The sequence below is a fragment of the Cornus florida genome, unplaced genomic scaffold (assembly GCF_030987335.1).
Source record: "Cornus florida cultivar Cherokee Brave unplaced genomic scaffold, ASM3098733v1 CherokeeBrave_3.0.0_Hap2_Chr03, whole genome shotgun sequence".
Taxonomy (NCBI): domain Eukaryota; kingdom Viridiplantae; phylum Streptophyta; class Magnoliopsida; order Cornales; family Cornaceae; genus Cornus; species Cornus florida.
Window position 1 is genome coordinate 23,970,191 of NW_026775573.1, and position 144,179 is coordinate 24,114,369.

Below are 144,179 nucleotides of genomic sequence, written 5' to 3' on the forward strand. Positions count from 1 at the left end.
TGTATTAAGCACAGAAAGTTCCATGTTCTTGTGATATGTTTTCGAACTAGATATTATTAAAAATACGTGTAGAAGCACACATTGAAAAAAGAAAAAGAAAAAGTAAAAAAGAACTGATGCATGCACTCCCCAAGAATACTCTTAAACGTAATATTTTTAATAATATAAATGACACAATTGCATCTAACAAGTGGAGTGTAAGAGTACTTCTAAGGAGGGTTAAAAAAACAAGAGAGTACTTCTAAGGAGAACTATGTAGCATGGGAATGCTTTTGAAGGAAAATTTTGTCATTTCCTTTTTAAAAGTAAGTGGATTGCAACTATTTTTATGAAGTGCAAATATTGTTCCCATAAATAAAAGAACACCTTTTTTATGAGCTTGCTAACTGTGGCCAAATAATGAAACAAATATATAATGATGTCAGCTTCACAATTGAGGTGACCAAATGGCAAAAGGCATCTTTGAATATGCCTTGGATGGCGGGACACTAGTCAACGCAACCACCACTTGATTTTTTTAAAGCCTTTAATATTGTATTGATGCTAGTTTCTTTGCAAGGCTTCCCTCTCAAAATCTTGATTTCTCCCCTGCGTAATTCTGTCTGTTTTATGCATTACCTTGTAGTAGTATGTTGACGTCATTGAAATTTTCAGCACGTTTTCAATATTTGTTCAGAATCTTCAGATTGTGTCCAGTTCCCAACCTAACCTATGCTGTTTAATTGTAGGTTTTTGCTAAAATCAAAGTCCTTGCACTAAAGCCTGAAACCCTTCGAACTGGGATCAGTGCCAGTGATGCTGCAATGACGCTAGGGATTGCTCCAACTATGGCAAAGGAGCATCTTCTTACCGCTGAGAGCAAAGGTAAGCACTTGCAGAATGTTTCTCTAGGTATTGCTGTCACAGTCAAGATAATGTTTACTATTATGTACTATTGGCAGGTTTACTGTGCAGAGATGTGAGCCCTGATGGATTTCGTTTTTACATCAATCTGTTTCAAGAAATTGATTCAGCAAGCATATACCTGTAAGTATATATCTATATATATAAAGGATTTCTAATTGATTGTGATGACTTGATCCTCAGAAATGATGTAATTTTATTCTTATGTGAAACGTTTGCCTGTCTAGATATTATTTCCTAACTTTCTGGTGCTGTATTTGAAATGAAAAGTTTTACATTTTGTGGCACTTGCTCAAATTATTAGAAGAAACAGAGTTCACTGCACAATAGTCACACCTCTGTGGCTCTTGTATGGCTGTAGAGGACCTTTGATATCTGCACTAGTTTGACGACGGAGTATTATGGAACCCAGTAACATTTTGAAATTGTGGAGGAAGAATAATATGTCCCTTCCATGCAGACCTTAAAGGAGTATTGCTCTTCATGTATGATACATATACATATATATATATATATATATCAATATATAGGGTTAAGTGTGGAAAACACCCCTCTACTAAGCATACAGTGCTTATCACACTAATATATATATCATCCTCATGATCCGTGCACTATTCTTACCATTTTAGTCCCCTATTTCTATGTTATGTCTTGATTAAGTAGTAGAAATAAAAGCATACTCTTCCCAAGTTAAAATAATATTATCAAATATTATTTCTGAACATTTTGCATTTGTACAGAGTGAAAGATCATGGGATCTATGCAGCATGGATCAGTTCTTCATCTGTTTCTAGGTTAGCTGCTCTTATCATTCCATCTCTTAATTTTTATGCATCAGATCTAAAACCCATTTTTTGTAATTCCGATAAATTGAAGTGAATGCTGACAGTTTCTGTTATTTTATCGTCAATTTCTCTTGAACTTTTATCCCAAAATTTCTAGGTAAATTGGAGAAAGCAATGTAAGACATTGTCCCGAACGATAAACTGGACGAGAAGGAATTATGCACAGGTATATGCTGCATCAGAAATCACTCGCAATTACCGGAATATGTGGCAGGGATAGCAGAGGGACCTTTCTCATGTGTTTGTTCATTGTAACATAGAAATGAGTTGAGATCATTTATAGAATTGATAAATGGGAACCCCAAGTCTCCATTACTAAAGTTGATTTGGGGAAAAAGAAATCAGTTTTTCTTTTTCCCTTCCATTTTTGTGTAATTTATCAAATGAAGGAACAACGCAGGCCCTTCTTAATGATGGTTCATTTTTTTCTCATTGTATACGAGGTTGTAAAAAAACAGTGAATTGTTCAAGTTCTGGTAATAAAATTAAGGGTAAATTACACAAACACCCTTTGAGGTTAAGTCATATTTTAGCTAGATGAAGATTTTGGTTTTAACTTTCACTTACATTCCAGTTTACTTTTTGGCCTCTAAGAGCATCTCCAATGGTAAAATGCTAAATTCGGATGCGAAATCTATATTTTGATAGTGTTACAGTGTCAAAATGCTACATTTTAACAATTCTGCTCAAATGATGCATTTTATGCAAAATATTATTTTTTGACACAACCTTATTCTTTTTCAACTATCATATTTGCATCAGTAATGTTAATATTAAAAGTTGTAGACATTAAAAGGAAATTAAAATTAAACTGAATTAAAAAGAATAAAATATCTAAAATATCTTGTCAAAAAAAGACCCAAAAATATATATATGTATAAATTTATATATTTGATTATATTATTATATAAATTTTTTTTTCTTTTTCGGAAATTTATATATATATATACACGTATATTATATATATATATATATATATTTAGGGCAAATCATTTCAACCTCCCAAATTGCCATATATAGTTTTAGGGCAAATCATTTCAACCTCCCAAATTGCCATATATAGTTTTAGGGCAAATCATTTCAGCCTCCCCAATCGTCTCCATCTCTATTCTTGTTCTCAACTCTGAAATTCCCCCCCCCCCCCCCCCCCCTCCCCCCGCGGAACTGCAAACTACAAAATCAACAAGAATCAGAAGTTCAAAACTCATATCGATTGATCAAAACCAAACACTAGATCAAAACCAGGCATTATTCTCGGGAAACTCAATGTTCATTTGATTCCTCACACGCACGTCGATGTTGGATGGTTGAAGACTGTTGATCAGTACTATGTTGGTTCCAACAACACCATCCAGGTCCTCTATCTCTTTATATGCATGTGTCTATGTGTATATAATATATATTACATCAGTATCTCAAATTTTTTCTTTCCTTTATTATTTGATTTTTGAACTCCATGGCACCATATCCCCTCACGTATGTATGGGTTTTGTTTTAATTTTTTTATCTCTAATTCAATTTTATGATAAAGGTCTGTAATTTTATTTTTTTTTCCTGTAATCAAGGTCTGTAATTCTTGTTTTTTAAACTAAATCCTATTTGGTGTAATTCTTTTTTTTTTTTAATATAAATATATATATATATATATATATATATATAGATCCTTCTTTCTCTCTGGAATAGCTTTTTTTTCTCTCTCTCCCTATGAAATAGCAGTAGCTATTTCTTGTGCTACAGTTGGCATAAGAAATAGCAAAGCATTACCTACAGAAAATCAAATGAAAATGTTCTTTGTTTCACCAATTCACACATTGAGCCGAAACTTGTTATGCCAATTGATTGCTGATACAGACACAGTGGTGGGGCCCACACCCTTATTCAAGTGGATTTGGATCCTCTAACTTAAATCTTTTCTAAGTTATCTTAAGTTAAATTCTATGCAGATTGACACGTGACATTTAAAATCTTTCTACGACTCGTGTTAAACCACGTCAACTAATTTAATTTTTTTTTGAAAACTGTACTGTTTTAAGATAAGAAAAATTTACCAAAATTTGAAAATTGCACTGTTTTGAAATAAGAAAAATTTTATATACTTTAACGATGTTAACTTGGTTTTCTCTCTCTCTCATCTTTTCCGAAAAAGACCACTCCCTCTCTCTCCTCTTGGAAATTTAGATTGCAAAATCGCTGTGGTTCACTCTCTTTTTCTGAAATCTAAATTGCAAAATTGCTCTTTTTTTTCACTCTTTTTTCTGAAATCTAAATTGCAAAATTCATCTATTTTTTTTATAAAAAATTTAAACTACAAAATCCATTACAAAGGCTTTTAATTTGCACATTCATTTTTTGTGCAAATATTCCCCCAACTGTGGAAATAAGCAATAGGAGAGAAAGGGAGCGATCTTTTTTAGAAAAGATGAGGTAGAGAGAATGACTTTAACGTCGTTAAAGTATGGTGAATTTTCCTTATTTTAAAACGGTACAATTTTCAAATTTTGGTAAAATTTTCTTATCTCAAAATGGTGCAATTTTCAAACTTCATTTAAATTAGTTGACGTGTGGTTTAACACAAGCCGCAGATAGATTTTAAATATCACATGTCAATCTGTAGAGAATTCAACTCAGGATAACTTAAAAAATATTTAACTTAGAGGATTCAATTCCTATTCAAGTAACCTTTTCGAATCTGTCCAACTATTGGATTCCAAATTATTATTTTAAAACGGTACAATTTTCAAATTTTGGTAAAATTTTCTTATCTCAAAATGGTGCAATTTTCAAACTTCATTTAAATTAGTTGACGTGTGGTTTAACACAAGCCGCAGATAGATTTTAAATATCACATGTCAATCTGTAGAGAATTCAACTCAGGATAACTTAAAAAATATTTAACTTAGAGGATTCAATTCCTATTCAAGTAACCTTTTCGAATCTGTCCAACTATTGGATTCCAAATTATTTTTCATATGAACTTATGTAGAATATGGGATGGATACAATTAACTAAGAAATAGATCACATGACCCTTTAAATTATCATCTTGAAAACAATCCATCAAATAGTATATACATCTAGTTAACCAATTCTTCCTTTTTTGGCTCAGTTTTTTGAAAATAATTTTTTTGTTTTGGAGAACTAAAATTCCAAAAACAATATAGAATATACCAAATTTTGTTTGACCAGCAATTCTTGAACAATTTTATTGAAAAAATGTTTGTGGTTAAAAATCATTTAGCATGATTCTAGAATTCATCGATCAAGACCCAAATTAATTTAGAGGTTTTTGGTATTCTTTTTCTCCCGAAGACTTCTTTGACCCTGTGATATCACGTTATCAATGTTATTAACTAATTAATAGTTATTATTATTAGTGTGAGCAAGGGCGGATCCAACATTTCTGAATGGGGTGGGCTAATTTTGGACTGGCTAACTTTGGACTGGGTTATCATTACTATTTTTTTTAATTTTTTTTTTGGGCTGGGCTTAAAGTAGTATGGTAAAAAAAAAAAAAAAAAGTTTGTTTTTTAGGGTGGGCTAAAGCCCAGCTTCGCCCACCCTTGGATCTGCCCTTGAGTGTGAGTATTTAATCACTACCATGTCATTAATATGTGAACTTCTCCTCCCCACCAATAGAGGTTGACCACACACAACTCAAAAATTTGAACAATATAAGTGCAATGATACGATATCACTTAATAAAATACTACACTTTTAGTAATAGAACTCACAAAGAAGCTGATATAGAAAGAGAAAAAGAAAAATTTGCAATGGAAATAGGTTAAATCATGAATGATATAGAAATTTTACATTTATTACTTAAAAAAGTGTGTAGCTAGCAGGAAGTCGACTAGAAAGTATGTTTTATTAGCTTTGGTCAATCGGACTTCTAAATCATTGAGACTTTTTAAAAGTTCATTTTTCGAAATTTTACCAAACGCTCTTTATTATTGGTAAAGGACTTTCTAGGCTTAGAAACCCATTTTGAGGCTATAGAAAGCCCAGCCAAACAAGCCATAAATATGTTTTTATTTATGTATTAGGGCCCGTTTGGCATGCGTTTTGCTTTAGGTGTTTTGTTTTTGGCTAAAACAGAAACAGTGTTTTTGCTGTAAGAGTGTTTTGGCAAAAATAGGTAGCACGTTTGGAAACGATATTTTGCTGTGGAAATATCGAAAACAGAAACATGCAAAACATGTTTGGTAGACCATGCGTTTCAAAAATTTTAAAAACAAAACATATTTGGTCACTCCAACTGTTGTCAAAAAAAAATAAAACAGAAACAAAAAACATATTTGGTTATCATTGTTTTTAATTTATTTTTATAAATTTTAAATATATTTATAAATTTATTTCCATATAAATAGTATTAATATTTTTAATAGATATATTGAAATTTGAACACAAAGAATTTTCTCTCTCTACTTTGACAAAGTTTCATTACATTTTTCATAAAAAATAAATCTCCCCCCCCCCCCCCCCCCTTACTCTCTTCACTGCCCTTTTATAGGCAATTACAAATGCTGCTGGACTATCAGTTTTGGTCCTTCTTTCCAATGGGCTTGGTCTTTTTTGGTGGACCCTCCGAACTCGGCTCATTCTGTGGTGCTCTTGTATGGGCTGTATTTCAATTGTTTGCCCCTATGCCACGTCCGCGGACTATAACCGGCCCATCTCACTTATTGTATCCTTAACTGCCCCCATAATTACTCCCTATTAATTAGGGGGTAATTATTAGAGGCTGTTAATCATGACTTGACGGCTTGAGAAGATAGCATGGAAGAATGGACGGTTAGATTTGGGGGCCGGTGCTTCGAGATTCAAAAATCTCCTCGCTTTCCTGACTCCTTGGCCTTCGGGCCCACCTTATCTTTATAAGCTTCATAGATGCTCCATCGATTCTCTTTACCGTCTCCATCTTACTTTACTGTTGTTCAAATCTTCTCCGGCGATTTCTTGCAAAAGCTCCTTTTTCCTACGACCTTGCAGTACTCTTTGACGTTTTCTCCCTCTGAGGTTAGTTTTGTTTGCCTTTTTCTTTCAGAAGACCTCTTTTTCTCCCTTAAAATCCTCATTCATTCTCACCATGACTATAGATCTAGATGTTCTTCACATGAGACTTCATCTTGCTGACGATATAGAAATTAGAAATTGCCCTAAAGAAGTGAATATTAGAACTGGTGCTGGCCTTCTTTCCGGCGAAGTTCTATTTTCCCACCTTCATCTTAACGTCCTTAGGTTCCCTTTGCATCCCTTCTTTAACTATGTTTTTAATAGACTGAAACTTTCCCCTTTGCAAGTGAACCCAAATTTTCTTAGGGTTTTATCTGTTATACTGCTTCTGAACCGTGACAGAGGTCTAGATCTGGACCTCATAGATCTTCTCCTTTTTTTTACAAGGTTAGCAAAATCAGAACTGATGAACCGTTTTACCACTTCTACCCAATTGAGAAGAGGTCCATCTGCAAAGATAAAATCAAGTCTGAGAAGGGTTGGAGGAAAAATATAATTAGGATTAGGGGAGCTTAGTTTTCTCCAGCCGCAGAGGATTTCCCTATCCCGAGCGCTTTTGGAGAGTGCTCTGTCTCTTCATATAAAAAATACAAAACCCATAAGAGTGACTGTCCTTACGAGATTTGCGTTCCTCACTTTTGTACTTTCTTATGCCATTCCTTAGGCATTCCTTGTGATGATTTGAGCTACGGTGTTTACAGGGATAGGGATAACTACTTGAAGCAGTACATTCTGACCAACATTCCCTCTTGCTCTGATCTCCTTACCTTAGACAACCTTCTTGCTCTCTCAGCCCTTGGCAAGACAATGAGCTAGCCCAGATCCCTTCCTTCGGCAGGAGGAAAGCTGCCCCCAGGATCATTGTTGCCCCTGCAGCAACTTCTTCCCCAGTTTCGGTATCTTCCTTTGCCACTATTTCTGATACCACTCCTTCCGCCGACCCGAACGTGGCGGCTGCCGACCCGATTTCCAGCACTACGACTGTCAATCCGAACACGATGCCTTCTGTCAACAACCTTCCCAGCACTGCTACTGCTACCGCACGGGAAAAGACGAGAGGAAAAAAGCATCAGCCTGAGAGTGCTCTTAGCCCTGATGAAGTTCTTCTGTCATAGAGGGTTAGGCCTTCTGGGCCGAGTGTGTCCGTGCAACCTCTAACCAGGCCTCATATAACTAGGCCTCCTACCCCTTCTGGGCATGCCTCTGCTTCTGGAATGGCACCATGGAACCCTCGCTTCATTCGAACAGACGGATCGTCTGTAAAGCCGAACGAGACCATGTTCAAGGATGGTCAGACCGCTATGGCATACTACAGGAGCATGTGGACTCCTAAGGTTATTGAAGTGGCCAAGGGTCTGTCCCAAAAGGAAGTGTTCAGCTAGTTCCCCTTATCTGCCATGGAAGTGACTTCTATTCCTCAGTCAATGAATTTTTACACAGTCTTTACATTTGATTTCCTCTAACCATCTGCTCGGTTTAATCAGTTGTCATGTATATCTCTACAGACCCTGTACAGGATGATGGCTATGCAGAAGCAGGTTGAGCTGGTGAATGCCAAGGTTCGCATGCTCTCTGACAACCTTGGTGCAGCTAACAAGGAAAACGATGCTTTAGGTACTCAGAATACCGGGCTGATGGTTCAGCTCAACAAAGTTGAAAAGGAAAGGGACTCTCTGAAGAAGGAGACAGACTCTCTTCAGGACGAAAGGAACGCTCTGCAGCTTGAGAAAAGTGTCTGGCACGCCGAGCGAGAATCCCTTAAGGCTGAAAAGGAAGAACTTCTACGCCTTCTGAGTGATGAGCAATCCGCTCGGATGGCCTTTGAGAAAAGGGCTCTAGACGAGCCCAATGCTTTACTCGACACCATCAGTAAGGTAAATGGTGGTATGCTAGCTCTGCACGCTCGGTTCTCCAGGGTTGGGGCCCTCAGATATGCTCAGGGGTTTCGAGAGGGTTATGCCGATCGTGTTCCAGATGAGGGTCAGACCGGTTTTACCCCAGATGAGGTTGACAAAGAGCTGGAGATTGATCCTCCGGGTGTTTATGCCGACCCAGACTCCACCCCTGCTGAGGGCATATTTGATGAATGCCAAGAGATCGCCTCTTCCAGGATCACTCCTACTCCTTCTACCGCTCTGCCTTTGGACGTTCTTCCTCTGTCCACTGTGACTCCATCTGTCACTACTGCTAAGGATGACCCTCGGCAGAATGATTCTTCCAATGCTATTGAGGATAGGACTCAGCAGAATAATTCAGTCATTCAGCTCGATTCTCCTCCTCGTGAGGATGGTAACGCCAACAATGATGAGGAAGCCGTTCAACACCATCAAGAAGCTGACGGGGTAAATGCTTCTAGCTAGAACCTTTCTGATGTACTGACCTCATTTCTTTTGTATTTTTGCCATCTGTATACCTCATTTTTTTTTTTTTTTTGTAACTCTGATACTTCATAATTAATGAGATGGCCTACTTTTGATTGAACTCTTTCCATAAATCCCTTGACTTAATGATTGAGATGGCTGGCTTTCGGCTAATGTGCCATTTTACTATATAACAAATTTTTTGTGCAAGTTTTTAGCGTTCGGCTCATAGTGTCAGCTGCCACTTACTTTGCTGAGTGGTTGGCGCTCAGCTAGAATGACACTTGCCACTTTCACTCTCTTATTTTTGGCAAGTTTTTGGCGTTCGGCTCATAGTACCAGCTGCCACTTACTTTGCTAAGTGGTTGGCGTTCGGCTAGAATGTCACTTTCACTCTTTTATTTTTTGGCAAGTTTTTGGCGTTCGGCTCATAGTGCCAGCTGCCACTTACTTTGCTGAGTGGTTGGCGCTCAGCTAGAATGCCACTTGCCATTTTCACTCTTTTATTTTTTTTGGCAAATTTTTGGCGTTCGGCTCATAGTGCCAGCTGCCACTTACTTTGCTGAGTGGTTAGCGCTCGGCTAGAATGCCACTTGCCACTTTCACTCTTTTATTTTTTTTTGGCAAATTTTTGGCGTTCGGTTCATAGTGTCAGCTGCCACTTAATTTGCTAAGTGGTTGGCGCTAGGCTAGAATGCCACTTGCCACTTTCACTCTTTTATTTTTTGGCAAGTTTTTGGTATTCGGCTCATAGTGTCAACTGCCACTTACTTTGCTGAGTGGTTGGCGCTCGGCTAGAATGCCACTTGCCACTTTCACTCTTTTATTTTTGGCAAGTTTTTGGCGTTCGGCTCATAGTGCCAGCTGCAACTAACTTTTCAAATTTTCAAACATTCAATTTTTTCATAGGAAGATAGCTCTTTATAGATTTCAAAATTTCGTACATTCATGCGTACACAATTTGAAAATGAACAATGATAAAATTGGAACTCGATTTTCTATTGATAATACCTTTTCAGAGATATAGCATTCCATGGCTTGTTGACCAGTTTTCCGGCCATGGTTTCTAAAGTGTAAGCTCCATTTCCTAAGACTTTTGCAATTCTATATGGGCCTTCCCAAGGTGCCACCATTTTCTTAACCATTCATACCTTATTCTTCAGAACCAGATCACCTGGTGTAAAGTCTCTGTGCTTTACCTTTTTGTTATGGCTATTCATAAGTGTCTGTTGGTAGGATGCGAGCCTTACTGCCGCTGCATCTCTCTTTTCCTACAACATATCAAGATTAAACCTCAACATGCTGTCGTTATGCTCTCGGCTCCATGCCAAGCTTTGGACAGTCAGAACCAAGTGTTCGACCGATATAACTGCCTCGGTACCATACGCCATGGCGAATGGGCTTTCTCCGGTCGGTCGCCTTGGGGTCGTTCTATAAGCCCATAAGACGTTCGGCAGTTCATCTAACCATTTTCCTTTCTTATCTTTAAGCTTCTTCTTGATGCAAGCAAAAATTGTTCTATTCGTGATTTCTGCTTGTCCATTGGCCTGGGGGTGACTTACTGCTGCCAATTTTTGGTTAATTCCATATTCTTCCAGCAATTCTCTGACTTGTTTGCTGTCGAGATTAGTCTTATTATCCATAACGATTGACCTCGGGACACCAAAACGGCAAATAATATTACTCCAGATGAAGCGTCTTACATGAGTTTGCGTTACGCTCGGATATGGCTCTGCTTCTACCCATTTGGTAAAGTAATCTGTTGCCAGCAATACATACTTGTTCTGAGCTCTTGCAGTTGGTAGAGGACCAACCACATCCATCCCCCATTGTGCGAAAGGCCATGGTGTGGCCATTACGTGCAAGTCCTCAGGTGGTTGGTGGATTAGTGGTCCGAACCTTTGGCACTTATCGCACCTTCTTATGAATTCCTCCGCATCTCGTGACATGTTCGGCCAGAAATACCCTTGCGTCATTGCTTTGTGCGCTAAAGATCTTCCCCCTGAATGATTTCCACACACACCTTTATGAATAACTCGCAGTATCTGCCGAGCCTCTGTGGGGGTGACGCACTTTAAGTATGGCCCAGAAAAAGACCTCATGTATAACTGGTTATGTACCATGGCGTACTTTGCAGCATTCGATTTGATTTTCCTAGCCTAATCTCTTTGCTCAGGTAGAGTTCCATCCCGAATGTAAGTTATGATCAGATCAATCCAACTTGGCTCATATGGAATAACATTCACTTGCCAAGGATCTAGGCCCGAAGGTTCTTCAAAAATGCATGGCTGGTTCAGTATCCCTACTGGAATCACCCTTGCTAATGTTTCTCTAGAACCTGAAGTGCTACATGCTAGCCGATCGGCATCCTCGTTATGCTCTCTCGGTATTTGGATTAATTCAATTTTTTTAAAGTTTTTGGCTTCCCGCATAACAGCAAAATGATATGCTTCCATCGTTTCATCCTTGGTTTCATATTCGCCATTCACGTGCCGAACAATTAACTGCGAGTCACTAAAGACAGTCAAATTCCTGACCTTCAGCTCCTTGGCAAGCTTAAGTCCTGCTAGCAGTGCTTCATACTCCGCTTCATTGTTGGTGGCTCTGAATTTAAGTCTGAGCGCTTGACTTAAGGATGTACCTTCTGGTGTCTGCAGTTTGATCCCAATGCCTGTCCCCATCTGATTTGAGGATCCATCGACAAAGAGTTTCCACAAGCAACCACGAAGGTCTTCCTCCATGTCTTCTGAATCATATTCTAATAAAAAATCTACCACTGCTTGCCCTTTGACTGCCGTTCTGGGTTCATATGTTATGTCAAATGAGCTTAACTCTATGGCCCACTTCGTCATCCTTCCTGAGAGGTCCGGCTTGTGCAGGATTATTCTGATAGGGAAAGTGGTTAGAACGATGATAGGGAATGATTCAAAATAATGCCTGAACTTTCTTTTCGCTTGCACTAGCGAGAGTATCACTCGCTCGGCCTTTGAATAACGTCGTTTGGCCTCAGTCATCGTTTTGCTAATATAGAACACTGGATATTGCTTACCCTCTACACAACGGATCAGAACGCCATTTGTCGCGATGCTGGATACCCCGAGGTATAAAAATAACTTTTCTCCTGGTTCTAGAGCTGACAGGACCGGAAGGTTCTGCATATATTCTTTTAGACCAGTTAATGCTAGGCGCTGTTCATCCCCCCAAACTTGTCTGTCATGGCTTCGTATTGTGTCAAAAAATGGTTTGCAGCGATCTGACAATTTGGAAATGAACCGGCTCAATGCAGCGATCCGTCCCGTAAGTGTTTGCACTTCTTTGACTGTCGTCGGCTCGGCATTCTTAGTCAGAGCTTCTGCTTGGGCAGGGCTACCTTCTATGCCTCTATGATTAACCACGTGTCCCAGGAATTGACTAGAACTCACGCCGAATGAGCACTTAGTTGGATTGAGCTTCATTCCATAGTGCCTCAACACATCAAATACGTCTTATAGATGTTTCAGATGGTCACCTTTCTTTTTAATTTTTACTACCATGTCATCAATGTAAGCTTCCACGGTCTTCCCTATTTGACCCTTGAAAATTTTGATAATAAGCCTTTGGTAAGTTGCTCCGGCGTTCTTCAGTCCGAATGGCATAACTTTGTAGCAATAGGTCCCGCGCTTGGTAACGAAAGAAGTTTTCTCTTCATCAACAGAATCCATGGGGATCTGATTATAACCTGAATAAGCATTTAAAAAGGTTAGACGTTCATACCCAGTAGTAGCATCCACCATTTGATCAATTTTTGGTAGCGGAAAGCTATCATTCGGACAGGCTTTGTTCAAATTGGTGAAATCAATGCACACTTGCCATTTCCCATTCTTCTTCTACATAACAACAACATTGGACAACCAGTCAAGATAATACACTTCTCTTATAAATCCCGCATCAAACAACCTGTCAACCTCCTCGGCTATGATCCGGTTGCGCTCTGGAGCAAACCTTCGCTGCTTCTGCTTTTCAGGTCTTGCAATGGGATTAACGTTCAAGGAGTGACAGGATACGGAAGGATCGATTCCAGGCATGTTTAGGTGGCTCCAAGCAAATATATCGGCGTTCTGAGACAAGAAATCAATTAACTCCTGTTTATCTTTCACAGCAAGTCGTTCCCCCACTCTGGTTGTTCGTTCTGGTCGGAACCGATCGATCTGTACATCAATCAGGGGTTCTTCGGTCAAGTCCACTGGCTCCTCCTCCCCATTCTGCTTGGGGGGAAGTTCCTGTAATTGCTATCTCGGGCTTGCCAAATGGATGGGTGCTTTCCCTTTTCCAGTGTACTTCAGCGTTACTGAATAACATTCTTTAGCTACAACCTGGTCCCCATGAATGTCGATCACCTTGGCTCCGTCTAGCCCCAGGCATCTCATTACTTGATGCAGAGTGGAGGGAACACCTTGAACTCTGTGGATCCACCCTCTACCCATCAGAAGGTTGTAAAAGGGATGAATCTCGACAACTACAAAGGTCTCCATCAGAACCCTCTCTGTAGCATGTACTGCTACCTCCACCGTACTGATGGGCTCCACTCATTTTCCATCAAACCCTAGCAAAGGATTCCCAGTGGGTTTGAGCCGATCCGGCTTGATCTCGAGCCGATCAAATATGTCCCTCGGCATGACGTTCGCACTACTTCCAGGATCAATCAGAACTCTGCGTACCAAACATTCAGCCACTGTCAAACTGACGACCAACGGGTCCTCATGGGGGATCTGAACACGCAATAGATCTGTTCTGTCAAACTTTATCTGTGTTTATGCGCTCTGTTGGTGCAGAGTGTTTACACTGCCTCTTCATCCGTGCCTGGCGAAGGCGTGTTTGAAGTAGTTCATCTGACTCCTCAGTAAGCTCAGGCCGACCGTGGATTGCATTGATTATTCGAACTGGTTGCATATTGTGAGAGTTCGACTTCTGATTCCTCTTCACGTGCTCCATCGGTCGGTTTTGTTCCACCGTTGGGCCTTGAATATAACTTGCGAACTCCCCTCTGGCTATCAGCATCTCTATCTGTCTCTTTAAGTTCCTGCATTCATTAGTCTGATGGCCAAAGTCAGAATGAAATGCACAATGCTTAGACTGATCCCTCTGTTCGAGGGGTTGCCTGATTGGTAAAGGAGATCGGAACTTATCTTTATTTTCTTGGTACAGCCTTGCTAAGGTGACTTTTAATGGAGTAACCAGCTCTTCCTCCCTGGGCCTCTTCTCAGATTTCCACGAGGTCTAACGCTGTGGCTGAACCTGCTTTTGTCTGATCTTTGCTTTGGTTTTCTCTTCTGTTGATATGACGGATGTCTTCCGAGCGTTAGCTGCCTCTTATTCTTCCAAGCGCACAAATCCATCAGCTCTTTCATTAAGTTCATCAATAGTTTTCGGCGTATTCACTACCAAGCTTGTGTGGAATGGAGTGCCACGAGTCATAGCCAATATAAACGCTTGAACCGCCGTAGAAGGATGACATTCAATCACCATACTCTTAGTAAGGTTAAACCTGGTTAGGAAAGCTTGGAGACGCTCATCCTCATGCTGCTTCATTGTGAATAGGCTCGAAATATCCTTTGTTGGACGCTTATTTCCATAATAGTGGCTTATGAACCGATCACACAAACTTCGAAAACTATCCACTGAGCCCCTCGGCAGGTTCTTGAACCAATTGAGCGCTGGTCCAGCTAGACTTGTAGGGAAGCACTTGCACATCAAGGAATCATTCTCGGTGTTCAGAGCCATTTTCAACTGGATGTGATACACATGATCAATCGGATCGGTCGTTCCGTCGAACAGAATGAAAATAGGCATGGAAAATTTCCTCGGACTTGGAGCATTCAGAATTTCATCGGTGAACGGTGAATCAATCGTTCAAGCTGCTGAACGGAGGGCTTCATTTTCCCTCTGGAACCCCGTGGTTGCTCTCTGATCTACAGATCTCCTCTCTGAGCTGCAATAGTCGAGCATCACCATGGAAGGCCGATAAGTCGGATCGAATGATCTTTCCTCAATAAACTCTTTATGCCAAGGCGGTATAGCTTTATGGCGATCAAACTCCATTATCCTCGGTTGAGCGTTTTTTAATATGGATCAAAAGTCATGGCTTCGTTTCGCCTGATCTGTTCACACCGTTGATCCACGTGAGTTAATCCTTTACGATCATCAACACGACGAGGATTTGGCGGCAAATTGTTTAGCCGGACCTCCTCACGGTGAAGATCCGTCTGATTGTTCCCTACCTCTTCACCGTGATGTGCTTCATCGGTACGTACAACTTCTTCTCCTGCCAGGAGCGATCGCGGAATCACCGGAACTTCTTGACGCTGCATTTCAGTCCTTAGATCTGCATTCTCTCTCCGGAGAGCTTCGATCATGCTCATCAACTCATCAAGTTTCATTTGCTGGACATTCTCTACCGTATTGGAGTTCTTACCTCCAGTCATCATTCCAGAACGGAGCAAAGGCATGAATCATAAATTCTAAGTTAGATCTGAGTCTCGCTGAAGCGAATCACGTCAGATCTGGACTCAAATTTTACGAATTACGTTCTCCCTTCGATAGATCAGAGCTTTTCCGGCGTCTGAGCTTGCTGGATCGAGCCGCGATAGAGTGAATCACAGCTGCGTAAACCTAACGCCAATTTCTCAGAATCAATCAAAAATCAAGAATTTCTCAAGAGCAAACCACAATCTCTTAGATCTGGATTAAACTTCTAGAAGTCAAGCTTCGTTGTCATCAATCAGTCTGAATCAACATGACGTTGATCAAACAAGAATCAACCTCCAACGCTTCCCACAGACGGCGCCAATTGAAGATGCAAAGAATTTTCTCTCTCTACTTTGACAGAGTTTCATTACATTTTCCATAAAAAATAAATCTCCCCCCCCCCCCCCCCTCTTTTACTCTCTTCACTGCCCTTTTATAGGCAATTACAAATGCTGCTGGACTATTAGTTTTGGGCCTTCTTTCCAATGGGCTTGGTCTTCTTCGGTGGACCCTCCGAGCTCGGCCCATTCTGTGGTGCTCTTGTATGGGCTGTATTTCAAATGTTTGCCCCGATGCCACGTCCGCGGACTATAACCGGCCCATCTCACTTATTGTATCCTCAATATATATATATAACCAAAGTGTAATTACAGAAACAACTGCTTCAGTGAAAATGTAAAATGTTAGTTCTAGTAATTGAACTAATAATTTCAACCATTTTGCATATTATCTTGATCTGAAACTACACTTAAATTTATTTAAAATTTCCTGTTATAGTTTGATCCTTTGGTGATGATTGTCCATAGGTTTGTGTTTCTTTCAATTTACTCATTTTGTGCATTAGCGAAAAAAGAAAAAAAAATACTACACAGCTCTGATAAGAATTTTCGGTTCTTGTAAGTCTGCACTGGTGGGAATTCAACTCCAAAATACAGACTCTTGCCTTCTCTTCTGTAAGGAATTGTAAACCCCCACCAAATTACAAACACATCTTTTTTGCGAAAAAAAAAAAAAAAAAATTGAGAAAAAGACATAAAGGAATGAAGAAAGCCTTCATCTGTGTAAAATCTTGAATAAAAGAAGGTAACAAAAAAAGGGATCTTTTTTGCCACTAAAGAGCAGTTCCCATCAATTGGACTACAAAATTCCTATTTTTTTTTCATTCCGAGACCAATGTTTTGGCATCAACTTGAGTCTTGATGACATGTAGAGTTCTATCTTTTTACTGTGTTCTTATGATCTAGATATTAAGATCACCTTTTTTCATTTCTTATCCATCTATTTGGAGTCAAACTTCCATCTACAAACCATTCATTAAGGAGTCAAACATAAAAAAAGCATCCTGTTAGAATGGAAACTTGCAAGGAAGCTTCTCAAATCATACTCATTCTTCTGTATTAGGAAAAATGACAAAGATATTGAGAACAAATTAAACAGTAGTAGGTGACATGGGACCAAGAAAAAAGAGGTTTCCTTGTGTCTCCTTCACCTTTTAAAGCATCAAAAGGCCAAAATTTATCGCACAAGATATATAATTCAAAGTTCAAATACAATTCACTTCATTGTTTACAAATTTCAACAATAGGATTCAAACACGAAGAAAAGGATGCTTAACAAACAAAAAGATGTTTTCTTATGTTTTCCTTAACTGTTAGGATGGTATCAGAAAAAAAATCAGAAGATCTTATAAGAGACATACTTCAAATACAAATTTCACTTTCATGGAACAAGCTTAAACCTTTCAGTATACCCTAAGTTTTTCTTCATGCATAAAATCTAAATGTATCCCAGGCAGTCAAGATCTACTCTGATTTTTTTTTTTTTTTTCCTCAGAATACATATTATGAAGAAAAAATGTCAATTCATATCCATATCCATATTGTGAATAAAAAATGTCAATTCATATCCATATCCATATTGTGTATAAAAAATGTCAATTCATAGATAAGAACCCCAAAGAGTTATCTTTGTTTCATTTAATGGAAAACAGATTATCAATACTATCATAAAATGATCAAATTGACCCGCTCAAGTCAATCTAAGTCTTAGAAGTAATTTTTATTAGCAACCAAGAATATAAATAAATAAATACATAGATTTATAGTTACACATTCACATATGTCCAGTATCTCTAAGGGAATTAGAACCTTCTATAACTAGAGCTATGATTACAGAGGCTCAACTAGAAGAGTTTATGGACATGTAGACTAGACATAATAATGAAGTTAATGTATCAGAATTCCATCAAAATGCTTAATTGGAAAGCCAAAGATTTAAGCTTAAATGAAAGATTCTAAAGTGGAAGAAATAGCAAATCTGAAATAGTATTGCACAATATATGTATCAAGAATAATTGATCCTAGGAGGGCAAGACAAATCCAAAAATAATCCACAAAATTATACGTATAATCCATGTTTATACTGAATCTGATCTAATCAAATAGAAGGACAATTTGACAACGATGCCAAACAAAAAATTTCAATTTGGACTCTACTCTAATAGAACAATTGAATAATAGTAATACTACATAACAATATTCATGCAAGCACTCAAAATCAATCCCAGTATTAATTTCAATTACAGATATCAATTCTGGGTTTTAGATCAACAAAAAATTCAACCAAGAAATGAAAAAATATAATCTCGATTCAACTAAAACCCAGAAATGGAGAAATTGAAAAATAAAAATAAAAATATAAAATCAACATTGCCATGAAAGAAAGTGCAAAATAGAGAATAATTTAAGAAAGGTACCACAGGGCGGCTGCTGTTACTTCTTCCTTGAGACGCTGAATACAGAGAGAGAAATCGCCTCACACAACTGCAAGAGAGAAAACAAATCACCTCTAGAATCAAATCACACTTGTAATCACACTATTACAAGTATTTTAGGGCTTCAAAGTACTTACACTCTTCAATATCGCGAGGTTCATTTGGGTCGCTTCCCAAATCGCCAGACGTCTAGGGTTTCAGAGGAGAGAAAAAATATCGGGTCGAATGTTGTAAATGGCTTTTAAACTTGTTTCCTCCGCCACAGTGTTCAACATAACTTATTTCATCCGCTACAATGCTTCTATTGGGCTAACAGTATTGAAACAAGAAAAAACACGGTGTTTCACTTTGCCCAAATTTTGAAAATTAGTACTGTTTAAAACAAAACAGCAGTTATCAAACATGTTTTGACCCTGAAATGAGGCCTTACAACAAAAATACCTAAAACAAAACAGCCACCAAACAACCTTCAGTAATGCTTAATTAGTGCACTCTAGAGAGCATTTTAAGAATTTTTTTTTATTTTTTTGAACAAAAAAAATCTCATAAAGACGAGGTATTGAGTGTGCTCGATACCCTATGGTTCATTCAAACACGTGTACGGTTCATTGGAGCCGGTGCACGACCAGTTGGTTCTTGCTGTTTGGTTAGCTTTATTACAAAGAATACTTTTACCCGTTTTGCCAATCATTTCACTTTGAAAAAAGTGACACATATCACTCTTTTCAATCTTCCAGTTTTGTCTTTTTTGTCCCTCAAGTCTGTCCCACCAAATTACTCTCCATCCCCACTTCTTTCAACAATATCAACCACCACCAATCCAACGAACCACTATAACAAAACCCGGTACAACTCTTTAAAGCACCATTCTGATTTGCCAAAGGTCATTGTAGCCTGGCAATAGCAGACGCCTACACAGAAACTTCCCACGCCCACCAAACGCCCCCTCTCACCATCATCAGGTTTCCTTTTCCTCCGCAATCTCTCCACTCTCTCTCTCCTCCACTTTCTCTCTCCTCCCTTTCTGGGTTTTCTGCACCCCTCGAAATTCCCGCTATTCCGAATCTCCATTCGCCGAGAAAAATGGCCTCCTCGGCCTTCAAATCCACCTCCAAACGAGGAACTACGGGTTCCGATAGTTCATCCAAGAAAGAGTTGCCTCGAAAAAGATCTTCAAGCGTTAGTGCTGTGTCAAGAACCCAAGTGGAAATACCCTCTGAGTTCTTGAACAAAAGGGACAATCCTCTCTTCTGGAGCTCCGTTTCACCTCCCGACAAAGAAATCGAGCCCCAAAAATCCGTTGGAATCGGTAAATCAGCTCAAAATGCATCGAAAGTTAGTGGGTTGTCTTCCAAAGCTGCCAGTGATGTGGACAGCAAAAGGGGTCGATCGGTGACGAGGAAATCGGATGCTGTCAGTGAGAAGGTTTCGGGCGGGAAGAAGGAGATTGGTCGGAGCTTGTCCAGGGTGGGCACAGGGCGGCGCGTGCGGTCTGTGTCTATAGGCCATTACGGTGCCTCTGAGGTATGGACTTTGTGCTTTTGGAAATGAAATTTTGAAAATTTTGGCTTATTCAATGTTAATCTTATCGTCAATCTTGTTTTTTTTTTTTTTTTGAATTTTGGGTTTTTAGAGTGAAGTGGAACAAGAGTCTGTTGTATCATCCAATCATCGAAACAGAAGTAATTCGAATTCAGTCCCTAATGATGTTAAAAAAGCTCGGGAAAGAACAAAGATTCCGCGGATTCCAGTTACGGAGTCTGCTGAGAGTTTGGTACATTTTTGTTATATTTTGTGATTTGTGATTATGGAATTACTTGTAATGATTTATCTGTTTAATGATGTTGTTAATCTTTCTGAATTGTATGCCTTTCAGTCTTCGTTGCCAGTTCCGAATTGGGAAGATGGAATCTCAATTGGTTCTTTGTCAGAAGCTGAAGAAAAAACTATTAAAGCAGTTTGTGAACAGATGGAGGTGAGGTGCTTGTTTCTTAGGTCCTACATTTTGGATATAATAAGAGTACACTTATGGGTTAGTTGCTTAAATGATAGTTCGAAAAATAAATGTTAGTCTGGAAGTTGATTAGATGTGAATCTTTATTTTTTGTATATGGTAATGTTTGAGGTAACTTGTGATAAAGTTTGGTTTCTGTTCTACCTATTGCAGTCATTCGGTGGGGATGATTTGGGAGATGATACTGGTAGAAGTGGAATATATGAAACTGTGCGATCTGAAGTAAGACGGGCTATCACTGATATACAAAATGACCTTGAAATAGTGAGTTCTTCTAGTGTCCTGAGACAACTTTTGATTTCTTTCTTTTTTTTCCTCTGACCTGCATTGATAAATGCGATTGGTTGACTGGAGTTATAATATTGTAGTTGCGTGAACTCTTTTGGTAGTTTATATGACACAAAAATAACTTCGAGTAGAAATGATATCTACTTTGTTAATTGACTATATGTAACATCCTTTTGGCAAACAAGAGTTAAGAGATTATCTTTCATTTATTAAATATGTGGGGTACACTTCCATAAATTTTCGTAGAATTACTAGAGAAGATAGCATGAGATATCCAATCATTCCAATTAGTGTTAAGAGTTTATTGATAAGCCTTGACATGGGATGTATCTCATTGAGACAGATGAGAAAACATGCCCCACAGGTTCTAACTCTGCAATGAAGGTGCCGATAGTGGCATCTGAGAATCCCTAAGAAATTGACATGGGCGATGCATAGAGGCTTGCATGTGAAATATTTTTTAGATAATGGCAAAAAATATTAGTGAAAAGCCTAGCTTTAGCATTATTTGTAGCAAGTGCTCTCAGACTCGAACATACCTTCGTTCCATAATTATAGCTTTTAAAAGATACGGTTATGACATGATGCAGACAAAGGGATATAACAAATTCTTAAAAGATAGACAGTGATACAGCAAGGGGATAACTACATATATGTATATATTGTACTATGTTTATATAAGTATATATAGATGTTACTGTATTTTAATTTAAAATAATTGTTTTTTGTTCTGCTACGTGTATATATTATGATATAAAACTTCCTTATAAAAAACTATGACAAATAAGTACATTAATGAATAGATCAAACCTGCAGTAGGACATCCGTCCCCAAACCAAAGGAAGAACATGTTGTCCACTCTCGTCCAAAGATCACATTAAATGTTCAAGAGTTACATCCCGTGGATATGGATTTTCATATATCTCAATTCTTCTTCTCTAAGAAAGTCCTGGTATTTGAAATTCCTGTTATACTTGTCGTAACTAATGATATTATATTAGTAAAGACAGTTGTCTTGGAGAATTTGAGAAGTATTGGGCATCTCTTTGAAATATAAATATTCATTTTCTAATTGTAGATGCATTTAGGGAGGATCTAACATGTATGCATCAATAATCAATGAGGATCAGTGCTAGATTAGGATACGACATGTGTAGCACTCCCTTATGGAAGTATCGATGCTGTATAGATCTGAGTACACATGATCCTATGCCATCTTAATATATAATTCCCCTTTGCTCCCAATCTCATTGCCTTTTATCCTAGAATTTCGCACCTTTCTTAGCCACGATCACCATATCTGAAATATGGCAACCTCCAGAAAAGTAAGAATTAATTTGAAAACCTAACCCTCAAAACAAAGTACAAGATTTAATTTAAGGAGCCAAACTCCGCACATACAGTAACTTGCAAAGCATGTATGATCTCATACCCTGATTACATCTAAATTAATATTAACAGCTGTCATAACTGCACTTGTATTTGCAAGGAACCATACAAAATTTGAAATTAAAAAGACAAAATAATACCCAGCCTTTGAGAATTTTCATTTAAAATTTAAGAATCCAATGAACTCATCGTAAAAGGGGGAAAAAACTCCACTTTGAATCTTAAAAAACAAATGGAAAATAGAAATCTGAGAAACTGCACTGTGAAAGTTTAAAATCCTTATATGGTCATCCCTCTAGTACGGCACAAGTTGTGCAGTTCCTATACTGAATAATTTGTACCATCATCATCTAATAGATTACTATTTCTGTAAACTCGAGCATTTTTAGTTAATATAGTTTTTAAATATCATTTTTTTATTTAGTTAATATATATCTTTTAAAACTTTATCCAACTTCCTACACAAAAAATGTCTTGCATACATCTTTCTAAGTGTATTTTTAACATTATAACTGAGAAGAGCGTCTTATGTCCTTTTTAACAAAGGAGTTAGGCTATCCATGCTCAACTTTGCTAGCAGCTTTCATGTGTGACAAGGAATTCATAGTTTATGTAACATGTTCTCCATCATACAGTGTTTTTCTTATGTCACAGACCATGAATCTCTGCTCTCTCTTTCATTTGTAATTCTTCATCAGTCTCCACCGTTCAACTGTAGCTCAACTCCCGATTCTAACATGAGAATTATGTGTCCTGTTGTACATAATTTCTTCTTCGATTTAGGGAAAAAAATAATTTATTATCCGTGTGTCTGTTGTGCACGTATGTTTTATGTTTCTATTCTAATAAGCAGTATCATAAAATTTTAAGAAATGATCTGTTATAGGTATAACCGTATAAGAACTATGAATTATTCTTTGTGGAACTAATTTGATTTCTCAAAAATTGGTTTTCTGTGCTTTCTAACTTATTAATGATCAATTATTAGAGAGTTCAATTCTCAACTGTCGAATAAAATTATGAAAAAAAAACCCAGACAAACAGAAAAAGTTTGTAACCAACGTTTGACATTTTGTTGAGGAGATGTCAGTCGTCCACCGCCTATATATTCTAAATATTAATTATTAAATGGTTTATTGTACTTTTGTAGTAAATTTAAATATGATCAGTAACTGGCATGTATTGCCTCATGTAATATATATGATTGGCTTGATTCTCTAATTACATCTTGTTCAGAACTTATACTGCCATCATACACACGCGCGTCCACACTCATACAAATATATGTATCTTTAACTTATTTTTTTTGTTTTGTCTAAGTTTAGGCTATCCGGAGAAGTAATGCTACTGCTATCGCAACTACAAATGTTGCTGATCTTCCTCCTGATTTGGTTAACCCTGGAGCTGTTGAGTTGGTCTTGGACATCAGAAGGGAATATGCCACAAAGCTTGAGGAGGTAATCTATTCTTTCTGTAACCTAGTGATTCATTGTAATAGGGTTTGTATCATTATGCCAAATAGTTGGGGCGTGGTTTAGGGGAAAGATCGTTTGGATTATTACAATTCAGCAGAACATCTGATATATAATTGTCTAATTGCACAAAGATGTATGGAATTATTTATGCAATAATTTATGGCTCAATGCAATTGGGCTTTTGTTGTTATAGCTTTGTAATGTAAAAGAAAATATAGAAATGGAAATTTTGGAGGTAAATTTACTCTTTGGAGGCAATAGCCTAATAAACAAGTGCCATGTATAAGGCTGAGAATCGTCTGTGACCCTTATGAATGACATGTAGTTCTTGGCACTAAGAAGCACGGATACTGATACGGACACGGGACACAGATACAATATGACACGGATACGCCAACACGTCAAATTCTAAAAAAAGTAGGACACGGACACGGACACGGCATGGACACGACTAATATAAATATAAATTTTTATTTATATATCTATTGAATGAGACAATCGTAGAACTTTAATTAATTTATAAACTCTATACTAAAGTTACATAAGTTAAAAGATGAAGCTATTTGAATATAGAAAAGAATATGGTATCATATATAATGATATTACTATCCTATCTTATCATTATAGTTACGTTTTTGTTACTTAGAGGTTGAACACTTTGATGTATATTTGTAATGTTGTTCCCCCGCAAACACCCTCTCCCCAGCAGCCATAATGTTGTTTCCAAGACTGTCGTATGTTTGTTTTATATTAGGCTAAGAGTATCGGATGTGTTGGTCAAGTGTTTGGAATGTGTTGGTCAAGTGTCCAAGATGTGTCTACCAAGTGTCCGAAATAATAAAATTTATTTTTAAATAATGGACATGGCCATGAAGTGCCGAACACGTGTCTAGGCATGTCTATGGGATTTCGGTGGACGCGGCACCTCATAGAAGTGTCCATGCTTCTTAGTATTGGCGTCATCCATATCACTTTCATAATTAATATGTATTATCTTTCTCCATGTGCATGGCAAAGGTGAAATCTCTCTCTCTCTACATTTCCAGAGAACCAAGAATATATACTTCTGTGCTAGTTGCATTTATTGATGTCATTGTTGACTTATTACTTTTTGTGTTTCCAGGCTGCCTGGTTTCAATAAAATAAATGTCATGCTGATCCTGACTTGCAGAATGTCCGAGGACATTCTAATTAGTGCCTTTTCAATTGAAATTCAATTAATTTCACCTTGTTTCCTGTATGCAGTCCCAGGAACGGGCTAGAAAACTTCAAGCTGATCTGGCTGTTGAGGAGCATCGTGGGCTAGAGTTGAGTAGAATCCTGAAGGAAGTCCTTCCAGATCCAAAGACAACTAATGTGCAGAAATCACGTTTACGAAGAAAAGTAGGATTTTGGTTTCTAGCAAAAAAAAAAAAAAAATCATGTATCAAATTCCTAAATTAGCTATACACTTTATGTGGATTAGTTTACATCTAGAACAGTGTGCTGAATGCAACCACAATTCAGTTCCTTTTCTGGAAATAGCATTCATATAGTAGAAAAGTAGGCTGTGCCTGTCTATGTCAGTGTTTGGATAGCTAGCTTTCATTTGGTAAGGTTTAGACACACTAATCAAATAATTCTTTTGTTGTGTATAGAATCTAAAGTGAGTTTAGTTGTACTTGGGGAAAAAAAAGTGAGTTGTCAATGAGCTGTTCTAATCGTGTTTGGAGGTGTGTCAATGGCCTTGGGATAAGAGGTTGGGTTAAGGCACACAAAAGCTTTCGTGTTTGGGAAAAATGGTTATTAGGGAAAAAAGAAAAAGGGTTGGGGGTGGGGGTGTCGGGTTGGGGGAAGGAAGGGGTTATTTGTAGAATTTGGTGTGTGCAATGTTTAGGAAATGTGATTTTAGTTTTGTCTTTGTGGCTTCTGAAGTTTCTCTTTCATTGTACCTAATGCACCATTTTGAGATATTATATCATTGCCTGGCGCAGTGGTAAAACTCAGGCTCATAAGCATGAGGCTGTGGTTTTGACTCTGAGCAGTCACTTTGTGCAAAAATAATGCCAAATGTTAACTGTGTTTCTAGTCTTCTCTCGCAGCACCCCACATGGGAGACCAGCATTGAATAATACCCTTTTATCTAGACTCTTTCATTTTTCTTGTTTTTGGTAATTACTTATGTTCATATCTCGGGCTGTATTTCCTTTTTTGGGTTATGAGTTATAAATTCTGGGTAATTATTCCATTGCAAGATGTTATGCTTAGTTCAAATGCTACAGAGAATAATAGGATGGCTTCATTTTTTGTTGTAGAAACCTTTTGTAACGTATATTTAAGTCCATGCTGAGTAAACAGTTCGCATCTATGTTATGCCGAATTGGAAGGGGCATTTTGGCATCATTTGGTTGGTAAATGTTTGGAAGGTTTTTGGGTAACGGGCATAGAATGCTGGAATCCTCATTCTTTAGCTTGTATCTACATTTGCATTTTAATGCTCAGTGTTCATTGTTCATTTCTTATCAGAATGATTTTATGATTTTTTTATGACAGGCCAGCACTGAAAGAAGAAAGATTTCGAAAAATCTGACAGAAGAAGCTATGGCTTATTTTGATGAATGTGTGTCCATATCAACATTTGATAGCTCTGATTTCTCTGCAACAGAAGAACTACCTTTCAACTTAGTTGGAGCTTTTGCCCAAGCTCCTGCATCATCTTTGCGCCAAGAAAGTCCAAGCATTTCAACCTCTTATCAACCAGACAGTGGCCTCCTCCATAATCAGGTTCTTTTACTCGCTGATTGGTTTTAATGTTCATTTATTGATACATTCTAAACCTTTCAGGTTAGTCTGACCTTCCAAAGGAAATAAAAATTCGCCCTCGCTTATAAATACAGTTTCTAGCGAGTACAATATACAATTTTGCTTCCTATGGATGCATGACAAATTAGGGTAAAAATTGAAACGTTTTATGGAGATATTTTTGTTTTAAAATTTGAAGTTTGAAATTGTAGTCAAAGTTGAGGGGGATGGGTGTGTTCACTGCAATTGGGTTGGGCTTTTCAACGTCGATTCTGTGTTCAGTGACGATTGTGTGTCTAAAGAAATCTTACCATGACTTGTGCTTCTGTTTCAGAGTAGAATGTATTCTGATAATCTTCTAAAGCTGCATGTTTTGTTTTTCTTCTTTTAGCAGTGAAGTTTAGTAATCTAATTATGAGTGGACTGGAAAGAGAGTGCAGTCTTGATTCTTATTGGAAAGTAAAAGATATACATGGAAGGTTCACGACAAGAAATTATACGTATCTCTTAATAGTTTGCAGTAACAAATGAGTTCCTTATGTATCTAACATACAAGCACACAAACAGGAAACTGAAAAGATGCCGGAATTGAAATTAATTCTCTACAATAAGTTATACAATGTAGCATAAATATTATAAACATTTTCCATTAGGACTCCCTTCTCCATGAATCCATAATTTTCCCCCCTTTATTTGTCTCTGTTTTCCTTAGGTTTGACAATATGTAAAAAAGAAAATAACTATCTCTATGGAAAAAAATTGAAAAGATATTTGAATTTGTAATATTTGAGATTATTAGTAGCAAGTTGTTCTTTCATCAAAATTTGTATGTAAGAAAACATTAACTAAAACTTGGTTTCTTATATAAATTATATCCTGCTTACAGGAATCAGTCATCTGTGATCAACCTGAGCATAGTCGTGGAGATTCTGGTTTAACTGCTAACAGCAGCAGTAACGAGCCCATGATAGACCAAGCGACTTTAAGAGGTATCAATAGAGAAAAGGGTCAGAAATTTAAGTTCTCCTTTGCTCGCAAATTAACTGAAACTGTTGGCTTTGAAAATGACATAAGGGATTACATTAAAAAATTTGAGAAAGACAACAACTCAGAGATTATAAGATCAAGTTACTATGATCTAGATGAGTATAATTTACAGGACCACACCCAGAATTTGTTGTTTGACAGGGTGTTCTTCAAGAACAGAATAGAGTCTGGGAGTCTACATCTCTGTGGTGGAGCTTTTACATTTTCATTTTCACCTTTTGCTTCTGTTATCTGAACTCTTCTGATTGTGCAAATTCCCCGAGTTAAATGTGAGCTCGATTCTTTTTTTTTTTTTTTTGTGGAGAAATTGTATGCTGCTAAAATCGCTCTCATCTCCAAGCTCTATGTCACTTGAGAAAGTATGAATGTTGAAATAAAAGTGGAGATTGGATCAATAGACTAGTGATAAATAGTAAGTGCCACACGTAAGCAGCTATGTCGGTTGAATTCTTCTGGCAAAAGTCAAGACCTGCTCGTCAAGTGGTTGTATGCAAAACCCATCACTGAGAGGCACTAGGGCTGGTAATATGTGGCCTTATCTGTGAAAAACTATTGCAGCTATGATAATTTGCTCATAGGTACACAGAATTTGATTCTTACTGTTGTATACTTTTAGTACATGTATCAGTATGAAATTTATAAATTGACCATTTAAGTGTTTTTCCACACCGGTGAGCAAGAAATTTATCCACACCAACTATAGAGACCATTCCATAGGATTGCTATATTGTTTTTTTGGTAATTACCTTTAGCAATCATGCGTCGTAATAGTGTGGAAATAACACATTCAGCTATTGAAAATAATTGCAACTAGTATCCTTTGTGCAAAAAGCCTCTCTAATATAGAAGTAGTGCATATAACACTCCTGAATTCGTCAGGGTGAAGTGGGGAACAAAAATTCTCTTGTGCATATAATAGTTAGCACTATGAATATTGTGCACATAATACTTTGATATAATGAAAGGGTATAGAGATACTTCGCAGGTATGTAACCTTCTTTAAACTTGAAATAGTGGCATCATGTTACACCTTCCCTATTTGTTGAATACTTTGATTTCCATGAATTATCTGAAGCTTCATTTTGTTCAAGGATGTAGTGAGAGAATAGGAAATTAATATAAAGTAGTTTTTTCATTTTTCTTATTTGGTTGCATGGAAAACAGGGCAGAAAATATTGTGAGGAAAACTAGGGGGGAGATTTTTTTAATTTTTCTGTCATTATTTTTTTCTTTGTTTTCAATTATTTTGTAAAATATTAATTTATGTTTTAAAACAGTCGTGGAAAAGAATACAAGGACATTTTTCATTTTCTTTTTCTAGGAAAAAAACAGAAGTTTTTCGTGCTTGCAGGATATGAGTTGGAATCAGAATGAACTGTTGTTGGGGAATTAGGATATTTTCTACTTTGAGGACATTAATGTCCAATGGTTTTCTAATGTTAATGTCAGGGACTCAAGTCTCTTACCATTTCCTCACACCTATCTATTTCCAGTAATGATAAAGAGAACCCTAATAACAAAATTCCAACAAGCCAAGGGAAACTGAAAAGAAAACACAAATCACTACCTAGCTTCACTTTTTGTCCATATTTCTGTGACCGAGGTAGTAAAATAGAATAAGGATGAAACCCTAAGACATATTTTATGGTTCGTATCCGCCCACAACCAACACAAGAAACCGATCAAAGGTTGTCAAAGATGTCAGCAATGGTTGTCATTGAAGACGATGAAGAAGTTAGTGAAGCCGATGAAATGGGAGGAGAAGTTGATACTTCCTGCACTTTCTGATCTGCACCCACCAAACTATCAGCCTCAATCCCAGAACCTGGAGTGTTCAATGTGCCACTCACATTCAAGTAATTCTCAACGGAGAATTCATCAAATATGAAGTTGATGTCATCCAAGTCTGGTAATTCTTCAGCTTCTTCAAGGGGAATGTCAGGAATGGTGAACGGACTGAATGCTGTATCAGGACAGAGGCTCCAAGGGTCCTCGTGCTCGTCGGTGAGGTCCGTCATCTCCATTGCAGGTGGGGGGTCAAATGGCAGAGGAAGCTCGAAGTTGGGAAGTTGGGGTCGGACCATTTGTTCTTCATGTTGTTGTTGTGGTTGTTCTAGTTGTTGTTGTGGTGGTGGTGGTGGTGGTAGGACTATATTTTTGGACTTGCCTGCATAGCTGCTAATGTCAAAATTGGTCACTGCATTTGGTCCCCTCTGCTTTATGGCTGCCATGTCATATGCTTCTGCTGCTTCCTCTTGAGTGCCTTCAGAAGAAATAATAACAGGAATAATAAAAATAATTTAATTAATTAAAAAGAAATGTTTGTTTATGAAACATAATAAAACAAAGTGGATTAGCTCTTGATTATTGTACCAGGCAAAAAGAAAATAATAAAAAAGAATACAAATTTTATTATTTTCCTTTTAATTTGAGGAATAATAACTTGCCTGTATTTTAATGTATGACTAAGTTTAGACTTTTTTGAATATAATGATCAGACTATACTTGATATTTATTTATTTTTAAAGAATGTGGTTGTAACTGCCCAAAACATTACTTTTTTAGCAAATAAAAAAATAAAATAAAATTCGGGCACTTAAAGGTAAAAAGGATAAGAAAGTTTCCATTTCAATGAAAATACGAAAATAAAAAAATTCCGTGAAATTTCACAAACCAAAGGAAATATATTATTGGTTATTAATTTTGTAAGAGGGGGGCTACCTTTAACCATAGGAAGATAAAAAATGTTGTGGGAGCAATAGTTGGGTTTTTCTATAATTTTAATGGGGGCAATTTTAAAATTTTATAGGTATATAATACAAAAAAATAAAAAATAAAAAATAGTAGGTATATATAAATAAATAAAAATTAGTTGGGGCAAATTGAGGTTGCGGAGGCTAAATCACTCGAGGATTGCATTATGAAGAAGTGCAACTGGTCTCATTTGTGTTGTGGAAGTCTGAGTGCATTTTGAAAAAGTTGAACGGGTTGCACTTTTCAGGAACAAATGACACTTGTGATGAAGTAGAACCGATTGCCCTCTAAGTGGAACCGGTTGCACTTAGGCAAAGAAGACCACAACGGTGATTCTAAGAAGTTGAATTGGTTACACTTGAAGTTAAACTAGTTTTATGTGCGAAAATTAGTTTATTTTGGACTCTCCATAGGATTGGAACTTGTGTGGCAAGTTGTGCTACTATATATATTGGGTTTTGTACCAACCCTGGTGTGTGAGAACGAGGGGTGTGAAAGTATTGTGCCTACACATGAGAGAGGAAACTCTCCATTGTAATTTTTCATCATTTTCATAGTGAAATTGTCTAGTGCGCTCTGTTAACGTAGTCCTAACTTTGGGTGAACCATATATAGATATTGTGTTAATTGTGTGATTGTTTTCTTTATGATTGCTTTGTGTGTGAGTGATTACTCCATGGATGTTGTTATTTAGGATTTTTGCCACAACAATTGGTATCAGAACGTTGATTTTTGAGAACTTTGGGCACAACAGCGGCGTTTGACAAAATCCCGGCGAGTTTTTCGTATTCGACCTATTTGTTCAAGTGGGTGTAATGACATCAAAAGATAAGACATCCATGGTTGAGAAATTCGATGGCATAAACTTAGTTTTAAAAGATGCAAATTAAGGACCTTTTATTCCAAAAGAGTCTGCATCAACCTTTGGGATAGAAGTAAGAGGAAACAAAGAATTCAAATTGGGAACTACTGGATCAGAAGGTTCTTGGTATTACCAGAATGACGGTGTTAAAATCAGTTGCCTTCAACATCAAGAACAAGAAGACGACGAGGTTTCTCTTAGCAACCCTTTTTAGTATGTATGAACAACTATCTGTAGCCAACAAGGTACACTTGATTAAGAAGTTATTCAACTTGAAGATGGTCAAAGGTGAAAGGTTTAACAAGCATCTAAATGGGTTCAACGAGATTGTGAGCCAATTAAAGAATGTTGCTTTCAATTTCAAATATGATGTTTAACCATTGTTAATTCTAAGGCAGTTACCCGAGAGTTGGAGTGGCATAGTTACTGCGATTAGTAGCTCTACAAGGTAGTCTAAGTTGAAGTTCAACTATGTTGTTAGCATAATTCTAATGGAGGAGATCAGAAGGCAAACAACAAGTAATTCTACCAGTGGTTTGACTTTGAAAATATTGAAAGCAAAGACAAAAGTTCAAATAAGAAGAAAAACAACAGTAATAGATATGGCAAATCCAAGTCAAGGAAAAGAAGTTTGCAGTCTTAAAATTTTAGGAATTCCACAAATCTTAGTGACATTGAGTGTTGGAATTGTGGCAAGAAAGATCATTACCGAAGAGATTGCAGATTCCCAAAGAAAGAAAATGAAGGAAAAATAAGAGCAAACATGGTCTTAGAATAGTCAAATAATGCATTGATATGCTCTTTGGAGAGTAAAGCGGAGTCAAGGGTATTGGATTCCGATGCATCTTTTTATACTACCTCAAGTGGAGAGCTATTAGATAGCTACGTTTTGAGTAACCTTTGGAAGGTGTATCTTGGCGACGATCAACCCTGCAACGTTGTTGGCAAGGGTGAAATACAGGTCAAGTTGAATGGGCCTGTATGGAAATTGAAGGATGTTAGGCACATCCCTAACTTAAGGAATAATCTGATTTCGATGGGATAGTTGTTAGATTAAGGTTTTGTTACAACCTTCAATGGACACTAGTGGAAGGTTTTCGAAGATGCTATGAACATTGCACATGGTAAGAAGACTAACATTCTCAACATGACTGCCGGTGCTTGTGGGTCGATAACAATTGCTCACAACCTTTGGCACCAAAGGCTAGGTTACATGAGTGAAAGGGGGCTCAAGATTATGCACTCGAAGGGGAAACTACCAAGCCTAAAGGTTATTGATATAGACTTCTATGAGAGTTGTGTGATGGGAAAGCAGAAGAGGGTTAGTTTTAAAAAGAGTGGCAGAATTCTCAGTGAGAAAAAGCTCGAGTTAGTTCACACAGATGTTTAAGGACCAACCTTAGTCTTATCCATTGATGAAAAATCTTATATTGTGACTTTCATTAATGATCATACAATAAAAGTATGGGTTTATTTCTTGAAGTACAAATCCAAGGTATATGAGGTATTCAAGAAGTGGAAAGCCCAGAGGTGGCTGGAGCCTAAAGCGACTTAGGCAGTCGCCTAAGGCCCCAACCAATAAAAGGCCCTCAAAAAAATTTATTTCCTTATGTATTGTTACTTCTCTAAAAAAATTATTTTCTCCTCAACCAATCAGAGAGGCCCCAATTTTTTTTTTTTTACTTTCTTATATTATTACCTTTCTAAAATTTTATTTCATTAAATTATCATACCCCAACTGATGGCAAAAGGCCCCAAAAGTTTTATTTCCTTCTATAACGACCTCCATAAAAATTTTATTTCCTTATTAAACCTCAACCAATAGCACAGATTTAATAATAGGCCCAAAGAATTAACTTCTAATTTTTATCCTTATTGAATTCTCTTTTTTCCTCCTCGCCTCCCCTCATTACATATTTTTTTCTCTTTTATCTTTAGATTATTTACATCTACTCTCTTAATTATTAAGCATATATCTATTGGACGGTTATATATACAGAGTATTTTAAAAAATATATAGCAAAAATTGTATATAAAGAATTCAATTATTATTTAAGAAAAAAAAATCAATTACTAACTTTACATCTCAAAAACCAAGAAAAGTGATTATTAAACAAATATAATTAACTATTATTTAAAATTAATATATTACATATTAAAGGCCAATTTTATATCGTCTGCCTAAGGCCTCAAACTATATTGAGTCGCCATTGGGAAGGCCATGGTGGAGAATGAGATGGGTTTGCATATTAAGAGGTAAATGTTAGACAACGATGGTGAATATGAATACATCGAATTCAAGAAGTTTTGTTATGATAATGGGATCAAGTTGAAAATAAATGTGTAAGGAACCCCACAACAGAACGGCTTGACAGAACGGATGAACTGAACATTGACCTAAAGAACCAAAAACATCCACATACATTTGGGTCTACTCAAGCAATTTTGGGCAAAAACAGTTAGTACAACAACCTACTTGATTAATCGCGGACCATTAGTGCCACAAGAACATTGGATACTAAAGGAGGTATAGAGCGGTAAAAAGGTTAATTTTTCTTAGTTAAAAGTTTTTTATTGTACTGCATAGGTGCATATTAGTGACCATGCTAGGGGAAAGCTTGACCCCAAGTCACTAAAATGTATCTTCATTAGGTTGGTGGAGATGAGTTTGGTTATCGACTTTGGGATGACTAGAATAAGAAAATCATCAAAAGTAGAGTCATGGTTTTCAACGGGAAGGAGATATACAACAACAAGAATGCAATATAGTCAACTAGTCTTATATAGAATAATTTAAAATACGTTGAATTGGATATTGTTCCAGAGAGTAGTGTAGCGGAGTAAACAGTTGAGGGTTCATGGCCTGAACCCACATAAAATAGTGCACCGCAAAGTCCAACTCTTACTCCTGCACCCCGAATGTCTGTAGGTCTTTATGTACCGAATCGAAGGTATATAGATTACTTGTTGCTCACAAATTATGGTGAGCTTGAATGCTATGAGAAGGCATGCCGGGTTGAAGATGCTAGCAAGTGGGATATTACAATGAGAAATGAGAAAAAGTCATTTATCTCCAACAAGATATGAGAAGTAGCCAAGTTAGCTGTGTGGAAGAAAGCCCTTTACAACAAATGGGTGTACAGGGTTAAAAGGAACATGATTGTTCCAAGAGATACAAGGCATGGTGGGTGGTCACGAGGCTTTTAGCAAAATGAAGTGATTGAATACACATACATCTTTTCCCCAGTTATGAAACTGAGTACCATTTGTTCAATTTTTAGCATTGTTACAGCAGAAGGGTTGTACCTTAAACAATTAGATATCAAAACTGTTTTCTTCTATGGTGACCTGGAGGAAAAGATTTACATGCACTTATTTAGAGGAAATGAGAAATTAGTATGTAATTTTAAGAAAAACTTGTATGGTTTGAAGCAAATCCTAAGGCAGTGGTACAAGTTTTGACGACTTTATATAGAGATGTGGCTATTATAAGTGCAATGGTGCCCATTGTTTCTACTTTGAGAGGTTTGAGACGAGTTACATTATCTTTTTACTTTATGTTGATGACATGTTAGTGATCAGTTATGATTTTAAAGAAATCAGCAAGTTGAAGAAGCCGTTGTCAGGTGAGTTCAAGATAAAAGATCTTTGTGCAATAAAATAGATTTTTGGGATGAGGATTAGCAAAGACAAGAAGAAAGGTACGTTGTAGTTGTCCCAGACTGATACGTTGAACAGGTTCTAAAGAGGTTCAACATGGGTAATGCTAAGGCGGTATGTACACCCTTAGCTAGCCACTTTCGATTATCCAAAGATCAGTGTCCGAAGACATAGAATAAAAGAAACTTCATGGCTAGAGTTCCATATGCCTCGATCTTTGAAAGTTTGATGTATGTCATGGTGTACATGATACCAGACATTGCATATGCAGTAGGAGCAGTAAGCAGGTTCATGAAAGATCCGGACAAGTTACACTGGGAAGTGGTGATGTGGATATTGAGATATCTACAGACTACCACAGACAGACACGAATTTTTCAGAAGGGCGAGATAAGTCATATGGTTATATAGATGTAGACTTTGCTGGTGAGGTAGACAGAGAATGAGTACTACCGGATATGTTTTCACAGTGGGCACGATTGTAGTTAGTTTGGTTTCACAAATATGTACAGAAGATTTTAGCTTTATCCACTATAGAGAGGGCAACAAGGAGACGACTTAGTTACAAGGGTTTTTACAGAGTTGGGATTCAAGCAAGTGAAAAATGTTTTGCATACTCATAGTTAGATTGCAATATATATGGTGAATAATTCAACATTTCATTCAAAGACCAGGCATATGTGATTTCAATATCACTTCATCAAATCATTGTTGGAAGGTTGGGTGTTGACACTTGAGAAGATACTTGGCATTGAGAATTTGACGGACATGTTGACCAAGACAGTGACTGTGGAGAAACGGAAGTTATGTACAGCTTCAGTTGATCTTTTAGCTTGAAGAAAGAGATGAGCGCACCTGTAATGATCCTGATTTTTATCATTTTCCATTTTCTGGAATTTTTTTCTGATTTTTCGAGGACATTATCGTCTTACCTCGTTTTGCGTGCCACGCGGGTCCTGAGGGTCTTTTTAATCATTTTCTTGAGTCAAGAATTTTAGAAATGTAGTTTTAATTATTTTTAGTCATTTAGAAGTAACAGGTTGGATTTTAGAATTTTCGGAAGTCAAGACGATTTTCGAGCTCAGGAACCTCTCCCGGTTTTGCCGTTTTCGGTGAGGGTATTATGGACTTTTCACCAGCATGTATATTTATGTGTATGTATTTTGGTTGGAGATATTTTAGGGACTTTGATGACACTGCAATAGAAGGCAATGGGCAAACGAGTAACTAACCAAAAAGTATCATCCACCCAAAATGTGACAAATGGCAAGCCAATGACCACATGGTCAAATTTTGACCATATCATCACCTTTCCTCCTCCTCCATTTCAGTAGAATGCTCTCTCTCTCTCTAACCATTCTCTTTCTCTCTTTATATCTATCTATATACACTAAATGTCTTACACCCTTTAAACTTGATTTTGGAGAAGTTTGAGTGAGATTTTGATGATGGCCAAGAAGGAGAAATTAGAGAGCAAGGCAAGGACTACCATTTGACACCAATATTGCTAGGGTTTAGGAAATTCAATAATTTGGGCCTACTAAGGCCTTGTTTGGCTTACTCCATTGAGGTATGGATCTCTAAACCTCAATTCCTTTGGTTTTAGTGAAGTATATCTCTTTTAATTGCAATATGGTATGCTAAATTGTGAGGTTTCTTATGGTTATCAAGGTTCTAAATATTTAAAGCATGGTAGTGTAATTTTTGTGTGACAATGTGTTAACAAGCTTGCTAAATGAATTATTGCAAGATAAATATTTGAATTGAAGTATTACATGCTTTACACATTTATGATGCTATGGTTGTGTAATTGATGATATACATGTTCTATATGCCTTCAATGTGTTATAATGCATGCCTATGTGAGTTATTGTGGAATAGTTGGTTAAATTGACATTGCCTATGGACTATATATGTAAATTACCATGTTTGATGAATTGAAGGAATGATACTTGATGTGTTAGTTATTTTCCCCAAGCAAGAAATGTGATGGTAGTTTAAATGTATGGGATTTTATAGCATTGAAAAGCATGCAACATTTATGCATGGCATTGGGAAGGAAAAAGGGACAAAGATTTTGAAAAGAAAAAGGAAATTTGTTTTAGGGAAAATGGTTTTGAAGGGAAAAGATTTGGAAAGTTGTTTGCGAAAACCGGTCGCCTAAGAGTTGCCTAGGGTCCGTGGCGTTAATGGGACCTAGAGGAAACTAGGGAGACTGCCCTAGCGTGGTCGAGCTACCTAGGCCCTAAATGACGCCATGAAGTTGCCATGGATCAGGGATAGTTAGCCAATCCTTCTCTCGTGGCGCCATGGAGTTGCCATGGGCTGGGTTACATTAACGGTTTGGAAATAGTTGAGATTGGAAATGGTTTTGGAAAGGGGGAACGACATTTCATTTCATTGGCATTGCATTTGAGGATTTTGTTGGACTTGTTTTGATAATTTGATACTTCCCCTAATGAGCATGATTCCCCCTCTATTTCCTATGCTTTGTGTGGGTTCACGGGATCATTAAGGAATGTGCTTTAGGTACCTCCTACTGAACTTTATGCTCACCCCTTATCTTTAACATTTTTAGGACACGAAAGGGAAGTGGTAGACGACCATCCCCACAAGCTTAGACAAGATTAAAAGATCATTTTATTATCTCTTGTAATTAAAGTTCCATTTTTTTGTAAAGCTTTAATATGATATGTAAAATTTTGTAACCAGTAACCTTGTGTCCACGATTACGCTCCTTGAATATGTATAAGTGTAATTTAAGGGAAGCATGCCATGGATGGGAATTCATTTTGATTCAAAGTGGTACATGTAAGGCCTTAAGGCCATACCATGATGTATTACAGACTTATTTAACTTCAAATGATGTAATGGACTCATGTACAATTTTATTCGAATGTACTGATACCTAGTTGTGTTAATTTCATTGTCATATGTATGATTTGAGACAGGTTTAGACTTTATATAGGGTCACTAAGGGACCAAGGGTGTGCCTATGTGCACAGGTGCTTGATTTTAGGCTTTTTATAGGCATTTTCAGGGTTATGGTCATCTTGAACCAGTTTAACTTTCATGGAACCGGTTCAAGGGCTGTTTTGGTTCACGTTTAGGCATTCTGCCCATGTGGAACCGGTACAACGATTTAGGAACCGGTTCAAGACCTCCAGTGTCCATTTTTACGTTGGCAGCTTGTTAGTCTCGTGTGGTCTAACTTCTTCGTTCTAAACCCAAATAGGGTCATTCTTGAGTCCATTTTCAAGGATTTTGAGTTAGATTTCCAATGAGACTAATCTTATCTTCAAATTCCATTCATGTTGAGAGATATGGTTGTTTTAGTGGAACAGTGTCGGAATTACCCTTGAACCGCGTAAGGGCACTTTTGGGAAATCATAACCAATGACCGTAGAACCTCTTCGAATGTCATGGAATGACTAGAATGATTGTTTTAAACTTCATTTGAATGGTTTAAGGGCAGATTATCCTCTCATATTGTAAAATGACCATTTCACCCCTAGTGTGTCATTGGGTTTGGTTAAGGGCCCGGTTAGCGATTCGGACCCCCAGTTTGGGTCGTTACATCACTAATATGCATCGGTCATTCATTAAAGTTAATGAAGTAGATTTGCTCGTGTTCAAGCCTCCAAGTGGGAGATTGTTAAGGTTGTAGAGGCTAAATCACTCGAGGGTTGCATTATGGAGAAGTGCAACTGGTCGCACTTGTGTTATGGAAGTCTAAGTGCATTATAAAAAAGTTAAACCAGTTTCATTTTTCTAGAACAAGTAACACTTGTGAAGAAGTATAATTAGTTGCACTTGAGTAGAGAAGATCACAATGGTGATTCCGAGAAGTTGAACTAGTTGCACTTGAATTTGAATTGGTTGAACTTTGTTGAAATGTGCAAAAATTAGTTTCCTTATTCATTTTGGACTCTCCAAATGCTGAAACTTATTGGACAAGTTGTGTTACTACATATATTGGTTTTTGTACCAACCCTAGTGTGTGAGAACAAGAGGTGTGAGAGTATTGTGCCTACACAAGAGAGAGATTAAGTGGAAATTTTCCATTGTAATCCTTCATTTTTTTTTTAGTGAAATAAATGCGCTTTGTGAACATAGCCCTAACTTTGGGTGAACCACGTATATCTTGAGTTGATTATGTGATTGTTTTTATATGTGTGATTACTCCTCGAACATCATTATATACAGCACCAAAATACTAACTTCTAGCTAGACGTTGAGAGTGTTACGCTATGAGCTTTACACGAACTCCATCATAAGAGTGTCTCGGACACGAGCTTACACATAAATGTTTCCATGGTAGTTTTTTTTTAGGAAACAATATAATGAATTGTGTTTTTTCTAATTTGCATAACATTAGTCCACATTAAAGAACTTTTTGTTATATATAAAAAGAATTCTTGTTTTGGGGCATGTATATGAATGCGTGATATTTGCTAATTGCCTTGGTGGGACAAACGAACAATTCTGCCAAGTGAGCCACATTTTAGTATTTGGTCTTTTGATAGTGTCCAATTAGAATGCTTGTCACTATTAAGGGCCAAAATGGGTAATGAACTTTGCTATATGGTCACATGCATCATGTCACATTTCAGCATCCAAGAAATTGCTAAAAATAGACAAAAAAAAAAAAAAAAAAAAAAAAAAATTAAAGAAGTAATCACATATTGTATATGTCAATTGCAAATAAAATGAGACATTCCTCAACAGTTCGAACTTGACTCATTAAATAATCAACTTCACTTGTGTTCATTACTAAGTAAACAAGTAAAATTGGAACAAAAACTAAATAAATTGAGTCTAATTAACTTCACGTTAGCCTTTGAACATGCTCGGTAATAGAAAATTGTAAATAAACTCGTTAAGACTTGTAACCAAATTATTCAAGTCAATTTTGGCCTCAAGCTCAAGTTTAAGTTTGATACAAGCAAAACAACCCAAAGCTCGAGTTTAACTCCTACACTTATTCTTGAATAGAATCGAATTTGAGCTTAATGTAAATACACAATACTCCACTGGACTCCATTCAAATGCAAATATAATATTACTATAAATTATAGGATAAAGTGCAAAAAAAACACCTCAAACTATTGATATTTTGCAAATAACCCCCCTGAACTAAAAACTGACCATGAACTATTGATTTGTTGCAATTAAGAACAAACTCATGGCAAAAGACTATTTTATCCTTTCTCATTAAATTTTTCATTTCTTATTAAATTATTTTTATCATATTTTCTCTTATCTAAATATTAATTATACTATTTACCTTAATTTTATTATTAATATCAATTTATCATAAAAAAATAAAAAAAATTAAATAGATTTGTAACTACCATTTTCTAAAACAATTAACTTATTATTAAAAATTTATTTTTAATAATATAAATGATTATATCCAGTTTTAAAAAATTTATCATAGAAAATTACCCTATTTTTCATACAATATATTGATGAAAAATTAATAAACTATCTAAGTAAAAAAAAAAAAAAAAAAAAAGCACATTTTTTCATGTAATATATTCATACAAAATTAAGAATTTGATTAAATTGTTTTAAAATTTTCTACGTAAGATATTTATTTAAAAAATTAATTTTAAAAATTAAAGGTAAATTTATGCAAATTTAATGGAGAATATGTCATCAAATTAGTATAATTTTAGTTTCATAATTTATTTCAAATAATAAAAATAGATTAAGTTTAATTCAATAAGAAAAGACATTATGGTCATTTAATAAAATATAATTAGGCATTGGGCCATTTTGCAACAAAATGTGATAGTTCAGGGGGTATTATGCACAAAATATAGTTGAGGGGGTTGTTTGCAAATTCCAACGTAGTTCAAGGTTTTTTTTTTTTTTTTTTTTTTGCACTTTACCCTAAATTATATATATATATATATATATAGAGAGAGAGAGAGAGAGAGAGAGAGAGAGTGAAAGCTTACTGAAAGTCCCCAGGTACAAATATTTGTGTCCTGAAAAACGGGCAATTCGTGCCTCCCACCTCCCTGTGTGATTATGCCTGTCAATTGCATGGTAGGTCAAACTTTTTCATTTCAAAATAAAAAGAAAAAAAAAATTAGGGCAAATTTCACGGAACCCCCAATACTATCAGTTTTTGATTAAATATCCTCAACCTACTTTAGAAAACCCCCAACACTATGAAATTTGATCACATTGCCCCAATTTTGTGATTAAATGATAAAATTAACCTTCTGATATACTAATTTATTTAAAAAAACAAAAATTTGTATTTTGCCAATTACAGAAATAACCTTGGTAACATCTAAATAATCGAAGCACAAAAACTAAACTCGGTCGTTTTATACATATATATACATATACGTATAATATATATATACACATAAAATTTATACATATATACATATATATATATACACACACACACACAAAATTTCAGAGCTATGCACTCCACTACCGTATAATTCCAATGAAATTTCAGAACCTAAATTTTCAGACGCAAATATCTTGGCACTACGCACTCCAGGAAAAATAAAACTCTAATTGATGAAAGATCATTATTCCAATAAAAGTTTTCTCTTTCAACTTCAAACATCGTCCTAGAATTGAAAAATATAACCCCAATAAGAATACTCCAAAACCGAGAAACAATATATAATAGATATTCAAAATCATCAAACGAAACTCATATTGGATTAAAAAAAAAAAAAAAAAGAACCGAACCCAGTATAAGAAAGAACCTGCGTACAATTACCCAGAAAAGGAAGAACAAAATAAGCCCTTGAATTGATTGATTAATCCAAAAAGTAAAGCGTTTTGTGGAAGGGATTGAAGAAGAAAAAGAATTAACAGGAAGTTTAGAGAGAGAAAGAAGAGAGAGAAGGGGGAACCTAAATTTTGCAGCTTCACATATATGCATAGCTCTGAATTAACAGAAGGTGCATACCTTTAGCAATGCAGATTCAGGCAATTCCGGTAGTGCATAAAACCCATGGAATTCCACCGACTTCACTTCTTTTCCACTCTTCTTCAACCCCTTGTAGTACATTCTTTGTCAGTTCTGTAACGGATCAAAACCTCCAACGAATACCATCGTCCCCGGAAAATTCATTGCCGACAAATCAGTCAATTTTGATCCACAGCCTAACACATTTGCCGTCTCGTGGTCCCGGTCCGATACTTTCGGCAGAAATGACCTGGGTCGGGTACGATCCAGATTGCTAAAAGCGGGTCGGGCAAGAGCAACCATTCTAAACCAAGTCTTCACTAGTCAAGCCCAGGATCAGGAAATCATGTTGAAAGCCCGATTTTAGATAAAAGGAATTGAGCCCATAATCAAGAAGAGCCCAGAAGAACAACCCAGTGCAGGGAGTTAGTTAGGAAGCTTCTAGAATATCTGTAATAGTCTATAAATAGACTGAAAATAGAGGGAAAAGGGGTTGAACAATCTTTGAAGTGTAGAATTACTCTTTCTAAATTAAGAACGAGAATTTCTTGCATCTTCAATGGCGCTGTCCGTGGGAACTGATAAAGATTGATTCGCATTTGATCAAGATTGATTCGGTCAAGACTGATTCGTCAAGAAGAAACTTGATCTTTGGAAGCTGGATTCAGGTCGGCGAGGTTATGCTCTGTTTTGCAGAGACCTAGTTCTAGTCGATCTTTGGAGATTGGAATCAGATCTAAAAAATCTTGATTTGCATACCGAGATCACATTAGACGAGTTCACGGCAAGAATAGAATCAACAGATTGTAGATCGGATCCAATGGAAAGAGATTGGAATTCAGCTAGTTTGAGGACAGATCTAGTACGTTCGCATTAGTAGCGGTTAGATCCGATCAGGAATTCACGGTTGATAACTCTACTCCGATCAGGAACGATGATATGAGGCGAGAGTTCTAATTAACAGGAGAATGGCCAGCAAACGAAGCTTGATAAGTTGATAAGCATGATCGAAGCCCTGAGAAGAAAAAACGCAGAATTGCGAGCTAGAATGGAGCGTCAGGAGGTTCCGGCGATTCCACACCCAATTCCTGCAGGAGATAGAGCCTTACAACCCGATGCTGCTCACCAAGGAGAGTAGGAAAGGAACAATCACGTGGATCTTCACCGTAACGAGATCAGGCCAGGCGATTTACCGCCAAATACTCGTTGCATAGAGGATTGAGAAAGATCTATTCATTTGGATCCGCATATTAAGCGGATCAGGCGAGAGGAAGCTATGGAGTCTGATCACCATAAGGCTACATCACCGTGGCAGACAGAGCTCACGGAGGAAAGATCATTTGATCCACCCTATCGGCCTTCAATGGCTACGTACGACTACAGAGGTTCGGATGGTAGATCTACAGATCAGAGGATTCTCCCAAGGCTTCCGAGGGAAAATGAGGCCCTCCGTTCGTCAGCACGAACGGTTGATTCACCGTTTACTAACGAGATCCTGAACTCTTCAAATCCGAGGAAGTTTTTCATGCCAGTTTTCATTCTTTTTTATGGAACGACCGATCCGATTGATCATGTTTACCATATCTAATTAAAATTGACTTTGAACACGGAGAATGATCCTTTGATGTGCAAGTGCTTTCCTACAAGTCTGACCGGACCAGCACTCAATTGGTTCAAGAATTTACCAAAAGGCTCAGTCGCTAGCTTCCAGGACCTGTGTGACAAGTTCATAAGCCAGTATTATGGAAACAAGTACCCGGCTAAAGATATCTCAAGTTTGTTCACAATGAAGTAGCACGTAGAGGAGTGTCTCCAAGCTTTCCACACCAGGTTCAACCTCGTCAAGAGCATGGTAATGGAATGTCATCCATCTATGACGGTTCAAGCATTCAAGCTAACAATGAATCGAGGGACACCGTTCCACACAAGTCTGGTGGTAAATACGCCGAAGACCATGGACGAGCTGAACGAGAGAGCTGACGATTTGGTGCGTTCGGAAGAAAAGGAAGCAGCTAATGCAAGGAAGACATCAATCATCTCTACGGAAGAGAAGTCCAAAACCAAAATCTGGCAAAAGTAAGCTTCACCACAACGTCAGACCTCCTGGAAAGCAGAAAAGAGGCATAGAGAGAAAGAGTTGATTACTCCACTTAAAGTCACTCTGGCAAGGTTATATCAGAAGAACAAAGATAAGTTTCACTCTCCCCTACCAATTAGACAGCCTCTTGAACAGAGAGATCAGTCTAAATATTGTACTTTTCATAGCGATTTTGGTCATCAAACTAATGAATACAGGAACTTAAGGAGGCAAGTGGAGATACTGATACCGAAAGGAGAGTTTGCAGGGTATATTCAAGGGTCGGCAGTGGAGCAGAACCAACTGGCAGAGCAAGTAAAGAGGAATCAGAAGCCGAGCTACAATAACGCTCAGCCTGTTCGGATAATTAATACAATTCACGGCAAACCTGAGCAGATAGAGGAGTCAGAAGAACTACTTCGAACGCGCTTTCGGCAGACACAGATGAAGAGAAGGATAGGCATCGTAAACACTCTGCACCAGCAAAACGTATCAGTTTAGATAAAGTTCACTAGAACGGATTTGCTACGTGTACAAATCCCTCATGAAGATCCTTTGGTCATCAGTTTAGCAGTGGCAGGGTGCTTGGTGCAAAAGGTTCTGATTGATCCAGGGAGCAGTGCGAATGTCATGCCAAGAACAACGTTTGACCGGCTCGAGATCACACCAGACAAGCTTATACCCACCGAAAATCCACTGCTGGGGTTTGATGGGAAACGGGTAGAGCCCATTGGTATGGTAGAGCTGCTAGTACAAGTTACTGACAGAGTCCTGACAGAGAGCTTTATGGTCGTTGAGATCCACCCGTCCTACAACCTCTTAATGGACGGGGATGAATTCATAGGGTCCAGGGTGTCCCATCAACTCTGCACCAGGTGATGCAATGTTTGAGCCCAGGTGGGAGCAGGGTGATTAACATCGATGGGGATCAAGTCGCAGCCAAAGAATGCTATTCCATGACAATGAAAGCTGCTGGTAAGGGAAAAGCTTCAGCTCGTTCTGATAATCCAAGATAACAATTACAGGGACCTTCCCCAAAGGCAACTGGGGGGAAGGATGAGCCTTTGGTTCTTACCGAAGAGGCCCTCGTTGATGTACAGATAGATCTTCGTAAGCCAGACAAAACCACAAGGGTAGGGTTAGGGCTTGTAGAGAGGGAAAAATAGGAGTTAGTTGACTTCTTATCTCAAAACGCAGATGTGTTCGCTTGGAGCCATTCAGACATACCAGGGATCAGTCCATCCGTGTCTTGTCATTCCCTCAATATAGATCCGAACGCTAAGCCTGTAAGATAGAAGCAAAGGAGGTTCACCCCAAAACGCAATCAAATTATAGCTGATGAGATTGAACGATTGTTAGATACCTGATTCACCAGAGAAGTTTAGTACCCGGGTTGGCTCTCAAATATAGTAATAGTGCAGAAGAAGAATGGGAAGTGGAGAGTCTGTATTGACTTCACCAATCTGAACAAAGTATGCCCGAATGATAGTTTCTCGTTGCTAAAGATTGATCAAATGGTGGATGCCACTACTAGATATGAACGACTAACCTTCATGGATGATTACTTAGGCTACAACCAAATCCCAATGGATCCGAACGATGAAGAAAAAACTTCTTTTGTCACTGAACAGGGGATCTACTGTTACAAAGTCATGCCGTTCAGACTAAAGAATGCTGGAACTACTTATCAAAGGCTGGTCAACAAGATTTTCAAGAGTCAGATGGGGAAAACTGTAGAGGCCTATATTGACGACATGGTAGTATAGAGTAAGAAGAAAAACAATCACCTGGAACACTTGCAAGATGTATTTGGGGTGTTGAGAAGATATGGTGTGAAGCTTAATCCAACCAAGTGCTTATTTAGCGTGGGTTCAGGGCAGTTCCTGGGACATGTGGTCAATAGCAGAGGGACTGAAGTTAGCCCAGCCCAAGTAGAAGCTTTGATCAATAATGCAGAACCAAGAACGGTTAAAGAGGTGCAAGCACTCACTGGCCAGATAGCCGCACTGAGTTGGTTCATTTCTAAGCTGTCCGATCATTGTAAACCGTTTTTCGATACAATAAGGAAACATGGAACGTAGGCCTGGGGGGATGAGCAATGGCATGTATTGACCAGCTTGAAAGAATATATGCGAAACCCTCCAATCTTGTTTGCCCCCGAACCAGGTGAAAAGCTTTTCATGTTTCTTGGTGTGTCCAACATAGCAACAAGTACCGTTCTAGTGCATTGCAAAGAAGGTAAGCAGTTCTCAGTGTTCTATGTTAGCAAAACAATGGCCGAGCTGGAAAGAAAGTATTCAAAGGCCGAACGGGTGATCCTATCATTGGTAAATGCAAAAAAGAAACTCAGACATTATTTTGAATCCCATCCTATCATCGTTCTGATCATCTTTCCTATAAGGATGATCCTGCATAAGCCAGATCTGTCAAGAATAATGACAAAGTGGGCCATAGAGTTGAGCTTATTTGACATAACATACAAACCCAGAATGGCTATCAAAGGACAAGCGGTGGCTAATTTCCTACTGGAATGCGATGTAGAAGATGTGGAAGAAGATTTTGGAAGTTCTTCATGGAAACTCTTTGTTGATGGCTCTTCAAATCAAATGGAGGCAGGAATTGGGATCAAACTGCAAACGCCAGAGGGCACCACACTGAGTCAAACAGTTAGACTAAAGTTCAGCGCAACCAATAATGAGGCTGAATATGAAGCATTGCTAGCTGGACTGAAGCTGGCTAAAGAATTGAAGGTCAAAATTCTAATTGCTTTTAGCAATTCACAGCTGATCATTCGGCAGGTGACAGGGGAGTATGGAACCAAAGACGAGACAATGGAGGCATACCGCTCTGCCGTTCTGCACGAAGCAAAATATTTCGATCAGATTAAATTCATCCAATTACCGAAAGAATACAATGAGGATGCCGATCGATTGGCTTGTAGTGCATCAAGTTCTGGAGCAATATTAGCTAGGGTTATACCAGTTGATGTGTTATCTCAGCCATCCATCTTTGAGGAACCGTCCAGTTCAGACCCTCGGCAAGTTAATGTCATACCGTATGAGCCTAACTGGATTGACCCAATCATGACTTTCATACGGGATAGTGTGTTGCCTGAGTGAAAAGATGAGGTAAGGAAAATTAGGTCAAATGCTACAAAGTATGCTATTATGCACAATCAATTGTACAGACGGTCTTTCCCAGGTCCGTACTTGAAATGTGTTACCCCCACAGAAGCTAGACAGATCTTACGAACCATCCATGACGGTGTGCGTGGCAATCATTCAGGAGGAAGATCTCTACCGCATAAAGCAATGATGTAAGGATATTTCTGGCCAAATATATCGCGAGATACAAAAGAATTCTCTAAACGATGCGATAAGTACCAAAGGTTCGGACCATTGATTCACCAAGCACCTGAAAACTTGCACGTAATGGCCCAACTGTGGCCTTTCGTGCAATGGGGGATGGATGTGGTTGGCCCTCTCCCAATTGCGAGATCACAGAACAAATACGTTCTGCTTGCAACAGATTATTTCATAAAATGGGTAAAGTTAGAACCGTACCCCAGCGTGACCCTGACTCAAGTAAAGCGTTTCATTTAGAGTAATATTATTTGCCGCTTTGGCGTGCCGAGGTCGATCGTTATGATAATGAGACGAATCTTGACAGTAAGCAAGTGAGGGAATTGCTAGAAGAATATGGAATCAATCAAAAGTTAGCAGCAGTCAACCATCCGCAGGAAAACGGTCAAGCTGAGATCACGAACAAAATAATCTTTGCTTGTATTAAGAAGAAGCTTGAAGATGAAAAGGAGAAATGGTTGGATGAGCTCCCGAACGTTCTGTGGGTTTATAGAACAACCCCGAAACGACCAACCAGAGAAAACCCATTCACTATAGCGTACGGCACCGAGGCAGTAATACCAGTTGAACACTTAGTTCCAACTGTTCGAAACTTAGCGTGGAATCGAGAGCAGAACGATAGTATATTGTAATTTAATCTCGATTTACTAGAAAAGAAAAGAGATGCAGCGGCAATAAGGCTCGCATCTTATCAGCAGACACTCGTGAATAACCACAACAAAAGGGTGAAGTATAAAGATTTTGCACCAGGCGATCTGGTTCTGAAGAAGAAGGTGCGGATTATCAAAAAGATGATGTCACCATGGGAAGGCCCATACAGAGTGGCAGAAGCTATAGGAAAAGGGGCATACGTTTTAGAGACTATGGCTGAAAGGTTGGTCAGCAAACCATGGAATGCCACATCTCTGAAAATGTACTATCAGTAGAAATTTAATTATATTTTAAGCAATACTCATTTGAAGTTACATTATTGCAAATGTATAGACTTTTCAAAGATCTATAAAAAGAATTCATTTAGTTTCAAAATTTGATTGAACAAAGAAAACTTAGCCAAGTAAGTGGCAAGTGGCACTATGAGCTGAACGTTAAACACTTGTATAAAAAGTGCCAAGTGGCATTCTAGCCGAGCGCCAAGTACTTAGACAAGTAAATGGCAAGTGGCACCATGAGCCGAACGCCAAACACTTGCATAAAAAGTGCCAAGTGGCAAGTGACATTCTAGCCAATCGCCAAGCACTTAGACAAGTAAGTGGCAAGTGTCATCATGAGCCGAATGCCAAACACTTGCATAAAAAGTGTCAAGTGCCAAGTGGCATTCAAGCCGAGCACCAAGCACTTAGACAAGTAAGTGGCAAGTGGCACTATGAGCCGAATGCCAAACACTTGCAGAAAAATTGTCAAGTAGTATTCTAGCTGAGCGCCAAGCACTTAGCCAAGTAAGTGGCAAGTGGCACTATGAGCCGAACGCCAAACACTTGCGCACAAATAAAATTGGCAAGTGACATTCTAGCCGAGCGCCAAACACTTAGCTAAGTAAGTGGTAAATAGCACTACGAGCCAAATGTCAAACACTCGTGTGAAATGAAAATCAAATAGAAAAATCAAACTATCAACTCATTCAAGTACAGGTTAAAGAATAGAGGCTTAGCAAAACAGAATTGTCATTTCATTCATCACAAAGTAGTTTCTGAAGTACATGAGTTGGCATTGAAATAAAAGGGAAAATCACTACAAAAGTCAGCAGAACGCTAGTCTGCAGTACCTTCTCCTATGCCGGATCCATTACATACCCCATCATCACCAACTGGCTCACTGTTTCCCTCTCCATCATTGGCTGTTTCATCGCCTATGGAGGGAGAGTCGAGATGAATGACTTCATCAGTTGGCAGAGCTCTATCAGTGGCAGCAGCAATAGCCGGAGTAATGGTGGTGATAGGAGGAACACTCAGAGGAGCAGGACGATTAGGTGGGATCACCCCTGAAGCTGCAATTTCGTTACACTCAATAAATATGTTTTCAGCAGGAGCAGGGAGTAGATCTTGGTAGGTGTTTAGCGGGTTAATGTCCAGGGAGGCATCTCGCTCATCTGGACCTGCACAGGAGCTTGATTCGCCCTCAGGGGGAGAACGGTCAATAAAACCGTCTCTGTACCTCTCGGCATACCTAAGAACCCCTATCCTAGTGAAACGAGCATAGAGAGCTCTCATGCGACCATCAACTCTGCCTATGATGTTCAACAGAGCGGAGCATTCATTTAAGAACTTCTCCTCGGAATTGGAGTAGGTCAACCATTCAGCAATCAAAGTACACTAAAGGTCCCCCTTTTCTGCCCTCAATGCATTCCTTTCTGTCTGCACAACGTTCCTCACTGTCTTCAAAACGTCAATTTCATCTTGGAGAACGTCCCGCTCAGCCTTTAGAGCATCTCGCTTAGTCTTTAGAGCATCCCTCTCAGCCCTCAGAGCGTCCATCTCCTTCTCTGACTCATTCAACTTAACCAGTAGCTCTGTGTTTTTGGCTTCAGTTATCTTTTCTGAGTCAACTGGCCTTTGAAGGCCAACAAAGAGGGATTTGATCTTCTTATTTGCAGCTTCAATACTCTTCTGGAAGGTAAACATCCAAAATAAATTCTACACAAAGGCAAATGTGTTCTGATAAGTACAAGTGTCAAATAACCAAAATGGGAAAAACGAAAAAGTAAAAAGGAGAGAAAGAATTACTTCAACAGCAGTTGCTGGGAAGCGTTGGTACATTTCATTGAAGGTCATTTTGTTCTGAACTTTAATGTCTTTAGGGGTCCAAAAATCCTTGTAGAAGGCAAATGATGTGACTGGGTCATTGAACAAAAAGTTTATGGGGGTAATAACTGACCCATCCTCACGACAAAGCAAGGGACGTCGTGGGGTCACTGTTGGTGAAGAGCCAAAGGGTCTGGCTGATTCACCCTCTGGAATGGATAATTGAGGAAAAGGGGTAGGATTGGTGACCCGGAAAGAAGTCCGGGCCCTTCGAGCTAGAGGGATGTCACTTTGATCAGAACCACCCTTAGGCATGGATCTTTTTCCTAGGCTTTTTTCTGAAACGTCAGTTCGGGTGGAAGGAGATCCTTCAGCGCTTTGAGAAGAACCCCCAACATTCTAAGCACCATGTGGGGAAGTTTCAGTCAAAGTGTCAAAGGGTTCGTTGTTCAGCACGATAGGCTGAACTTCAGCTAAGGTTGATGTAAGAGGCCCAACGATTGGATGCTCGGTAGCTTGGGCCATAACCAGGATGGGTAAGGCGGCCGCAGTGATGGCTGGTGTAGTTGGAGGAATGGGAGCAGAACGCCTCCTCCTGCTGAAAGAAGGAATTTGGATACTCTCCATGGTAGATCCAAGGACAGATATGTCAGAGAGATTGTCAGGGTGAGCAGGTGAGTAGTTGAGGGGATGTTATTCAGAATCTCTCCTTCAGAATGTCAAGTCTGGCCCTGCAAACGCTGTAACCCAATTCGTCATGATTTATTTGAAAGCATCTACAAAGAAAAGTACAGAAACAAGGAAGACAAGATTCGCAATGGCAGTCGGTGGGATGTTTCTTAAATTTCTTATATTGAATGACAGAGCACTCTCCAAAGGAGGTTGGGATAGGGAAGGTCTGAGCGAATGGGGTTCGTCAATTTTCACTGACCCCAATTAGGTTTTTCCTCCAACCCTTTTCAAATAAGAGTTTATCCATACAAATAGATCGTTTCTCGATGGGAAAGACGTGAAAATATGTTTCCTTGGTTCTGATTTTGGTAACTCGATAGCAAAGGAGAAGGTCTATGATATCTAAGTCAAGACCCCTATCACGATTCAAAATTAAAAGGACCGATATCACCCTAAAGAAGTTAGGGTTAACCTGAAGATGGGAAAGCCCTAATTTACTGAGAACATAACAGAAGAACAGGTGAAAAGGAAATCTGATTACATTCAAATGAAGAGCCGAGAAGAGAATCTCCCCAGGAATGAAACCCTCGCCGGAGCTCTCATCCAGATCTGTGGGGTAAACCCTTAGGGAGACGTCGTTTGGGATGTTGTTCTTTGAACGAATAACATCCAAATCAAGGGGAGCCATTAAAATAAAAAAATAAAAAAAGGATGAAATTTTTAAGTGTAAAATTCCTTTCTTCTAAAGAGAGTAGCAAGAAAAAAGAACTAACCTTAGAAAAGGAGTTTGCAAAGTACCCTGTACCAAAGCGAAAGTCGAATCGCAAAAGGAAAAACTCGCCAGAGAAAACAAGGGAAGCCCGCCAGAGAATACAGGTAGGTGACAAAAATAATCGAAGAAAATGACACTTGAAGATGGAGGTGAGGAAGGTTGAAGAAACACAAGAAGTGAAAAGTTGGGGTTTTTTAAAGTGAAAATGGTTAAACATCCGATAAACTATGGTAAAGATGGTGCAGCAGATCTCGAAGCATGGGTCTCTGAACCAACCGTTCACTTCCCCACGTCACTGCTTTGAGCCGTCATATCATGATTATGTCATTTCGATAATCTCACCCTAATTAATTAGGGAGAGATTATGGGGGCAGATGAGGATACCAAGAATGACCTGGGCCGGGTACGATCCAGATTGCTAAGAGCAGGTCGGGCAAGAGCAACCGTTCTGGACCAAGTCTTCACTAGTCAAGCCCAGGATCGGGAAATCATGTTGGAAGCCCGATTTTAGATAAAAGGAATTAAGCCCATAATCAAGAAGAGCCCAGAAGAATAACCTAGTGCAGGGAGTTAGTTAGGAAGCTTCTAAAAGATCTGTAACAGTCTATAAATAGACTGAAAATAGAGGGAAAAGGGGTTGAACAATTTTTAAAGTGTAGAATTACTCTTTTTAAATTGAGAATGAGAATTTCTTGCATCTTCAACCTTCCACATCTAGTCCGTACGCTTCAGATTCACCAGCGGCACCTTTGTCAATCGGAGCTTCGATTCTGTGCGCTCTTCGCCGCCGAAAAACGGCTAAATCATTATCAATCCGACGATTTTCAATTTCTCGAAAACTTCGTCTGCTGATCTAACCAGGTGCACAATGTTTCCTCTTACTAATTTGGTTTGTTAACTGTGATTTTCTGGTTGAAAGTGTGATGGAAGATAAGGGAGGTGAATAATATATATATATATATATATATATATACATATACATATAATATATACACACAAAACGAATGCATTTTGTGCTTTGGTGACTTAAATGTCACCAAGGGTATTTTTGTAATTGACAAAAATACTTGTTTTGGCTTTTAAAATTAATTTAGTATATCAAAAGGATAGTTTCGTTCTTTTATCACAGAGTTGGCGCAATGTGATCAAATTTCATAGTGTTGGGGGTATTCTAAAGTAGGTGTATTTGATCAAAAACTTATAGTATTGGGGTTTCGTGAAATTTGTCCAAAAAATTAATAATTGTAGTCTTGTAAATTATATATATGTATATAAATATATATTTCTATAAAATAATTTGAGTTATGCCATACCTACTCCTAGTATTTGATAGTTCATGCATTTTAAACTTGAACTACACAAAATTGACCATTTTTTGCCCATCCAGCAAAGCACAAATTCTTTGTAAATGCAATGTTATAGTAAGCTAAATTCACACAAATATATATTATTTTATAATAAACTTTCTATAAAAAAAAAAAAAAAAAAAAATTGTATATACATATACCATGATACCCCACGGTAATTAGAAACTCCTCTAGAAAATCCTTTGCTCTGCCTCCTTAGTGAAGCTAAATATTCTTCCTTGGATAGCTTTTGCATTTCTTCCAGACCCTTAATATATGTATCAATCTGTATTTCACCAAATATATATAAATACATACCTTTATAATCAAAACTTTATCACCAAATATATATAAATACATACCTTTATAATCAAAACTTTATCATAAAATTCCAATATATATATATATATATATATAAAGTACAAAGTTTAGTTATGCACCGGAAAGTTTAAAATGGTGTCGGGCCCCCAATACTTAAGTGCTGCAAGATCGTGGGTACGGGCAGCTGCTTCCTCATTGTCATATGCTCCTATAATATGTGCAACACAATGCCTCATTTTAGTGTGTGGCCATACAAACCTTGAGCATTGATAAATAAAAAACCTTATGATAAATGATACGAAATATTAAACTTACGTTTACTCTTACTAGTTTACTCTTAATAAAAAGAAGGCAGATAAAAAATAAATACACAGTCTTTTCTTTATTATACAATAGTTAAATTATTAAATTGACCATCAGAATGTACCCGACTAGTACTACGTCGATGCAAGTCTCAGTCACCACTTCCCTTCTCTTGCAGGAAAGATGTTCAATTCCGGAACGTGCATAATTTTGCATGAACAATTGGTGCTGTCTGTAAAAACATGTACTAGTCCCTCAAAGATATTATGTTTCGGACTAAACTTAGGGTTTACTACACTTTTTTTTTTTCAAAGCAGGAAACACACTCCTGCACCCATTTTTGTTTCTATTGAAACCTGAACCCTTGACCTTTGGTGTTTCATACACTCTTTAGGAGTGAAGATTTGGTAGTTTATAATATGTTATAATCAACCATTAAAGATTGTTTCAAAAGAGGTTGAAGAATAAAAATTCGTAGCTAATAATATGTTATAATCAACCTCCAGGTTTTTTTGTGGTAACAATTCAAAACATGCTTCAGTATATTAAGTATATTTCATAAAATACTTGGATTTTTTAGGTGATTCAAATTAGGTTGGAAACCTAACTCAATTATCCATGTTATATTTGAAAAATAAAAATTTTTGGAGTTCCACAAGGTTCACTGTTTCTGGTGATAAGAATTCAGAAAATGCTTCAGTATTGTTAGCATATCTGATAGAATAATTGGAGTTTTGAGTTAATTCAAATTGAGTTGGAAAGATAACTCAATTATTCACACTAATTTTTAGAGTTATAATGTTTATTTACTTTCAAAGTCACGGTTTTCTAGTAATAGCAGTTCAGAATATGCTTCAGTATTTGGAGCATATCTCATAGAATACTTGTAAGTGATTCAAATTGAGTTGGAAAGCTAACTCAATTATCTACTTCATATCTAAAAATAAAAAATTTTGGATTTCAGTCTGATTTGCCTTCAAAGTCGCAGTTTTCTAATGATAGCGTAGTTCAAAACATGCTTTAGTAAATTGAGCATAATTAATAGAATAGTTAGAATTTTGAGTTGATTCAAATTAGGTTGGAAAGCTAACTCAATTATCCATGTTATATCCATAAAATAGAATTTATGGAGATCATTAAGATTGTCTTCTGAACATTTGAAGTTTCTGTTCCTATTTAGAATTTTGGTAAAAAGAGTTTAAATTTTTTAGACAAAGAATTCACGTATGTTGGCAATCTACAGGCCGCCAAAAGTCTCCCTTTCCCTTTAGATAATGTACGGGTGGGTGGTCTTCCAAGAGGTAGCGATGGTAGGGGTGCAGGGTTTCAGAAGGCTGTAATGGTGGGTGGAGGTTATTTTTGTCCTAAAATGGTATTTTGGTTTATTATTTTTAAAGTTTAAAAAAATTAAAAAAACAAAGAGGGCAATTCATAAGTCAAAGGGCAATACGGTCATTATGTTAGGTGGCAACTGATGGCTGAGGACTCTCTATTAACTTTATCAAATTTGAGGAGTGTCATTGTTCAAAAATAGGCTAACTTATATATGACTGTAATTAGGACAAATCTCAAAGGGTATGAGTGTAATTCCTCCAAAATTTTAACCTAACGAAGGACGAGAAAAAAAAAAAATGATATCAGGCATATGAATGTAATAATGGTTGTGCTTTAGTTGTATAATCGACCTAATTAGTCTCCTTGTATAAATTACTTTTATACGTAGAAAATAAAAATAAAAATATTATTTTGATGATGTTCCGAACTACTGACACATATTTATAGCCAAGCTTTTATTCTCAACCTAATTTGTCACCTTGTATATCATTTTTCTTATAAAAAGTTACTATTTTGACGTTTTTCGAACTAACTTGACACATATATAACCGTGCATGTATTATCGTGCATGTATTATCGAACTAATTAGCAGCTTTGTATATCATTTTTCTTATATAAAGTTACTATTTTGACCTTTTTTGAAACTAAGCTGACACATATATAACTGTGCATGTATTATTGACCTAATTAGTTGCTTTGTATATCATTACTCTTAGAAAAAAAAAAAATTTATTTTAACATTTTGTCAAGCTAACATGACACATATTTATAACCATGCATTTATTATGGCCTTATTATTGACCTAATTAGCAACTTCGTGTATCATTAATATTATAAGAAAACTTGTTTTTTCGAACTAACTTGACACATTTATAATCTCGAATATATTATTAACCTAATTAGTCCACTTGAATATCATTACTATTATAAAATAATAGTTATTTCATGTTATCATGTTCCGAATTCTAAGAACCGGTTCATGAGAAGAAAATGTAAACCAAACTTTAATCCAAGTCCCCAATGCCGAAGCAAAACATAAAATTTGGTCAACCAATGTGATTACTCCGAAATAAATTTATAGAGGGTAGTTATGGTATTACTCCAAAATAAAGGATGAGAGATATCCTTGTGATTTCTTTTAAAGGAAAAGAAAAAGTGGGATCCAGTTGTAGAAAAGGGGACCCCCTTCCCTAAATTTGTTGTCGAGAAAAAGAAAAGAAAAACACACACACATTACTCAAATACTCCTACTACGTATTCGAATAGAATACGGAATATGATAAACTAAGAAAGAAAATAAAAAAACAAGTTGAAAGAGAGAGGAGAAAGGCAGAGGCTTGACTTACCCAAATAAACTAAGCAGCGACAAAAGCGTATGTATCAACGTTACAGTGACAGAGATCATCACCACCATCATCGTCAAAAATATACCACAGTCAGAACACAAAACCACCAGTACCACAAAATCTAAGAAAAAAAATTTAAACTAATTACACACACACATATATATATGTATATATAATATCTATATATATATATTTGAAATAATTTTTTTTTTTAAAAAAAAGATTGCAGATCTCCTTGATTTTTCATCTAATTGTTTAATCCAAGGAAACAAATCTAACAAGTAAAAAGATATTCACTTTGTCGTCCTCTCTTGTTTTGAATGCTATTCCATGTATTCTTGTCCCATAGATGAGCTTCAAACCTCCCTGTCCATCTATGCCTGTACATGTCAAATTCATTCGATCACCAATCAAATCTCACGCATGCAAATGCAAAAATGAACAAAACCCACTTCATAAATCATGAATTAGCATCATTTATACACGTATATATAGATATATAGAGAGAGAGAGAAACCTGGTTACTCCTCTGTAAATGGAGCTTCTTCTGGCGCCAGAGTTGGGACTCTGAGCATTGACTGGGGCGTTGAGATTTCCCTTAGCTCTTGAACGCTTGTTCTTGGGATTTTCTTCTGATTGATGAATGTTATCAATGAGATGAGACTCAACAGCTGAAGATGATGAAGTAGGAGGAGGGGTCCTCTTCATGTTGGATATTTGGGGGCTACTCTCTCCTCTCTCTCTCTCTCTCTCTCCCCTCAAATTACAACGCGATGTGGAGAGAGAAAGAGAGAGGCTGCTTATGAAAGAGATTTATATCTTATGTGCTTCCTTTCCATATTAGAATAAATGTATCCTCGTAAACTTTTCAAGTTTCATGTTTTGTCCTTTCTTTTTAGTAGCGAAGTTTTGTCATCTAATTTTGAGTGGAGGGGAAAGAGAGTGTAGTTTCTTTGTTTTTACTATTTTTATTTTTAGGTTGATACTTTATTGAATTTGACAACAAAATTATGTTTGGTGTGATTTTATTTTATTTTATATAATACTAAAATATTTCCTAAAAAGTGACCAAAAAATTATTTTTTTTTATTTTGATAATTGTTCATGGCCCAAAATCATATTTTCCTTGTTTCTGTTTCCGACATTTCCACAGCAAAATATCGTTCCTAAACGTACTTTCGATTTTTTTCCAAAACACTTCTACAACAAAAACACTATTTTTATTTTAGTCAAAAACAAAATGTCTAAAATAAAGCTCATACCAAATGAGCCTGTTGACTTACAAGAGTGGGAGTGGGAGTGAGAGTGGGAGAATTCAAATAAGGATGCGTGAAAAATTTAAAATTTAAGTCACACTAAATAAGAGTACGTGTGGAATATGAGAGGGGCTGTTGAGAAGTATTATGTGATTTAAATTTTGATTCTTATTGAAAAATAAAAATAAAAATAAAAATTTGAAATTATGGTGAGAAATTATATCATTAAAAGAAGTTATAAAATGTGCTGTAAAAACGCCATCGATGGGCTTATGAACGTAGTTGGTGACTCACTAAGCTTAATTATCAAACTTCGCTTGGAATTTAATCAAGTACCTTTTATTTGAAAATACGTATTGTGATATATAATTTCAATACTGAAAAAATCCATCTATTATTCTTTAAGTTTAGAAACTTTATACAAACAAACTGCAATCTTGTTATTTTCAAGCCCTAATACGGTTCATTTCTTTTTAAAAATATAACAAAAAACTTTTTATCTCATCTTTGAGTGAAAAAAAAAAAAAAAAAAAAAACATAAAATTCCTAATTTTTAACTAATTTTAAATATTGGTGAGAGATTTATAAATGCATAACTTGTTTCATTTTATAATATTTCTCATATACTAATTTTGTTTTTATTTTTATTTTTAGGCTAATTATTTCTTATGGGTAAGAGATTTAAACTTCTAAATGTTTCTCTTTGTTGTGTTGCTCCTTTCTTGGATGAGTTGAGACAACATTAATGGGTTAGAAATTTCTTTCTTCCTCAAATAAAATTATTTCACATTATGAGTACAAACTTATCGGGTTATTTTTTTTTTTTGTGTGTGTGATTCTAATAAGTATATAAAATTCAACAAGGACATTTTGTCAATAAAAAATAAGAATAGACTCTCTCTTATTTCTTAAAGTGTTTTTATCTCCAACAATTGTCGCATTAGTCGGTACAAAAACATACAAGTCGGCATTGATGTCATTTTTATTAACTAAAAGATGAAAAGCAAAGGTTTACGAAGTAATTAATCCAGAATTGTGCAATAGTATTTTTATTATCATTTTTATTAAAAGATGAAAAGCAAAGGTTTACCAAGTAATCGGCATTGATATCATTTTTATTTCTAATATCATTTTTATTATCATTTTTAATTTTTATTATAACGGACAGACTGTATTTATCTTGGACCTGCTTTAGCTTTTGCTGTAGACAAGCTTTTGGGCATCCCTTTCATTTGGCTTATCCATTGGATTGTGCTTTTAGCTTGTTTTGTAATTACCTGTACATAAATAAACACATTATAGGGTCTGTTTAACAACAGCTGCTGCTTTGTATTTTTTATTTCTGTCAATGTCCTGTAATGAAGCAAAAGCACGAAACGTGTTCGGTAATATTTGTTGCAATTTAAATAGTATCAAAGCGCTTCTGAAAAAGAGGCCAAAACCGAAAGCAAAAAATTGATACTTCCTGTTCCTTCTGCACTATAACAAAAGCACTGTTCACCAAAAAAAATAAAAAAACTCTAAAATAACATTTTTAATTAACCATTTATTTTTTCAAACTTACAACACTTTTTTATTAAACATGTTTTCATGTTTTTGTTTCTAAAAATTCTTGCAACAAATATACGTTACCAAACAAACTTCCAAATAATATTGACCACACTTTAAAACAGAAATATTAAGGCAAGTGTGATTGCCCAATAGATACTTCTCAAGACATTGTAGTCTGATGCCTTTCAAAGAAAAAAGTTGATGGTTCAGGTCCCAAAAGGGCAAAGTGGGAACTAGCAAAAATAAAAGTAAAAATAAAAAATGAGTTGTTGCCTAGTTCCCCTTTAAGAACATTTTGAATTTCTTTCCATTGGTCTTTTTGCTTATCCTCTTATCTTGCAAAAATGGAAACTCGTATTTTGTTGGCTACTCTCTATACTCTGTTTAGTTATTGTCAATTTTATCTACAAAGAAAACAGTTTTAAAACAACCTTGTGCCTCGTGGCTGAAAATTTAATGTCCAACGGTTTTCTAATGTTTATGTCCGGGACTCAACTTCTTCTCACCTATCTATTTCCGGTAAAAACAAAGATAATAACAAAATTCCAATCAGGCCAGCTCTCAAGCGTGCCCGTGTTCGTGTCCCCCCTCCCTAGTTTGTGAAGATAAACAAAAACAAAAACAAAATTCCATATCCCACAAGCCAGTTCTTAGGAGAAAAGGAAGAAAAATATGACTCGAAAACAAAGAGAATGAAAAGAAAACACAAGTCACTACCTAGCTTCACTTTTGTCCATATTTTTTGTGACCAAGGAAGGAAAAGAGAAAAAGGAAGAAACTCCAAGACATGTTTTATGTTTCCTATCCACCCACAACAGTCCCCTACACCAAAACTAAACAAACCTAAACAAACTCCAACGATCCAAAGACCTTCTCCACACCGAACTAGTTACAAGAAACCGATCAAAGGTTGTTGTCAAAGACGTCATCAATGGTGGTTGTCGAAGAGGACGAAGAAGATGGCGTTGACGGTGAAGAAGGCAGCAATGACAGTGAAGGCGAAGAAATGGGAGAAGTTGATCCTTCCTGCACTGCACCCACCAAACTATCAGCCTCAATCCCAGAGCCTGTGGTGTTCAATGTGCCACTCAAATTCAAGTCATTCTCATCCGAGAATCCGTCAGTTTCACTCCCGGAACCTGTAGTGTTAAATGTGCCACTCACATTCAAGTAACTCTCATCCGATAATCCGTCAGCCTCAATCCCGAAACCTGTGGTGTTCAATGTGCCACTCACATTCAAGTCATTCTCATCCGAGAATCCATCAGCTTCATTCCCTGAACCTGTAGTGTTCATTGTGCCACTCACATTCAAGTAATCCTCATCCGAGAATCCATCAAATAGGGAGTCGATGTCATCCACGAAACCCCTGCTGTCAAACAAGTCCGGTAATTCTTCAGCTTGTTCAAGGGGGAAGTCAGGAATGTTGAACTGACTGTACACCGTATTGAGATAGATGCTCCAAGGGTCCTCATGCTCGTCGGTGAGGTCCATCACCGGCATTAATGCAGGTGGGGGGTCGAATGGTAGAGGGAGCTCAAAGTTGGGAAGGTGTGGACAGACCATTTGTTCTTCAAATTTTTGTTGTTGGGGTCGGACCATTTGTTCTTCATGTTGTTCAAGTTTTTGTTGTGGGGGTCGTCGGACCATTTGTTCTTCATGTTGTTGTTGTTGTGGTTGTTCTTGTTCTTGTTGTTGGTCTCCGCGATCACGAGGTTGAGTTTGATCGGTGGAGGACTTGGCATCGGGTTGTTCTGGTGGTAGGGCTATATTCTTGAACTTGCCTGCATAGCTGCTAATGTCAAAATTGGTCACTGCATTTGGTCCTCTGTGCTCTATGGCTGCCATGTCATATGCTACTGCTGCTTCCTCTTGAGTGCCTTTAGAAGATATAATAACAAGAGTAATAAAAATAAATAAATAATATAAATAAATAAATAAAGATTAAATATCTATATATCTAAGAAACATAATAAAACAAAGTAGATTAGCTTTTGATTGTTGTACCAGACAAATAGAAAAGAATACAAAAGAATATAACTTTTGTTCAAATGTCTGGGATCTCCACATGGACATCACGTGTCTTCTATTTTCTTTTTCATTTAATTAAAAGAATCCTAACTTGCATATATTATTTAATGTATGACAAAGTTTTGACTTTGTTCTGAATATAATTTATACTATACTTGAGATTCATTTATTTTTAAAGAATGTGGGTGTAACTACCCAAAACATTGCTCGTTTAGCAAATAAATAAATAAATATATATATATATATATATATATATATATATATATATATATATAATTCAGGCACTTGAAGGTTAAAAGGATAAGAAAGCTTCTATTTCAATGAAAATACGAAAATAAAAAATTTCGTGAAAATTCACAAACCAAAGGAAAGATATCATTTGTGATTTATTAAATAAAGTATTTTACAGGTAACGCTACCATGAGCGGTCCGCTATAAGCGTTTCACGGACTCCATTGAAGGGGTCCAGACATGAGCTCACATAAGAATGTTTTCGTGATAGCTTTTTTTTCTATGCTAAATATAAAATTAGTGAATTGTCTTTATTAAGTTGTATAGCATTAATCCAAATTAAAGGACTTTTGTTTTATATATAAAAAAAGGATCCTTCTTTTTGGGGCATGTGTATGATTGCATGGCACTTGCTAATTACCTTGGTGGGACACATGAACAACTCTGTTAAGTGGGCCACATTAATGTATTTGGCCTTTTGGAAAGTGTCCAATGAAGGGGCAAAATGGGTAATGAACTTTGCTACATAGTCACATGCATCATGCCACATTTCAGCATGCAAGAAATTGCTAAAAATAGAAAAATGAAGAAAATTTAAAGAAGTAACCACATATTGTGAGTTGCAAATAAAATGAGACGTTCGTAACCCGTTCGAACTTGACTCGCTAAATAATCAACTTGTGTTCATACTAAATAAACAAGTAAAATTGGAACAAGAACAAAATGAATCGAGTGTGAATAACTTCATGTTAGTTTGTGAACATGTTTGTTAATAGAGATTCGTAAATAAACTCATGAGTGATCTTGGATAGAGCTCATTAGGACTTGTAACCAAATTTTGAAAGTCAATTTTGGTCTCAAGCTCAAGTTTAAGTTTGAATCAAGCAAAACAACCCAAAGATCGAGTTTAACTCGTACACTTATTCTTAAAATCAACTTGAGTTTGAGCTTAATGTAAATACACAAAAACTCCACTAGACTCCATTCAAAAGCAACATTAGAGTTGGTAAATATAATATTACAATAAATTTTATATAAGAGAGAACTTACTGTAGGTCCCAAGGTACAGATATTTGTTTCCTAAAACACGCCCGATTCGTGCCTCCCACCTCCCATTGTGATGGTGCCTGTCAAATGCATAGTAGGCCAAACTTTTTCATTTCCGAACAAAATACACACATACATACATATATTGTTGTCTACTTGTCTGGTAAATTATACATATATGTATACACATATATATTTGTAAAATAAATTTGAGTTATGCCATACCTACTACTAGTCTACTACTACTATTTAATAATTCCCGCAACTTAAACTTGCAAGTCCAAATAATGGGACCAATTTTGGCCCATCCAGCCAACCACAAGTTCTTAGTAAATGCAATATAATAAGAGAAACTCATACACACACACACACATATATATATATTGCTATATAATTAACTTTCTACAAAACTTTTATATAATAAATACCTTGCTACCCCACGGTACTTTGAAACTCCTCTTGAAAATCCACTGCTCTGCCTCCTTAGTGAAGCTAAATATTCTTCCTTGGATAGCTTTTGCATTTCTTCCAGCTCCTTAATATATGTATCAATCTGTATTTCATCAAATATATATATAAATACATACCTTTATCATAAAATTTTAATATACAGATATCCATATATATATATATATATATATATATAAAAGTTTAGTTATGACCTGAAAGTTCAAAGCTGTATTGGGCCCCCAGTATTTAAGCGCCGCAAGATCATAGGTACGAGCAGCTGCTTCCTCATTGTCATATGCTCCTATAATATGTCCCACATAATGTCTCACGTTAGTGTCTGGTCATAAAAACCTAGAGCATTCATAAATGAAAACCTTACAATATAAAATTTGTTATTTCAACTTTTTTTAGGTGTGCAGGTATTAGTGATTTGAGATTAGTCCCATCCAAAAAATAAGGATGATAAATTTCTTATCAAAAGTTTGAAAATTGTTTTTCAGACTAACCCGACACACGTGTTTATTTATTACTAAAATTTTTCAAACTAACCTGGCACACGCGTTTATATAATGTGTGTGAACTTATAAGATCAATCAAGTGCATTCATCTAGATTAGACACATCCAAAGGACGAAGATATATAACTCTCGAGGAGATATAAAATTTCAAGTCCACAAAGGGATGAGAAAATAATATATGACATCGTGTGGACCCATGTGGATGCATTAAATGGTTGTGCTTTATTTGCATAATCTGCCTAATTAGCCGCCTTGTATATCATTACTCTTATGAAGTTATTCCAAACTGACTGACACATATTTAAAGCCATGCATGTATTATGGACCTAATTAGTCACCTTGTATGTCATTATTCTTATAAAAAGCTACTATTTTGACATTTTCCCGAACTAACCTGACACACATTTATAACCATGTATTATCGACCTAATTAGCCTCCTTGTATATCAATGATCTTATAAAAAAGTTTACCATTTTTGACATTTTCCCGAACTAACCTAACACACGTATCACCGTGTGTGTATTATTGACCTAGTTAGTCCCCTTGTATAGCAATACTCTTATAAAACAATTGTTTTTTTATCGTTTTCTTGAACTAACCTGAGACATATAACATATTTATAACCATGCTTGTATTATCGACTAATCTTACAAAAAAGTTACTATTTTGATGTTTTACCGAACTAACCTAACACATATTTATATCCGCGCATGTATTATTGACCTAATTAGTCGCAATGCTTGTATTAGAACTATTGGAACTGAACCGAATTTTAAATGATCAGCTTGATTCTATGGTTTTGGCACTTTCATATAGGTTGAAATTAATACAATGAAAAACAAGAAACTTAATATATGGAGTATATATATATATATGATTTATTCTATGTATTATGGTTTTACTAATAAAAATCAAACATTTGTATTATAATATATGTATATATACATATTAAATTATGACCAATGGTTCAATTCCACTTCAAACCAAAATCGAACCCGCATGGTTAGATAAAGGTTTTTTAATTTTGAGAACCAAAACCAAACCATTTCATCAAAAAACCGAACCAAATTGCACCGTTCGATTTGGTCCGATCTAATTTACAGTTCTAACGATTTTTTGTGCATCACTCACTTGGACTATCATGACACATTTTTAAAGCCTAGATTAGTCCAACTCCCACCGAAGGATGAAGATGAATTTATTCTTGAAAAAAAAATAAAAATAAAAAATAAAATAAAATAAACAGTAATAAAATATAATAAACTAAGAAAGGAAATAGAAAACAAATTGAAAGAGATAGGAGAGAGGCAGAGGATTAACTTACCCAAATAAACTAATTAAGCAGCGACAAAAGCGTAAATGAACGTTACAGTGACAGATATCATCACCATCACCATCATCAAAAATAAAACACACAGTCAGAACACCAAACCACCAATACCACAAAAGAAAATTAAGTAATTACACACACACAAACACACACACATATATGTATCTGTATATAATTGTAATTAAAAAAAGATCGCAGATCTCCTTGATTTGTCATCTAATTTTTTAATCCAAGGCAACAAATCTAACAAGTAAAAAGGTATTTACTTTGTCGTCCTCTCTTGTTCTGAATGCTATTCCATGTACTCTTGTCCCATAGATGAGCTTCATACCTCCCTGTCCATCTATGCCTGTACATGTCAAATTCATTCGATCACCAATCAAATCTCATGCATGCAAAACAAAACCCACCTCATAAATCATGAATTAGCATCATATATACACATATATAGACATATATAGATATATATAGAGAGAGAGAGACCTGGTGACTCCTCTGTAAATGGAGCTTCTTCTGGCACCAGAATTGGGACTCTGAGCATTGACTGGGTTGAGATTTCTCTTAGCTCTTGAACGCTTGTTCTTGGGTTCTTCTTCTGATTGATGAATATGATTAATGAGATGAGACTCAACGGATGAAGACGAAGAAGAAGGAGAATATGACCTCTTCATTTTTGGATATTTGGGGGTACTCTGTACTCTCTCTCTCTCTCTCTCTCTCTCTCTCTCTCTCCCTCCTCAAATTACAGCAGAGTGTAGAGAGAGGATGATAGAGGCTTATGAGAGAGTTTGATGGGTAAGCCTAGAATGTCCTACAATATACTATATATGGGGGGCTTGTTTTCTGGTGAGCTGAAGTGGGTTACCAAAACGAGGACAAACAGAGAGCTAGAGAGAGAGAGAGAGAGAGAGAGAGAGAGAGTAGTGATAGAGAGGAGTGAGAGAGTGAAGTTGGGGGTGGTGGTATTAAAACTCACAAGGTTTAACTTTAACCATGAGTTAGAGTTGGGGTTGGGTTAATTAAATCGTGGTTAATTGAACTGCTCAACACTTGGCTTGAGTCACAGCCATGCTACCAATCAGGTGGCTATCCTTCTGTGTCTATGGGAATCTCTCTCTAGTAGTTTCTCTCTCTAGACTTTTGGTAAACAAATATAAAATTTTACCTGCTGATGTGTCAGTTACTTTTGGAGAATGTGTGTGCCAGTACACTTGATAACATAAGGTAGGGACGCGTGTTAGGACTTGTATATGTGAAGTGGCATGATAATCCGAAAATAGGGTCCAGGTTCGGTAGGGCCAACCCGAGACCAAATCTAAAAATTTTCAAACCAAAATATTAAAAAATATAAGGTAAAGTGCAATAAACCCCCTAACTATCAGTAAAAAAACTCAAAAAAAAACACTAAACTAAGAAGTACTCCTGAACTATTTAAAAAGTGCAATTTAAAGATAAATCAAAATTAGCCGCCATTGGAAGTAATCGAAGATAATAGATTACCAAATTACCTTTTAGTAAAATGACCTTATTTGATTGCAAAAAAACTTCTGAATTCCCTCTAAACTACAAACAGCCCCCTTAAACTAATGATTTATTGTAACTAAGGATATACCCATCACAAAAAATAATTTTAACCATTTTTATTAAATTGGTCATTTCTTTTCCTTATCTAAATATTAATTATATCATTTATCTTAAACAAAAATTCGAATTTACCTTAATTTTATTATCTATATCAATTTATCATAATAATGGGAAAATTTAAAAATGCAGTGTTGTAACTTGCATCAAATTTAGCCATTTTCTAAAATGATTAACTTATTGTTAAAACTTTACTATTTAGAGTAAAATTTGATATGCTTAGTTAAAACTTCTTTGCAGGGAAAAAATAATTTTTTTCATACAATATATTAATAAAAAAATAAGAAATTAATTAAATAAAAAAAATACTTTTTTCATACAGTATATTCATGAAAAATAAAAAATTACTGAAATTTTTTTCTACTTAAGATTTTTATTTAAAAAATTAATTTCAATAATTAATGGTAAATTTATGCACATTTGATGGGAAATATGTCATTAAAATAGTATAATTTTGTTCATATTTATTTTATAAAGAAAAATATATTAAGTGTAATTCAATAAGAAAAGGCATTATGACCATTTAACAAAAATGTGATAATTCATGAGGCATGGTGTACAAAATATAGTTTATGGGAGTTATTTGTAAACTTAGACATATATAGTTCAGGGGGTTATTTGCACTTTACCCTTATATATTATAATGGTAATAAAGGTAACATTTTCTTTTTTCAAATTACAGCCTAGATTTAACTGGAAAAAAACAAACGAAATAGTGATGTCGGGTGTTTTTTTGTCAAATAATGGGATAGTTTAGGGGGTTTACTGTAAAAATATAAGTTGGGGTGATTTATTGGGTAAGAAAGTAAAGATTAGGGGAGTTTTTTGCACTTTACCCAAAAATATATTAATAATAGAAAGATACTCTATCAATTTTATTATCTCTTTGAAATTATCTCTAGTATCATTCTATTACTAAAATATTAATTCTACCATTTACTCTTATTTTATAATTGATATAAGTTCATCATAACAATTGAAAAAAATAAAAAATAATAAAAAAGATACATAAATTAAAGTACCACCAAACTTAGCAATTTTTCAAAATGATGACATATATTAAACTTCACTATTTATAATGAAACTTATTATATCATATTTTATTTTATTTTTTACTAAAACAAAAGTATTTAAAAGTTATATCTTTTTCATGCAATATATTTCATTAAAAATCAAGGAATTATTTAAGTTGTTTTGAAATTTTCAACTTAAGATTTTTTTCAAAACAATTAATTTTCAAGAATGAAAGGTAAATGTATGTAATTTTTTTTAAAAAAAAAAATGTAATATAAGAGGTTGCATAAAAATAGCTTGGATTTTAAAATATGTATTTTAATAAGAAAATAATATTAAATGTATGGGAATGACATAACTTGGAAAAAATTGTAGCTCATGGATTTACGAACTTTGTAAAAAATATTTATAACAAGTGCAATATTTTTTTCTTAATAAATTTTTTTTATAGAATTTATTGGTCTTTATAATTGAAAAGTAATTAAGACTAAATTGTAATTTTCCATTTATTTTAAAAATTTTGATTTATCGTATGCTATTCTTTATGAAAATTCATTTTTTTTCAAAAATTTTTTACAATTATATGTATATTTACAATAAGTTTAAATACTTTTGTTTGCATGAGAGTGATCATGCCCAAGATTAATCCAATTTACCAAGTCCAAAAAGTTAAACATGGTGCCACATATATTGGACCTATGGTAGAGGGGATTTGTCACACATTGGACTCATTTATAGGCCAGTACGTAATAATATCCAATAGTTTAAGTTTTTGAGTCAATAAGCAAGTGTCGATCTGTTAAAGTGGTATCTAAATTAAACTCAATCCTTAATTCAGTGCTACTCCAAGGTTCTACCTAGATGAAGTCCAGGTTTCGATTGTTACTAGGTCTTCTCATTGTTAGGGGGACATTTATGCAAAGTGGCAAATTACAACAAGAGTATTACAAGTTCGGGTAGAAAAAAAATGTTAAAGGGGTCTTGTCCTACATTGGATTCGAATGGAGAAGGACTTGCGCATATATGGACAGGTAAACTATGATACCTAACAACTTAAGTCTTTGGATTCCCTTTAAGTTAATTAAAAGACAAGTACTCGACTCATTATAAAAAAGTCAGCTCAATATTTTATATCTTAAGGTAAGTATAAGTTAGCCTTACCCGAATTGCACTCTATTAGGCTTGATTCCCTATTAGATAGGTTGTTTGTCTACACACAATATCACAAGAACTAACAAGCATGGATACAAAAAGCACGGACACAATACAATACGAATATGTCGACACCTCAATTTTTTTTAAAGTAGAACATGACGTGGATACAACTAATATAAATGTAATTTTCATTTATATATATATTGGATGAGACAAACCATAGAAACTTAATTAATTTATAAATTCTATATTAAAGTTACACGAGTTTTAACTTTAAAGATAAAGGTATTCGAATATTAAAAATATATATATATGTTATATTCTATATGATATTATTATTTTATCTTATCATTAGTTATATTTTTGTTATTTAGAGGTTAAAAATGTTTTTAAGAATGTGGTGTGCTTGTTGTGTGTGTGTGTGTGTGTGTGTGTAACAATTCACTCTACCACGTGGTATGATATTGTCTGCTTTGGATTTGAGCCCGCACGATTTTGCTATTGGGTTTTACCCCAAAAGACCTCATACCAATTAGAGATAACACCACCACATATAAGCACTTCACAATTCTCCTACCCTGGCGATGCGGGATTGTGTACTCGTAACTCGCTCAGTGTGGTAGCCCGCTAGTGCCTCGCACCCACCTACAGGATTGCCACAATCACACCCCGTTTGGGGCCAACGTTCTCGTTGGCCGCACTTCTAGCAAGATCAGTCTCTGATACCATTTTTAACGAGCCATTCTACCACATGGAATGATATTGTCCGCTTTGGGTTTGACCCCGCACGATTTTGCTATTGGGTTTTATCCCAAAAGGCCTCATACTAATTAAATATAACACCACCACATATAAGCATTTCACATTTTTTTTACCTAAGCGATGTGGGATTGTGCACCCATAACTCGCTCAGTGTGGTAGCTTGCCAGTACCTCGCACCCTCGCACAGCACACCAACCCACAAGGTTGCCACAATATATATATGAAGAAGTATGTAAAATATGTTGGTTGAATGTTTAGAATGTTTGGACAAAGTGTCCGAAATAATTTTTTTTAAAAAAAGGGTAAATTAATTTAGGTGTAAAGTGCAAAAAACCCCCTTGAAGTATTGGCCATATAGTAGAAAACCCCTTTGATCTAATAATTTGGCATACAACCCCCCTAAACTAACCAATTTGTTGCAATTAATCCTATCCAACTATAAGCCGGTTGAATTTGACCGTGAAGAAGCACGTGCGGGTCACATGACAACCCAAATTTCTTTAAGTGACCATACAACCCTTTACCTTTACACCCAAAACTACTTAAAATACCCAAACACGCCCTTATGCTAAGTACACACACTATTCATTGTCAATAAAACAGAAATATATGTGTATATATAGTTATAATCACTGTTCATCTTTTTTCATAGTGTCCATATCCATATCCATTACAATCATCATGGCCATTCACGTCACAATCGAAACCAACTCCTCCACCATCCTCGTCATCCCCACCGATAATACCATCACCACTGTCCCTACAACTACGCATTTAACATATGGAAAACCATTGTCGCCTCGGCCTGATTATTTAAGAACAGCTTGTCGGCGGAGCAAGAAATCATCGATCCAGCTCACCGGAGTAAAACTAGTAAAGAGAGCAGACCGAAGGTTGTCAGCGGCGGTAGCAAAGCACCGTGACGGTTTCCCCTTCCAGAAACTGACCCACCGCTCATTCCCAGAATCGACTCAGCACTGGTCCGCCCTGCGTTCCTTTCCTCTTCTTAACGACGGCGGCTTTGCCCAAATCAGCCTCCACTCCTTCCCGATGCTTGATAGCGGCAGGGATAGGCTCAATTGGTGTCAGCTATGATGGAGGTGGCGGCGAGCTCGAAACGGGGAGGTCAGCAGATGAGGCGAAGCTCGGCGCTGGCTTACGGTGGTGCTCAGAACACGGACGGCGGTGTGCTCGGCCCATGAAGACGGCTGGTTCAAGACGATAGCGAATCAGTGACTAAAGAAGTCGTGGTTCTGGTGATGGGCTGTTATGAAGAATCTCGGCCGTGATTGGGTTTGATGGCGGCCGGCGGGATTAAAAGGCTGCAACCTTGGCTTTGGATGATGGCCATCGGATTGGGGTTAGCTTTGACATCGGCGGAGAGCTCGATGGTCTTTGTTCAGCATAATGAATTCACAAGAAAAAGTCTACCCAATTTCCTTGTTTAAGTCATGTGGCTTGATTGGCCCTGTTTGGGCTTGGGTTGTTTTCCCCGGGTCCGGAATAGGACTCGATTTTGGGGCTAAAATTGGTGGTTGCTGAAATTTTTAGTGAAACGACGTAGTTTTATCTAAGGGGTAAAATTGTCTTTTATGATTTCCGTTATAACCAATTGGTCGGAGATGTCACATTGGGGGTTAATTGCAAAAATTCAGTAGTTCAAAGGGGCAAATTATAGTTCAGTGGGGTTAATTGCACATGGCCAATACTTTAAGGGGATTTTTTTGCACTTTACTCATTAATTTATAAATTCTATATGAAAGTTACACAAGTTTAAAGATAAAGGTATTAGAATATAAAAAAAGAATATGTTATATTATATATGATATTATTATTTTATCTTGTCATTAGTTATATTTTTTGTTATTTAGAGGTTAAAAATGTTTTTAAGAATGTGGTGTGCTTGTTTTATAAATGTGTGTGTGTGTGTGTGTAACGATCCACTTCACCACATGGTATGATGTTGTCCGTTTTGGGCTTGAGTCTGCACGATTTTGTTATTTGGTTTTACCTAAAAAGACTTCATACCAATTAGAAATAACACCACCACATATAAGCACCTCACAATTCTCCTACCCAGGCGATGTGGGATTGTGCACCCGTAACTTGCTTAGTGTAGTAGCCTGCTAGTGCTTTGCACCTACCCACAAGGTTGCCACAATCACACCCCCTTTGGGGCCCAACGTCCTTGTTGGCTATACTTCTAGCTGGATCAGGCTCTGATACCATTTTTAACGACCTACTCCACCACATGGTATGATATTGTCCGCTTTGGGTTTGAGTCGACACGATTTTGCTATTGGGTTTTATCCAAAAAGGCCTCATACCAATTAGAGATAACATCACCACATATAAGCACTTCAAATTTTCCTACCTAAGCAATATGGGATTGTGCACTCGTAACTCGCTCAGTGTGGTAACCTGCCAGTGCCTCGCACCCGCGCACGGCACACCCACCCACAAAGTTGCCACATTATATATATGAAGAAGTATGTAAAATATGTTGGTTGAATGTTCAGAATGTTTGGACCAAGTGTCCGAAATAATATTTTTTTAAAGGGTAAATTGCACTGACCCCCAATTTTCGGTTAAAAACAGCTACCTACAACTTAAGTATTTTTCGGACGATGACACCACACAGGTTTTGTAAAATGAATAAAGACACCCTAATCGTGATAAAAGTACGTATTTGCTATTTGACTTCTGAATTAACCCATGTGAATCATTAAATTACCTTTATAACCCCCCTATTAATTGACTAAAATGGCCCTCAATAATGAAAAAACAAATATGATTGTATCGTGACATGTGTTTTTTTTTTTTTTTTTTTTCTTTGTTTTTGTGGAAGAAAAATGTGACATATTGTGTAAGTAATGTTTCAGTAAATACTAAGAAGTAAAAAGATTAGCTTGTGTGTGATTACTTAAGGTAATATTTAATATATGGCTATTAAAAAAGGTCTTTTAATATTTAATATATTACTACGGAATAATAATAAAAATATATTTAAAAATCATATTTTTTACTTTTTGAGATGGAAATTCAGAATTTTGTATTAGAATTTTGTTTAAGTATTAGATAATATAACTAATCCATTTATTTTAGCGAGGGCATTAAACATGCAAAAAAAAAATTTCTTACAATGATTTTATATTATTTAAAAAATTTAATTTTACATTACTAGTTCCCTCATCATATTTCTTACTTTTTGAGATAGAAAATCAGGGTTTTGTATTAGAATTTTGTTTAAGTATTAGATAATATAATGAATCCATCTATTTCAATGAGAGTCATTAAACATGCATGAAAATTTAACAATTTAATTTTACATTACTAGTCCCCCCCTCCCAATTAAAAATTCTTGGCTCCGTTGTTTTGCGGCCACAATGGTGAAGTTTGGTTTCTTTTTTCTTAAGAGTCATTTTGGTTAAATAAAAAGTCGACTTATAAATGTTAATATTGTACTTTAATGATTTAAATGGGTCAATTTAGAAGTCCAAGGATAATTATATACTCTTATCATGATTGGGAGTGTTATTGTTCAAATTTATAAACTTGGGTTATTTATTGCAAACTTAAGAGCATCTCCAGCAGTCTGTTAAAATAATCTTTTGTGTAAAATATACACTGCCACGCATGATGTGTAATTTTTTATTTTTATTATTTTTTTTATCTCAGCAGTCTGTTAAGGTACAATGCAACGTCATCAATGTGTAAAATTGTTGTGTAATTTACACAAGCACATCAACATATTTTCTTTCTCCTCCTTTCTCGTTCATTAACAAATCAATTATATATTAAGTATGTTTGTAAAAATTATGTAGAGTTTAGACATGATACTGGTTGGTTGATTGGTATTGTGGGATATATTTTTACATAAAAGGTATAAAACGATTGTTGAAACTAAAAATAAATAATTCAAAATTTTTTTGTATAAAAATATATATATATATATACACACACAGTTAAAAATACTCTATGAAAGTGGGAGTGCAAATTACCTATTTAAAAAAAAATTGAGTACCACAAAGAAGTGTGGGACACATTTAGATTCATGAAGTGACTGGGTCGACATCTATACACGACACCTCGTAAAAAGTAAATGTTCTTTTTAAGGATTGATTTGTGGAAAAAACAACATTGTGTTTGGGTTGAGTGGGTTGAGCTATAAGTCCTAGGCCTTTAAATGAATCGCAATCTCGTTGATGGTGGGGCCAGGAAGAGGTTAAGATTTTTTTTTTTTTATTTTTTTATTTTCTTGCAAGAGGTTACAGATTAAGGAAGCAGTTTTAGGAAGATTCCACATTTCTAATACCAAAAGTCCTTAATTAGACAAACTTTTGTGGAAGAATTTCATCAGTAAGAAAGAATTTTGGTGAATGCGGTCTTTGAAGGTTATTGAGGCTAGTGTCTTATTTAATACCAGTAAGAATAATTTATTTTAAACTGAAGAAAACGAAACACAATTTTGATTTTTTTTTTTTTTTTTTTGTCAGTCCAAGCCATGGAAGGTTTGGATTGACTCGGATTGAACAAATTCATTTACGGTCTTCAAGTGTAACGGGTGAGCGCTTGTCCATTTACCTAAAAGCTCGAACTATTGGGTAGTGCTGCATACCCACCCATTTATACCCAATCACTTTCCCATCCGATTCCGATGTGGGACAAATGACCCTTGTTACATTCTCCCCCACCCAAACTCGCAACGCCCTCGTTGCGGTTAAACCCTGCCTACCCGGGTGGACTCACCCGGACGCCTGGCGTGGCACCGGATCAAGGACTGGGTTTGGCTCTGATACCAACTGTAACGGGTGAGCGCTTGCCCATTTACCCAAAAGCTCGAACTATTGGGTAGTGCTGCATACCCACCCATTTATACCCAATCACTTTCCCATCCGATTCCGATGTGGGACAAATGACCCTTATTACATCAAGCCACCAAGGCACGTGGTGTGACCTAGAGTCCAATTCAAGTAGAACAAGTGTTCTCAATATATTTATACCAAAAATGTAACACTTGTAATAATATATTACATTGTGTTTGTGTTTTTATTTTTATTTTTTTTTAACTCGGAATGTTCGGGAAGATACGAACCGTTAGGGTCCCTCAACAGCTCGATTAATTCTTGAGAACTCAGAAGGACTTTTTTTTGCCCGGACCGAATAAGTGAGATAACGGATGTCAATCACAAAGAGCATTCAGCGGACTCGACCTTATATCTTGGACTTGTTAAACTTTTAAGTGCAGCGAGTAAATTATTGAGCCATATTCGAAGTGAATATTGTATTGTAATGTTGTTATACCATTTTTGGCAAAAAAAAACATAAAACAAAATATATACATATATTTTTTATTATATCTTTGAAACAATAATATGATACCTTTATATAATTGTTATATTATCGGTTTAAAGTCCTTGCTTTTTTAATTTAAGCGAAGAAAACTACACATGACCAAAAAGTACCAAAAAGTACCATGAAAAATATCCAAATCCATCCCTTTATAAGTACAACTCAATGTAGGCCAAAAACAAGAAAAGGAAAAAAAAATTATACAGCCCAATGGGAGTAAAAATGTCAAAACAAAGACCAAAAAAAAAAAAAAAAAAGGTAAAAAGAAAAAAGTATACACAATGGGGGTAAAAATGTCAAAACTCGAAAAAAAAATACAAAAGTTCAACTCAGGAAACGAGTCGCGTCTGGGTTTGGGTTGGTACTCGGACTGAACTGGTCGAACCAAATCGGACCATCCCCAACTCAAACCCTCCCTCAGACTGATCAAGAGAGAGAAAAAAAGAGAAGAGAGAGAACAAGGGAGGGAGGAGAGAGAGGACTTCGGTTTCAATACCATCCCACAAAAAGCTCTACCTGCAAACAATGAGAGAGGTACGTTTCGCTTCTGAACTCATTCTCATTTTTCTATTTTTCAGAAAAAATAGATTGTGTTAGGGTTTACTTTGTGAGAATGAACACAGTGTTGTTCGTTTGTTGTTATTGTGTCAGTGGAATTGAGGGGCACGCATAACAGTTGAAGAGTTGGCACTGTCTGAAAATGAATCTTCAGGTTGAATTATCTCACTTGGTGTGTCTGAACATGTTTGTTTTGAAATTGTAATGTAAATAGTCTCAAGTATATATTTTCTTTTGAATGTTAAATAGTTATGTATATTAAATTAGCCAATTATGATAATTTTGGTCTTGAACATTTCGAGGATTTGATAGTTGAAGTTTGATTTTGGGAAAATTTGCATGAATGGATTCTTTATAAAGAATATAATTTTTTTGCTTGTAAACTCCTTTGTTTGAATTTCCAAACACATAGATAAGTAACCAAGAAGCTGGAAAGAAGAATATTCTACATTTATCAATTCATTGATTTGAATATTGCCATGCCCCAAACCTTTTGAATAGGGTTCCTTTTTCCTTCTTTTTTGTTTTTAATACTTTTGTGGTAAAATTTCAGAGAGAATCGAAGGATTCCTTATTTTTCTCTGCTTTCCTGACGTGGCAATTTTTGCCATTTAGTTATCTTCATTGGCATTGCTTGTATGCGATTTGTGGAAATAGTATGGATGTTTTCAAAGTCACACATTCCTTGGGTGCTTTACAAGGTTAATTTTAGTAGTTACACAGAACAAAACTTACATTTATGCTGTACATATACCCATTTTCATAGTAGGTTTACTAATGGACAAGTCGATGCTCTTGTTCTGGTGCCCATTCTTTTGCGATTGATGATAAATGCCTTCTTTATCCTCTTTATTTTATATTTTATTTTTTACAGTGTGTCTGTAATTGCATTATGCGTCTTTGTAAAACTTAAATGAGAAAAATGCTAAGTATGTGTATCTGATTATGTCTCCCTTGATATGGTCTCTTGAACTTTTTTTGCCTTTTATTTGCTTTATCAGATTGCCACTCATACAGGTTGGTACTTGGTGCAGCCTTCTTCCGCTTTTGCCTCATTAGGGATAACCATGAGGACCTGTTTATAGTTTGCCTAGAAACTACATGTGTGGATAATTACTCACTCAACAAGAATGGATGTTGGGGAAAATTGCGGAGGAGCAAATGTTGAACCTAATAGTGTTGAGAGAGTTGAGAGAGAGATACTTAGTCAGGATGACGATGGGAGTGCAAAACCACGAGTTGGTATGGAGTTTGAATCTGAAGAAGCTGCCAAGACTTTTTATGATGCATATGCCAGGCGTGTAGGTTTTAGCACCCATGTTGGTCAGTACAGCCGTACTACCCCCGATGGGCCGATTGTTAATTGGGAATTTTCATGTTCCAGAGAGGTTTTTAAGAGGAAGAATTTTGAGAGTTGCAACGCTATGCTTAGGATAGAGAGAAAAGATCCTGATAGCTGGGTTGTCACAAAATTTGCGGAGGATCATAATCACTCCACAGTCAGTCCCAGCAAGGTACATTACCTTCGACCCCGCAGGCATTTTGCTGCTTCTACAAAGAATATGCCTGAAACAAATGACGGCCTAAGTGATGTCTTTGTCTCCATGGATGGAAATCATGTATCTTATGATCCTAATCGTGGAGTTAGGAATGCTTCCCCTGTAGAAACAAATTATCCTGCGAGGAGTATTGGGCCTGTAAATTATGGACCCTTCAGTAGCTGTAGCCGAAAGAGAACCCTAGGAAGAGATGCTCAGAATCTCCTCAACTATTTCAAGAAGATGCAGGCTGAAAACCCTGGTTTCTATTATGCCATACAACTTGATGATGATAATCGCATGAGTAATGTTTTCTGGGCTGATGCAAGAGCTAGGACGGCTTATAGTCACTTTGGCGATGCAGTAATTTTTGATACAATGTACAGACCGAATCAGTTTCAGGTTCCATTTGCTCCCTTCACTGGTGTAAATCATCATGGTCAAATGGTCTTGTTCGGCTGCGCATTACTTTTAGATGAGTCCGAGTCTTCCTTTACTTGGTTATTTAATACATGGCTATCTGCAATGAATGATCATCCTCCCGTTTCTATAACCACTGACCAAGATAGGGCCATTCAGGCAGCAGTTACTCGGGTGTTTCCAGGAACTCGCCACTGCATTTGCAAGTGGCATATATTGAGAGAAGGGCAGGAAAGGTTGGCTCATATATATCTTGCTCATCCTTCCTTCTATGGAGAGTTGTATAGCTGCATCAATTTTTCTGAGACCATTGAGGATTTTGAATCATCATGGGCTTCTCTCCTTGATAGATTTGATCTCCAGAAAAATGAATGGCTTCAAGCTGTGTACAATGCACGCGAGCAATGGGCCCCGGTATATTTTCGAGATACTTTCTTTGCTGCACTTTCATCAAACCAAGGAGTTAGTTCCTTCTTTGATGGATATGTGAATCAGCAGACCACCATACCATTGTTCTTTAAGCAGTATGAAAGGGCTCTAGAAAATTCGTTGGAAAGGGAAATAGAAGCAGATTATGATACAATTTGCACCACCCCAGTACTTAAGACACCATCGCCAATGGAACAACAGGCGGCAAACCTTTACACGAAAAAAGTTTTTGCTAAGTTTCAGGAGGAATTAGTTGAAACTTTTGTATATACTGCAAATAAGATTGATGGTGACGGGGTGGTCAGCAAATTCAGGGTTGCAAAATATGAACATGATCACAAGGCATACATAGTCATATTGAATGTTTCCGAGTTCAAAGCAAATTGCAGCTGTCACATGTTTGAGTACTCGGGCATTCTCTGTAGACACATATTGACTGTCTTCACCGTAACAAATGTTCTCACCCTTCCATCCCATTACATATTGAAGAGATGGACACGGAATGCTAGAGTTGGTCTCGGATCAGATGACCAAGATGCAGATCCACAAGGCATTGAGTCTCTTACCTTACGCTTCAACAACCTATGTCGAGAAGCCATTAAATATGCTGAGGAAGGGTCAATTGCTGCAGAAACCTATAATGCAGCGATGAATGCTTTAAGAGAAGGAGCAAACAAAATTGCTGTTGTAAAGAAAAATGTAGCTAAAGTTATGCCTCCTACTTCTCAGGGTAGTGGAAACACTCAGGAAGACAGTAACAAGAAGATCCCTATTTCAAGTTCTGATATGAATACACCATTGTGGCCCTGGCATGAGGCAATGCCACATCGCTTTAATCTTAATGACATTGGAGTTCCAGTTGCTGATTTGAATCAGCCTAGCATGGCTCCTGTGTCTATTAACCGTGATGGCACCCCTACAGATGGCACGGTATGGAGCCCGAGACAAGCCATTTTGTGGTTTGTTATATCATACATTGAATCTATATAATTCTCTTTTTGCCTGAATGTACAAAGAAAATTATGAATACCGGTGATTGCTTCTTATGACTATAATTAATTTATTTAGGTGGTTCTCACTTGTTTTAAGTCCATGACTTGGGTCATAGAAAGTAAGAGTTCAACGCCAACCTGTAAAGTAGCTGTCATTAACCTGAAGGTATGCATTATTTCTGAAACTTACATTTTGTGTTTGTGATAGTTTAGATCACTTACTTGTCCTACTGCTATCATTTCTTCTGTGTAATAAGATGCAGTTCTATTTACTACTGAATGATGCTTTAATATGATACTACAATGATTAAATAATTGAAAGATGGTGAATCATCCTGTTCCGAGGTGATTCGCCTCATGATAAAAATTATTGACTATCTCATGCCATCTGTAAAAGCCTTCTGGGCAATTACTTGTTGATTATGCATGAAATGCAGTTAAGAATAGATAGGGTACCATAAGATGTTAGTGATCTTGTGGAAGTTGATTAGGATTATTCTTGTTATGCCATCTTCACTCCTCTCTTCTTTTCTTCAATGCAGTTGCAAGATTATGGCACGACTCCTTCAGGAGAAAATGAAGTGCAATTTAGAGTTACAAAGGTCACACTAGAGCCTATGTTGAAATCGATGTCTTACATCAGTCAGCAGCTCTCGTCACCGGCTAATAGGGTGGCTGTCATTAATCTGAAGGTACGTACTCTAAGTTTTGGATTTCATTTTTTCTTCACCTAAAACAAAACCCAAAAATAAAAAGAAGGGGGGGGGGGGGGGGGGGGGGTTGGGTTATGGCGGGGGTGGTCATGGTATACAATAAAATGTTTTTATTCTCTTGCAGTCTTCATTGAGTCTTGGAATAATTTGTTCAAATCTCTAAATGTTAAATAATATTGATGATTTTAGTCTGAATCATCTTTGTTTTTCATATTGTGATTTGGTTTGGAAAGAAATGTTAAGTATATAGTGGATTTGTGCAAAAGGAAATGTGCACTGTTCACAGCCACATTTCTTCACGCCTAAAATAAAAGTGTATTCATCCACATGAAATTTTTTATGTTTGTATCTGTTTTGTAACTTGCAAGGAAACCAAGCGCCATGTATTGATAAACTTGCAATTCAGTTCAAGCCTTAATTGGGTCTATTGTGTGCTATAAAAGCACATGTCTTTTGTTTGAAATTGTGCATATTTGTATCGTGAGGGTCTTTATGCTCGAAAAGTTGTCATATTAGTATAAAATTACGCAAGAGCGCATCACAACATCTACATTTTCATGAAAATATAACCAATACTCTGTAAGGTTTGCGACTGGTTTTCATCAAATTTGAGCCATTCATTCTGTTTGGGGTCATAAATTACCACCGTGCTTTGCAGCTGACATTCATAGTGCAATGTAGACACCTTGACCTAACTCCTACAGTCCATCTGGTAGGAAATTGAGTCTTTTAGTAGCAAATTCTGCGGGTACTATGTCTTTGTTGTCTTATAGAGGACATACAATTGAAGGTGGAGGTGATGAGTTAAGCATGCAAATAGAGCTATAATGGAGATTGCGTGGATGATTCATTAAATCTCAATTACATGTTAGGAAAAGTTAAGTAAAAGACCTAGCTAACGTAGAAATCTAGGTTTGTTAGTTTACCAGAGGACGTACAAATTGAAGGTGAAGGTGATGAGTTAAGCATGCAGATAGAGCTATAATGGAGATTGCGTGGATGATTCATCAAATCTCAATTACATGTTAGGAAAAGGCAAGTAAAAGACCTAGTGAACCTACAAATCTAGGGTTGTTAGTTTACTAGATAGATTGGACTACCCATGACCAAGTTACTTTGAATGTTCATCACTATCCTTGCCTTGATCCCATATGAATGGGATCGACCCCATGAATTCTTTGTCTCCAATCTTTTCTATTACATGCCATCTAACCCACTATATTTAACTTTTTAAAGTCTTTTTTAATTATCTCATCCCATATTATCTTAGGTTGTCCACTCCGTCTTTTACCTTCTATGACAATTTGCCTACCTCATCTGACTGGCACGTCTCCAGGTCTCCGGTGTATATACTTACGTGGCCAAAATACCTAAGTCTACTCTCTCTAATTTTCTCACCAATGGGTGCCACTCCTAATTTTTCTCTCACTTTCATAAGTGACCCAATCTCTTCTAGTCACTCCACTCATCCATCTTAACATTCTCATTTCTGCTACATGAAGGCATTGTTCTTGTTTCTCTTTTAGGACCCAACATTCCGCTCCATACGACATAGTTGGTCTAATAACGGTCCTATAGAATTTTCCTTTTAGCTTATGTGTTATTATTCTCTCTCATAAAATCCCACTAGCTTGTCTCCATTTGGTCCAACCTGCTCCAATTCTACTAATTATATCACCATCTATCTCTCAATCCTCTTGTATTATCGTACCTTGATGGTGAAAGTGATTGTGTTGAGTAATCTTTTGGTTTTGAAGTGTTATCATTATACTATCAATGTCTGAATCTTTATTTAATTTACAATCCAAGTACTTGGTTTTAGTTCAACTAATTATCCTTGATCCTTTTGATTCTAAATTATTTCTCTGTTGGAAAATATATGCTTCATATATCACCATTTAAGATTAACAAGCATTTTATTAGTAGGCAATATACTAAACATACCAAATTAAGTAACATTAAAACAAGTATAAAGAACCTTGTAGATCGAGGCTAGAATTTAATTCTATCTCCTCAAGACAATTTACGCCCCACCTGGTGCTCTATAGTCTTAATGGCACTTGTATCCTAGGATACAACGATCTTTCTTCAATTGGTGGCAGCACTTCGAACCAATTGAATTGACGAACCAAACACTGTGTAATACTCTCTCTGACTTGATTCGAACAAAGAAATGTAATTATATTACTAATATGATGATTTGGACTCAATCTGAACCATTAGGCTTAGACCCAACCCATGACCGTATGGCTCGAATCCACTGGACTTGGGTTCAAGTTAAATTCTGGAGGATGGATTTTGCAAATAGCATCCCATGTGTATTTATGGCACATGGCGTCTGGTCAGGTCAGCCCGAACCGACAACAGGTGCAACCTTTCATCCAAACCGGTACCAATTGCATCCTTTAAGCCCAACAGACAGTGGACACATTCGTTCGACTCAATCAGACAATGGGTGCACCTATTTGGTTCAAAACTGCTTGCACCTATTTGGATTTACATCAACCTAGACTATAGTCGAGTTGGGTTTCTGGATTCTGGAAGATTAATTGAATCTGGACTAACCCAAATCCAAATAAACTCAAACATACTTGAGCCCAATTAGCCCAGGCCCCAGGTCCAACATGATATCATTATTTTATTTTTTTAAAAGAATAATCTTTTTGACAGCCCAAGCCTGGACTGGCCGAGCTGAGCCTGGCCAGGCCAGGCGGTGCGCACATGCGGCGTGCGCGTGTGTGGTGGCGGGTTTGGACCCAAGCTTGGCTAGATCCTCCCCCTCTTAAAAACTTGGATGCCCCAAGGACTCAATCCCAAAGTTTGCTACTTAGAGTATATATACTCACAAAGTTCACCATCTTCCAATGTGGGACAATGTTTTCCCACAAACCCATTTTCACCCATTCAAATGCTTATCAAACACCTCACTTTGGATTCAATATCTCATTCACCCGGAAAACAATTTTGAAAAAGTAAATTTACTATGCTCATCTACTCTCGGAGAGGAACGCGCTTCACTTTGGACCCACTTAAAAATATAGTGGGACCCACTTAATTTTAGCCCCCAAAGTTTGCTTAAACACGCTTGAACATTCAAGTTTCAAAACTAGAAAAAGTAAATTTACTATGCTTGTCTACTCTCGGAGAGGAATGCGCTCCACTTTGGGCCCACTTAAAAATCATAATGGGACCACTTTAATTTTAGCCCAAAGTTTGCTTGGGCACACTCGAACATACAAGTTTCAAAACTAGTTTCCAACATATTCCACATTTCTAATTTTGTTGCTATATTCTTTTTAGAGGTATCTAGGAACACTATATCATCAGCAAACATTATGCGCCATGGGATCTTGTTTTAGAAGTCGTTTGTTATTTCATCTAAGATTATTGCAAATAGATATGGGCTTGTGCAATCCTACGTTTATAAAAAACTCACTAGTTTCACCACACGTGGTAGGAACTTTTGTTTTTGTGTTCATATACATATCTTGGATACTTTTTATAAAGTATCCTTGTGGTGAAACTAGTGAGTTCTCCATAAACGATGGATTGCACCATGGATCAATGTTGAAGGTGCTAATTTACACTTTTATAGAAAATATTAAAGTACTCAAAGGCAGGGAATTTTGATTGATATCCATTGATCGTTGGACATTGGACTGAATCCTTTATCATATTAAATAAATTACTTCACCCTGGGCGGATAGCGGGAATCGAACCCACGTCTTCTCCTTGGCAAATAGAAATTTACTTTGATAGAGAACCTTGTTCTGGATCAACTGACATCTAACTTGGAATTTGCAATATTTAAAAGAATACACTGGTCATTAATTTGAGTTGACATGGTGATTGATGGTCTTTGGACTAACTTGGATTGATCAAACTTGGACTTAGGATCAATTGATAGTCGACACTAATTATTTATTTTATTTTTTGTGGTTAAAGTCGGCATTAGAATTTTTTGTTGGTAAATATATATATATATATATATATATATTTATATATTTATATATATATATCATTTTTCTTTGAGGACTCTTAAAATGCCTAAAAATACATACATATGGTCGATCTAGGATAGAAGAAACAGAGAGAGTAGAATAATCATACGTGAGAATATATTGATAACCAATACAGGGTTTTAAATAAATCACCATCTCTTCATGTGTTTGAGCGAATTTAAATATTGAGTTTAATTGAAGATTCTCAACCATTGATTGTTAATCAACCGAGTATTTTAAAGAGAAGAGGAACAGATGGACAACCCAAGAAGAGTGAACTTTGTTGGAGGACGAGTTCATTGATTGTCAACAATGTTCGAGGCATAGAATTATGCACGAGTCCAATTATTCCATGGTTTCCCCCTTTTGTTGGGTTTTCTACATAAATTCCAATGTCTATTTTATTTTGATTTATTGCGTTGTGGTTTGAATTATTTGATTGATTGATGATCCCTATAGGCATGATAATTGATAATGAATTCATTGACGCGATTTAGTGTTAAAAAATTGTTTTAATCAAATTAAAATCCTAAAATCACGTTAAAAGAGTTTTAGAACTATTTACCCCCTTCATATTTGAATTTTGGACTTCGCGTACGTATTATAGCCAGGGTTACAATCCCCCCTTTCAAGTGGTACCAGGGCATATAAAATTGTAGATGTTGAAGTTCTCTTAAGCGTTCAAGTAGCCTTTTCCATTTCATGCACTCTATATTTGGTTATCCTCTCCAGAGTTAGTCCTCTCTTGAAACATGAACTCAGGATGACCTGATCAATGTACTAAATGTCAAGAGATGATAGAATGTGTAAAATCAAGGCCCTTCAAATACTTTGAGATTATAGCAGGAATATGATTTTGTGGGGTTATCTCCATGGAGTTTTTCACACCATCATTTCAATTAATTTGATGAGATATTATAGATGCACTAATATTTAGAATCCTCATGGTATGTGTTGCTTTTACAAAATTCATGATCAGGTGAGACCATTTTAGAATAATGCTGCAATATTAAGAAATTAATCATCTCCAAGTATGGGCTGGTAATCATTATGATTCGTTTTTATGCAATGGAATTTTGAGGTTACCTTGTTTTATTTCCAATGTGTGTGTGAGAAATGTAATTTGCCCACTACTAGTTGATATAATTCCAAAATGAGGAGGAATAATTATTTCTTTTCACAAAACAGAGATCTTTTCAACTAGATTTGCCATACCAGAAATCCAATATGATATGATTTTGATGAACCTTGTTAGATGGCATTATTGTTTCTAATGTTCAACTTCCAATGTGTGTGTGAGAAATGTAATTTGCCCACTACTAGTTGATATAATTCCAAAATGAGGAAGAATAATTATTTCTTTTCACAAAACAGAGACCTTTGCAACTAGATTTGCCTTACCAGAAATCCCATATGATATGATTTTGATGAACCTTGTTAGATGGCATGAGTGTTTCTAATGTTCAACTTCCAATGTTAGTTGTATATTTCTAAAAGTGAACTTTGTTTAACAGCTGCCAACTAGAATAAATGTTTTATGTGAAAGAGTCAACCTTATTGGAGCCTGGAGTTCTTTAGGTGAAATAAATATTGTTGTTAGAATGATTGTTATTATTCAAGTAACCCAACAACCCCAACCCGGCCGTCCCCACCACCACCCCCCCCCCCCCCCCCCCCCCCCCCCCCGGCGTTGTGAACTTAGATTTCCAAGAGATAATATGCTTTATACCTGCGTGAACCTCAAATGATTTAATACTCAAGTGTGTGGCTCTGGTATTCCCCTTCAGCTTTGTCAGAAACCATGCTAAAAGATAGTTCCTGACTGGATTTACTGTTGTTTTATTTTGTTCATTGTCTTGTATATAGTGTAGCAGTTTGTAGTCCTTTGCAAATTTACTGTGTTTTCCCTTGTGCTTCTCAGCTCCAAGACACTAAGACAACTACTGGAGAAACGGAGGTGAAGTTTCAAGTTTCAAGAGATACACTGGGGTCCATGTTGAGATCAATGGCCTACATTCGGGAACAACTCTGAAATTCTGTAAGCATTCACTTCATATACCATTTTGTTTTCTCTAATGCCACCATGATTCAAGGCAGTACTGAGACATTAATTCTACTCTCCCGTGTATCGGAAGTGCAGTTTTTTAGTTTACTGCAAATAACTGAACTGCAAATGATTAATGCTGTCACATTTTTTCTGGAGAAAAGGTATCAACATACCTGGTTTGGGCTAGTTGCCATTCATGGTGCCAGCATTGTTGAAATAAAAGGTGCTCTCATTGCACTAGGATCCTGTGTTGCCAGTCACGCTGAGCACCATGTAAGGTGCTTTCTGGAGTGGACCACAGTGCTAATTTAAGTAACTAATAAATGCAGAGGCACGTGAGGTTGAAATTTAGATACATTTTGAATCTCAGGGAAATAATATAAATGCTGGATTCAGACAATTCCATCATTATTTACTTTGTGCAAATTAAAAATAATAATCAAGACAATGGATCAAAATATGCTAAAATCAACGCATCTTTCTTGCCAACAAATTCAATTTAATACAATAGCTCTTATACCCTACTCCTAACACTTGAAATTGTTTTTTTTAACATCACAAACTGTATATTCCGGTAAAGTAGTAAGCCAATCCTCCTAGCATGGTTGTTAAAGGCTCAAGGCGCACTAAGGCAACAATCTCCTGGATCCTAAGAGCAAGAATGTGAGCCTGATGGAAGTAAGGCACATGTGTAATCAAAATGAATATTAAATTAAATATTAGTATAGGAAAACAAATTAAAATATGCAGTTCAAACTACTCAAAATGAAAACAAAGGAATTTTTTCAGCATATAAATTTAAAGTATTAGCTAAATGAATGTACATATTTCTTTTCAATTTGCATATGAATTCAATTAAGTGAATGTATCTAAAACAGTTGAAGGGAAAAAACACAACTAATCAAAATATTTTTTTTCTTCTTTAAATGGAATTTTTGACAACATGAACTTAATGGATCAAGTGAAATGCACATAAATTCTTTTGACATGCATATAAGTCAAAAAAAAAAAAATATCAAATATCATAAAAAATGTGCGACTGTATAAATCTTGTAGAATTTAAACATATATTATATTATCATGAAAAATCATAATCAAGTACTAGATGCAATTAATGTAAATAGTCACCATAAACTCATGTAAATCGTAAGAATAGTGTCAAAAGTGTAAGGTAAATCTTATAGATAGAGAAGAACTGTCTATATATTTCATATTGCAAAGGATGATTACAATGCAATAAGGAAGGTGGTAAGTGAGTGTAGTGCAAGGGATGTATCTACTATCTAGTTATATTGTATGTCTAGGTAAATAAATCATGTGATTATGTCCCTAATTAAGGAATAGCTAATCAAGCTCCTAATTAAGGAATAGTTGACTATGAGTTGTATTCATGACACCCCCCTTAAACTAGAGAATAGATGTCAACGACTCCCAGCTTGTTGCAGATATAATCAATGGCATACTTTTGAAGGGCCTTAGTAAAGATACGTGCTAGCTAATTAGCAGACGATACGAACAAAGTTACAATTTCTTTGGAGGTCATCTTAGAACGAATATGACAATCGACCTCAATATGGTTGGTTTGCTCATGGAAAACTGGGTTTCTAGCAATGTGAATAGCCGCCTGATTATTACAATAGAGGAGAGATGGGTCTTGAACTGAAAACCCAAATTCTTGTAACAAAGTTCTCAACCAAGTTAATTCACATGAAGTTTGAGCCATTGCACGGTACTCAACTTGAGCACTGAATCACGCCACAATCGACTACTACTTAGATATTGTCTGCTATAGACACTCTCTGTGCTCATAGTTTTCAGAACTCGTTTACACAGTTAGGAGGCATCCATACATATCAGTGCCAGTTATTTCTCCCTCTAGGCAATGTGGGATGTCACAATCACCTCCTCTTGGGACCTAACTTCTTCGCTGGTGTGACCCTCATGGGCTTGTGTACGCTCCCCCCATTTTTGGCTTGGGATTGGCTTTGATATCATTTGTGACGACCCGCCTGGCTATGTAGATATTATCCACTTTGCACTCTCCGTGCTCATGGTTTTTAAAATGCGTTTACACAGTTAGGAGATATCCACACATGTAAGTGCTAGCAACTTCTCCTTGCTGGGGTGGGTCGTGACAAAACTTTTCAAAATTAAAAAAAAAATAAAAGACGTGTTCAAGAGCATGAGCTTATACAAGTCGCTATGAGTAAGATTTCATGAACTATTGAATTGGTTTTCAAAAAGCCTATATGAGTTAGAGCCGAAAATGAGTTAAGAACTACTCATTTTGCTTAATGAACAAGCAAGAGTTGATACTTACCAAAAAAAAAAAAAATGAACAAGCAAGAGTTGAGTTTTAAATAGTCCAAACATAAGCTGACATTGCATCAACGTAGCAACAGTTTCAACAAGTGAGGTTTATAGGCTTCACTTCTATGACTTCTTTCAAATATTTATTTATTTATTCCTCAAAATTTCAATTTCCAAACCTGCCAAAACACGACATCCTACTAGATATAGTTTTCAAGAGTTATAATACAAAAGATCTAGTCTTTAGACCACGGGTTAAGAACTTGGAGCAACTGAATAATCAGAAAGTTCTAAATTTTTTTTTTTTAAGTTTTTCAATTCGTTCTGGTTAAATCTTAATTAGATTTTCTGTTTGATGCCAAATTTTTAAATATTGTGTACAGATCTTGTTCTAGCTTTTACAACCAATAGTTGGGAGAGAAAATGGAGATTGACATTTGTTGAAGGTGGTTGGAGTGGGAATCCTCTGTGCAAAACCTATGTTACATGGATTCTTTAAAAGTGGTGAAGTACGCATATGGCTTGGATATGGGTATGGGATATGTGTCCAACACGTTTGGTTGGACATGTACTTAAAAAACATATCCAATCATTAAATTATATTGTATTATTACTTTATAATGGGTTAAAAGCCTATATTGAACACTATATTAGATAAAACATTACTTTACTGTAGAAAATAAAATAAACTAATTAAATAAAATGAATATTTAGCAGTATCCGTGTGTTCTTCTGTTTAGAGATTTGATATGTTCACTGCATGGATACATACCTGTACCGGACACATGTACCCAAGTCCATGTAACGGGGTGAAACTCATTAGTGGAGGGTATTGTGAGGTTTAGTTTGTTAATTTATAGGGAGAGGAAGTTATATACAAACAAAAGATCTAGGCTTAGACCTCGGGTTAATTAAGAACTTGGAACAATTTATTCAATTGAAAGTCCTATATATATATATTTGAATTTATTCTGGTTTAATCTTACTTAAATTTTTTGTTTGATGCCAAATTTTTAAAGATTGTGTGTAGATCTTGTTTGCACTTTTACAACCAATGGTTAGGAGAGAAGATGGAGACCGACATTTGTTGGAGGTGGTTGGAGGGGCAATCCTCCATGGCAAAACTCATTAGTGCAGGGTATTGGGAGGTTTAATGTTGTGAATTGGAGAGGAAAGTATATACAAAAAAAAATGAGATGTAATCTTGTAGATGTAACTCGGTAATTTGAGAATTTCTGGTTAGGATTGCTTCCACAACCTAGTGTGTCATGTGCTTTTCACGAATCTGAATTTATTTTGGAGCATGTGTATGTAAAATTAAAAAAATTACTCATGTAAATATATTGGTGCAATGGTAAAGCTTTAGCTGATGTTTCTTGGTGTATTGATAAAAGCTTGGGTTGATCAGTGTGATGATGGGGGTTTTGAGTCTAGGTGCAATCAGTTAGTGTTTAGTCTGTCTCTAGGTCTTCTCTTCCAACAACATATGCAGGCGATCAACATGGGGTAATATTCCCTTTTTTATTGTAGCATATACTATATAATATTGGATCATTATGAGATTCTAAAATGGAACCTACTCATGTTTATTTGAATTCTTTCCATTTTTCATGGTAAAAAAACTCATAAGTTAAGTTCGAGTAGTATAACTTTTATATTTTTTTCTTTCCAAAAAACTTGAGTGTACTTTTGGTCATAGAAGTAATAAAAAGTAAAGTGAAAATTAGTTAAGCTTCTTTCATATAATGGCTTAAAATCAGTACAAATTAATCATGCAATAAATAAAATAATATCTCTAAATTCTAAATTTATAAGAATTTAGGATTTAAATGTGTTTATCACATTTTGGAGTTGTATGATGGGGAAAAAATTCACAGCTCTGGTAACCATGTGCATTATGTTACTCCTGTTGCACCACATTCTGCACCAGCTGACTGTTACCGTTACAATGGCCATTATTGTTATTTGTAATCTTGTCTATGATTTTTTTTTTTGATAAGTAATAATAACATAAAAAAGGCGTTCAAAAGGGGAACGCGTCCCTTATACAAAAATGGAACAATCTTGTCTATGTAGAAACTGATGATTTTTTTTAAAGCTCCTTTATTATTATTATTATTATATATATATATATTTCCTTTTCTCGTCTTTATTTCATCTTCTTCTGCTAATAAAGAACCAAATGGTGTGTTAGTGGGGTGTTATGTCTGGAAATTGAAAGGCATGTGTGTGTACGACCTTATGCACCTGTTGTCAGGGCAATAAAGTAATTTAGGAATACCTAATACCATCTTACCTTGGACATTTATGGTCTTTATTTTATGCGTTAAAGATGCATGAGATTTCATATAGATAGTCCACATGTGGGTGGCACTCTGCTGGGCTGACCTTATATAACATTTAGGTCTCTGAAATGATGCTTAACCCTGGAATTCAATTTTGACAGAGTTTTTCCTGGCCCTCTCAAATTTGCGCTTACTTCCAATGTCTAGATTATGCCAGCTTTCAGAGCTTAAAATTGAGCTCCTGCAAGGCACACGTTCATGTTTGTCGGAGTTATAAACTTTTTTTTTTTTTTGATAAGTATCGGAGTTATAAACTTTGATTGTGATATGTGCTAGGAATATAATTTACACTTAAATGATTCTTGAGTCCAATTGAAATTCAGGGGATCTAGAGGAAGAAAAGTGGATCTCCCCATTTTCTCTCTCATGATTAATGAGATATGAAAGTAAAAATTCTCCAAACAGTTGAGCGTAAAGGAAAAGAATAGGGACATGGCCAGCGCTTTCTTTCTGTTGACTTTTGCTGGTAACATAACAAATGAAAAATATTTCTTTATATTGCATTTTCTTTATATTTATCTAAGAAGCATAGGACACATATACGGCACAAAAAATGCGTATATGGGACACAGATAAGTCAAAATATGGTATGTTGACAAGGCAATCCTATAAAATGGACACAAACACTGGAGGGAGGAAGTGACGAACACTAAATATATATTTTTAGATATACTATAATATATTATAACATTAATCTATGAATCAAAAACCCACAAATAACATATGGCCTACCTTGGTAATTCTCTCCGTTAAGAGGGGGAAGAGAGAGAGAGAGAGGGAGTAAACCAGCTAAATTCCCTTTATAATTTGTTAACACAAAATTAAACAGAAGATTGCAGTTGTATAAAGAAAGAAAGAGGGCCCTGTCACTAGGGAGAGAATCAGTTAAAGAAAGAAAAAATAAAGAACTAGGGAGATAGTGTATTGTTGAGAAAGAAATAGGTCTTGTTGATAGTTGTTAACCACTATCTACTCTTAAAGCTTAAGGTATTAGGTGGTGCTGCCTACCCACCCTAATAAGTTACATTCTTTCTCTCTTACAAGTTAGATTGTCCGGCTCCCGTACTAGGCCAGGGCAGCTGGGCGCTTTCCATCCGACCCAAAAGCTTAAGCTTTTAGAGTAGATGGTTGTTAACAACAGTGAAAGAGAGAATCTGTAGAGAAAGAAAGGGGTTTGTGGCTGGAAAAAAAAAAAAAAGAGGGAGTAAAATTAAGATAGAGAAAGAGGATTTGTTGAAGAAGAAGGCGGCTTGGTGGCAATTAAGTTTTGATGATTCCTCGTACCAAATTCAATGGTTAATTGCAAAAGAGATTGACTCTTCTGTTTTCTCTTTTTGATCTTTTACAATTTTAAACAAGTAGCAAGCATTAAAATTTAGGTGAGTAAAATTGCTTGATAGATTCTTAAAATAAAAAATAAAAAAAAAAATCCTATTTTTTATGTTTCGACTATCACAAGCTTTTTAAAAATTTCACATAATATATGCTGTAATCTCCCCCCCCCCCTAAAAAAAACTGTCTAAAAAGTCCCTTTTAATTGGATTGTTTGCTACATGTCATTGACATTTCCTTGGCTTGTCCATTTATTTCAATAAATAAAAATATTTCAGAGGCATTTTTTGGCCTGTCTGACACGTGTTCGATATGGATACTTAAGACTTTTAGGTGTGTCCTTGCTTCTTAGATCTTTACTTAAGACTTTTAGGGTCAAATCTGGCAAGTGCGAGTTGCTGGCCGAAATAAACATGACCAATCAAATTATGCCTGAGCTTTAGAAGTATGCATTTCACAATTTTCATTATGTTGTATGTGAATACTTTTGTCTTTGAATGATTATTATGTAATTGTATTGATGTAATTTCTAATGTTTGTTTAGCACAGAATACATGTCCTGATGGAAAATTCTACGCAAAAGCTCCCACGTGGAAAATTTTAATTTGTAGCAGGGAAACACCCAAATCAGAGCTGTCTCAACTGGATGAGCTGTAGGCACAGATCACTGAAGGTGAGTGTGCATCTTAATCTGTCACTAGTGTACCATGTTGATGATCCATTGTCACAATTTGGTTTAGTTGTAGTTAGTAATTGTCATTACTGTTTCTAGTTTTGTCTCTAGATAGGTGACCTGTCCTTCCATGTAAACATGTGGTGGAAACTTGTCTGTAGTTTGTACATGTAAGTCTTAAAAACTGAGAAATTTATCCAAGGAGCATCATCAATATCTTTATTTCAGCCTAGGCAAATGGTTGGGTTTTATTTGTCCAAGGAGAGTTGCGGATATTTGTATTTGATCTTAGGGATGATGTAGATTTTCTTTAATTGATTATGATTACACAAGTTACTTGATCTCAGATACGAACCTCTTGGTTCAATTAGAAGTCGTCTTCTGGTTTTGTGGTTGCATTGTAAAAGGGAAATGAAATTGTACATATATGACTTTGCCAATTTTGGTGATTATTTTAGCAATTGGGTGAAGCTTGAATTTGAACTGGAAATTCTTGCTTTTGGTCTTCGTTTCCTTTAATTTTCACTGTTACTGATATGCTCTCCTACTGTTCCCGTATCCTGAATTAATCCAGAAGTTGTTGGTACTTGACAATTTTAATGAGCTTCAAGTTACTAATATTTAGTGTGTTTTGGCCCCCTTTAGTGAAATATATTATTTGATAAATAGATTTTAAATATACAATTTTGTTGCTTCCTACAAAAGCATCTAGAGCACAAGGGTCTAATTTGTTGCCACTTGATCTGTATTTATTATATACTTGTTCTGTTTATGTTTTGCAACACATTCCCTGTGAGAATTAAATGGCTTGAGTTGTCAAACCAATTTGATACTTGAAATCAGTTGATTTATGTCTTTTTTTGTTTTTGTTATTTTGTTATTTTGGTTTTTTATTTTTTTTGACTGAGGCTTTGGTTGGCCTTGATAGAGCAGAATAAAAAAGTACGATTCGTGGAGCCGAACCCAATTAGTTGGGAAAAGACTTTGTTGAGTTGAGTTGGTATGCTTTTCAATTGGACATTGTATTAAGGTGGTAAAGTTTCAGTCTTGGCAGCATGTTTGAAATGGTCATTAGTTTGTTTGTCTATTTATTTATTTATTCTCCTCCAATGTTTGGGTTACACAGGATGGTAAGTTAAACTTATCCAGTATCTTCCATTGGCTAGGTTAACTAATACTTTCCGGTGGTTGTCTATATCCAGGACACGAAATGAATCGGGTTTTGTTCCAAGAACCGATATCACAGTTCATGAAATTTGAATTGTAATATTAAATTCCTGCTAGAAAAAAGATATAGCTTTCTATAGAAGATCCACATCAAATTTGGGTATAAAAAATGCACAATTGGGTGTTAGTATCCATTTTACTATTAATTAAAATTTCAAAAGGCCTTTAGCGAAATATCTTTATCATTGCTAGGTTTTGAAAATACGAAGCTCAGGATAAGATCTTTTAGTAATTTGGATTTTTCTTCTAATAAATCAGTCTCTAATGGAAGTATGAAATGAGTTGAATTTCATTTTAGATTGGTCAGATCTGGATTGCTATGAGCTAGACATGGATTTTGTTTATAAAATCCGATTTGGATTGGATTTGGATTGACGTTCTAATATTCATTTAAGGATCTATATTAACATATCAACCGGGACTCAAGTTAAAATAAAGGTCTAATGTTTCTTCTTTTGGAAGTTTATCTATATCTAGTTTAGGCACCACAGAGGATATCTTTGGACCCTATTAGGGCAGAAAAAAACCTTGAACAATTCTACTTCTTTGATATTTTTGAGGAACAACTTGGTCCAAGCATGGATCTGTGAAGGGCTCAGTGGGGGCATCCGCCCCCACTGAAATTCTTTATTATTTCATTTTATTCCCCTAAATTTATACTTTTTTGCATTTATACTCATAAAATTTTGAAATTGTCCCCACTGAAATTATAAACCCCCCCCCCCCCCCCCCCCCCCCCCCCCACCCCCCCACAAATATAAATTCCTAGATCCGTCCGACTTGGTCACATTCAACATTGAGGAAAAATTTCGAGTATTACAAGACACCTGATTGGATCCTAAATATCACATTCATCAAACTTTTTATTTGCAGTGACTTCATCTTTGCAGTCATTTACCTCCTCTTTATTAAAATTTAAATTCCACAGAAATTAAGTATTTATTCTTATATTATTAGAAGTGTTCTATCTGGCCCATTAAATTTGTATTGGTTAAAACCTGAATCATCATTTATCCGAGCCATTCAATCTTATTATAGGCATTATCAGAAACAGGTGAAGCACTTAAAATCATAATAAAGATTCGGTTGGAGTTAATATTAGAAAGCGATTATATAGAAGCACTAGTAATTATGGTAGTATGGATATATATTAAAACAACAATACTGATAGAGTAAATGTCTTACAAAAACTCTAATGAAGTATTATTATTAATCTATAAAATAACTATTGTTTACCCCAATGGTATGTCCCAGATCAGGTTCTTTTTTGTTTAGTTTGCTGGAATAATTGATCTGCTTTTAGCCTCCAACATTGGAGAAAAGTTTATTCCTTCTAATCTGGTCAGAAAGATCTACATTTTGTAATGTTCAAAGGAAGTTCCAAGAAGTCAACATATGATTAGAGCTGAACTCAACAGACATTTGCGTGGACGGAATTGCAAAAGAACTAAATTGGGCGAAGAGATGAGAGGACTACATCTTTCAGAGAGCTGTCTCTCTGCATGGCAGCTTTGAACTCATCGAATGTTACTTTCCCATCACTGTTGGCATCCATTAGATCAAATATCTCATCTAATTTTCCTGGTTCTGTGATATCTACCGGAAGGCAGTCCTCGGGCAAGGCCTGCAAGTTGAAGTAATGGGTTCTGTATCAGGAAGAATTGGAAAACTTAATCAAGTGAAATGTCTTTCTTGGAGGAAAGGGTAGAGAAATTACTCTAAGCATGGATGCTACTTCTTCCTTGCTGATGCATCCTGACCTGTCTGTGTCATACATCTGATGACCAAACAAAAAAGAGTAATTAGTATTTCATGGCGCTTATTTTATTTTCAGGGTTTTATAGAGGTTTAGCTTTGATTATCGAAGGAACAGAGACCCTTCAGCAATCAAAGGAGTACATTAAGTTATTTTGTGTTAAACACTTGATCTTGCTGAACAACTTTAGGGTCCTTAGCTAACAGCTCTTGCTGAACAACTTTAGGGTCCTTAGCTCACAGCTGTTAGAATGCATCACCTCAGGTTGCATGCAGGATAGCTTATATGACTGCTAAGGCATAAGAAGTAAGAAGGTGTGTGTCTATGTGTGGTCACTGACAACAAGAGGGAGACTGCACCTGGAAGCAGAGACGGAGGGCATCATCTCCTTGCGAATTCTTGAGGGTGGAGAACCCGCAGAGTATCTCTCTCATGTCGACTGTCCCATCACGGTTGTCGTCAAACAGATCGAAGATGCGAGGTGCTAGGGGGACTAGAGATGACATGTTCATTGCTTTCAGCACCTCTTCAAATTCAGTTTGAGTGGCATTGTCGCCTTTCACACATCTGCACTTAGTCAGCAAAGCTCTCTCCATCAAAATCTTATGAACTGGTGATATGACAAAGCTGGTTAGTACATGCAAGCATGAGGGACATGTCGGGTATGGATCATTTGAACTCAAAAGTCACTCTCTCTTCTAAATTATTTCATGCAGAAAGTAATGAGTTCAAGCTCACTGGGCTTGAGCCTGTCTGACCAAAATATCTGAAGTTCAGGCAATCCCTGTAGTGTTACAATATATGAAGATGGTAGATGTATAACAGTAATTTAGTGATGATAAATGTATAACGGTAACGCTATCTTTAATGGCTATTGTGACATTTGCAGAAGTAGAGACTAGGACTGGCTATTACTTACATTTTCTTGAAATGTATGTTGAGATCCTTGAGTTCCTCTGGCTTAAGGTCGTAGGATCCTACTAAGGTTCTTAGTTTCTTTGTTCTCAAGAAAAAGGTGCTACTCACTACGCTTGCTATTGCAGCAGCACGTAGCTTACGCCGTGCATTGAAACCCTGGAGTCGTCGAACAATTTCTGGATCCATTTGTTCTTCTTTGGCTGAGTCTCCTATGACCCATGGATGATTAAGAACCTGTTTAAAGATGTGAAAAATATTAGACTCAAGGGGATTAGCAGTTTGAATCATGCTTGCACGTGGTGTAGGAAGTCCGGGATTTTGCTTTCTTATTTTGATCAGGAAATAAAAAATCTTGGATCAAGAAGTTGACAAGACAAATAGTGAAACTGTTGTCAATTTATTATAATGCATATAGAGTTCTCAAGTGAACTGAGTTGTTCATGAATATGAATAGTGAAGGATCAATCGTGTAAGAATTCGGTTCGTGTTAAATTTTATATGAACATTCTGTAAATGAGTTCCGAGCTGAAACAACCCTAGGATTAACTCGTTAAAGTGGTGAATATGCATCCTTGAACATACTAGTTGGAGCTCATGAACATGGCACTTTATTAGGGCATGTTTATTCTAAAACCATTTCCAGAGTCCACCTATAGAAGAAACAGTTTAGTCAATTACTCAATTGCCCTATCTTTAGCCTAGATGCATTATGAATTTAGTAAATTTGGTAGCAATTCTACCGTACATCTTGAGCACTAGGTCTCCTGTGAGGGTCAACTGTCAGGAGACTTGAAATCAGTTGCTTTGCTGAAGAAGAAATGTTCTTCCAAGTCTTCTCATGAAAGCTAAACTCTCCCTGCTCATAAAGCATTTACTCTAGGAATTAGACGAACAAGTTGAATCGAATACTGAGTGAAAAAACCTCTCACACACACACACACACCCACACACCCAAAACAGGATTGACATACAGCGATTATCATCTGTTGCTTCTGCCTATTTGACTGAGCAATGAAAGGTGGATACCTGAAATTTATGCAGAAAAGATATAAGAATCTCAGGATTTCCTAGAAAATTTATCCTTAGAATGCTTTAGAGAACATACCCAGATAGGAGGATATACAAGATCACACCCAGAGACCACATGTCACTTTTAGGAGACACTTTTCCCTGAGAAAGAGCCTCCGGGGATACATAATCGATGGAACCAAACAGTCCCACAACTGAATCGGTGAAGTCCTCCACAGAACTCAGACCAAAGTCCATGATCTTCAACGGAGAATTCTCGCTGACATCCAGAAACAGGCAGTTTTCCGGCTTCAAGTCCCTGTGAACAATATTAGCTCGGTGAAGAGCCCACAACCCACTCGCGATTTGCCTAACCACAGCTGAAGCTCCGGCCTCTGAGTACCTCTCAATAGATACAATCCGGTCAAACAGCTCCCCTCCAGAGCAGAGCTCGAGTATGAGGTGAACTCCACTCGGATCCTCACACACGTCGTACAGATGGATCACATTGGGGTGAGGCGATACATCTTCGACTATTTTCCTCATGACAAGAATTTCGTTCGTCAGCAGGGCATCAGAAACAGAAACCTGTTTCCACATTGAAAATCCCATGGAAGCCATACCCTTTCCTCCTCCGCGATTCCCTGGAGTCCCGGATGGAATGGATGGTCCTAACCTTCTCAAGGTCTTGATGGCTACTTGGGTGTTTCCTGAACTCATTTTTCTTATCCCTCTTCTCACAACTGAGAATCCTCCCCTTCCTAGAATGTCTGAAACTTCATATTCATCGCAGAGTCTTCTGGTCTCCTGCCCCATGACAGTGAATTCTGCAGAAACTGGATGGGAAACCGGGGAGAATCAGATCGTCCGAGGTTTGATAATTTTGCAGGTTGACAATGAAGAAATTAAGAGGTAGGACAGGCTGGTTCAATGATAGGGAAGAGAGAGAGAGAGAGAGAGTTGAAATATTGGATTGGTATGACAAGGATTGACATCAGGATTGAACAGTTGTTTCATTTGTTTAAGGTATATTATATGAATGATATGCAGATGTGAACAAGAGAATAAACTATATGGGATAGGAGCTGAAGAAGAAGTGACAAAGGCCTATTCAAATTGTCTTGTTAGGTAGCTTTCTTCATGCCCTATTTTTGTGTGTTAAAAAATGCACTCACTATTGTCTCTACTGGTACATGTATCATCCAACCCAGTTCATCTTAGAGTTGGAAACATGGACAGTTAATTCTGTGATATAAAGGCATCTATTTTCTCTATAAATCTTAGCTGCATCTCACCCATCTCTTGTTGTGTCTATGGTGCAACTGATGCATTGTTCCTGGGGTTGCAAGTCAACCGATATGCGCGAGCGCGCGCGCGCACGCACACATATATATTCCAGACTATCTGAGCCTGGTTGAGCTGAGACCTTTGGGCTCTACTTGTTTGTTTGTGAGCTTAGCTCGTGGTTCGGTTGAGTTCGTTAAGTTCACAAGCAAGCGGACTTGGTTTGGCTGGTGAACTCATAGATACTCCTATATTATTTTTGGGCTCCATTTGTCAAACGTAAAATATTTTTTGGGAAAATATTTTCTTTTTTCAGGTAAAATATTTTCTTTTATTTTTTATTTTTTGGTGTTTGATAAAGGTATAGGTTGAGGTTGAATCTATTGGGTGTGTAAAATAGCTTGCCAAAATTGATGAATAAGTTATTTTTTTAAGGTTTTAATATTTTTTTTTCTTCGTAAATATTTTACAACCACCAAACACTAGAAAATACAGTAAATAATTTTTAAGAAATATTTGACGCTCAAACAAACAGAGCTTTAGTTTGTCATATATGTTCTTTTTCGTATTTTTGTTATATATAAATTTTTTAATTCTAAATAGGTAAGATAATTGTCAAAATTATTTTAAGTTCATGAGCCAAACCCATACGGCTTGCACATTCAGTAGTCCATGCGAGTTGCTAGTCCATATGAACCTACATAAACTTAACCCAACATTGTTGAGTCCAGCTTGAATCATTCCCATAGTCAACCAATAAAAATTGAGTTTTATATGAGTTATATCTTAATTATTTATGCACAATTCGGTCCATTTGCAATAATAGAGCATGTTAGATGATATAAATATTTAAATTATTTGGTGTGTAACAATTTAAACTTTTAAATTAAATTAGTTGGTAATACGATCACTTAGTGTCATTAGGCTTGATGTCAGTGCCTACCTAATGATTATTTGAGGGGAATGTTAAAAGTATTCTTTGAGTTGGTAGTAAACATATTTTAATTAAACAAAAAAATAAGTAAACAAAACATTTGAAAAATCATTGAATTAGACTACATTCCCAGAAAAAAGAAAAAAGAAAAAAACTGGGCAAGATTAAGAAAACATAAAAACCTATAAATGCCATTTTCCTCCTTTACTTGATTCCTTTCATGAAATTATATATGTGTGTGTATATATATATATATAAGGAATTTATGCACGAATTAACGGTTGGATATAAAAATATAAACTATTTTTTTAACTTGTTCGGTGAAATTTTACGATAAATATTTGAGGTGTGTATATATTTTCTTATACTGAACATTTCTGTATATATAGAACCAACGAAATCAGTCATGGTAGCTTGTAAACCATCAAGACATAATTAGCTCATGGAATCTATTCATCATTATCGGAGTAAAATCTTTTCTACCTTTTTTTTTTTTTTTTTTGTCTTTTGTAAAAATCTTTTCCGGAATTTATGGGCTTCTCTTTTTAGTTCCACCTTGGGCTCCTTGCACTCTGGGATCGGCCCACATGGCCTTGTCCAGATTCGTTCATTTTTTCTTGAGCTTTCATAGAAGCTTGGCCCGTACTTGGAGTGGGCTGCTGCTCATGACACGTGGCATATTACGATTGGTGATGTCCCTTGCTTGGGTGTCGAATCCTCATTGGTGGAGATTTCCACCCAATAAAGAAAAATAATTTCCTTTGAATTGTTTTTCTTTTGCCCTTTCATCAGATAAAAAATTATCACATTCTTTTTATTTTTCTAGGACTAAATTTTTGAACCAAATTTTTTTTTTTTCAATTATTATTTTTTTAACAATTTGTTCATGACTCGCTGCTATATTTGCATACAATAATTTGTTCATTTATAATTTTCATCTAACAATTTTTTATTTTATTTTATTTTATTTTTTTCTCGGAAGTTAAAGAGATTTCATCTGACAATATTGATAGTTCTCTCGTGTAAGAAGCTTATTTTCTTGTGGTCATAATTTAAGTATGATTTGTGACATTTGCAACTAGGTGTCAACCACCAATTTTACATGATTTTTTTTTTTTTTTTTTTTTTTCTTTTTCTTTTTCCTTTTCCGTTAGGCTTATATGTCATGCATTAAAACACTGATCAAAGGCTACAATTTTTATGACTTTTGCACATATATATATATATATATATATATATTACTACTATCCAAAATTTTGAGAGGCAAACACAAGTTCAACTCCACGAAAACATGTTTCTAGTAATATAAAGTGACATTTAAGAGGTTGGAGTAAACAGAAAAAATGGAATCAATCTGTAATTTATAGTTTTTATAATCATGAAGGAAAAATGTGAAATTGGATATTGATGCATGTGATGGGATAATCTATTTTAATTTTGGCTATATAGTGGAAGTGGGTGTTTTTTTTACTGATTTATTAATAAAATTTGGTTTAAAAAAAATTGTATTTGTTTAAATGGCGCTATTATAATAAAAGATATTAATTTACTTATGAATAATGATGCATTATTGTTAGTGAGACTAGTTTGGCGGAATGAATTATTTTGATTATATATATATATATATATATATATATATATATATATATATATTTATTTATTTATTTATTTATATTTTAAACCCACTTTCATTATTATATATTGTCATAAATTCATCAATTCCTCTATCCGAAAAATTCTCATTTATGGGAGAGTAAGCACTTCCTGTTGCAATAAGTTTACAAAATAAAAACTTAAACTATTGGCAAAATTGCAATTAACCCTCCTATTTTATCATTGTATATCATATGGATTATTTGCCAAAAACATAGTTTGGGACTATGTGGCACAAAATGATATTATAAGAGGGTTAAGTGCAATTAAGACTATAATTTAGTAATTGTAATTGAAAATTGAAAAAAGTACGGTCTAATTTCTCTTTTCTTTGAAATTTATATATAAAAAAATAAAATTTTATAATTTTAATTAGTTTAGAAGGACAAATTACACATATCTTTCCTCTAGTTTAAAAAATAAACCATAAAATCTGAAGTATTTGATTATATAATATTGCCGTTATTAATAACGAGCTTCTCCATTCTTTTGAATCGGTTCTCCTTCTCTCTCACTGCTCCATTTCAAAAGCTCTAATATATATATATATATATACACACAAAAATGTATAAAAAATTATTTATATATATACTTCGTAGTACCATTGTTGTACTAATTTTTGTCCCTCCAAATATACATAATGTATTATTACAATAAAACCTTTAACCTCCAAATTTATGCATACTGAATGCATGGGTAATTTGAGAATAAATTAGTAATTACCTTAAAGAGCCTCCAATGATCTTAGATCCAGAATATAGATTTACTTCAACCTGTGAGTTAATTGAAATGATTGGAAACAAAACAAGATGTTTCTCTTTTATAACCAGAGTAGAAGTTTCAATGACTATTTTTAATAACTTTCAAGATATAAGAGCAACCTAATAGAGGGCACGAAATCAATTATATGCATTAAAAGGACTAGCATGATTTAATGTATATCTTTTGCATGTGGGGAGGCAGTCACAATAGAGCAACTTTACCATTGTCCCAAATCTCACCCTCAATCGACGTCTTGGATTATTAAATTAAAATTTTTCAATTTCAAATCTAAGTTGTCAGTGTTCCAAATATAACATTATTGTAAGTCTTTATCATCCTACTGATGTTTGGATTGAAAAAAATAATTTCACTTCTTTCATACAACGGAGGAATCATGAACGAATGAATTCTATATGGAATGACAAATTATCATACAAAACTACGAATGAGATGGAATGACAAATTATCATACAAAACTTCTTGAACATGTGATAGTGATAGCGACTCTTTAATTTTGGGTTAAAGTGGCTGCGATAGATCGGGTTTACCTAGTGCAGCCGATAATTATTCAAAACCCAATTATATTTATTTTTTGAATTCAATTATAACTTTGATTTATATACCGGTCTTTTATTTATTGTTTGATTCAATAATTTAATTTCTCCACACACACACATATATGTCGTCAGTCATAATAAACAGTAGCATCCAAACGTTATTTTACTCACATATTGATCATAACCTAATTAGACTAAATTGACCATGTTATTAACTTATTAGTCATTACTCTCTAATTATAGTACTTAAAATTTAATTAGAAATGACATAAAGCAAAGTTTAGAAATATTCTTACTTAATTGGAAGCTTACTCTGGCAAGTTCTGTATTACTACATATGGAGTGAAAGAAACAACAAAATTTATTCTTTTATTGCATTCTCACTCAATTACCGGGAAAAAAAAGTGTGTTCACAATCAGTATAGTTTTGAAGTTCTTCACCATCACATTTAGCATCAAATATGGAGGTTAAAAAACGCGAGTGATCTTAATTTAATAAGGCTCCGTTTGTTTGGACGTAAAATATTTTTTTATTTTTTGGTATTTAGTTGTCGTAAAATATTTACGAAAAAAATAATTATTAAAATTTAATAAAAATAACTCATCCATCAATTTTCGACAAGTTATTTTACATGCCCCGCCCGATGGATTCGACCTCAACCTTGACGTAGATATTTGTCAAATACCGAAAAAGTAAATATAAAAGAATATTTTACTTGAAAAAGAAAATTATTTTTCAAAAAAAATATTTTACGTCGAAACAAATGGAGCCTAAATGTTGGAGAGGGAAATGAAAAACAGTATTTTGTATATATCCAAAAGGGTTATCTTTAAAAAATAATAATAATTTAATTATAAAGTTATGGTCAAGAGTGTGATTTTTAAGAATTAATTTGAAACAACCAGCTTCATCTCCCAACAAATTTTTTTTACTATATGTGATTTTTAAGAATTAATTTGAAATGTATTTAAATCTTGAAATTTTTCTTGTTGATGAGAAAACCCTAATTGTTTTGACAATAAAATTTCAAGATTAGAGATTTTATGAAAAAAAAAAAAACAAAAAAAGAAAGAGAGAGAGAAATGAGTATTATGTCAAAACCTACCTCCATAGAATTCACCTTCCAAATATTTCTAATTTTTTTTTTCCTTAGGGTATAATATATATTTTTTTAAAGATTAACAATATCTAATATTAATTAAAAAAAAAAAAATCATTTAGTGCAACAGTGTTCTTCTTCTTCAAAAAAATAAAAAATCAACAAAAAAGATACTGTATAGAGAAATAACTGATATAGAAAGGATTAAGAAGATGATGATAAAGGATAGTTTTATCTAAAATTAATTAGTGCATTTAATATGCCATGGAAGATTAAGGAAGATAATTGATTTATTGCCACGTTAAATTTATATAAAATACGATGCATTAATTAGGGGACTTTTTTGTAGTTCACATTAAAGAAAAAAAGAAAAAAGAAAAAAGAAAAAAAAAAAAGTGAATTGCAAATATTGCCTCCCCAATTTAATAACGATTTATTACTCAAAGTTTAATTGATTCTCCCAAACATAATCAATCTTACATGTTTAAATCTAACCTAAAAAATGATCAAGAATAAAATATAAGAATAATTTCCTTTGAATAGTCTTTTCTATATATTTTTTTTAATCAGATTAAAACTGAAATAAAAAAAAAAAATTTGTGGCACTAAATTTGTGAACAAGTGGAACAATTTTCGTCTTTATTTTTTTCTCATCTATGGCTCCCTTATGTCTCGCAACTCAGAGACCTACAATAGGAAATTTGAAAGTTATTTACAACAAAAATTTGTTTATATAACTTACTAATTTACTTTTAAAAAAAAAAAAATTTTGTTGAATGCACATTCAGTAGTTTTAATTTGTTGATGCATATGAAATCAGCATATGCAATGAGCTGTGCATGACACAACTACAAATTTTACATGATTTTTTTATTTTTAACTACCAATTTTACATGATTTATTTTATTTTATTTTTTCGCTTTGGTTTGCCTTGTCATGTAAAAAACCATATTACTAACTGACCAAAATTTTCAATTGAAGTTGAGCCAACATTTATTTTCTATTAAAACATGATTAAATTAAGGTAACATATAAGATGTTGGAGTAAACTGAAAAAATGAAGATACTTATAGCATTGAAATCTCTTTTTTTTTAATCAAAACATGATGGCTTGTTGTTGCATCACTTTGAATTCCATACGGTTGTTATAATCCAATTGAGAAGGAGTTAACTCAATTCTGGTGAGTGATTGAGAATTCAATCTTAATCTCATTTACTCTTTCACAGACTTTTGCACACTTACCTGTTTTTGTGGGCATCCGCTACCATATCGCAGAATTATAACCCCCACATTAGAAAATGTGAACAGAATACAATTTACCTTTTACTACCGAAATAATATGAAATTGCTAACCATATTGATCTCATTTTGAAAACATTGCGCCAAATACTGCAGGAGAGAGTACTCACTTCGACACCATATTATGTCATGAGATTAATTTTACTTAAAATTTTTTAAAAATAATTGCATAAGTGTCATTGATTCATTATCAATACGAACAATTGCGTAGTTAATTGTCTAATCTAATAATTTTTAATTAGCTATTTATACTAAATACAATTAAGTGGTGTGCTCCAAATCCTTATTTATTATTAATTGACCAACTAAAAGAGTAAGTCTAACAATTCATTGCAAAGTGCAAAAATAATTTTCTATTAATATACATGATGTATAAGCTTCCACCTCCAAATTTATATATACTCAATACATTGCTAATCTGACAATAAATAAGTGATTGGGTAAAATTCATTAGTAAAGCCTCTATTACCAATAGAAAGTAATTTCTTTTAACTTGTTCTCACAATAAACTATTCTTTTAATGACAAATTACACTGCATTATCTTCTTGCAGATGTAATAGTCCTAATTCAACAAAAAGTAGAACTCTTGAAAATAACAATGAAGACGATTTAATGGTAGATTAGAAGGTTGGTATGATCACTAGCTAACTCAATGGAGTTGTTAGAATGAGAATTGAAGACACTACTAGAAACAGTCCTTACTAGATGTGTTTTCCATTAATCACACTAGCCTAATAAGACTAAAGCAATGCGGTTATTACTGTTAATTACTAAAAATTTAATCAGAAATTATTATCTCTAACTTTATTTATTATCAATCTTACCCTAACCTAAAAAATATCAATGCGGTGAAGGGGTTGTTATGATTTGTGAGTCAACTTGCAATGAGTTCTGCATGGCACAACCACCAATTTAAATGATATATATTTTTGCAACCCCACTTGCAATGAGTTGTCCGTGACACAATAACTAATTTAAATGATTTTTTTGTTCTTCGCTTATCATGAATATATATATATAAACTGATGAAACTTGAAATTTATGATTTTTGCTCATACAATTCAAAAAAAGATAAAAAATACATTGCTAATGTGAAAATAAATAAGTAATTAGCTTAAAGAGCTTAATTGTATTTAAAAATTATTAGTAAAACTTTTAGCGCCCTCGGATTTAAAATTATTAGTACAACTTTTATCATATGAGTGATCCTATTGATTTTCAGATAGAAGAAAATATTTTTATTACTCGTTCATAAAAACAATGTGTTATAATTATCATAAAAATCTTCTTACACATGCAATTGAACAAGAAGTAAAATTCTTGAAAATAACAATGAAGTTTAAAGGGCCGCTAGGAAAGGTCATTATGAATGCTTTTTATTAATTAAGGTTATCGAAAGGGACAAATTAGATACAGACTAAATCGATCATGTTACTACTATCTTAATAATGGTTAATTATACAAAATTTAATTGAACCTCCCAAACTTCAATAGATAATCAATCTTTCATGTTTAAACATTTATAACCTAAAAAATATCAAGAATAAACTATAAGAATGGAGAAAGGTAACTAATAAAAAAAAAAATAATTTTTTTTGAATTGTCTTTTCTTTTTGTTCCCTTACTTTCCAATCTTTCATGTATAAACCTAACCTATATAGAAGAAACAGCTTAGTCAATTACTCAATTGCCCTATCTTTAGCTTAGATGCATTATGAATTTAGTAAATTTGGAAGCAATTCTACCGTACATCTTGAGCACTAGGTCTCCTGTGAGGGTCAACTGTCAGGAGACTTGAAATCAGTTGCTTTGCTGAAGACGAAATGTTCTCCCAAGTCTTCTCATGAAAGCTAAACTCTCCCTGCTCATAAAGCATTTACTCTAGGAATTAGACAAACAAGTTGAATCCACACACACACTGTATTAACAACCCAAAACAGGATTAACATACAGCGATTATCATCTGTTGCTTCTGCCTATTTGACTGAGCAATGAAAGGTGGATACCTGAAATTTATGCAGAAAAGATATATATTTGACTGAGCAATGAAAGGTGGATACCTGAAATTTATGCAGAAAAGATATAAATTTATGCTTTAGAGAACATACCCGATAGGAGGATATACAAGATCACACCCAGAGACCACATGTCACTTTTAGGAGACACTTTTCCCTGAGAAAGAGCCTCCCGGGTTACATAATCTATGGAACCAAACAACCCCACAACCGGGTATGTTCCAAACGATCTGAGCTTGGTTGTGTTGGGATTTATATGTCCTGGCATAGTAAATTCTTATTTGGATTAAAGTGACATAGGTTCCTAACGTTTCTGAAATATTTATGTTTTATACAATTGGTGAATTCAATGTATTATATTTTGATTCATTTTAGAATTGATAGTGTCCATTTGATTACAAGAGATATTTATATATATGTATGTGATGGCAATCAATGCATGATATATAAATAGTAATCATAAATGGTTCATAGTCGGTAATTATGGATGGACTCATAATTAATTAAGATTTGAACTGGATCCGCGTTAAGTTGAGATATATTGCGAGAGCCGTCGTATGCAATTGTTCCCTATCACCGTCATGGCATTTGACTCTTAAGCATGAGAAAAGTATAAACTCTTTTATTAATTAATAATTATTTTGATTTGTTCGGCGGATTCTTCGGGATCCTTAGACCGACACTTTGGGTAGTTATGTAATTAATAGTTAGAGGGTTATATTTTTAATATTTGCATCATTACTACTTGTATTTATTTTGTATTGATTATGGTTGATCACAAAGTAAATTCGAAGGCCTTCGTGTGTTTTTAAACAAAATGATTTATTATATATTTATTTATTTAAATTATTATTTTTGTCAAATAAATGTTTTTTTGTGATCGAGTCAGAAATAATCAAAGGTACCAAAATAAATATATTAATTAAGTAGTCGGATTAATGGCTTTATTTATCCGATAACTAATTATGCATAGAGGGGTCAAAGTGCAATATTGACTTAGAGGTTATTTATTATTTAATTGGAGTTCAATTAATTTCTTTTAGTGGAGTAGAAATTAATTTATGAATTAATTGAATTGGGTCCATGGACCGGGCCAATTATTAATTCATTGTAGCCAATAAAATAATAGGCCCAATGGATTCTCACTCATAGCCAAACTTGATATTGGAATCATATTAGATTTGAGACATGTGAATTAGAGATTGAGAATGATTTGTTGTTTCCTTTTCTTTATCTTTATGTTGCCTATAAATATACATGGTTTATGTATATTTTAGGGATAATTTTTAGTAGAAGGAAAAAGGAATATATTTTCTCTCTCTAGAAAATTAGGGTTTATGTTCTCATCTTATGGAGGCTCCCACAAGCCTAATTTTTCAAGATCATTCATAGAGGCTTATGAGTGATTCCTAAAGGCAAAACAATTACCAAGAAGATGGAGATCCAAGGAAAAGGCATCTTGCTAAGGGATCTACAATAAGTGAGAACATTCACTTTAGAGGAAAGATTTAAAGGTTTACTCAGACATTTGATGTAAGTATTCAATCCATTAATTGAATGATACATCATATTTTTATTTTTGCATAAAACTTGTCTCTATGTGATGAATCAAGATCTACGAATCAAAATCCCTCGAAAAGTTTTTAAAACTTGCACGTTTCCCAACAGTGGTATCAGAGCATGGTTTGATTCATTACTAGAGATCATGTTTTTATCAAAATTCATCATTCATGGATCCAATTTTGATATGCATATATATATATTTTTTTAATGTATGTTGATGTATGAATTAATATATTGATATATATTGATGTATAATGATGTATGTATAATTGTGAATAGATGATGATGTGTGGTTGGGCCATGAATGAAGCTTATAGGTTAAATTAATGTAATTTTATCTTTGGATGAATGTAATTAAAGCTTTGATTTAGCCGTTTGAAAGTTCAATGATGTAATTTAATTTTTTCCATTATATTTCAAATTGTAAATTTATTTAAAGCCATGTAATATTCATCAAAGGGTGCTATAAAGCTTCAAGAAGGTCCAAGAGGGTTAAATTAGGCTTCAGGAATTTTCTGAAATTTTTCCGGAATTTTTCGGAATTTTTTTGGAATTTTTTTTGGCTTAATTTATATTTTCTGGAATTTTTTAAATATTTTCTGGAATTTTCGGCGTTTTTCCGGCGACCGAAAAATTGCCGGCGGCGAGGTATTGGCCGGAGATAGAAGGACTGATGATCACATGCTTCGCGGAACACAATTATATGGTGCAACTGGAATCTGAGCTTTTGGATGATGGGAAGTTATCCCATGTGGCGCAAGGAAGTGCACCTGGCGCGTGTGGAACACGCGCCAGGAGGTGGACATGGGCTGGCGCGTGGATCTCATGCGCCAGCCAAGGGAAATTGTTCCCACGCGCGTGGGGGCGCGTGCCTTTACCTGGTGCATGCCCCAGGTGATTGTGTGAGCGCGTGTGGGGCCCTCCGGGCGCATTCCAATTGCTATTTTGCCTCCGTAAGCGCGTACCAGCTCCCTACAGGTGTTTACAAGCTGTTGGAGGACGCATGTACAATACTTAGAGTAATTAAATGTTAAAAGCTAAATCCAATGGCCATTTAAATTGCTTCTGTCTGTTATTTATTTATTTAATTGATGCATGGAATAATTAATTATTTATTATTATTGTTCATGCATTGGATACATGATATTTAATTAAATGACTTGATTTATATTAATTAAATTATGAAAATTAATTGGATTTGATTACTAATTAATTTGAGGGCACTTATTGGGAAACGAAAAATTATTTTTGTAAATTATTTTTGAAGTGTGTCTCAAATTAAATATTAGTGAATCATTTAAGCCCAAATATTTTCTAAATTTAATTGGATTAAAATCGAGACGTTTTGCATGCATTATATCATGTAAATAAATAAAATGAAAATCCTGATTATTAATGATTAAAAATTGAGTGGGAGCGGGAATTTTTATACATTACCCCATGGCCTTCGTTATTAACACCATTGTAATTAGATCTTCAAAAATAAGGCCCCACACATGATTTAAAGAGTCTTAATATTACAAGAATGGTTATCTCATGAAAATAATAATATTAAATGTTCATTGTAATTAGATTTTTAAAAATAAGGCCATACGCATGATTTAAAAAGTCTAGATTATAATGACAAGATATTTAATATTTTATTTTTTCCATTAGAGATTTAATAACGTTATACACTCAATCTAAAATCAATAGTGTTAGCTCCCCAACGGAGTGGTCTACACTAGGTGATTTTAGAAAGGCTAAACAAAATCGGGAATCATTTCATATGATAAATAAGGCATTGTCTTAAGAGATATGGAAATGATGGGATTTGCCTGCCAATAGCAATAATGAATTTCGCCAACCGAATAAGTTATTGGTGTATTGGTTATCCAATTTTTCATGCAGTGGTTAAGGGACCCACATATTATTATTTTAATGGAAGTGCTCATCAAATAGCAAATGAATCCCAACAATAGTAATAATGAACTCCTCCATCAGGATAAGTTATTGACATATTGATTGGTTGATTTATTATGCTACAGGGTTGAGGGACTCGCATTAATTAAAAGAGATTGTTTACTAATAATGATAATGATCTCTTATTTTATTGAGATTTATTATATTATGTGGTTAACAAACTCATTTTAATTTTAAATATGCATGATAGTATTAATAATTCACCTTGCATATTGTATGAATGCATTTATATTCAGATATTATGTCTAGTCCATTTTATCTGATTGCTTACATATTTAATGTATTTGGACTTATTTATATTGACTGGAAAATGAACTTAGATATTTTATTCACAACATGGTGGTACAAAATATATTTATTACTCCTAAACCTAATCCTTTTACTTTAAGATACCCAAGAGAACATTAATGCTTTGAATAAGTGAAATAAAGCAAATGATATGACTTGGTGCAATATTCTAGAGTTTACCTCTAATACGCTCCAAAGCTAACATTTACATTATTTTATTTCCTTCAAGTATCATGTTAAATGTCAATAAGATGTTTTGGTGAGATTAGATAGAGAGTATGCCAAAGTACTATGTCAGACTTGAACACCATCAAGATAGCCTAAGGAACTCCAGTATGAAATTGTATTTTGAAAATGGTTGTTTAGTATTTAAAAATTGAACTGGAGGTCAATAGGGCTGACTTGAATGGTAAGTTTTAAATTGACATGATTATTGCCTTGTTACCAAAGTGGTTCGGTTTTTCCAGAGTGAACTAAATAAGGAATCAGTTTGAGTTCACACTCGCTGATATTCTTATAGAATTGGTAACAGATATAGGAATAATCAAAAGTATAGGCGATCCTATTCATCTAACCTAATCTATACCATCTTCTTCTAGATACCATCTTCTTCTAGGCCCAAGTGGAAGGGCAAAGTAAAGAAGAAGGATGATAATAGGACTAGGTTAGCACAAAACATGGGTATTCAAAAATGTTAAAGGAAATAAGGCAGTATATATTGAGGGCGAAGAAAACTGTTTCTTTTGTCGCTAACTAAGACACTAAAGGACGAACTGTCTAAGCAATGACGTGGCATAGGAAAATGTATATTTAATCATTGAGCCATGTTATGTGGTTGTATCTATTAATTCCTGATGGATAGATTCTGGAGGCACTAAACATTTTTGCAATTCGTTGCAAAGATTTCAGGAATCCAGAAGCCTCGATGATATGGAATATATTTGTACTTGACCTGATGTCAAGGTTGTAGCTAAGTCAGTGGGAGTATTACATCTGAAATTAGAGAGTATGAGGATATTAGTATTAGAGAACTATCTTTATGCACAGAAGTTAGACGCTATCTTATTCTCGTTTCACTTGTGGTTTATAAAAACTGTGTTGTTATTTTGTAAAACTGGTTTTATAAAATTGAATAGATATGCAATTGCTTTTGGTGCATTGAAAAATGGTTAATATACTATAATCACAAACTCTTAAGATTTACAGAATGTAGAAACTAATGTTGCATCTTCTAGATTGAATGTTAAGAGAAAAATTGTTATTCTTGACTCATTGTATTTTTAGTGTCTATTTTTGGGTTGTAATCAGTCAAAATGAGATTCAAAGATTGGTTAAAGAAGGTTAATTACCTAGTGAGGCAGATGAGCCTAAACCAAACTTGTGAACCCTGTTTTGAAGGATAGATAACTCTAAGGGCTTAATCAGCCAGATGAAATAGACATAAGGGACAATTGGAGTCGGTACACATTGACACGTGTGGTCTTATGAACATCCAAGCAAGATTACTCACGTTTTGGATAAGTTTATCTGATGCAACATAAGTCTTAAACTCTTGGTATATTCTGAGAAGGTTAAGACTGATGTGGAGCACATATTAGGTAAACTTATCAAGACACTTTGATCTGATCGAGGATATGAGTATTTCTTGGGATAGTGCAAAGACTATATGGTCAATGAGGGTGTTGTGTACCAGTTTTCCGTAATTGACGCTAAATGCATTTAGGTGTCAAATAGGAATAACAGAATTCCACTTAACATGGTTAGATCTATGATCACTTATGCCACATTATTTCTTTCATTTAAGAGTTTAGCGTTAATGACATCAATGCGCATTATGAACTGCATTCCATCTTAGTCTGTCTCAAGGATACCGTTGAGCTGTGTTTTTGACTAAATCTTAGTTTGAATCACATGCACATATGGGGTAGTCTTGCACATGTGCGCTTGATATGGACAAGTAAGTTGGAAACAGATCATAAGCATGATAGATTTAATAGCTACTCTAAAAGTCACTAGGACGGATTATTTTATGATCTTAATGATAAAAGTTGATTGTTTACACTCACTGTTTATCTATAGGAGAATCATATTATGAATCACATACCTAGTAACATAGTGTTAGAGAATATGGTATGAGTACCAGATGTACCACATATGAATACACTTAGTATAGAGATTTAGAATTATAGATGAATTCCCTATTGATGCGTCAGCATCATCTAATACACAGATTCCTTCATCAGTACATTGATGTAGTGGGAGGATAATTATCAAATCCGACCGAATCATGTTTTTAGGTGAGACCGTTATGGACATCCCTATTAAACATGAGTTGAACCCAGTAAGCTACACGGAAGCGTGAACCGATATGGATACAGATCATTTTGGCGAGTTAATATGAAATCAAAGTTGGAATCTATGTATTTTAATAAATTCTGGGCTCTTGTAAAACTTTTTAGTAGGGTGATACCTGTGGAAGGCAAGTTTATCTACAAAAAGATACCAGAAGATTTTTTAGTGAATAAATCATGAGTGTACAAGGGAATGTCATTATTTTTCTGATTCTATATATATTGATGACATCCTACTCATTTAGAATGATGTGGAAGTTTTGTCATCAATAAAGAGGTAGTTGTTCAATTACTTTTAAATGAAGGATTTTCAAGATGTAAGCTATATTCTTAGGATCAAGCTTTTGCAAGATCAGGTTAAAAGGAAAATAGGCTTATCTTAATAATCCTACATTAATAAAGTTTTGACCAGGTTTGGTATGCATAACTCAAAGAATGAGTTCTTGCTTTATTGATATGGATTGCTCTCTCTAGTAAGTAGTTTTACAAGACTGGCAGAGGAGATTGAGTTAATGAGACTGGAATTATATGCTTTGGTATATGGAAGTCTCATATATGCAATGGTTTATACCAAATAGGACATCCGCTACATAGTAGGGATAGTCAAGAGATATCAATCCAATCCTGGACTTGATAACTGGTCTGTTGTGAAAAATATCATTAAGTACCTAAGGAGAACCAATGATATCATACTCATTTATGGATGTGATGATATGGTCCTAGTCAGGTATGCTAGTTCTGATTTTCAATCAGATTTAGATACTATGAGGTTCATGACTTAGTGTATGTTCACTTAATGGAAGGGAAATCAGTTGGTAGATTGTTAAGCAGATTTCAACTGCTAACTTAAACCTGCAGGTGGAATATATTGCAGCCTTAAAGGCGGCAAAGGAAGCCTATTGGTTTGATCTCACTGATTTGGAGGTTGTGGAGTATACTAGCCTGCCTATTGAGCTATGTTGTGACAATAGTGCAAAAGTAGTCCAAACCAATGACCCAAGGTTCTATAGAGGAACAAGATACACTGAGAGGAAGTATCATGTTCTACATGATATTGTCCATTAAATGTACTTGTAGTTAGAACATTGCATTGGAACACAACTTTATTGATCCATTATCAAAGGTGTCATTGATCAATAATTTTGATCGTCATCTAGATAACATTGGAGTTAGATGCAATTTGAATTGGCTATGAGGGCAAGTGAGAGCTGTTGGGATTTATATGCCTTGACATAGCAAATTCCTGTTTGGATTAAAGTGACATATGTTCCTGACGTTTCTGAAATATTTATGTTTTATACAATTGGTGAATTCAATGTATTATATTTCGATTCATTATAGAATTGATAGTGTCCATTTGATTACAAGAGATAATTATATATATGTATGTGATGGCAATCAATGCATGATATATAAATAGTAATCATAAATGGTTCATAGTCGGTAATTATGGATGGACTCATAATTAATTAAGATTTGAACTGGATCCGCGTTAAGTTGAGATATATTGCGAGAGCCGTCGTATGCAATTGCTCCCTATCACCGTCATGGCATTTGACTCTTAAGCATGAGAAAAGTATAAACTTTTTTATTAATTAATAATTATTTTGATTTGTTCGGCGGATTCTTCGGGATCCTTAGACCGACACATTGGGTAGTTATGTAATTATAGTTAGAGGGTTATATTTTTAATATTTGCATCATTGCTACTTGTATTTATTTTGTATTGATTATGGTTGATCACAAAGTAAATTCGAAGGCCTTCGTGTGTTTTTAGACAAAATGATTTATTATATATTTATTTATTTAAATTATTATTTTTGTCAAACAAATGTTTTATTGTGATCGAGCCAGAAATAATCAAAGGTACTAAAATAAATATATTAATTAAGTAGTCGGATTAGTGGCTTTATTTATCCGATAACTAATTATGCCTAGAGGGGTCAAAGTGTAATATTGACTTAGAGGTTATTTATTATTTAATTGGAGTTCAATTAATTTCTTTTAGTGGTGTAGAAATTAATTTATGAATTAATTGAATGGGGTCCATGGACCGGGCCAATTATTAATTCATTGTAGCCAATAAAATAATAGGCCCAATGGATTCTCACTCATAGCCAAACTTGATATTGGAATCATATTAGATTTGAGACATGTGAATTAGAGATTGAGAAGGATTTGTTGTTTCCTTTTCTTTATCTTTATGTTGCCTATAAATATACATGGCTTATGTATATTTTAGGGATAATTTTTAGTAGAAGGAAAAAGGAATATATTTTCTCTCTCTAGGAAATTAGGGTTTATGTTATCATCTTATGGAGGCTCCCATAAGCCTAATTTTTCAAGGTCATTCATGGAGGCTTATAAGTGATTCCTAAAGGCAAAACAATTACCAAAAAGATGGAGATCCAAGGAGAAGGCATCTTGCTAAGGGATCTACAATAAGTGAGAACATTCACTTTAGAGGAAAGATTTAAAGGTTTACTCAGACCTTTGATGTAAGTATTCAATTCATTAATTGAATGATACATTATATTTTTATTTTTGTATAAAACTTGTCTCTATGTGATGAATCAAGATCTACGAATCAAAATCCCTCGAAAGGTTTTTAAAACTTGCACGTTTCCCAACAGGTTGAGCTGAGACCTTTGGGCTCTACTTGTTTGTTTGTGGACTTAGCTCGTGGTTTGCTTGGGTTCGTGAAGTTCACAAGCAAGCGGACTTGGTTTGACTGGTGAACTCATAGATGCTCCTGTATTTTTTTTGGCTCTTGGCTCCGTTTATTTCAACCTAAAATTTTTTTTCTCGGAAAATATTTTCTTGTTTTAGGTAAGATATATTTATTTTTATTTTTATTTTTCAGTGTTTGATAAAGGTCTAAGTCGAGAGTAAGGTTGAGATTGAGGTTGTGTCCATCTGGTAGAGTGTATAAAATAGTTTGTCGAAAATTGATGAATAAGTTATTTTTATTAAGTTTTAATATTTTTTTTCTTCATAAATATTTTATAACAATCAAACACCAGAAAATAATTTTTAAGAAATATTTTACACTCAAACAAACGGAGCCTTAGTTTGTCATATATGTGTGTGGTTTTTTTTAAACCAATAGACAAGTGACCTAGCGGTATCAGCTTCTTATTTTCCAAAGAGAGGTCAGAAGTTCAAATATCGGAAGAGACATATGTGTATGAGTACCAACTAGAAAAAAAAATATATGTTCTTTTTTGTATTTTTGTTATATTTAATTTTTTTAATCTTAAATAAATTATTTAAGTTCATGAGCCAAACCCATTCGGCTAGCTGCTTGCACATTCAGTAGTCCTTGCGAGTCCATACGAAGCTACATAAACTCAACCCAACCTACATAAACTTAACCCAACGAGCTTAACTCATTCGCTTAGTCAACGATTAAAAATCGAGTTTTATATGAGTTAAACCTGAATTATTTATGCAAAATTTGATTCATTTGCAATCTTATCTTAATATGGACTTTGATCGTGCATAATAGAGCATGCTAGATGATATAAATACTTAAATTACTTAGCGTCTAACAATTTAAAATTTAAAATTTAAAATTTAAAATTAAATTAGTTGGTAATACGACCACTTAGTGTCATTAGGCTTGATGTCAGTGCCTACCTAATGATTTTATTCTTTGAGTTGGTAGTAAACAAATTTTAATTAAACAAAAAATAAATAAACAAAACATTTGAAAAAACATTGAATTAGACTACATTCCCAGGAAAAAAAAAAAAAAAAAAAAAAAAAACTGGGAATGATTAAGAAAACATAAAACCTATAAATGTCATTTTCCTTCTTTACTTGATTCCTTCCGTGAAATAATATATAATATATATAAAGAATTTATGTATGAATTAAATCTTAATTATTGGATATAAAAACAAACTATTTTTTTAACTTGCTTATTGAAATTTTCTGTATATATGTGTGTGTGTGTGTATGCCTATGTCATGTAGAACCATCGAAATCAGTCGTGGTAGCTTGTAAACCATCAAGACATAATTAGCTCATGGAATCTATTCATTATCGGAGTAAAATTTTTTTGACCTTTTTAATCTTTTCTGGAATTTTTGGGCTTCTCTTTTTAGTTCCACCTTGGGCTCTTTGAACTCTGGGGTCGGCCCACATGGCCTTGTCCAGATTTGTTCATTTGTTCTTGAGCTTTCATAGAAGCTTGGCCCATACTTGGTGTGGGCTGGCGCTCATGACACGTGGTGCATTACGATTGGTGACATCCCTTGCTTGGGTGTCGAATCCTCATTGGTGGAGATTTCCACCTCCACACCAATAAAGAAACATAATTTCCTTTGAATTGTTTTTCTTTTTTACTTTCATCAGATAAATTTTTTTAAAAAAAATTATCACATTCTTTTTATTTTTTTAGGACTAAACTTTTGAACCAAAATTTTTTTTTTTAACAATTTGTTCATGACTTGCTGCTCTATTTGCATACAACAATTTGTTCATCTATAATTTTCATCTAACAATATAGATAGTTCTATGGTGTAAGAAGTTTATTTTCTTGTAGTCGTAATTTAATTATGATTTGTGATACATTTGCAACTAGGTGTACACCAATTTTACATGATTTTTTATTTTTTATTTTATTAGGCTTATATGTCATGCATTAAAACACTAATTAACCCTACAATTTTTATGACTTTTTCTCCTATATATTACTACTATCCAAAATTTGAAAGAAAACACAAGTACAACTACAAGAAAACAATGTTTCTACTTATATAATGTATATTTAAGAAGTTGGAGTAAACAGCAAACAGAAAAAAATGGAAGCAATTTGTAATTTATAGGTTTTATAATCATTAAGGAAAAATGTGAAATTCTATATTGATGCATTGGGCACTGATATAATCCGTTTAAACTTTGGGTATGTTTATCTTTTGCTAAGTGAGGATACCAAAGGCGGCATGGGCCGGATCTAACCTGCATGACGAAGAATGGGCAGGCAAATGGCCTGGGCCCAAATCAAGCTATCATCAGGCAAGCTCAATGCCGAAGAGTGAAGCTGGAGGCCTTAAAGACGATTAGATCCATGGTTGCAAAAGCCTCAAGGATGAGCCCAATGGAGGAAGTTAGTTAGGAATCTTCTAGAACATTATAAATAATCTATAAATAGGTGAAAAATGGAGGAGAGGGGGAGGAAAATGTTTGAAATGTAATGAAACTCTGTCCATTTAGAGAGAGAGAATTATTACATCTTCAATGGCATCGTCTGTGGGAAACGATGAGGATTGATTGATGTTTGATTTAGATTGATTCAATCCAGTGTAGTGCGTGAAGGCGAAGCCTGATTGTTGAAGGCGGAATCGAGATCGGTGAAATCGTGATCGGAGAAGTTAGCGTTCGATCTACGCAGCTCTGATTTATGCTTGTTTTGGTGAGTTATGCGGTCGAAAGTTGCTGAGATTGCTGAATTTGGCAAGTTCGTCGCCGGAGTAACTCAAATCTGGTTAATCACGATCGAAAATCAACTAAGCTAGAATCCAGATCTGGAGCGTCTGCATTGGCAAAGTTCAGATCTAATAAGAAATTTTCGGTTAATGACTTTGCAACGATCCGGAATGATGATTGGAGGAGAGAGTTCAAATCCAGTGGAGAATGGCCAGCAGATGAAGCTTGATGAATTGATGAACGTGATCGAGGTTTTGAGAAAAGAAAATGCAGAGTTGAGAGATGGAATGGAGCGCCGAGAGGTTCCGGTTGCGCCGCGACCTCCTCCGGTGGGCGAAAGAGGCATGCGGCCTGATGAAGCACATCAAGGTGAGCAAGAGGGAGATAACCACGTCGATCTCCATTGCGATGAGGTTAGGATGGAGAATTTACCGCCAAACGTTCGTCGAGTTGAGGATCGAGAATGATCTATACATCTCGATCCGCATCGTAAGCAGGAAGAAACTACAACTTTCAATCCGCATCAGAAAAGGCACAATCACGAACAAAATATGGAATTTGATTGTCATAAGATTAACTCGCCATGGCAGAAAGAGTTCACTGAGGAAAGGTCGTTCGATCCACCTTATCGGCCTTCAATGGCCACATATGATTATATGAGCTTGGAAAAAAGATCTACAGATCAAAGAATCGTCATGAGATTTGAAAGAGAGAATGAGGCCCTCCGTTCGGTAGCACGGACAGTTGATTCGCCGTTTACTAACGAGATCCTGAATGCTCCAAGCCCGAGGAAGTTTTCCATGCCTGTTTTCATTCTATTCTACGGAACGATTGATCCGATTGATCATGTATATCACATTCAGTTGAAGATGGCACTGAATATGGAGAATGATCCTTTGATGTGCAAATGTTTTCCTACAAGCTTAGTTGGACCGGCGCTTAACTGGTTCAAGAACTTGCCGAGGGGCTCAGTAGACAGTTTTTGTAGCTTGTGTGATCGGTTCATAAGCCAGTACTATGGGAATAAACACCCGGCAAAAGATATCTCTAGTCTGTTCACTATGAAGCAGCATGATGATGAGCGTCTCCAAGCCTTTCTTACCAGGTTTAACCTAACTAAGAGCATGGTGATAGAGTGCCATCATTCCATAGCAGTTCAAGCGTTCAAGTTAGCGATGACCCGGGGGACACCGTTCCATACAAGTTTGGTGGTGAACACGCCAAAGACAATGGACGAGCTGAATGAGAGAACTGATGGTTTCGTGCACCTAGAAGAGGAGGAAGCAGTTAATGCTATGAAGACATCTATCATCTCCATAGAAGAGAAGTCCAAAGCCAAGATACACCAGAAACAATTTCCTCCGCAGCCTCAGACCTCCTAGAAGGCAGAGAAGAGGCCCAGGGAGGATGATTTGATTACTCCACTCAAAGTTACACTGGCAAGGCTATACCAAAAAAACAAACATAAGTTTCGTCCTCCCTTGCCAATTAAACAACCTTTCGAACAGAGGGATCAGTCTAAACATTGTGCTTTTCATAGTGATTTTGGTCATCAGACTAATGAATGCAGGAACTTAAGGAGACAAGTGGAGATGCTGATCGCCAGGGGAGAGTTTGCAGTATATGTTCAAAGACCAACCTGTGATGACCCTGTGGGCGGGTGTGCCGTGGGCGGGTGCGAGAGACACTGTCAGGCTACCACACTGGCAGCTACGGGTGCACAGTCCCACATCGCCTGGGTAGAGGAAAGGTGAAGTACTTATATGTAAGTGTGTCACCTCCAATTGGTATGAGGCCTTTTGGGGTGAAGCCCAAGAGCAAAACCGTGCGGGCTCAGGCCCAAAGCGGACAATATCATACCATGTGGTGGAGTGGGTCGTTACAAATGGTATCAGAGCCTGACCCAGCCGGAAGTGTGCCGACGGGGACGTCGGGCCTCCAAGGGGGGTGGATTGTGATGACCCTGTGGGCGGGTGTGCCGTGGGCGGGTGCGAGAGACACTGTCAGGCTACCACACTGGCAGCTACGGGTGCACAGTCCCACATCGCCTGGGTAGAGGAAAGGTGAAGTACTTATATGTAAGTGTGTCACCTCCAATTGGTATGAGGCCTTTTGGGGTGAAGCCCAAGAGCAAAACCGTGCGGGCTCAGGCCCAAAGCGGACAATATCATACCATGTGGTGGAGTGGGTCATTACACAACCCAAGAGCAGAATCGACCAATTGAGCAAGTCAAAAGAAATCAAAAGCCGAATCACCATAACACTTAGCCCGTTCGGATTATAAATGCAATTCATGGTCGACCTGAACGAGCCGAAGAGTCCGAAGAATTGATCCGAATGCGTCTTCAGCAAGCACAAATGAAGAGAAGAATAGGCAATGTCAACACTCTGCACCAGCAGAGCGCATCAACGCAGATAAGATTTGATAAAGCGGTCTTGATGCGAGTTCAAATTCCTCATGAAGACCCCCTGGTCGTTAGTTTGATAGTGGCAGAGTGTTTGGTACGAAGAGTGCTAATTGATCCAAGGAGCAGTGCCAATATCATGCCTAGAGTCACCTTCGATCGGCTGGAAATCAAGCAAGAGGAGCTCAAATGTACTGGGAATCTATTGTTGGGATTTGATGAAAAATGAGTTGAATCGAGCGGCACAGTACAATTGCTTGTCCGGGCAGCCGAAAGGGAGCTTATCGAGAGCTTTGTGGTGGTGGAGATCCATCACTCTTACAATCTGTTGATGGGGAGAGGTGGATTCATAGGGTACAGGGAGTCCCATCGACCCTGCACCAAGTGATGAGATGCCTGAGTCCAGACGGGAGCAAGGTGATTGACATCCATGGGGATCAGGTTACCGCAAAGGAATGTTACTCAGTGACTTTGAAAGCTGCAGGGAAGGGGAAAGCTCCCATTCACCCAGCTAGCACACAGTAGCAATTAAAGAAACCTCCCCCCGGCAAGAACGGGGAGGAGATTCTGGTGCAAACTGAGGAACCCCTAGTTGAAGTTCAAATTGATCATTTGAGGCCAGATCGAACCACAAAGGTAGGTTCAGGGCTTGCCGAGGAAGAAAAACGTCAATTGATTGATTTTCTCTCCCAGAACGCCGATGTATTCGCTTGGAGCCATCTAGACATGCCAGGGATCGACCCATCAGTCTCTTGCCATTCTCTTAATATAGATCTGAACGTCAAGCCAGTGAGGCAGAAGCAGAGAAGGTTCACCCCGGAGCCCAACCAGATCATTGCAGACGAAGTTAATCGATTGTTGGAGGCTGGGTTCATTAGAGAAGTACAGTACCCGGTCTGGTTGTCGAACGTGGTTATAGTGCAAAAGAAGAATGGAAGATGGAGATTTTGCACTGATTTCACTAATCTGAACAAAGCCTGCCCAAAGAATAGTTTTCCACTTCCAAAGATTGATCAAATGGTGGATGCAACAACTAAGTATGAGCGGCTGACTTTTCTGGATGCTTATTCAGGTTACAATCAAATCCCAATGGACCCAAGCGATGAGAAAAAGACCTCTTTTGTCACTAAATGAGGGATCTATTGCTACAAGGTCATGCCATTCGGACTGAAGAATGCCGGAGCCACGTACCAGGGGTTGGTTAGCAAGATTTTTAAGGATCAAATAGGCAAGACAGTAGAGGCTTACATCGACGACATGGTGATAAAAAGCAGACAGAAGGACCATCACTTACAGCATTTACAGGAGGTGTTCGACGTGCTAAGAAAGTATGGAATGAGGCTGAATCCAACTAAATACTCGTTCGGCGTAAGATCCGGGCAATTCCTTGGCTACGTGGTCAACAACAGAGGAATCGAGGTTAGTCCAGCCCAAGCAGAAGCTTTGTTAAAAAATACTGAACCAAGCATTATCAAAGAAGTCTAAGCTCTCACCGGAAGCATAGCGGCACTAAGTCGATTTATCTCTAAGTTATCTGACCGATGCAAACCATTTTTCGATACAATCAGGGGTCACGGAAAATAGTCCTGGGGGGATGAACAAAGGCAAGCACTGATCAAGCTGAAAGAATATATGCGGAACCCACCAGTCTTGAATGCCCCAGTGCCAGACGGAAAGCTTTTCTTGTACCTTAGAGTTTCTAACATTGCAATCAGTGGTGTGCTGATACGATGTGCCGAGGGTAAGTATTCCTGATTTTCTATGTAAGCAAAACGTTGACCGAGCCAGAGAGAAGGTATTCAAAGGCCGAACGAGTAATCTTATACTTGGTAAACGCAAAAAGGAAGCTCAGGCATTACTTCGAGTCTCATTCTATAGTCGTTCTGACCACATTTCCTATAAGGATGATCCTACATAAGCCTGATTTGTCCAGACGAATGATGAAGTAGGCAATAGAGCTCATAACATATGAACCTCGAACGGCTATTAAAGGGTAAGCTGTGGCTGATTTCTTACTGGAGTGTGATGTGGATGAGTCAGATGAATGTCTTGAAGAATCTTCATGGAATCTCTTTGTTGACGGCTCCTCACATCAGATGGGGGCAGGAATTGGGGTCAAGTTACAAACACCAGAAGACACTGCGCTGAGCCAAGCGATCAGGCTTGAGTTCAAAGCAACCAACAATGAAGCAGAGTATGAAGTGCTGCTGGCTAGGTTAAGGTTGGTGATAAGTGCTTAAATGTTGCACATTTCAGCACCTAAGCTAGGGTATTTCAGTCTTTGCATCTATCTTAATTTCATGTTTTAGTCCTAATTTATGTTTATGTGTATTTCAGGGCAATAAAGTTAAAATGAGCTAAGAACGGTCCATTAAAGCCTTTTTGGAGTCAAGCAAAGATATTCAGAAAAAGCTCAGAAAATGGCAAAAAGGAGGTCGCAGCCCATTGCCCGTATAGTGTGTTTATTCTTCAAAAGCAGTCAATCTCAAGCCTTTGATAATGTTCCCAAAGATGAAGTAGCAAACTAATGAGCTCGGGGCCAAAATGGAGCTAAATAGGGCTTAAAGGAAATTTCCAACTCTGGGGGGATCGATCCCCCAGGGTGGGGGATCGATCCCCCAGGACTTGGCAATATTACAGATTTTTTTTGTTTGGGCTTATTTTGTGAACTATTGGGCTTCAATAGGGTTGTTACTTAAGGCCCAGTGAGCCGTTAGATTAGGGTTAGTATTTATTTTATTCAGGTGAATATTATTGGAATTATTAAGTTTTAGTATTCTGTATCGATATTTTTTTCTCTCTGGAAAAACACGGGAAAGAGGAGAAAAAGCAAGAATAGGCTAGGGTTTTGAGAAGAAGCTCAGAGATGATGAATCCAAGGATGGAGATTGTTCTGTCTTCAACTCCATCAACCATGAGTGGCTAATTCTCCTACTTAGGGTTGGATAAACCCTAAGCATGTAACCTATTCTCTCTCTATTTTCATACTTTTTGGGGATTTATTTATGTAATTGATGTATAAGCTTGAATAACATGATTTAATTCTTTCAATTGTTTATTCGTATTAATCTCATGTTGTCTTATGTGTTATTGATGAATAAACAAGCTATACACTTGAATTCCTTGTAAATTGATTCTTGTGATGTCTATGCATGTGGTTAATTAGTTGTAATCGTGTTTAAATTGATGGAAAATTACTTTTATTTGATGGATGGCACTACATGTTTAGGTTAATTTATTGTCTAATTAGTTTTAAATTCATGTTTAATTAGTTTAATTTAAGATTAATTAATTTAATTGCAATTCAATTATTAGATAAGTAGACCATCCATACTTATATTTGAATTCTATACTTTTTGTCACAATTGCATTATCTTCTAGATTAATGTAAGCTAGAATTGTAACTTGAATTGATGGACCATTCTTTGGATTGGTAAATTGCACTACACTTAGTTTATTTGTCATTAGGTATGCAATTCAAGCTTGAAATTGATGCTTCATACTTTTCTTTGCAAGTATTAGCCACATTAGAATTACATTTAATTATTTCCCCAATTAGTTGAAAGTGAGTGAGTTAAGGAATGTGCTTAGTGGTGAATCCTACACCCTAAGTCTCTTTCCAATCTTTTATACTCTACTCTTTATTTGCATTATTAAGTTTAAAATTAGTCTAATCACAAAACCAAACCTTTTTAGTAATCACATAAGCACTAAAGTAGAATTCAATTCTGAAAAACCTATAATTGTTTAGATCTCTTGGGACGATCCCTGCTCACTTCATACTCCATAGTATAAGTGTTTAGTGGTTTTATAAATTTTAAAATATGGTGCCCACTTGACATTATTTCTAAACCTAAAGTGTTATGCATTATTTTGTGCACACGCTCGATCGCACCAGTTGGCCAAGGAGTTAAAGGTCAAAAGTTTAGTCGCCTTCAGTGATTCGCAGTTAATAATTCGGCATGTGACTGGGGAATATGGAACAAAAGATGAGACAATGGAGGCATACTGTGATACCCCTCGGATCCGAGACACGGGTTGATCAGGCCCAGGCCCAAACCCGAGGGAAATATCAAACAATCAATATGTAATTGAACACAGAATACAAGATGAAATAAGAAATAAAAATAATAAGCTGAAAGAATGCTAATTAAAAATCCTTAAAATAATATAATTATTGTAATCTGTTAAATCCAAATTCCATAGGTTTACAACTCGGGAATCCATCCATTGGACCCCTTATTAAAGATTTTCAAACCGAAACTGAAATAATAGAAATAAAATCTAAAGCTAACATAAAGAAAATTCCTACATAGTTGGAGGAATGAATATCTGTATCTGCTCTGCACGTCTAAGCACTAACCCTGGAACTGACGAACACCTGAAAAATAAAGGAGTGGGTCAGGCCCACATGCAAGTCCTGATCTACTACAATCCAAACAGTATTCCAATACGCAAATACATCCTACGAGGTCTCAACAATATCTAGAGTAGTCCATATATGTATATAGTACACACTATAGGAGGCTCGCTAGTCCAGTAAGTCTGTCTCAGCCTGAATAGAAGGTAACATGCAAATACGCACCCGAATGTGGACATGAGTACCTAAACCTACCAGGAAACAACACCTATGTCCAGTTATCCATCCTAGACGATATACGTGCCCTAACCATGGTCCTGAGACTTAAGCTCATACCATGGCACATATAATAAATATATAAAGTCCGTACTCCTCCTAATACAAAATATCATCCATCTGTAGTAGTGGTCTGATAAATGTATAACAATCCATCCACAATCCAAAGTAGGTCATTCAATTCATTGCTGATATGACATAAATGAGTAGGACTGAACCCTTACGGTAAATCCACCCCTCAATCCAGTATAGGTAAGTTATGGTGTTTGAACTAATACTGACTTAGTACGCCACTGTCCCATACCGATGCATACCATCCTCCATCCAATATAGTTGATAAATTAATAGCAAATAACCATCAACCATACTCTAAAATAAGCATAAATATAGTCCATTATATGTATGACCAAATTATGCAACCAATTTAAAATTTAGATATCACAATACAGTTCTTATATTACTGAAATAAGACTGTTAATTTAGTTTCCTCAAATTAAACTTAACTTGATGCAGTTTAATAGAAACTCACTATTTACTTATTCCAAAATAAGCACAAATATAGTTTAACATGCGTTTAACAAAATTATGCATCCACCAGCAGATTTAAAATACAGGTACCAGTCCTTGAATCTGATAAACTTAGGCTACACAACCAACTCCTCCAAACAGCACCATAACTAATGCGATGTACCAAAATTTTAAACATGTTTAATTCCATCTAAGAACACATATATTTAAACAGTTATATGCTCTTAACACAGCTGAAAACATGATTCATAATTTAATATCATGCAGAAAAACCAATTGTTAAAACAGTAAGCAGTTTAAGTTAAATATTCAATTATCCACCTACGAGTCCTCTATTTGATCTTGGATTAATTCCCATCCTCAATAACTGAATGTGAGCTTGCTTCTTAACATTATTATAAGTCTCAAACACTTAATTACAACATTCAGTAGCTTTAAACAGTTCCAGAAAATTCAATTTCAGCCAAACGAACCATAAAAATCTATTTCTGGACATTTTAAGAGAGAGTAGGCTCTAGAAATTAAAGAGCCTGCTCTTCTTTTCTTCAGAGCCGGCTCTAGGCTCTTTAGAGTCGGCTCCACAACATCCAAGAGCTGGCTCCACTTTCTAGGAGCCAGCTCTAAGGGATTTTAAGAGCCTGCTCTCTTTTCCCCTTAGCAGCCTCCGTCCGTTTCGTCGTCTTCTCCGATTCCTGTGAATACTAGTTCTCTGTAGTAACTTTTAATACATGTTTTAAGGTCTAATCCAGTTCCAGATTGATTATAAACAATGATATACAATCAAAACTTGAATTTAAAACAAATTACTACACAACGGAGCAAGGTTACAAAGTTACAGTTTTATTACTATCTTTTTGAAACAACCAAGAACAGGTTTAATTCCATGAATTTAAACATTGATTAAACATGCATAAAGGTTATAATTAAGCCTTAATTTAATCCCTGGAGTCTTCCTAAACATGCACAGAACACAGATTAAAGAGATAGAGAAGAAGAAAATTTGCCTTGAGTTTCAGTTTTGAAACTCTAAACCACTATCTCTGAAGCTTCTGTCCACGTTCGAGACTCCTGTTCTAAATCTCAAGTGCTATTGGTTTAATCCAGAAGCACTCCGTCTAGTGTATCCTTGAACCTCTCCATCAACTTTACCAGTTTTCACTCTCTGTATCTCTCTGTCTCACGGTATACATATCAGTAAATAGGGTTTTTCTGTGTAACCCTAAACCAACGTATAATACTGTATTTATAGGCTTTATCACAACCCTAATTCTAATATAAAACCAACCCTAAGTCGGCTACATCTGTGTAAATAAACCCTAATATAAATATATATGTGCCTCTACACAGTCACGTTAAAATAATTTAAATATAATTAACTTAATTCAATCAAAACAACTAAATTACATCAGTTAAACAATTATCTAATAATTAATTCAATACAATTTATGCAAATATAAGCAAATCGCCAGTTAAATAAATAAAACAAATAACAACAATTAAATAAATAAACAAATAAACAATTAAACAAAAATAATGCAATGTAAACAATATAATAAATACCAGGACTATCCTTTTGAAATTAGGGGTATTACACATACCGTTCCGCCGTTATGCATGAGGCTAGAAGTTTTGATCAGATCAAGTTCATTCAATTGCCGAGGGAGCGTAATGAAGATGCCGATCGGTTGGCTTGCAGTGCATTAAGCTCAGGTGGAACATTGGCAAGGGTGATTCCAATCGGGGTGCTATGCCAGCTATCTATCCTTGAGGAACCGTCAAGCTCAGATCCCTGGCAGGTAAATGTCATACCATATGAGCCGAGCCAGATAGATCCAATTATTGCGTATATACGAGATGGTGTTTTGCCCGAACAGAGGAATGAAGCAAAAAGGATCAGATTGAATGCCGTAAAATATGCCATATTGCACAACCAACTGTACAGGAGGTTTTATTTAGGACCTTACTTAAAATGTGTAACCCTTGTAGAAGCTCAGCAAATACTGCGAACTGTCCATGATGGGGTTTGTGGCAATCATTCAGGGGGAAGGTCTCTAGCACACAAAACAATGACATAGGGGTACTTTTGGCCAAATATGTCACGAGACGCAGAGGAATTTTCGAGAAGGTGCGATAAGTGTCAAAGGTTACCACCAAAAAATTTGCACGTAATGGCCAAACCATGGCCTTTTGCGCAATGGGGGATAGATGTGGTTGGCCTGTTACCGACCGCCAGGTCACAAAATAAGTACGTTCTGCTTGCAACAGACTACTTTACCAAATGGGTGGAGGCAGAACCGTATCCTAGTGTGACTTAGACCTATGTGAGACGCTTCATTTAGAATAATATCATTTGTCGATTTGGTGTGCCGAGGTCGATCGTCATGGATAATGGGACTAACCTTAATAGCAAGCAGGTGAGGGAATTGCTGGAAGAATATGAAATTGATCAAAAGTTAGCAGCGGTCAGCTATCCATAGGCGAATGGTCAGGCTGAGATCACAAACAGAATGATCTTTGCTTGCATAAAGAAGAAACTTGAAGAAGAGAAAGGGAAGTGGTTAGATGATGTAATACCCCGATATCTTAAAAGGATTTATTAATTAAAATTAAGGATTTATTAATTAAACTTTATTTATTATTTTTTTAAAATGATTTGTTTTATTTAATTAAGTTTATAGATAAATTGTATTGTTTTAATTAAATTATATTTTGTAATTTTATTTGTTAAATTTATATGGTGTTTGATTTGCGGAATGCTAATTAGTAAATTGTTTATTTGATTTGTGTGATTTTATGCTTGTGTAACTTTATTGTTAATTATTGGTAACTATTAGATTTAATTTAATTATTTTATATATTTAAATTATTTGGATTGGGTTTAAGAGAAGTTGGACCAACGGATGTGGTATTTGGCTTGTAGGAAGCCTTGTTGGGTTAATTATTAAAGGCCCATGGTTATGAAAATATTTAATAATTATCTTTGCATAGTCATATCTACATAATTATATGTATATAAATTTAATTAATTAATAATCATTTGGAGGGGTATATATGTCAATATATATATATATATATATATATATATATATTGATATATATAGGTATATATAATTTATTTAACTAAAGATTATATATGGAAGGTAATATACATATTTATATTAAAATATACGTGTCTATATATATTATTTAAAAGATAAATATTATTTCTTTAATATGGTAATCATAATAGGAAAAGGATTTAGTGTTTTTTTTTTTTTTTTTTTTTTTTTTTTTTTTTTTTTTTGTATAAATAGACACATAAGACTTTAGGGTTAGGAGTTTTTTCACGTTAAAAAAAATAAGAGAGTTAGAGAGAGAAGAAGAAGAGCTAACAAAGAGGAGGCCAGATCAAAGAAAGAGGAGACCGGATTTGGAAAAGAAAGACGAGTTCTTCTCTATTTCTCACTTAGAATTCATAAACTTATCACCTTGAGTATCAAAATTATTTCTTATTTTGTTGATTAAAAATAATTTATTAATTGGATTAGATGGAACATGTTTATTCTTTGCAAAGTGATTGATTTAAACATGTAAATGTATATATGTGTTGTTATGAAAATTTAGTTTCGTATGTGAGGTTATAATAATTAAATTTTATTTTCTGTATTTTTTTTTTAAGGTTGATTTAATTATGTTTAGCATGATCAATTATTAAATGGATTAAAATCAATTATATGTTGATCTATGACCCAAAAAGGTTAATTAGGATTTATAGGATTTTTGGGGAATTTTATATATTTTTCTAGAATTTTCTAAACTGGTTTTATATTTTTCAGAAATTTAGATTTGTTTTAATATTTTTTTGGGCAAATTATCATATATATATATATATATATATATATATATATATATATATATATATTAGTTTTAACATTCACCAGAGGCGACGGTGTAATTTGCGCATCAATAGGGGCTTTATCCAGTGTGGTCGCGTGCGTAGAAAAAAGGTACACTCATTAATCTAGACCATAGGATTAATTTAAATTAGTTGGATTGATCTGGTGTGATGCGGTGCATCATAAGTTGATACACATGCGGCATCTAATGGTTAGATTTAGTTGATGAAAGGGAAATGATCCAGTGCATCGCGGCTTACCAAGAGCACCAAACAACAACCAATTAGAAGTTGTCACACGCGCCGAGAGTGTAATAGGCGCGTGAGGGCGCGTGGACGCGCTTGGCAGTGGACCTGAGCGGGTGGGGGCGCGTGCGGTGTGTGTAAGAGAGTGATACGGCGTGTGAGGGCGCGTGGGAGTGCGTGTGATGTCCCGAAAAGTTCCCGTGAGGTCCGGTGATGCCTCAGAATTGATTTTAAACTTATTAAGGTTGAAAACGAACACTATAAGAGATGTTCCTTGGGATTTGAGAGCTGTGGAGTGTTACTACTATGTTGAGTAGCATTTAATTGCGTGATATAAATAATTAATAATTTATTACGGAATGAAATATATATATATATATATATATATATGTATATGTATATATATTGATATATATGTATATATATGATTTTAAATAATCACGTATTGTTATGGATGGTTTTACACGTACATATTATATAATATAGGTGTATGTATATATATATCACTTAAGATTATTATTCTTATTTGGTATAGTAATATGGTTGATTAAATCATATTAGGTTGGTTTTTAAATTAATGGTATGCATATGATTTATGTGTATAGATTAACTTGTTGTTAAGTTTAAGGTTAGTACATGGTTAAATTGGAGGCATGGATGAGTTGCCAAAGGCTTAAATATATTGCCTTATTAGATATGAATAAATTTCATATATGGAAAGCATGGTTGAGTTGCTAATTAATGGTGTAAGTAAATACACTTAAGAAAGCATGGTTGAATTGCTAGTATATACATAGGTATATTTATAAATGGCATGGTTGATTTGTGAGTGCATAATTAAACTGTTATGTGCTTAGATGATTAAACTTTTATCTAGGGTTATTGTTTGTATAGGTTGGATTATGATTAGAATAATCTAGTACGCACATGTTAGTGTATTATTTTATATTAATAAAATAATATTGGTGGAGACATGGATGATTTGTCAAAGTTTAAATTTTAAATATGTAATTTAAACAATCAACCGTATTACTAGGTTTTGGATTTATTGGATTATTCCTTAAATTGTAATTTATTGCTTTAATGATTGAGTTACTGTTTAGGAGGGAATTAAGATGAATGAAGTTTACTTTATAAGAACATTATAAATGGGGGATTGGTCTAGGTATGACTAATGATTAATCATTGGTGAATGGTTTCGACAATTTAAGGAACCTAGTAACAGATAGGATTATTATATTGTATACATAAGTATTTATATATATTTGTAGCATCGTATCTTAAAATTAAAGCTTTATTAGAGATGGTTTTGGCAAAGATGATCTGTTTATTGATTTTCAGAGGCTTGGTAAAGAGAGCTTGCTCGTAGGGTTTAACAAACGATTTATTTTTCAGGTTATTAGAAGTTCAAGTCTTAAGGTTGAGGATCCGCAGGTAGAGGACTTATCCACTCTTTTGGTTTATTTAAAAGTATGATATTATTATTTCTTCTTTTGTTATTAGTATTTAATAATGAACTTCTGGATTATGGATTTTGGTTAAGGGGTCCTTGAGTTACAGGATTCCCGAGTTGTAACCGTTTAGAAGTTATTAAGGGATTTACTATTTATTAGTTTCTTCAACGTTTTATTTTATTCTTTATTTCATTTTGTAATCTGTGCTTGTTTAAATACTTTAATTGTTTTGATATTCCTTAATTTTGTGTACGGATTTGATCAACCCGTGTTCCAAAATTAGGGGGTATCACAAATGAACTCCCGAACGTCCTGTGGGCGTATAGAACGACTCCAAGGTGACCGACCGGAGAGAGCCCATTCGCCATGGCGTATGGTACTGAGGCAGTAATACCGGTAAAACACCAAGTTCTTACTGTTCGGAGTTTAGCGTGGAATCAGGAGCAGAATGATCATATGTTGAAATTCAACCTCAACTTGCTTGAAGAGAAGAGGAATGCTGCAGCAATAAGGCTTGCATCATATCAACAAACGCTCATGAACAGTTACAACAGAAAGATGAGGCATAGGGGTTTTGCACCTGGTGATTTGGTTCTGAAAAGAAAAGTTGGTATTATCAAGAAAATGGTATCACCTTGGGAAGGTCCGTATAGAGTTGTAGAAGTTATCGGAAAGAGGGCATATGTCTTGGAAACCATGGCTGGGAGGCTGGTAAACAAGCCTTTGAACGCCACCTCTTTAAAAAGGTATTATCAATGAAAATTGAGTTTCAGTTTAACCAATGTTTACCTTCAATTATATACTTGCGAGAAAGCAAAACTTTGAAAGATTTATAGAGTTTCGTTTTCTTCCAATAAGGTGATTGAGTATAAGCAAAGTAAGTGGCAACTGGCACTATGAGCCGAACGCCAAACACTTGCTAGAAATAATGAAGAGCCAAGTGGCAAGTGACATTCTAGCCGAGCGCCAGGCACATAAGCAAAGTAAGTGGCAACTGACACTACGAGCCGAACACCAAACATTTGCCAAAAATAATGAAGAGTCAAGTGGCAAGTGGCATTCTAACCGAGCGCCAGACACATAAGCAAAGTAAGTAGCAACTGGCACTACGAGCCGAACGCCAAACACTTGCCAAAAATAATGAAGAGCCAAGTGGCAAGTGACATTCTAACCGAGCGCCAGGCACTAAAGCAAAGAAAGTGGCAACTGGCACTACGAGCCGAACGCCAAACACTTGCCAAAAATAACGAAGAGCTAAGTGGCATTCTAGCCGAGCGTCAGACACTTAAGCAAAGAAAGTGGCAACTGGCACTACGAGCCGAACGCCAAACACTTGTCAAAAATAATGAAGAGCCAAGTGGTAAGTGGCATTCTAGTCGAGCGCCAGACACTTAAGCAAAGTAAGTGGCAACTGGCACTACGAGCCGAACGCCAAACACTTGCCAAAAATAATGAAGAGCCAAGTGGCAAGTGGCATTCTAGCCGAGCGCCAGACACTTAAGCAAAGAAAGTGGCAACTGACACTACGAGCCAAATGCCAAACACTTGTTAAAAATAACAAAAAGCGAAGTTGCTGGTATTATTAGCCGAAGACCATTCACTTGTTTTAAAAAAAAATGAAAAAATAAATTATTATTATTATTATTATTATTACTTCCAAATGATGCAGAGATTGAGATCGGATGTAGTAAAAAATTATCCTTTTCATTCATAATAAGTTGAAAGATTACAAAGAATATCATAAGAGGATGGGTACAATCAAGTTATGTTTGTCTCCTCATTCACCTGCTCACCCTCAGTAGCCTCCCCAGGATTGTTAGCATTCACCTCCCCATCATTGGTCATGGCATCTCTGTGAAGGGGGGAGTCAAGTTAGATCACCACTTCATTTTGCTGAGGTCCGCCCTCAGTGACAGCCACAAGGGGAGCCATAGTAGAGAGAGGAGGTATGTTTAAAGGCTGAGTAGGATGAGGGACAGGGATAACTCCGGATGAGGTAATCCCCTCGCATTCTTCAAAGATGTGCTTGGCAGGAGTGGGGTCAGGATCAGAATAGACCCCTGTGGGATCAATTTCCAGCTCCTTGTCAACATCATCTGGACCTATGCCTGAAATGGTCTGACCTTCAGCAGGAAGGCGATCGTTGAAACCCTCTCGGTATCCCTCGGCATACCTGAGGCCCCGATGCGGGAGAAACGACTATGTAGAGCCATCATCCCTCCATTGACCCTGCCAATGACGCTGAGCAGGGCATTACGCTTATCCAGAGCCCTCTTTTCAAAGGCCATGCGCTCTGCTTGTTCGTCATGAAGCAGACACTGAAGATTGTCTCTTTCGGCCTTGAGCGCTTCACGCTCAATCTGCCAAACGCTTTTCTTAATCTGAAGGGCGTCCTTTTCATCTTGAAGGGAGTCTGCTTCCTATTTCAGACCGTCCATTTCCTTCTTAACCTTGTTCAGCTGCACCATTAATTCAACGTTCTTGGTGCTAATGATGTTATTCTCCTTTGTGGATGCTTCAAGGTTGTTGGCGAACTTGCACACCTTAGCGTTGGCAGCCTCAACATGCTTTTGCATGGCCATCATGCCAAAGAGAGTCTGTAAAATAATACATAAGTATTAATTAAGCCGAACGCATGTCTAGAGGAATTATAATATAAAGACATTTTAAATGCAATAAAGAGGAGGGTAGGGAATTACCTCCATAGCCGCAAGGGGAAAACGGCTGAAGACCTCCTTCTGAGACAGAGATTTGGCGACCTCAATGTCTTTAGGAGACTACATGTTCTTGTAGTAGGCCATGACTATTGGGCCTTCTCTGAACATGGTTTCGCTCGGCTTCACTATCAAGCCGTCAGCTAGGACCAATTTGGGGGTCCACGGAGCCTCTCCAGATGAAAAACCGGTGGCAGTGCTGGACCCGAAATGAGCAGTTGACCTAACCTGAGGAGGGATAGGCAAACTTGGCTCGGAGGTTCGAATCCTCCTTGTTAAAGGAATTTCATCAGGGCTGCCTTCGCTTTCAGGCTGAGGCCTTTTTCCCCGTTCTTTATCCTGAATTGATACAATGGGGACAGTGGTACTCCGAGCTTGAGAAACGGAGTTCTGGTTGACAGGTAGAGCGTTGACGATCGGACGTACAATCACCACGTTCGGGGTAGTGCTGGAAGTGGTGGCAGATGAAGATGCCGAAGCTGGAGAAGAAGAAACCGCGGAAGCAGCGATGACCCTGGGAGGATCCTTCCTCCTGCTGAAAGATGGAATCCGAAACTGACTCATTGTGGTGCCGAGGAGAGAGATTTCACTTAAATTCTCGGATGTGAGGAGTTCCGAACAGGAAGGGATGTCGTTCAGAACGTAGTCCTTCAGGTAATTGAACCTATCCCTGCAAACATTATAACTAAGTTCGTTATCCTGCGGGATATCCAAAGAATTGCAAAGAAACGAATAGAATCAAGAAATGCAAGTTTCACAAGGGCAATCTGTCTTATGGGTCTTGAATTTCTTATAAGAAGACATAGAGCATTCGCCGAAGGCGGTCGGGATAGGATAATCCTTGGCAGTCGGAGCAAACCAAGCCCCCCGAACGCCAACAATGCATTTTTTCCACCCTTTCTCGGAATTAAGTTTGTCCGTACAGATGCATCTTTTTTCAATAGGGTAAAAATGGTAATATGTGTCCTCTAGCCTGATCTTGCTGACCTTGTAACAGAGGAGAAGATCAATTAAGTCAAGATCTAGGCCTCTGTCACGATTCAGAAGCAGCAGAACTGACAGAACCCCAAAAAAATTGGGGTTAACTTGAAGAGGAGAAAGTTTTAACCTATTGAACACATAGCAGAAGAAAGGGTGAAGAGGGAATCTAATAATGTTGAGGTGATGAAGGGAAAACAAGGTTTCACCGGGAAGAAGGCCGGCACTAGTTCTGATATTAACATCTTTGGGGCATTCTCTAAGGTGAATATTGGAAGGGAGATGGAGTTTCATGCGTATAATATCCAAATCTATAGGCATGATACCAACGATTATGATCCTTGGGGAAATATGCAAATACTTTAAGAAGAAGAAAAAACAGAACTAACCTTGAAAAGATTGAGATCAGCAAAGGATGTTGCAAAAGAATTAAGAGAGAAGAACCTTTCACTGGACTCGCCGGAGAATATTTGGTTTGACCAGAGAAGATTTGAGTTGCTTTGAGAGAACGAACTGAAATTGATTGACAGTAAGTTGTGGAGGGTACGACAAGGGAAGATGTGGGTGTGAAGGAGCAATATATAAAGGGGAAGTGGTCCCGTTAACCGAGACATCAGGAAGTTAAGAAGATTCAAATTTCAAAGACATTAATTCCGAGGCCGACCGCTCGATGCCCCGCGTGATCGTCTCAAGCCGTCGAATCATCATTAGTCGTCAAGTCATCATTAGGTCAATTGATAATCACACCCTAATTAATGAGGGAGTGATTATGGGGACAGTCGAGGATACCAAATGCAGCATGGGCCGGATCTAACCCGCATGACGAAGAATGGGCCTGGCAAATGGCCTCGGCCCAAATCAAGCTGTCATCAGGTAAACCCAATGTCGAAGAGTGAAGCTGGAGGCCTTAAAGACGATTGGATCCATGGTTGCAAAAGCCTCAAGGAGCTCAATGGAGGAAGTTAGTTAGAAATCTTCTAGAATATTATAAATAATCTATAAATAGGTGAAAAATGGAGGAGAAGGGGAGGAAAATGTTTGAAATGTAATGAAACTCTGTCCATTTTGAGAGAGAATTATTGCATCTTCAGTAAGCCTAGTATGTACTCTATAGAGGGTGTTATAATTTGTATTTGTTTAAATGACGCCATTATAATGGAAGATATTAATTTACTTATGAATAATGATGCATTACTGTGAGACTAGTTTGGCGGAATGAATTATTTTGATTTTGTAAGATATATATATATATATATATTTTAAACCCACTTTCATTATTATATATTAAATTCACCAATTCCTCTATCAGAAAAATTCACATTTATGGGAGAGTTAGCACTTCCTGTTGCAACAAGTTTATAAAATAAAAACTCAAACTATTGGTTTAATTGTCAGTTTGTCATTAAATTGCAAATGTATAATTTTCATCTAACAATATTGATAGTTCTATTGTGTAAGAAGTTTATTTTCTTGTAGTCCTTAGTTAATTATGATTTGTGATACAATTGCAACTAGGTGTACATGACAGGACCACCAATTTTACATGATATTTTTTTTTTCTTTTTTTTTTTAGGCTTATATGTCATGCATTAAAACACTGAAACACTGATTAACCTACAATTTTTACGACTTTTGCTCCTATATATTACTACTATCCAAAATTTGAACTGCAAGAAAACAATGTTTCTACTTATATAATGTGATATTTAAGAAGTTGGAGTAAACAAAAAAAAATGGAAGCAATTTGTAATTTATAGGTTTTATAATCATTAATGAAAAATGTGAAATTCTATATTGATGCATTTGATGGTCACTCATATAATTCGGGCATGTATTATAAATCGTCTTTTGATAATCCTAGTGTGTACTCATAGAGGGTGTTATAATTTGTATTTGTTTAAATGACGCCATTATAATGGAAAATATTAATTTACTTATGAATAATGAGTCATTACTGTGAGACTAGGTTGGCAGAATGAATTATTTTGATTTTGTAATATATATTTTAAACCCACTTTCATTATTATATATGGTCATAAATTCACCAATTTCTCTATCTGAAAAATTCGCATTTATGACAGAGTTAGCCCTTACTGTTGTAATAAGTTTACAAAGTAAAAACTTAAACTATTGGTTTAATTGTCACTTTGTCATTAAATTGCAAATGTATAATTTTCATCTAACAATATTAATAGTTCTATTGTGTAAGAAGTTTATTTTCTTGTAGTCATAATTTAATTATGATTTGTGAAACATTTGCAACTAGGTGTACATGACACAACCACCAATTTTACATGATTTTTATTTTATTTTTTATTTTTTATTTTTTGTTGTTGTTAGGTTTATATGTCATGGCATTAAACACTGATTAAACCCTACAATTTTTATGACTTTTGTTCATATATATTACTACTATCCAAAATTTGAGAGCAAACACAAGTTCAACTACAAGAAAATAATGTTTCTACTTATATAATGTGATATTTAAGAGGTTGGAGTAAACTGAAAAATTGAAAGCAATTTGTAATTTATAAGTTTTATAATCATTAAGGAAAAATGTGAAATTCCAAATTGATGCATGTGATGTGCACTGACATAATTCAAAAAAAAATTGGCTATGTTATGGTGTGTACTTTTTACTGGTTTGTTAATAAAATTTCCTTAAAAAAAATTTGTATCTGTTTAAATGGTGCTATTATAATGGAAGATATTAATTTACTTATATAATGATTCATTACTGTTAGTGAGACTAGTTTGGCGGAATCAATTATTTTGATTTTGTAAAAATATATATATATTTTAAAAAGTAACACAAAAAAATAAATAAATTATCACAATATATCTAATTTTTTGGGACTAAATTTGTGAAACTAGTGGAGAGATTTTCCCTCTTCTTATATTTTTTATTTTTTCCTCAAATTTTCTCTTCAGTGAGGCCATGGTAAAAATGTTACAGGATTTTAATGGTCACTATTCATGTAAAAGATTTAAAATTTGAAAGCTATTTACATACAAAAAAAAATTTTGTCTCAATTTTTCATCTAACAATTTTAATAGTTGTATTGTTTAATAACTTTAGATTGTGTGATTGAAGAAGCCAATACATGGGATTGAATGAGTTTGAAAGAACTCATTCTCCATCCATACTTGTTGCATAGTGTTCTCAATTGAATCCTTCCCCAGATTATTTCGTAATGATTTTTGATACCATGTTCAATTAGCATTTGCAATGAGTTGTTCATGACAGAATCAGCAATTTTAAACGGTTTTTTCTTTTTTTAAAGCTTATCATGCATTAAAAAAAGGGATGAAATCTAACATTTTGTATGACTTTTGCTTATATATATTATTACAAATCAACCAAAATTTTAGAGTTAAATGAAGTTCAACCATTATTTATTTTTATGAAAACATGATTCTATTAATGTATATGTGATATTTATGAAAACATGATTCTATTAATGTATATGTGATATTTGACATGTTGGAGTAAATACAAAAAAAATTGAAACAACTAACCAATTGATACGTTAAAAAATATGTCTTAACAAATTTAATATGGATGAAACCTCAACAAAATAAACCAAGAGAGTATTTTTTACCAGGATTCAATTTCTTACTCATATTTGTTCTACTCCTGTTTTGTTCTATTCTATCTGGTTTGAAGACTAAACCTATCAAGAATCCAATTCTTGCCAGTGTTGGGATGAGTGCTATATCTACTTTAAATTTAAATGAGGATCAAAATGAAAATCAGAAATATATATAAATTTAAATTGCAATTGAAATAAAAATCAGAAATTTAAAATATGATTGGGAAATGCAATTTATTTTTGACTCCGTTTGTGAAGTTCACAAGCAAGTGGACTTGATTTGATTGGGGAACTCAGAGACTCCTGTATTATTTTTGGCTTTGTTTGTTTCAAGGTCGGAATTTTTTCTTTTTGTTTTTTTAGGTAAAATATTTTATTTTATTTTTAGTTTTTGGTATTTGACAAAAGGTTTAGGTTGAGGTTGAGGTCGAAAATTGATGAATAAATTATTTTTGTTAAATTTTAATATTTTTTTTCTTCGTAAATATTTTACAAACACCAAATACCAACAAATAAAAAAATTATTTTACGAAACGGTGCCTTAGTTTGTCATATATGTTCTTTTCTGTATTTCGGTTATATTTAAATTTTTTAATCTTAAGTACGTAAGATACTTGTCAAAATTATTTGTTTTTAAAAAAGGTTAGAGGTGTTTGTGAGCCAAACCATACCGCTTGCACATTCAATAGCCCTTGCGAGTCTAAACAAACCTACATAAATTTAACCCAACATTATTGAATTGAGCTTGACTCATTCGCAACGAATAAAAATCAAATTTTATATGAGTTAAATCTTTATGCACAATTTGATTTATTTGTAATTTTAATATATACTTTGATCACGCATAATAAAAAATATTAGATGTATAAATACTTAAATTGCCCCGTCTAGCAATTTAAACTTTTAAATTAAATAGTTCGTAATCAGATCACTTAGTGCCATTAGGCTTGAGGGGAATGTCAAAAGTTTATTCTTTGAGTTGGTATTAAACATATTTTAATTAAAAAAAAAATAAACAAAACATTTGAAAAAAACATTGTATTAGACTACATTCCAGAGAGGAAAAAATAAAAAAATAAAAAAACTTTCTAGGCAAGATTAAGAAAACATAAAAACCTATAAATGTCATTTTCCTCCTCCTTTACTTGGTTCCTTCATTATTTTTCGTTAAATAATATATATATATATATGTAATACCCCTAATTTCAAAAGGATAGTCTTGGTATTTAATTTATGTTTTAATTTATTTAATTTATGTTTTAATTGACTTTTTAGTTATTTGACTTATTTGTATTATTTGAATTAATTATTTGGTTTACTTGTTTTTTTTTATTTAATAAACTGTTGAATTCTTAGACTTATTTAACTTACATTAAGTGCTGCATTTTTGTGACTGGATTTATTGGATTTATTATCCGTTTAATTGTTAATACTGCTTTAATTGTTTTATTTAATTTTGTTGATTTTTAATTGGTTTAATTTTTTAAGGGCAACTTAACTGTTTTAAATTATTAGGGTTTTGTGTAATTTCATCGTGTTTTAGTTTGAGCCGACCTGTAGGTAGTTTAGGATTAAGGTTAGGGTTTCAACTTAAGCCTATAAATACATATGTATGCATCTGCTAAGGGTTTTTGTAAACCCTATTCACCATAGTCACGTACACAATGATACAGAGAGTTGTGAGGGCAGAGAAACAGAGAGTGAGTAATTTACAGAGAGGGCATAGGAAGGCAAAGTAAGGAAAACTAAAACTCAGAGACGTGGATTCAGTGTTTCAACTTTGAATTTAAAGGCAAGTTCTGTTCTATTTTTTCCCGTTAATTCGTGTTCTGTGCATGCTTAGGAAGACTTCAGGGATTAAACTAATACTTAAACAATCTATTATGCATGTTTAAACTGATAATTAACTTCGTTGAATGGAACTGTTATACCAAAATTCTTTAGGTTTCTGTTAGTTGGTTTCTCCCGTAACATGTTTATTTTCTTGTTTAATTGAGATCAACGATTCATATGGTTTCCTAGTAATTAATCTAGGACTGAGTTTGAACCCTAGAATAGGTGCTTAGAACAGTATTTAATTGCATTAAATTAATCTGAATTAAATCTGTCGTAGCTTGCTTAAAATTAGTTAATAGAGGTGTTGTAATTGTTGCTTTAAAACTTGTGTTCCTACACATGTTAGGATTGGATCTCAGTGATTTAAACTTATTTAGGACTAAGATTGAACCTAGAATAAGAATTAGAACATACCACAGAGGCTCTGTAATCACCGGAGTTGGAGAAAACGAAGTTGGAACGGGCAACGGCTGCAAAGGAGAAGGAGCAGGCTCTAAAATTTCCTTAGAGCCGGCTCAAAGATGATGGAGCTGGCTCTATTAGGGAGTTGGAGCCGGCTCAATGTTGAAGGAGCCGGCTCTAAGTCAAAAGTTGAGCAGGCTCAATGTTTTTGTTGAGCCTGCTCTTTCTTGAAACGTACTAAAATGAGTTTTAGGGGCAGTTTGGGCTGCACAGTGTTTTCTAAGGCTGTTTAAAAGCTACTGTGAGATGTAATTAAATGTTGGGGACTTAAATAAATATTGAAAACATTTAATACAATAATGGTTTAGGGAAAGGAGCAATGAACAGCTCAAATAATGGCTATACGTTGCACTATTTTTGCTAGGTTTATATGACTAGAACTTGGTAAAGTTTTTATATATAATTCAATTATATATAACCCTATATTTTTACAGTGTTATAAGTATGGTAAATTAATTATATTTATCTATACTTAGCTTGGATTTAAATTGATATTTAATTTGTTTAATTTGTATCAATTTATTGGCTATTTTGGAGGATTTAAACGCTATGATATTATTTTAGCAGTTTAAACGATTGGAGCATAATATTTAGGTTCTGTAATGAATACCTAATATTGATATATGTATGAATTTATACAAATGCATATTCTGGAGTATGGTTGTTGATTATATAGTGTTGTTTTAATAACTATACTATATGGAGGATTTGTATGTACCGGTATGGGACGGTGACATATTAGGTATAGATTAGTTAAACACTAAATCCTACCTAATTTGGATTAAGGTATGGATTAACCCTAGGAGTTAAGTCCATCATCTACTTGTGTCATGTCAACAAAATAGTTGAATGACTTAATATGGTTTTAGGACGGATGAATACACATATACTAAATCACCACACAGATGGATGGTATTTTGTAATAGGAGGAGTATGAACTTTATATATTTATTATATGTGCCATGGTATGAGCTTGAGTCTCAGGACTATGGTTAGGGTGCGTATATCGCCTAGGATGGATAGCTGGACAGAGGTATTGTTCCCTGATAGGTCTAAATACACATGACTACGATATGTGCGATTTGCATGGTATCTCTATGCAGGCTGAGACAAACCTTTTTGGACTAATGAGCGTCCTATAGTATGTACTATATATATATATGGACTACTCTAGATATTGTTGAGTCTTTCTAGGATGTATCTGCGTATCGGATTACTGTTTGGATTGTAGTAGATCAGGACTTGCATGTGGGCCTGACCCATCCCTTTATTTTTCAGGTGTTCGTCAGTTTCAGGGTTAGAGCTTGGACGTGCAGAGCAGATACAGATATTCATTCCTCTGATTATGTAGGGATCTTCTCTATGATAGTTGTGGATTTTATTTCTAATATTTCAGTTTTGGTTTGAGAATAGTAATAAGGGGTCCAATGGATGGATTCCCGAGTTGTAAACTTATGGAGTTTTGGATTATCGGATTTGAATAATTATATTATTTTTAAGGATTTTCAATTAGTATTCTTTCAGCTTGTTATTTTTATTTCTTATTTTATCTTGTATTCTGTGTTTGGTTACATATTAATTGTTTGACATCCCTCAGGTTTGGGCCTGTGCCTGATCAACCCATGTCTCGAATTCGAGGAGTATCACAATATACAAGGAATTTATGCACAGTATTAATTGTTGGATATAAAAGCATAAATTATTTTTTTAACGGCTCAATAAAATTTCAGGATAAATATTTGAGGTGCATACATTTTTTTCTACATTAGGGAGCAAGTAAATATTTCTGTGTGCGCGCGCGCGGGGCTAAGTCATATATAACGAAATCAGTCATCATTGCTTATAAACCATCAAGACACTTTTTTACATTTTTTAATTAGCTCATGGAATCTTTTCATTATCGGAGTAAAATCTTTTCTACATTTTTTTTTTTTTTTTTTTCGTAAAATCTTTTCTGGAGCTTATGGGCTTCTTTTTTTAGTTCCACCTTGGGCTCCCTGAACTCTGGGATCGGCCCACATGGCCTTGTCGAGATTTGTTCATTTGTTCTTGAGCTTTCATAGAAGCTTGGCCCATACTTGGTGTGGGCTGGCGCTCATGACACGTGGCGTATTACAATTGGTGACGTCCCTTGCTTGGGTGTCGAATCCTCATTGGTGGAGATTTCCACCTCCACACCAATAAAGAATAATAATTTCCTTTGAATTGTTTTTCTTTTTCCCTTTCATTTAATAATTTAAAAAAAAAAAAATTATAACAGTTTTTTTATTTTTTTAGGATTAAATTTTTGAACCAATTTTTTTTTTTTTTTTTTTTTAACAATTTGTTCATGACTCAATGCTCTATTTGCATACAACAATTTGTTCATTTATAATTTTCATCTAATAATATTGATAGTTCTATTGTGTAAGAAGTTTATTTTCTTGTAGTCATAATTTAAGTATGATTTCTGATACCATTTGCAACTAGGTGTCAACCACCAATTTTACATGATTTTTTTTTTCTTTTTCGTTAGGCTTATATGTCATGCATAAAAAAAACACTGATCAAACCCTACCATTTTTATGGCTTTTGCTCATATATGTTATTACTATCCAAAATTTGAGAGCCAACACAAGTTCTAACTCGAAAACATGTTTATTTCTACTAATGTGATATTTAAGATGTTGGACTAAACAGAAAAAATGAAAAAAATGTAAACTTTGATATTGATACATGTGATGGGCACTGGCATGATCTCTTTAAACTTTAGATATGTGTACCCCATAAAGGTCTTATTTTACTGGCTTATTAATAAAATTTGGTTTAAAAAAATTTGTATTTGTTTAAATGCGTTATTATAATGGAAGATATTAATTTACTTTTGAATAATGATGCATTACTGTTGGACTAGTTTGGTGTGGTTGAAGGGAATAAAAGAAAGTAGAATAGAATGGTTTTTTTTTTTTTTTTTTTTTTTTTTTTTTTATTTTATTTTTTTTTTTCCGTGTTTGGTGTCAATTTTAAAATTGGAATCATCATTCCCCATTATTCTTAGAGTGTCATTCCATCAAAATTATTCCACCTTCAAATAAAAAGAATGATCATTTCCACTTCCATTTTCATTCTCTTTTAATTTATTCCACCACACCAAACTAGCCCTAAGTGAGACTAATTTGACGGAATGAATTATTTTGATAAGCTTCATTATTATATATTGTCATAAATTCATCAATTCCTCCATCAGAGAAAAAATCACATTTATGGGAGAGTTAGCACTTCCTGTTGCAATAAGTTTACAAAATAAAAACTTAAACTATTGGTGTGATTGTAATTAACCCTCGTATATTATCATTGTATATCATATGGATTATTTGCCAAAAACATAGTTCGGGACTATGTGGCACAAAATGATAGTATAAGAGGGTTAAGTGCAATTAAGGTTATAATTTAGTAATTGTGATTAAAAATTGAAAAAAGCATGGTCTAATTTCTCTTTTCTTTGAAATTTAAATATAAAAAAAAATAAAAAATATAATTAGCTTGTTAGTAAATAAAATTAAACTAGTACGGTAGAAACCGTAAAATTAAGGAGGTCAAATTACACATATCTTTCCTTTAGTTTAAAAAATAAACCATAAAATCTGAAGTATTTGATTATATAATAATATTGCCCTTATTAACAACGAGCTTCTATGTTTTTTTGAATTGGTTCTCCTTCTTTCTCATTTCTCCATTTCAAAAGCTCTAATATATATATATATATATATATATATACA

General features: G+C 35.5%; 6 protein-coding genes across 12 annotated transcripts in view; 3 read left to right on the top strand and 3 right to left on the bottom strand.

The window, feature by feature from the left end:
* The window catches only part of LOC132299964 (vacuolar protein sorting-associated protein 36), a 9,540-nt gene extending 7,271 nt beyond the window's left edge, over nucleotides 1–2,269 (top strand). Inside the window, exons 6-9 of the mRNA XM_059796879.1 lie at nucleotides 729–864; nucleotides 942–1,026; nucleotides 1,644–1,697; nucleotides 1,846–2,269. Of these exons, the coding sequence (XP_059652862.1) occupies nucleotides 729–864; nucleotides 942–1,026; nucleotides 1,644–1,697; nucleotides 1,846–1,849 (279 nt within the window). The 3' untranslated portion in view covers nucleotides 1,850–2,269. The remainder of the gene's footprint in view (nucleotides 1–728; nucleotides 865–941; nucleotides 1,027–1,643; nucleotides 1,698–1,845) is intronic.
* A 16,998-nt stretch (nucleotides 2,270–19,267) lies between these two features.
* On the top strand, nucleotides 19,268–28,000 carry LOC132299965 (uncharacterized). The gene is made up of 8 exons (XM_059796880.1): nucleotides 19,268–19,921; nucleotides 20,031–20,171; nucleotides 20,274–20,372; nucleotides 20,565–20,675; nucleotides 23,414–23,545; nucleotides 24,809–24,946; nucleotides 26,096–26,326; nucleotides 27,231–28,000. The coding sequence occupies exons 1-8, from the start codon at nucleotides 19,481–19,483 to the stop codon at nucleotides 27,624–27,626; spliced, it is 1,689 nt and encodes a 562-aa protein (XP_059652863.1). The 5' UTR covers nucleotides 19,268–19,480; the 3' UTR covers nucleotides 27,627–28,000.
* Nucleotides 28,001–28,857: 857 nt separating this feature from the next.
* Nucleotides 28,858–56,595, bottom strand: LOC132301285 (ethylene-responsive transcription factor WRI1-like). The gene is made up of 7 exons (XM_059798552.1): nucleotides 56,405–56,595; nucleotides 56,185–56,267; nucleotides 55,888–55,896; nucleotides 53,023–53,111; nucleotides 52,744–52,868; nucleotides 40,633–40,709; nucleotides 28,858–29,654 (listed from the first exon to the last, which is right to left on the bottom strand). Exons 1-7 carry the CDS (start codon nucleotides 56,593–56,595, stop codon nucleotides 29,074–29,076), a joined length of 1,155 nt encoding a protein of 384 aa, XP_059654535.1. The 3' UTR covers nucleotides 28,858–29,073.
* A 2,746-nt stretch (nucleotides 56,596–59,341) lies between these two features.
* LOC132299966 (ethylene-responsive transcription factor WRI1-like) lies at nucleotides 59,342–65,221 on the bottom strand. The gene is made up of 7 exons (XM_059796881.1): nucleotides 64,785–65,221; nucleotides 64,568–64,650; nucleotides 64,296–64,304; nucleotides 62,666–62,754; nucleotides 62,432–62,556; nucleotides 62,007–62,083; nucleotides 59,342–60,574 (listed from the first exon to the last, which is right to left on the bottom strand). Exons 1-7 carry the CDS (start codon nucleotides 64,970–64,972, stop codon nucleotides 59,598–59,600), a joined length of 1,548 nt encoding a protein of 515 aa, XP_059652864.1. The 5' UTR covers nucleotides 64,973–65,221; the 3' UTR covers nucleotides 59,342–59,597.
* A 9,087-nt stretch (nucleotides 65,222–74,308) lies between these two features.
* On the top strand, nucleotides 74,309–91,929 carry LOC132299967 (protein FAR1-RELATED SEQUENCE 3-like). Of its 7 annotated transcripts, none has more exons than XM_059796884.1 (7): nucleotides 74,309–74,759; nucleotides 74,877–74,937; nucleotides 75,785–78,100; nucleotides 78,239–78,328; nucleotides 78,705–78,854; nucleotides 84,798–84,914; nucleotides 91,455–91,929. In XM_059796884.1, exons 3-6 carry the CDS (start codon nucleotides 75,914–75,916, stop codon nucleotides 84,906–84,908), a joined length of 2,538 nt encoding a protein of 845 aa, XP_059652867.1. In that variant the 5' UTR covers nucleotides 74,309–74,759; nucleotides 74,877–74,937; nucleotides 75,785–75,913; the 3' UTR covers nucleotides 84,909–84,914; nucleotides 91,455–91,929. The 7 variants fall into 7 exon arrangements, with proteins under 7 accessions (XP_059652867.1, XP_059652872.1, XP_059652871.1 ...); XM_059796889.1 differs by having other exon boundaries at nucleotides 75,801–78,100; XM_059796888.1 differs by having other exon boundaries at nucleotides 75,818–78,100.
* Nucleotides 91,930–94,240: 2,311 nt separating this feature from the next.
* Nucleotides 94,241–97,403, bottom strand: LOC132299968 (calcium and calcium/calmodulin-dependent serine/threonine-protein kinase-like). Its single transcript, XM_059796890.1, has 7 exons — nucleotides 96,590–97,403; nucleotides 96,456–96,510; nucleotides 96,230–96,340; nucleotides 95,486–95,718; nucleotides 94,926–95,133; nucleotides 94,528–94,587; nucleotides 94,241–94,434 (listed from the first exon to the last, which is right to left on the bottom strand). The coding sequence occupies exons 1-7, from the start codon at nucleotides 97,306–97,308 to the stop codon at nucleotides 94,258–94,260; spliced, it is 1,563 nt and encodes a 520-aa protein (XP_059652873.1). The 5' UTR covers nucleotides 97,309–97,403; the 3' UTR covers nucleotides 94,241–94,257.
* Nucleotides 97,404–144,179: the final 46,776 nt, after the last annotated feature.

Bases quoted from the DNA above. Each gene is read 5' to 3' on its own strand.
- LOC132299967 (XM_059796884.1), top strand. From the start codon at position 75,914: ATGGATGTTGGGGAAAATTGCGGAGGAGCAAATGTTGAACCTAATAGT. The intron at 78,101-78,238 runs GTATGGAGCCCG...TAATTTATTTAG, and splicing joins GCACCCCTACAGATGGCACG to GTGGTTCTCACTTGTTTTAA. The intron at 78,329-78,704 runs GTATGCATTATT...TCTTCAATGCAG, and splicing joins TAGCTGTCATTAACCTGAAG to TTGCAAGATTATGGCACGAC.
- LOC132299968 (XM_059796890.1), bottom strand. From the start codon at position 97,308: ATGGGGCAGGAGACCAGAAGACTCTGCGATGAATATGAAGTTTCAGAC. The intron at 96,341-96,455 runs GTATGTCAATCC...CTTTATGAGCAG, and splicing joins AGCAACAGATGATAATCGCT to GGAGAGTTTAGCTTTCATGA. The intron at 94,435-94,527 runs GTAATTTCTCTA...TTCAACTTGCAG, and splicing joins AAGTAGCATCCATGCTTAGA to GCCTTGCCCGAGGACTGCCT.
- LOC132301285 (XM_059798552.1), bottom strand. From the start codon at position 56,595: ATGAAGAGGACCCCTCCTCCTACTTCATCATCTTCAGCTGTTGAGTCT. The intron at 52,869-53,022 runs GTGCATAACTAA...GGTGAAATACAG, and splicing joins ACACCATTTTAAACTTTCCG to ATTGATACATATATTAAGGG. The intron at 29,655-40,632 runs GTAAGCTTTCAC...TTTCTTCTGAAG, and splicing joins TTTGTACCTGGGGACTTTCA to GCACTCAAGAGGAAGCAGCA.
- LOC132299966 (XM_059796881.1), bottom strand. From the start codon at position 64,972: ATGAAGAGGTCATATTCTCCTTCTTCTTCGTCTTCATCCGTTGAGTCT. The intron at 64,651-64,784 runs GTCTCTCTCTCT...TGACATGTACAG, and splicing joins ATTTACAGAGGAGTCACCAG to GCATAGATGGACAGGGAGGT. The intron at 62,084-62,431 runs GTATTTATTATA...TGCATTTGACAG, and splicing joins AAGTACCGTGGGGTAGCAAG to GCACCATCACAATGGGAGGT.
- LOC132299965 (XM_059796880.1), top strand. From the start codon at position 19,481: ATGGCCTCCTCGGCCTTCAAATCCACCTCCAAACGAGGAACTACGGGT. The intron at 20,373-20,564 runs GTGAGGTGCTTG...TACCTATTGCAG, and splicing joins CAGTTTGTGAACAGATGGAG to TCATTCGGTGGGGATGATTT. The intron at 23,546-24,808 runs GTAATCTATTCT...TCCTGTATGCAG, and splicing joins ATGCCACAAAGCTTGAGGAG to TCCCAGGAACGGGCTAGAAA.